At 37.6% G+C, this 101,585-nt stretch overlaps 14 protein-coding genes and 1 pseudogene across 32 annotated transcripts; 9 read left to right on the top strand and 6 right to left on the bottom strand.

Annotated features, from left to right (window-relative positions):
* Positions 1–1,223: 1,223 nt before the first annotated feature.
* On the top strand, positions 1,224–3,858 carry LOC137747232 (uncharacterized). The gene is made up of 5 exons (XM_068487302.2): positions 1,224–1,384; positions 2,419–2,536; positions 2,671–2,764; positions 3,223–3,309; positions 3,571–3,858. Exons 1-5 carry the CDS (start codon positions 1,324–1,326, stop codon positions 3,703–3,705), a joined length of 495 nt encoding a protein of 164 aa, XP_068343403.2. The 5' UTR covers positions 1,224–1,323; the 3' UTR covers positions 3,706–3,858.
* A 9,425-nt stretch (positions 3,859–13,283) lies between these two features.
* Positions 13,284–18,685, top strand: LOC137748315 (protein PIN-LIKES 5). Of its 5 annotated transcripts, none has more exons than XM_068488455.2 (11): positions 13,284–13,657; positions 16,010–16,270; positions 16,364–16,443; positions 16,603–16,727; positions 16,824–16,945; positions 17,037–17,246; positions 17,357–17,458; positions 17,555–17,655; positions 17,795–17,847; positions 17,948–18,133; positions 18,255–18,685. In XM_068488455.2, the coding sequence occupies exons 2-11, from the start codon at positions 16,136–16,138 to the stop codon at positions 18,377–18,379; spliced, it is 1,239 nt and encodes a 412-aa protein (XP_068344556.2). In that variant the 5' UTR covers positions 13,284–13,657; positions 16,010–16,135; the 3' UTR covers positions 18,380–18,685. The 5 variants fall into 5 exon arrangements, with proteins under 5 accessions (XP_068344556.2, XP_068344555.2, XP_068344557.2 ...); XM_068488454.2 differs by having other exon boundaries at positions 13,453–13,657; positions 15,988–16,270; XM_068488456.2 differs by having other exon boundaries at positions 13,454–13,657; positions 16,007–16,270.
* Positions 18,686–18,947: 262 nt separating this feature from the next.
* LOC137748313 (exosome complex exonuclease RRP44 homolog A-like) lies at positions 18,948–27,758 on the bottom strand. The gene is made up of 24 exons (XM_068488453.2): positions 27,371–27,758; positions 27,133–27,270; positions 26,872–27,029; positions 26,690–26,745; positions 26,368–26,490; positions 26,070–26,200; positions 25,729–25,969; positions 25,295–25,448; positions 24,757–24,997; positions 24,407–24,563; positions 24,196–24,264; positions 23,641–23,766; positions 23,207–23,259; positions 22,900–23,006; positions 22,166–22,220; positions 21,951–22,050; positions 21,382–21,493; positions 20,974–21,094; positions 20,782–20,841; positions 20,585–20,690; positions 20,406–20,501; positions 19,870–19,951; positions 19,716–19,781; positions 18,948–19,478 (listed from the first exon to the last, which is right to left on the bottom strand). The coding sequence occupies exons 1-24, from the start codon at positions 27,422–27,424 to the stop codon at positions 19,280–19,282; spliced, it is 2,805 nt and encodes a 934-aa protein (XP_068344554.2). The 5' UTR covers positions 27,425–27,758; the 3' UTR covers positions 18,948–19,279.
* A 929-nt stretch (positions 27,759–28,687) lies between these two features.
* IRE1A (Endoribonuclease/protein kinase IRE1-like protein) lies at positions 28,688–33,055 on the top strand. Its single transcript, XM_088687610.1, has 7 exons — positions 28,688–29,185; positions 29,399–29,603; positions 30,311–31,539; positions 31,688–31,857; positions 31,985–32,234; positions 32,370–32,673; positions 32,773–33,055. Exons 1-7 carry the CDS (start codon positions 28,848–28,850, stop codon positions 32,917–32,919), a joined length of 2,643 nt encoding a protein of 880 aa, XP_088543736.1. The 5' UTR covers positions 28,688–28,847; the 3' UTR covers positions 32,920–33,055.
* A 419-nt stretch (positions 33,056–33,474) lies between these two features.
* LOC137748312 (glutamate receptor 3.6) lies at positions 33,475–38,396 on the bottom strand. Of its 3 annotated transcripts, XM_068488450.2 has the most exons (8): positions 38,080–38,307; positions 37,722–37,914; positions 36,903–37,276; positions 35,431–36,776; positions 35,065–35,345; positions 34,890–34,921; positions 34,370–34,776; positions 33,475–34,240 (listed from the first exon to the last, which is right to left on the bottom strand). In XM_068488450.2, the coding sequence occupies exons 3-8, from the start codon at positions 37,186–37,188 to the stop codon at positions 33,761–33,763; spliced, it is 2,832 nt and encodes a 943-aa protein (XP_068344551.2). In that variant the 5' UTR covers positions 37,189–37,276; positions 37,722–37,914; positions 38,080–38,307; the 3' UTR covers positions 33,475–33,760. The 3 variants fall into 3 exon arrangements, with proteins under 3 accessions (XP_068344551.2, XP_068344553.2, XP_068344552.2); XM_068488452.2 differs by lacking the exon at positions 37,722–37,914 and having other exon boundaries at positions 38,080–38,396; XM_068488451.2 differs by lacking the exons at positions 37,722–37,914; positions 38,080–38,307 and adding an exon at positions 37,554–37,600.
* A 4,190-nt stretch (positions 38,397–42,586) lies between these two features.
* On the top strand, positions 42,587–45,486 carry LOC137748574 (Protein phosphatase 2C family protein). 2 transcript variants are annotated; one of them, XM_068488742.2, is made up of 4 exons: positions 42,587–43,288; positions 43,898–44,092; positions 44,244–44,449; positions 44,617–45,486. In XM_068488742.2, the coding sequence occupies exons 1-4, from the start codon at positions 43,091–43,093 to the stop codon at positions 45,170–45,172; spliced, it is 1,155 nt and encodes a 384-aa protein (XP_068344843.2). In that variant the 5' UTR covers positions 42,587–43,090; the 3' UTR covers positions 45,173–45,486. The 2 variants fall into 2 exon arrangements, with proteins under 2 accessions (XP_068344843.2, XP_088543692.1); XM_088687566.1 differs by having other exon boundaries at positions 42,735–43,288; positions 43,905–44,092.
* Positions 45,487–46,331: 845 nt separating this feature from the next.
* On the top strand, positions 46,332–47,002 carry LOC137748714 (large ribosomal subunit protein uL11m). Its single transcript, XM_068488891.2, has one exon. The coding sequence runs from the start codon at positions 46,392–46,394 to the stop codon at positions 46,857–46,859; it is 468 nt and encodes a 155-aa protein (XP_068344992.1). The 5' UTR covers positions 46,332–46,391; the 3' UTR covers positions 46,860–47,002.
* A 1,216-nt stretch (positions 47,003–48,218) lies between these two features.
* LOC137748579 (amino acid transporter AVT3B pseudogene) lies at positions 48,219–50,499 on the top strand (annotated as a pseudogene). The gene has a single exon (XR_015957719.1). The product of XR_015957719.1 is annotated as an amino acid transporter AVT3B pseudogene (transcript).
* Positions 50,500–52,267: 1,768 nt separating this feature from the next.
* Positions 52,268–55,337, top strand: LOC137748835 (uncharacterized). The gene is made up of 4 exons (XM_068489024.2): positions 52,268–52,824; positions 53,382–54,167; positions 54,537–54,584; positions 54,676–55,337. Exons 1-4 carry the CDS (start codon positions 52,642–52,644, stop codon positions 54,994–54,996), a joined length of 1,338 nt encoding a protein of 445 aa, XP_068345125.2. The 5' UTR covers positions 52,268–52,641; the 3' UTR covers positions 54,997–55,337.
* A 2,095-nt stretch (positions 55,338–57,432) lies between these two features.
* LOC137747544 (uncharacterized) lies at positions 57,433–60,131 on the bottom strand. Its single transcript, XM_068487674.2, has 2 exons — positions 59,781–60,131; positions 57,433–59,073 (listed from the first exon to the last, which is right to left on the bottom strand). The coding sequence occupies exon 2, from the start codon at positions 58,997–58,999 to the stop codon at positions 57,872–57,874; it is 1,128 nt and encodes a 375-aa protein (XP_068343775.2). The 5' UTR covers positions 59,000–59,073; positions 59,781–60,131; the 3' UTR covers positions 57,433–57,871.
* A 1,471-nt stretch (positions 60,132–61,602) lies between these two features.
* LOC137747639 (DNA mismatch repair protein MLH3) lies at positions 61,603–69,462 on the top strand. Of its 6 annotated transcripts, none has more exons than XM_068487784.2 (25): positions 61,603–62,019; positions 62,126–62,177; positions 62,265–62,312; positions 62,444–62,598; positions 62,700–62,757; positions 62,999–63,056; positions 63,187–63,279; positions 63,378–63,543; positions 63,634–63,649; positions 63,750–63,970; positions 64,118–64,187; positions 64,317–64,400; positions 64,527–65,972; positions 66,051–66,141; positions 66,236–66,348; positions 66,466–66,536; positions 66,679–66,873; positions 67,298–67,342; positions 67,419–67,478; positions 67,558–67,664; positions 68,130–68,178; positions 68,367–68,426; positions 68,541–68,613; positions 68,838–68,923; positions 69,040–69,462. In XM_068487784.2, exons 1-25 carry the CDS (start codon positions 61,894–61,896, stop codon positions 69,211–69,213), a joined length of 3,717 nt encoding a protein of 1,238 aa, XP_068343885.2. In that variant the 5' UTR covers positions 61,603–61,893; the 3' UTR covers positions 69,214–69,462. The 6 variants fall into 6 exon arrangements, 5 of the variants coding, with proteins under 5 accessions (XP_068343885.2, XP_088543662.1, XP_068343884.2 ...); XM_088687536.1 differs by having other exon boundaries at positions 66,676–66,873; XM_068487783.2 differs by having other exon boundaries at positions 66,048–66,141.
* A 734-nt stretch (positions 69,463–70,196) lies between these two features.
* Positions 70,197–72,457, bottom strand: LOC137748890 (uncharacterized). Of its 5 annotated transcripts, none has more exons than XM_088687512.1 (7): positions 72,245–72,454; positions 71,889–71,984; positions 71,524–71,746; positions 71,145–71,226; positions 70,974–71,028; positions 70,753–70,891; positions 70,197–70,634 (listed from the first exon to the last, which is right to left on the bottom strand). In XM_088687512.1, the coding sequence occupies exons 3-7, from the start codon at positions 71,698–71,700 to the stop codon at positions 70,533–70,535; spliced, it is 555 nt and encodes a 184-aa protein (XP_088543638.1). In that variant the 5' UTR covers positions 71,701–71,746; positions 71,889–71,984; positions 72,245–72,454; the 3' UTR covers positions 70,197–70,532. The 5 variants fall into 5 exon arrangements, with proteins under 5 accessions (XP_088543638.1, XP_088543650.1, XP_088543641.1 ...); XM_088687524.1 differs by having other exon boundaries at positions 70,979–71,028; XM_088687515.1 differs by having other exon boundaries at positions 71,889–71,913; positions 72,245–72,380.
* A 2,121-nt stretch (positions 72,458–74,578) lies between these two features.
* Positions 74,579–77,168, bottom strand: LOC137747558 (WUSCHEL-related homeobox 8). Its single transcript, XM_068487687.2, has 3 exons — positions 76,802–77,168; positions 75,405–75,932; positions 74,579–74,964 (listed from the first exon to the last, which is right to left on the bottom strand). Exons 1-3 carry the CDS (start codon positions 76,995–76,997, stop codon positions 74,882–74,884), a joined length of 807 nt encoding a protein of 268 aa, XP_068343788.1. The 5' UTR covers positions 76,998–77,168; the 3' UTR covers positions 74,579–74,881.
* Positions 77,169–81,556: 4,388 nt separating this feature from the next.
* On the bottom strand, positions 81,557–86,633 carry LOC137747352 (uncharacterized). 2 transcript variants are annotated; one of them, XM_068487449.2, is made up of 6 exons: positions 86,246–86,633; positions 85,314–85,526; positions 85,035–85,108; positions 82,854–84,494; positions 82,584–82,752; positions 81,557–82,386 (listed from the first exon to the last, which is right to left on the bottom strand). In XM_068487449.2, exons 2-6 carry the CDS (start codon positions 85,393–85,395, stop codon positions 81,758–81,760), a joined length of 2,595 nt encoding a protein of 864 aa, XP_068343550.2. In that variant the 5' UTR covers positions 85,396–85,526; positions 86,246–86,633; the 3' UTR covers positions 81,557–81,757. The 2 variants fall into 2 exon arrangements, with proteins under 2 accessions (XP_068343550.2, XP_088543630.1); XM_088687504.1 differs by having other exon boundaries at positions 84,895–85,108; positions 86,246–86,476.
* A 5,376-nt stretch (positions 86,634–92,009) lies between these two features.
* Positions 92,010–97,819, top strand: LOC137747507 (DNA (cytosine-5)-methyltransferase 1). The gene is made up of 2 exons (XM_068487631.2): positions 92,010–92,318; positions 93,045–97,819. Exons 1-2 carry the CDS (start codon positions 92,222–92,224, stop codon positions 97,658–97,660), a joined length of 4,713 nt encoding a protein of 1,570 aa, XP_068343732.2. The 5' UTR covers positions 92,010–92,221; the 3' UTR covers positions 97,661–97,819.
* The last annotated feature ends 3,766 nt before the right edge of the window (positions 97,820–101,585 follow it).

Genomic DNA, 101,585 nt, shown 5'->3' with positions numbered 1-101,585 from the left:
CGCACCATCTGCAGTCAAAATATCAAATGGTGCTGGGTCTCTGCTCTCCAGAAACTTTAAACTAGAGGAGACTGGTCAAAATATATACCGAAGAAACAGTAAACAGTAAAAGATAATATATATATATATATATAGAAGCATAGGACCCCCAACTGGGAACTCTTCAGTGTTCAAGATCAATTCTACCTATTGAACGCCAATAATTGTGACCAAGGAACACCAGCATCCGTGACACGTATCTGGAACTTGAACTTAAAACCTCGGCGCTCAAATTTGGGCTCAAGGTTGCAGAGTCTTAACGATAGAGAATCCAAAATTCTAGTTATTGGGGCACTTTGATTTAGGCGTCTCGTTTTTTAATTTTATTGATTTAACATTTGTTCTTTTGAAGAATTTGATTAAGCATTTCCTACAATTTTGATGATTAATTTCATTTTAATAGAGGTTCAATTTTACACGTTCCTTTGTTTAGGTTTTTTTATGGTTTATTATAAAAATAGAATGTTCATTACTCATTGTCACATACATAAACATAGTAAATTAAACAGAACGTTCAAAACTCATTGTCACATACATAAACATAATAAAGGTGCGTTTGATTGTATGATCATTTGATTGTATTGGTACATTCGATTACCAAATGTCCATATGTTTATTTTCAAATGTATCATAAGTTTCAAATACCTTTTTTTTTTTTTTTTTTCCTTTGTAAATATACGTAAAATTTAACAAATTAATAAAGTTTACTTATGAAAGTATTAATGACTTTCTATTTCTTTTTGAGTGATAATGATGAATTAGTTAAATTAATATTTTTAATTGAAAATCCATGATTTAATATTCCTAGATGGTAGGAAATTAGTTGTTAGCTAGCTTAAGTGAATATATATTAAATAAACAGAAAATTGTTGAAATGGCACTTGATCAAAGCATCTTAATCAAATTTTATAAATGAACAAACGTTTAGTCTGAACAATTTAAAAAAAAATATGGAAGATTCTAATTACTCCTTTCCAAAAATGACATGTACGATTTAACTGGCAGGTCCGTGTGTGAAAACAAGCAAGAGTGGTTTTGGGCCATTTAGCCGCACCGGCCCAAATTTAGAGCCCAAATAATCAGAACCTCGTTATTATTATTATTTTTTAATTTTAAAAAAAAAAAAAAAAAAAAAAAAAAAGCCTAAAAAATGTTGTTATTTTCTGGCCTTTGAAGGATGGTACAAGGCATAGCTCGATAATATCGAAACCCAAAATTTGTTTGCTTTTCCGGTGAAATACAATTTCTCTCTCTCTCTCTCTGTGAATTGTGAAGTTGAAAACCATGAGTGCTCTTCCGAGTTCCTTCGTTTCAGTTCCGAATCACAAAACCCACTTCTTAACTGGTAATAATTCTTCCTTTTTTGTTTCAGTTTTTCCGATTGATTAGTTTGTAATTTTTCCTATGAATATTTTTTGTACGAAAAATGGATTACTCTCTCAAGTGTGTCTGAAATTGAAGATTTCTCTGCTGTTTTGAACTGACCAATTAGTCATTGAGCTCTCTAATTTGATGGGTTTGTTTCTTTATTGCAAGCTGAGGCTCCATTTCTCAAGGACTAGAACATTTGAATGCAACAGATGCCAATTTTATAATTCTCTGATTTTTATGGGTTTTTTTTTTTTTTTTTTTTTTTGTGATTTTTTTTCGTATGATTATGTAGTATTCTGTTATTGGTGCAATCCGTAATCCAATTGTCTACACATGAACATGATATTTTACTTGAGTTAAGCAGTTAAAAAAATCATTTGAAGGGTATTATCAGATTAATTTCTTAGGCATTTAACGCTTGAAAGTTTTCATCTTTGAATTCAAAGTGCACTGGGAAGTATAATTATCCAGCCGGTGTTTCTTAGGGCCGGTTTTGTAACTATTTCGTTTGTAGTTTTCATTGTTGTGTGCTATAGATAGAGGAAAACTATACGGGAGAATGGAAGAATGGAGAAGGTGATAGTGGAAGAAATGGGAAAGGATTCAAGTTTTCGTTTTCATATCATCTCCTCCATTTCAACCAACTCCGTTCATCCTTCTCCTTCCTCATTTCTACCATACACTTTCCTTGTATTTGTACCACAAAAAGTGAAAACTAAAAAATGGCAAGTAAAAACAACGTGGTTATGGAACGAGCCCTTAGCGTGTTGATTCATCTTCCTGTTCTATGTGATTTTCCTTGTTCTTGGCCACTTCAACTTATTTTGTACACCATGACTTTATATATGTGGATAATTAGTATCAAATGTATGTCTCTTTCATCATGGATTGACCCAACACATTGCTTGGGATTTTGTCTACTATGTCCCAATTTCATGTTGCAAAACTTTTAGATTTGAATTTCACGTGCAAGTTTGTTGTTTATCATTGCCAAATGTTTGATGCTAGGTTCTTCAAAGCCAACCTACCATTGTCTTTTGAACGTTGGTCCCAGTAATCTAAATGCTGCATTTCAGGACAAAGCAAAGCTTACTTCACATAGAAGGTCACTTGTTGTCCGAGCTGGGTATGCATACTTTTATGCTGTCTAAATTTTCAGCGTTTCATTATTATTTTTATCTCTTAAGTCTTAAATGTCTTTTAGCTGGCCAGTTCTTGTGTAATACTTCTCTTCTTTTCATATTGTTTTTGCTACTACAGAGCGGATAGACCAAGTTCTGCAAGTATCTTCATTGGCGGGTTTGTATTGGGGGGGATAGTTGTTGGAGCATTAGGTTGTGTATATGCACCTCAGGTATGTTTGAAGTACTCACTTTATGTATCTATCACAGTTTACCTGTTACCATTGCATTGGGTCTGTATTCTCTGTAGTTATTTAATGGTGGATATCTTTGGTGCCTCGATTTGATGTGTGCTGTTATTGCTATTGCTGCTCAATCTCTGCGTGTCTGTGTACTCGCATATTAATTCGTCATGTATCACACGGCCTTTAGAATGTTACTGCAGTACTGCTGTCTGATTATTAACACCTTTAAGCCATATGTTCTGCCCTCTCTCCCCCGTCCAAAGATTTACCTTCTAGATGATACTTAAAGCTATGTAGTTATCTTGTTAAATGATATACAGTGTATGAATTGGTTGTGGGAGATGAGACATGGTTTGTTTGTGATATATAGCTGATCCAAAGGGGCCAACTTCTTTATAGTGACGCGAAAGCATGTATTTGACTGACATATCGTATCATATTCCCAGATAAGCAAGGCACTAGCTGGAGCCGACAGAAAAGACTTGATGAGGAAGCTACCAAAATTTATTTATGATGAAGAGAAAGCTCTTGAGGTGAGAATTTTTTTGTTCCCTCTTTAATCATAGCTTTTAGCAATATAGAAAGAAGGTCATGTTGATGATAGTTTCTAGATATGTAGAATGTGGAATTAATCATTAAGCGAAGATTTTATAAGCGCTTCTGAGGCTGTTGTGTGTGGGTTGTACTTTATCTTTATTGTGCTATTTGTTTCTTTGTAAGCGGAAACTTTGATTGGTCAAGCCCGTATAACTTTTGGATCATATTTGAACTTATGCGTTTTCTGTTCTGTACAGAAAACCCGCAAAATACTGGCTGAGAAGATTGCGCAGCTAAATTCCGCCATAGATGACGTTTCTGCTCAGCTGCATGGAGATGATGCCCCGAATGGAGCTGCAGTGGCTTCCGATGAAGTTGAAGCTTCCATATAGTAATAGTTTGCAGAAGTTTTGTTGAACTTGTTACATGTGTCAATCACTGGGAAAATAATGTTGTTAATCTTCTTGTTCTCATGTGTTTTTCGTGTTTATAATTACATCGAAAACAACGTCAGTAATTGAAAGCCATCGTAGTTTGCTGGAGTACTTATTTGCTTTAAGACTATCAACTGTTTCTCCCTTTGATTGGAGTCTTGAAGTTGTCTGAGAAACCATGGCGTTTTAGTTGTCTTTAGAAGTGAATGTGATCTTGTATTAACGACCTGTCGTTTTGAGTTTGAGTTGGGCCTTAAACCAATCCAATTGCATCCACCAGACTAAAAAGGGCAATGCTCCTACACGGGTCAGAAAGATTTGGAGCCCGTATAAAGCACTTTATTTTATTTTTTGTTATTGTTTAGAATGAGAGATTTTTAAGTGTGCCGAGAGCATGATTTTGTATATCAAGTTTAATAATACAATTGATTGAAAATTTGAGAAGAGAAAAAAAAAATTTAACAATTGTATTATTACACTGGGTGATTGGACCGTGTTCTTTGAATACTGAAAAATTCTCCCATAGAATGGGTAAGACAAATGATTTTCGTATACTCTTTTTCTTTTGAACATTTTAGATTATTTGTCTCTTGATTTTTCTTTGATTTATCTAATCTAAAGGAAAAAAATAATTGAGGATGTGTATGCTAATAAAAAAAAATGTGCATAACATTAATAACTTTGCTTTATTTTTCGTTTGCAGGTTATAATCAACTGGATACGTGAAAGTAACCCCTTAGTATGACAATAGAGTTTGTAGCTCAAATGGCTGAACTGTCGATCGTTTCATGGCAAATCATGTGATCGGCTCTTTCTCCCTTAATATTGTTGTTAATGGAGAAAGAGTCCATAGAATAGACTGGGAAACATATCAAGGGATGGAGAGAATGTTGGTTGACGCCGATTGGTTTCGGTCATGTGTATACAATTAACGAGTATGACAGCATACTTGGCATGCACTAGAATATTCCATGCATGGACCATGGTTCATGGCCATGCATCGAAATAAATTCTACTATGTGTGATCATGCGTGATTTCCAATCAAGGCGGCGATGCATGGACGTCAGAATTTGACTTCATATTTGATAACAATACTCGTTTTGGACTCTTATGCATTATGCATCTCAACATGTCACTGTCAAGCAAGAAGAAAGAGGAAACAAATATGATCACAATTATTAATCGCCCACGCTTGTTTAAACAAATTAAAATGAATTTGTGGAGGTAATTAAGAACTACGTTATTGTGGAAGAGTTTAAGTACGCCAGCTAGAACTAACTAATTTCCAGAGTCAATCACTTACTGCAGTCTTTCGTTTAGTGGTAGTTGTCTTTATTTTGTTGAAGATATCTCTTACTCGACTTAATTAGATGCAATGACGATGGATATACGAAAATTTGGGTTTTAATAGATAGAGTTTAATAACAAGTTGCAACTAATGGATGACACATCTCTGTTACGAATCTCTAAGAAAAATTTGACACACAATTTGAAAAGTTTAGGATTTAGAATGGGTTCGATGTACAAACATTTGGCCGATGATTATTCTTTTACAATAACCACCCTTGGAATTAACCGTATATGCATGCTTTGCCCCATGGACAATATTTGGTAAATTTTAATCGGACCCAAAAATTTTCTTTCTAAACCAAAATTATAACTTTTTTACTTCGAAATTTATGTTTTATCCCACATACAAAATGGGTTTAGAATGATAAAGAAGAAAACGAAAAAGAACCAGCCAAAGTCACATCCGGCATCCACCCCTACCTCTCCAAACCCAAAGACACCCAATGTCCTTCAGAGGCAGATTGTCTGCCCTTCTGTTTGGGTGTCATTTTCATTCTCTCTTATTTTGTGCGGTCATAATTAATTCACGTCAACATTTTATATTGATTTTTTTTATAAAGATAATAAGACAAAAAGTAATAGAAATATAAAATATTGACGTAACTTAACCGTGACAGCACAAATAAGAGAGAATGGGAAGGGCACCCAAACAAGAGGGCATACAATCTGCCTCCATATCCTTCACCCCCTCACCAACCACCTAGGCATGCCACTTGGACCTCCCCTACCATCCACAATCAAAGACCTAAATCTCATCCCCCCATATATCTAACAGGATCCTCTCCGGATCCTTTTGATGAGGATCTTAAGAATCTGTGAATCGTGTCCGTTTATCGTATATTCAGTTTTTGTCAAATACTATTTGTGTTTAATTTTAAATAAAAATATTTAAAATGATTTCTGACCGCACGACGTACGATAAACGAACACGATTCCATATATATATATATATGCAATATTTATATATGCAATATTTCAACACTATAACGATAAACAATTAACATATATCATCTAATTAAGTCAATTAGTTTAATCTCAACCATTAAAAACTAATTTAATGAGTATGAGATAGTTCTACATGCTTCCTTTTCACACAAATCAACTATATTGTGATAAATCAATTTGAGGTTGAAATCCAATGGGTTTAAATCATCCAATAGGAATGAAAAAGGGCGTCATCAGTCAGTGGTTGGAAAGAGATGGTGTTTTCGTGGAGGGGTGGCGATGGGATAATCTGACGTATTTTCACTATTTTTTGTTTTTTTTTTTCCTTTCTAAACCTATTTAGTATATAAAGATAAAACATGAATTTTGAAATAAAAACTTATTAGTTGGGTTTAGAAAGAGAAATATTAGATCTGAATAAAATGAAAGGCGACTAAGGGAAACGAAAGATATGTGCGTGGCTTATGTGCATTTTTGGGTCCTATTGCTGCACATTATTTGCTGAAATTATTGGCATTTGGAGGTCCACAGCTTGACGTTCGACCGATACCTTCTTGTTCTACATATTATATATATATATATATATATATATATATATATATATATATGGCTCTGTCGGTCCTTCCCAACTCTCAACAACAAAATCCCCACTGATCTGAAACACATGAAACAACTGCGATCATATACTACCAAAGTAGAGAACTTCATTGATGGAATAATTAATTGACCTTGTATTGGCAGCTCCTTTCTGGAGTAGAATTATCTTCCATTCTATTCTCATTCACTTCTCTCCCCTCCTCTCATATTTTGCCTTTTGTCTTATTCTCTATATAAAAAATCAATTTAAGATGTTGACGTGACTTAACCGTAACTGTTCAAATATGAGGGAAGGGAAGGGGAGAGTTTAGGAGAGGAGAGAATCCTTCTCCACTAATTAGACATTGATATGCAATATTGCCTGTGTTATACATTATCAAAGAGATATACTTTTACATTCCTATTAGGCTTTTTAGCCAAAATGATCCCTGCGATTTGTATAACTTCTCACTTTGGTCCCTGAGATTTTAAATTAATAGTAGTTTCTGAGCTTGTCCATCATCAATCATTTTGGTCATTCTGTGAAAAAATTTCTTAAATAAATATCAAAATAACAAAAACACCCTCAATTTAATAAACAATAGGCCAAAATGATTTAACAAAAATTGAGAGTATTTTTGTCATTTTATCTCTATTTAATGGAGAATTTTCAAAGAATGACCAAAATGATTGATAATAGACAAACTCAAAGACCACTCCTATTGATTTCAAATCTCAGAGACCAAAGTGACGAGTTCTAAAAATCTCAGGGACCACTTTGGCTAAAAAAACCTTCCTATTATTAGAATAAATCAGTTTTCAATATGATGTTGATATTCGATCAATTATGTCGTTAATATTTGATCGAAATATTGTCGATATTTGATCTGAACAATATAACAATTGAGATTTGAAATCTAAATGTATAATTGTATGTATCAGATCAATCAGCTTTAGGGTATGTATTGTCCAAAATGTATTCACTTGAAATGAATTTAGTAACATATAGTTTGAAATCACATCCATCGTCCATGTGAAGGCACAATGATTGAAATTGGAATCTTCTAAGCATCACTTATGGGTCCAATGAGAATAATCAATTAGTGTGGCTAGAAATTTCACTTTTCTGGGTCCAATAGGGAGAGCCAGAGGCTCAAAGCTTGTATCTTTCTCTTTTGGTTAGGTATTTTGTCTAGAAAAGTCACAAAAAAAAAAAAAAAAAAAAGGAAAAAAATAATAATAAAAGGAAACAAAAGGGCAAGGTTGAAGGTGGATAGGTTATTGAGGCCGTCAAGGGTTAAGAAGTGTAACTAGTTCGAGAGTTACTTGTATCTAGCTCGAAAGTTAAATGATGTTAAGTGTAGTTAGCTCGAAAGTTACTTGTACTTAACTATGTTTACCGACTAGGATATAGTATCTTTGCAATTAAGGAACGAATTTTATGCATTTTGAAACGAAAAATTGTCTATAGTGATTTGCTGGGGAGACGTCCAAATAGTAGCATATGACCCGCACATGACTTGACAAGTTGCCAACTATTCATAGTACCAACGATGGTCCGCCAATTGGGGTTGTTTTGTCGATCGGTGGTCGACACTCGACACTTGAAACTGCAGCAATATATATGGCTATGCAAAGAGCAAACATATGAACTATACAATTCAACGATTAACCTTTTATATGTGCAATTGATTTCTAGCTAGTCATGAAGTTGATTACTAGTAGGCCACTTATGTTATGTGATTTACAGCACCTTAAATTACTTTTGAATATGTACCTTGCAGTATCTATATTAGGTGTGAATTTCGTAAAGACGAGTTTGATATCAATTTATTTCCCTCACCACTTAATATAAATATATATAAGCTCTTATATAGCGGAGAAATATACTTCCAGTCGAGTTATGGAAATATCTATTTCTAAATATCAATTATTGGATTGATTAAATATCAACAATATATAGATCAAAGGTTGACCTTATAACGATTAAAGATCGATGAAATAGCAATCAAATTTGGCGACATACTGAAAAATTGATCAATTTGATTCTACCAGTATCATTCAACTATCGCTTTTGGTCCAAGAAAATTACAATTAACTACTGTTCAATCTTATTTCACGCTAGTTGTTAATTTCCTTTGTACCATAAAGTCCAAGAGAATGAAGTTCTATATATACGTGACTAGTCACGAACGTTCTTGGTAGACACATTTGTCCCATCACTGTTTATATAGTAATTAGTATCATGTCACTGATACGTAAGCACAGTTGTCAAATTGAAATATTAATGATGGGGTGATGGTATTCATGTAGAAAACTCCAAGCTAATCGATCACATCTTCATCCCCAGATAGTACTAGGGTTTCATTATTTTAACTAGCATGAGATTTGGGAAAATTTCTCTGTCCACTGGCGGATTATGCGGCTAATATTCAAATGAAACGCTCAACTTGTTTATAATTATTTGAACTTGCTTATTTAATCGATCGACCTCCAATATAATACAAATGCTGACTGTGATTCACTGGTTCTTGATGTCTACTTTTTTCTGATAAATCTGGAAACACGCATGCATGCGTATGCATATGCTGTAGTATTTTGGTGGACCCAAATTCTTGGTTGGACAGACAAATTCGAATTTGTCTAATGAGAGAGCCTGCCTAAGGAGAATTCTAATTAATCCAATATCCCATGTGATTTGTGATATTTGTCCTGGTTTGAATGCAAGAAAAAATCAAGGTAGCCATGTGTAATTAGTTGGATATATAGACTCGATAAGTTTGCAAGTTTTGCATAACATTCATGAACTGGCATGTGGAGGTGGACCTGGCTAGGTACCAATATAAGTATCGAACGTATGTGTATAATATAGTATCGTACGTATGTGTATATATATAAATAATATATGTAGTGCTCGTTTGTCAACTAATCTGGCCAATTTTTAAACCATTAGTAAATTATGTTGATTGAACGGTTTAGAAGTGAACGTGTAGAAAAACTTCTCACTGTATATTTGTATTGTCGTTTTAGACATGTATATTTGGGTGAAATAAATGTTAATCAACTCATTAAAATTTCGACATGTCAAGACTTACGTGGCATGCACAGTATGTCTCGCAAATCGCACATATGGCAAATGACTCATCAAAACCGGATAAATCACTAGGAATGACACACATTTCTCAGACGTTCAACTCTCAATAAAACTCTACACAATCAGAAGAATCAGAAAGCTTTGCATTCTCTGCCAAGAACCATTAAGCACCACTACACGTGCTGGTTCCTCCATCGCCACAAGCCAAACCCTTACGGCGCTCGTGAATTCTAGATCAAGTTACTACAACCCTTGGGTCAACCACTTTATATACACACTTTGTATCCTCGGAGATTGAATCAAGGGATCAAGTTTTGTGCATAAGATATTGTAACCTAATTTTACATTAATACAAATGATTACTTATGTGTTTTTGTTTTATTTTTCGTAAGAATTTTCATGTTTACAGTCATGCCCCGGATTTGAAGTTAGTGAAAAACACCAAATCTGAAATGCAAGTTAAATAAATAAAAAAAAATTGAAACGGGATTGAAATATCCAAATGCCGAAACAACAACGTATCATCACCACAGGAAATACGTGTAACACGTTCGGAGAAACCCAAAACCACATCCAAATACAATTTCATAATCATGCCCAAAATTAACTTAAATCCAAGACCAAATATTCAACAATACGATTTAAAACGTAAATCATTCCGTACAAACATTTATAAAAATAATACAGAAAAAAACTATGAGGCAATTGAAAGGACCCCCTACCTTGATCCCAAGCTTAATTAACTCATATAATAGCATAAAACATAATAGTTACCTTATAATATAATTATGGGTAAATGACAAAAAACTACCTCAACTATTGATCTCACGACACTATCATACTTCATCTTATAAAATTATTTTTTTATATATAAAATTGTGGGATCCGCCTTCTCTATCCTCTCTCGCGCCTCTCTCTCTTCTCACTCTCTCTGGGCACCAGCATCCCCAAAATCCCAGAGTCTAATTATCCCCTCCTTTCTCTCGACACAGAGACTACACCTAAGGGAGATTCTCCCACACCTTTGCTTCGGAGGACAGTCTCGTATTTTCACCATCATTTCCTCCATCTCCAAAATCTCGACTGAAACCTTTTCCCTCTCACAATGAATCCAATATGACGGTCGTATTTGCTAACCTGCGCTGGGGTCACTCTACGAGCACCACGCACCGCTACCTCTCCAATGAGGCTTCGATCTCCTACAGTCTTCGCACTGCCTGTTCTTTTTCTCTGCTTTTTCACTACTATCCCCACTGAGTCTCCGCCTGAGCCAGAAACTTCACCACCCGGCTCTCCCAAAACTCCTTCAAAACCTTTGGTTCTCCCGAAGCTCTTCCTCAATTGGGTTCTCCTTCTTTTAGAAAATCGGGTCTTCATTCAGAATCTTCTCCACTTCTGGGGTGTGCCTATAATCCGGGTCGTTCTCGCATTCCCAAAAGAACCGCTCCAGCATCTGGGTGTAGTGTCTGGCTTTTCCGGCTCGGGTTCGAATGGGTTTTTCAGGTTAGGTTTCGAGGGGTTATTGAAGAGGTTGGAGAGGCTGAGGGAAGAGAAATTGGGAGGGGATTAGGCAGTGGTGGGGTGGTGGAAGAATGAGTTGGTGCGGGAGAGGAGGTTGATAGGCAGAAAGGGGTTTAGGGGGTTTATGAAACCAGCTTTCGAAAGGGTTGAAGAAAATGGAGGACTTGGGAAAGACAGAGAGTATGAGAGTGGGGGTTTCTGTTTGAAATTGGGGAATTGGGGTTAGGGTTTGGGTCAAAGATCTTCGAAATGGAGGGGGTTCTAGAACAGAAAGAGGGACAAAGGTAGGGGACGAGAAAATGTGAGGGTTGGGGGTGAGTGTTGTTGGGGGCTGTGGGGGAGAATTGCAGAGGTAAAAAATGGATGGGGTTCTGGGATTTTGGGGATGCTGGTGCTCAGAGAGAGAAAGAGAAGATAGAAGACGAGAGAGAGGAGAGGGAGAAGGGCGAGAAAGGGTGGATCCCATAATTTTATTTTTAATTTTTTAATATTTAATTATTAAAAATATATTTAATTAATTTTAAATCCAGTTGGATTAGTGAGTGGGCCCCATCTCTAGACATGTTAGCACTTAACAGAGAAATTAAAAAACTGACGGAGGTTTGACATTAGACCAAATTCGTAAGATGAGGTATGATATTGTCAATTTTAAAAGATAAGGTATGATAATGTTATGAGACCAATAATTGAGGTAATTTTTTTTATAATTTACCCTATCATTATATTGAAGCCTAATTAAACGCAAAATACAAATACTCAAGCACCCGAGGTTTCGTGGTTAAAATCTTGGAGAAGTTCTGTTTCAAAGCCTCCGCGTCTTTCAACTCTCTTATTTTCTCTTTGATCTTTCTAATCTAACATATGGCAGGAAGATTGGTGTATAATAAAGTTCTTATCTGCTATGTAGTAGCAGACCACTCGGAGAGGAAGTAGGGCTACCCGGACTTGTGGGTTACATCCAACTTGTCTGTTATTTCAGTTAAATTTCTTTCTTTTTTTTTTTTTTTTTTTTTTTTTGACAAACGAGGTAATGACGAGTTTAGTCTCACAATGAATTAACAATAATATAGTTATATTTTACTTACAAATAAAATAAAATAAAAACTACGTAAACAGTAATACTAGTGGACATTTTTGAGTTCTTATAATTACTCTCTAGTTACAACTTAGCACGAGAAACAAATGGCAGGCCGAAAAGCTTGAGTAGTGCCTTACGCTGGCGTGCAAATTGATCCCCACGTGGCAAGCTCCAACAATGTGCTCACATGTGTAACCGTCTCATTGATCCGACTCCAAAAATTCACCTTAAATTCATTCTTTCTCCGACATGAATTCTGAAAAATGCTGCAACTCATAATTATATGTACTTTCATCTTATGATTTTCAAAATAATAAATAATCTCTAAAATTTAACTAATTACTTTCTAAGCACTTAAAAAACTCCAAAATTTGGTCATTTAGTATTATAGTTTAATAGTATTCATCTTTACTGAAGAGGTTTTATGTTCGATTATCGTCAAAGACGAGTTGGAACGATATTATTGCTAGCTCATTGTGAGGCTAAGATATCCTTCTCTTTTTTAATGTAAATTATCATTTGTCTAAGAAGTAAAAAAAAAAAAAAAAAAAAACCTCCGGAGTTTCACATGTATATGTTCTGATTAGTACAGCCAATGCTCATTCTTTAGGGTTATGTTGTCATCTAGACTATAAATTTAGACCATGGAAACACAACTCTTGGTTTACATCAAGCAAGTTAGGCTAAGTTGGAAACTTGGACTAGACTGTTAGGTCAGATGTTGAGCTCGTCCGACCCTCCATGAAGCTCCGCCCATGTTGGCTCCGTCCCTAATCAAATTCTTTTTCCAACATGCAAAAATCAATCTAAATAACGGTAAAAAATGACTGTTTGATAATTTAAGCATCTTAATTACGTCTCGCAGATAATAATTTGACAAACTAATTACTTTTCTCCAGCTAATTAAGTTTGATTTTAATTCATGTGCAAACTGGATACAAGTGCGACATCTCCTCCTACTTGAGCCTCTCGTCTTCTTGCAGTCAGTTAAGCCAAAAAAAATTCCCCATTATAATTACCGAAACTTGAGTCAAGTAAATAGTGTTTCTTTTTTTCTTTTTTTTGCGGTTGTAAACACAAATAAAAGTGGTGGGAACCAAAGTGCCGTGTATAAATAGTAGACAAAGAGCTGGCACAAATTATCAACTTGTACAAGCACCATCAATTTTGTAGGAGATTTATGCTCCAAATTAAAAGGCAAAGCATGCGAGTCTGATGGGTCATGCTTCTTCTTCTTCTTATTCGCTTCTCCTATATATTCTCATCGATGATCGGCCTCGGATTCCCACCACTCTCTCTCCCATTTTTTCTCAGCCATCTTTGTTTTTGTAGCTGGTTCTTCCAGGTTCATCTCTCTCTCTCTCTCTCTCTCTCTCTCTCTCTCTCTCTTCTTTTTTATTTCCTTCATTTTTTCTGCTTAATTTGTTTTTTAAACCCATCAAGCTATTGCCTTAATCTTGTTTTTGTTCTCAAACTTCTTGAATTTTATGGATTATTGAGTCCTTCATCTTCTGGTTCTTGAGTTGTTTATGGTCACTTTTCGTACCTTCACGTGTTTGGGGGAATGATGGGTGTAGCTATCATTTCTGGCTTAGGCCACTTTTAAGTTATTTTTAATAGGTATAATATTTACCTATTCCTTTTTACTTCACACATATCTTCTTAATTTGTAACTGTCAGATTGATTAAATTAAAGAATATCAAAAGATAAAAATTAACAAGAAATGTGTGAGAACTAAAAAGAAGTATATAGATAACACATTTTATTTTTAATTCATCGGTTAGGAGATATTTTTTTATGTGTTTAAAACACGGAAAGATTGTTATCAAGTATTTTTCATATTTTTATTAGCACTTTTATTGTTTGAGATCGAATCAATCATTCATAGTTTTGTAGCTCAAAGAGGGTGACACCAATAGTGCATACGCAGTTATCTCTCAACCACAAAAATAAAGAAATGTTTGTTCTGTTTTTGGATTTTTCCGTAACTTCATTTTTGTCTGGGAATAAATTAAAGCTATCTTTTGCCCTTGCAACAGGAAAAACTTTTTAGTGTGACGCTTTTATTCGGTTTTTTAAACAAACGATAAGATTATATAAATTCATTTAAACTACATAAAAATAGAGAGTTTGAATACAAGATATAATAAATATAAATAAAAATATCTTACTTATCACGACAATTTAATACTTTGGGTTTAATGCCTCTTAGTATACAATAAGAGGTCTTAGATTCGAATCTTATAGATGACGAATTCGATACTAAATTAGTTTGTCTATTGTGTGATTTAGCTTAACTCCTTCTTCTATTAGTATAAAAAAATCAATACACTAAAAAAAAAAAAAATTATTTTTATTTGTTTTTGTCAATTAAACTTTTTCTTTATTCTTTCTCTTGCGTGACCCATCATTATTTATGGTGGACCGCATGAATGACCTAAACAGAAAAAAGTTTATTGGCCGTGTTCCAAATTTGTAGCATCGCTTTTTCTCGGTTTCTCACATCTTTGTTCAGGATTAGGAAAATGTACACACACTCTTAATTTGGTGGTGATATTGTTTTCATGCATATGAATTAACATATCATAATCATATCCACCAAATTAAGAGTGTCCATACTCTTAAAAAAATGTCCTACCTTTTTTTTCCTTATTAGCCACTGTCGTTTTACTTTGTGTTGCCATTTGGTTCATTGGCCTTTCGGGGTTGTCCTTTATGTCTATCTTCTTTATATATGCTAAGACAAATTCTGATTGAATTTGGACTCTATACACATGTTTAGGTTTCACTGTATGCCGCCTAATTAGCTGTCCTTTTTTGTTTTTTTATTAACGATTGCGTTAGTAAATGTTATGACAAATTCTAATTGAATTTGGACTCTATACACATGTTTAGGTTTCACTGTATAATGTCTTGTTAGTTGACAATTTTTTTTTAATTTTTTATAAACGAGAACGTTAGTATGATAAATTGTTAGGGGAAATGAGATCGGTAGAAACTGAACCCTCACCAGGATGCATAGGTATCATTTTCCGCCACCGCGGTAAAACACCATGTGTTGTTAGCTGTCAATTAGTCCAATTTAATTAGTATAGAAACTGCTCTGAAAAAAATTAGTATAAGAAACTGAAAGTGAACCAAATTCTAAATCATATTCTATAGATTACCTATATATATATATATATATATATATATATATATATCTTAGAGTTTGTTACCTTATTAAGATTTTGATAAAACCAAATTTAAAAGAAAAAGGACATTTATAGTTAGCCAACTCAGTTCCATTCCATCTCAATTAGCTTAAACCGCGAATTTACAATTAATTAAAAAATATTAACATTTATCTCACCTGGGTTACATTCACGGTACATCTATATGGTTGGATTGCCAATTTAGCAGAAAACAACCCAAATTTGAGTAAATAGTAAAATTTCATGGAAATTAAGAAGGTTTTTAACAGTACTACTACCCAGAGATTTTAAAACATATGTACAAAATTGTACAATCCTTAGAGGCGCAGTGTGATGGGATTGAACCTTCATGGCTATTTCCTCCTCCCCATGTCATCAACTTTTGGTGTCTTTCCTTGTAATGCTCAGATTCCACCTGTGATTTTTGCTTTGTATTTTGCTTCCTTGGCTAACCTTTTGTGACCTCTCTCTCCCTCTCAGTATTTTTCTTTTGTTTTAGTAGGACTGCTGAGATGTGCAAGCACCTTCTATAAAAACACTGCAACGCAAACACATTAGGTCAGTTTTCAACAAAAAAGAAGCGAAGTCCGAAAGTTTAGACTCGAAAAGAGTAAAAAAAAAGAAGAAGATGGGTTTCTGGACGCTGTTGGAGGTGGCTTGCATGCCAATTTTCCAAGTTCTCATAATCAGTCTGTTGGGAGCTTTGATGGCAACTGAGTACTGGAATCTTCTCCCATCGGGCGCCCGAAGGTCCATGAACAAGGTAGGCACATACATGTTCGGTTTTTTCGCACATAAGTGAATTCTTTTGCACACAAAACAAAAGCAAATAAGTACGTGGTTTGCGAAAATGCAGGTTGTGTTTGTGGTGTTCACTCCATCACTGGTGTTTGCAAATGTGGCCAAGACTATTACATTTGGAGACATTGTTTCATGGTACGTTTTGCTGCATTTTGTATTTGGTCCTAGTCTTCGCAGCATTTATTTTCTCTTCAATGTACTTAATTGCAGTGTTTTGAAGTCATGTCATCAATATGTCGATGAAATTATTGATATCGACCTTACAATATTTGATATGTCGTCGATATGATTCAGGTGGTTTATGATTGTCAACGTCGCGCTTACCTTTGTAGTTGGAGGGATTCTTGGATGGATTGTGGTAAAGATTTTCAAACCAAAACCTTACCAGGAAGGTGTGATAATTGCTGCAGTCTCATCAGGTAAATAGTCAATTTTTATGATTTATTTCTTTCATCTATTTCTTAGCAGCAATATAGTAGTTTGCTTATCAAGTAATCGCCAATCATGTTGAATAGCAAACTTGGGAAACCTTCCCCTCATACTTGTCCCTGCAATCTGCAATGAGGACGGAAACCCCTTTGGCGATCATAGTGTTTGTAGGACGATTGGACTCTCATACGTATCTTTTTCCATGGCGGTAATGCAATTATTAAACCTCTACTGTACATGATCTAAAGAGAAAAGGAAGTAATTTGAATGCTAAATCACAAATTACTTGGTTATTGCAGCTTGGTGGTTTCTTCATTTGGACCTACACTTACCAGCTGATTCGAACTTCATCTATTAGATGGAAAGTGCTTCAAGCAGCCGAGGAAGCTCAGGAGGCCGCAAAGTGGCCCAACACAGATTTGGATGCTAACGGGGATACTCACCTTCTCAAAGGAGAAGATGAAGAGCAGGGTGCTATTGTAGCGTCTGAAACTTCTGTAAACCAAGCTGTAAGTACCCTCATATATCTAAAATTACAGCAGTCTGGCTACATATGTCGTATATATGCATATATTTACTCAGCCTGGTTGTTTGGACGATCTGGATTGCTCAATGACAGATAGTAGCCCCTGATGAATCAAACGTACCATTCAGCCATAAAGTATTAGCATTCGTTCACCAGATTTTGCATGAGTTACTGGCACCACCAACACTTGCTGCGGTGAGTTTTTCTAACATTTTTTGGCTATATTTCAAGGTCTTCGTAAGACCTCAAGACTGATACGGAACTGAATGGTTCGTTATCTTGTATTACTAGGTTGTGGGATTCGTCGTTGGGGCAATTCCATTTCTTAAGAAAATAATAATTGGTGACGACGCCCCTCTACGTGCGATCGAAGACTCTATTACACAACTCGGGTAAGTACCATTCAGCTTAGAGCATAAAAATTACCATGCTTAAATTAAGACTTAGCATCCCTTGATGTTCAATCAAACTACTTCAAACCAAAAACATCCTCTGCACAATGTGTAAATTAACGGCAAATGCCTTACGCAGGAACGGTACAATCCCTTGCATCACACTCATTCTTGGAGGCAATCTGATCCAAGGTAATGGAACTATATTCGACATCGGAACTACTTTCTTAGTTTATGGGAGGGGAGACATAATCTAACAAACTACTATATTACTGTGTGTTTAATTAAACAGGCTTACGCAAATCAACGATCAAAGTGCCTGCCCTCCTCGGAGTGCTTGTTGCCAAATACATAGTAATGCCTGCAATCGGTATTCTCATTGTAAGAGCAGCAGACAAACTAGGGTTTCTCCCATCAGACCCATTGTTCCACTTTGTGCTGATGATTCAGTTTACCCTGCCGCCTGCCATGAATATCGGTAAGCAAATTGCATCAAGTGCTCGTAATTCCTACCATCCTCGGTCATTCGATCAGGGAACTTTCAAAGTTCGTAACAATTTCGTATAAAAGTTCTTACACGAATACTTGATTCTACGCAGGTACGATGACACAGCTGTTTGATGTGGCTGAGGCAGAGTGCTCAGTGTTATTCCTGTGGACGTACTTGGTTGCAGCCTTGGCACTTACCATTTGGTCAACAATCTTCATGTGGATCTTGTCTTGAACTTCCTTGAGCAGCAAGCAATCCCTTGGGTTATTCTTCCCACATTTTTCGATTCGATTGTCTAATTTGAAGTAATTATTTTTATTTTTGGGGTATGATTTGTTTGTGCATCTGCACATCTCATGGTTTGATTTATTTACATGGTGTGTAGTAGGAGTAGGGAATAGGGTTTCATTAGGTTCTTCGTAGCTCAATGTATCTCAAGGACAGTTTTGTAACATAATGCATTCGTATGTATTCGTGGGATCGAAATTAGTATACAGTTATGATCCATTGAAATACACCGATCCAACGATAAATTTGATACTTGCTCTTTGTTTGATCAAAGAAATTTTTAGTGTGACAGTCGCACCCACATGGGGCTACTCTAATGAGAAATTTGATATTTGCTCCTAGACAAACTGGCAGAAAATTGATGTAAACTACCCTAAAACCAGTTGAAAATTTTAAAAGCATAGTGTGATTTCCACACTTCTAATTTCTCCAACTGCACTCTTCCGAGCAAGAGGAGAAAAGGAGCGTGCAAAAATCACTACGCTTTTCAAACATCCCTAATCACTCCCATGAATTTATATTCCTCCTTGCTTTTTCCAATTGTGATTAAACCTCTTGAATGACAATTTTGTGCATAAAACACACCACTGTTTCACGGGGCATGCCGTCTTTAACCTGCAGACTGCTTGTAATCTCTCTGCTCGACACTCGAACACCAAGACTCTCACACCGTAAGTTCAAGCAGTACACAAACTATACTAAATGAAGCTATACAATATTTCTGTGTGTCCTATGACATATCTTCGCCGCCCAAGATGGTTAGGACCAAGCTCCTGTCTCATGCCACCGTTCCAGACACTTTTCTCATCTTAGAGGAGGGTACTGGGGAGAGGCAAAGTTGCTGGTCTACACTAGCGATAGTTGGAGTTTTGGCCTGTTGGGCTGGGGTTCCACAATCTCCATATGAATAAACACTGTCTGCAGAACGCCGTATGAAATGCTACCGTCCATTTTTCTAATCTTCTGTTGTTGCTCGTCCACATACCATTCTCCGCCTCCCTTCTCACCCCTTGGTGTCAAGTACACCGGCCCTTCTATGCCGTACCTGAAAAGGGTTGAAAGAAAGAGTTTACTAATATAAACCATCTCCATAACTTAACTCCTAGGTCCATTCCAGAATATTTGAGTCAAGCATCAGGAAGATAAAAGGTCAACCAATTTTTCATCAAGCACAAGAACAGAAGACAGCAAGTTCTATTGAAAACACCCTCAAAATACTTGCACGCCTATGCCCAACACTCATAAAAATTAATTGAATTACTTATGAGGTTAGAAAACGTACTTGGGCACAAATACGAAAAATCCATTGGATCTTATTCTGACTATTCTTGCCTCTGTGTCCGTTGGCCTACATGAAAGAAATGCAACATTATGAAAGAGAGACAGGGAGAGGGGAAGGAGGAGCAAGACAGAGGCAGACAGACAACAGATCATACCGTTTTTTGAAAAAAATGAGAGTATGGAGCTCCACTGAGGCCCGACTTGCCATCTGGGCATTCCTATGCCGATAATTTAAATCTGTAGCAAAAATAAGTGAAGCAACACTCTTAGAGCTCAATATGTACAAATCGAAAAAAAGTTATTTATAAATTGCTTAGTGCATAAAAGATATGAATATAAATGATTTAATCTTGGCTTAGAAGAGCAATAGGAAAGAAAAAATTTCATTACAGCGAACTATACAGAATGAGCACATATGCAATCTTGAATTATAAACCAAGTAGCTGAACAATACTTAGCTCCTTAAAAGCATGAAAATTTGATATATGTTGATGTGCAAGTTAGCTCTGAAATTAGTAAAAAAGAAACAGAAATATTTGGAAACACACCAACTTGTTATCAGCTTGTGGGGTAAGGAACCAAACATTCTTACTCAAATATTAGTTATGAACATAAAAAATCCAGCCACATGGATAATACTAAGGTTTGATCATTTATTGAACTACATCAAACAGCGAAAGTGGTTTCATACTGTCAGCAATGCTTGTGAGCTGGGGTCCGTCTTGGAATACAGTTGGAAGCTTGTATATCCCCAAAGATGCAGCAAGCAACCTGTGTACTATGACATCTGCAGGGAAAGAAAGTGGTCGAGTCAAACAACAATAATTCGACAAGATCACCAAGAACTACATGGCTAAGACTGACACTAACCTGCATATCTCCTAATAGGAGAGGTGAAATGAGTGTATAGAGGCGCTGCAAGCCCATAATGAAGATATTCCGGAGGGCTGAGATCCCCACTACAGAAGTAAACAGCCTAAGATTGCAAATACAGGGTAAATCCAAAAATTTAGAACGTTGTCCTTCAAAGTAATTTCAACTTCATTCAACCATTCAAGTTAAATTACCTGGGTCATGCATCTCGTAGCCAATATACGAATCAGCTTGTTGAAGTACGGATCATCACCCTGAAAAAGATTTAAATTTGCTTTTATTAAAGAGAGAATAAAATAATTAAGCAAAAATTTACATAACTTGGTAGTCTGGGACCATCAGTCTCATTCTAGTAACATATACGAACAAAGTTAACAAACACATACCACAGCAGAGTCAAGTGAATCAGCTAGTGCTTTTGATGATGAGACATCCAAGTTGAGACCAATAGCAGCAGCTGTACGCAACAGTGGTTCAAGCATCTCTCTGGTTGGAGTAGGGTGGCGCCTGCACACACAAAATCAAATGACCAAAAAAGAGAGAGGCGACAGAGTGTCAAGGCAGGTATGCACCATCCTTCCACAGCCACAAATATTTTAAGAAAAAAAAAAAAGATACTTCAATACATAAGAGAACTACGATTTACCACAAACTGATACATTTCAACTTAACCAACCCAAATAGATCGCTGTACCACTTTATAGCCTTAATTTTAAGCAAAAGACAACCAGAACGGCGTTCCAGGAAATAACATGAGACCAAGAAAAATGTTGAAGAAAAGTCCATCAACTTACCTCAGTAGTGAACATAGAGGGAAATGTTTAAGAATCTTCTCAGCAACTGAAACATTAGCGGCAAGCATAAACTCCTCCACCATTTGGTTTGCTTCACGTATCTGGTACATACCTGCAGAAACAATTCATGCAGTGATTTTAGACAAGTTTTCTCTAAGATGGATACATGAATGCAAGATAGGGAATTAGTCATTTCTCTCCTCCTGAGTAAATGTTTTAAGAAAAATGAAAAACTGAACAGATAACCAAAGAGCCATAAGAATTAAATAAATCTACAAGAAAAAAGCAGATCATGTTTTAATGAAACCCACCCAGGTGCTGAGAACTTCCAACCCAAAACACCAAACATAAGAAGAATACAATACATGCATCACCAACTATAAAATCAATATTATGTCTACACAAAGCAATCAATTTCATGAAATAAGGTAATTATTATAGAGGATTAAGCAACGGCACAACTGATATTGTCAGTGCAAGTACAATTAAAGTTCAAAATTTAGAGTCAGATTACCATCAATCAAAATTTAATATGTTGGACAAGAAAACTTGCCATTCAAACAACATACCTATATCAAGAGGATCATGAGTCTCAGTGTCAATTTCAAATTTGACTTCAGCAGATGCAAGAGTTAAGGCTCCTCTCTCAATACGCCTTGCCCTCATTATCTGTAGAAAAAGCATAATGTTCAGAGGTCAGAGAAGTCAAGAAAGTATGATGGCACATTAAAACTGTTTAACTAATGAATTTACAACCAACGAAGAAGAGCCCACGTGTGCATACCTTTGCTAAAGAGTTCATGTTTCTTAAATCTGTAGTTAATGGATCCATCAACCGACTGCAGTAATATAAAAGTAATAAGAAAAATTTATTATAGAAATTCAAAGATAAATGAAGCTTCTATAGTGGACACAGGAAAGGGACCAAGTTACAAAAATCCATGCTGAAGAAAAGATTAAACCATTGGTGCAAGTTTAGAATTCATCCTAGAGTTTTTTTCTCTCTTTTCACTAAGCGGTATAGCAACAGAAGTTGACACTTGCAGGCTTCTCACTATCCAGGATTCAGAAGATGAGGCTCAAGCTCAACCCAACACATTACGAGTTAGCCATTCAGGCTATTTATTTATCAGACCATTCCCAGCCCAATGGGCACATTCTGCAGAGACTCCATCCCATACAACTCACTTTGTTTTAATTGTTTAGATCGACTCACTTCTATCATATCCATCTTACAATTACAAATCTTACTTTTACATACCATGGACGTGTCATATCATCGCAAAATATGATGCCTAGAGAAGTATAGAAAAATATTGGCATTTTTATACATCATAACCGCATGTACATGCAATATTTAGATCGAAACGTAACAGGTGGATGCATGTCTAAGTGAAGGAACACAATGTTCATGTAGCAAGAACATACCGGGTACAAATCTCTTATTACTGTAACTAGTAAAGTTTACTAAGGTTTAAAAAGTTATTATGATTATAATGACAAGAGTACAAAATGTACCTATCATCCATCCTCGCTTGAGCTTCAATGTAAGATAATGCTGCACACGATTTAATAACACTTTTGGTGTATCTTGCAGAAATAATCTCAGCCTCAGCTGTCATTTCCTGAAATTCAGGTAAACACTTATACACCAATTCAAAAAGGAAAGAACATACTCTGGCATAGGTTCGTCCTATCCTATGTATCAGTCAAATAGAAAATGGTATCTCTAAAAACTATAATAGATGCATGTGTGGTGTGTGTGCAAGGATGCAGATAGAAGAAAAAATGTCTTATCATGACTAGTTAGTGAGAGATCATATACCCAAATGACAGAAAAGGCTAGCCTTTCCACATCAGCTCGAAGAGAACATATATCTGCATAAGAAGAATTATATCTTTAAATCACAGAAAATTCAATCACATTATATAGGAGGGGAGTGCTAGTAACCTTCTCACTGACCTTCTCATTTCAACCTTCTCACTTCTACTCATGCCATGTGCATTCAACTAGCACGCAAAACTAAAAATTTAAATACTTTTTGGTTGACAAACTAAAATTTTAATTATATTAACAAAGGAAGAAAATTAGTGGGTGTTTAATATAGTTAAAATTTTAGTTTTCGAGTGCTAGTGGAGTACACGTGGCATGAGGAGAAGTGACAAGGTTGAAATGAGAAGGTAAGTGAGAAGGTTGCTAGCATTTCTCTATATACGAAACAACACTCATTACAGAAATTTTTAAAATTAAAAAGTCACCTTCTGTCAGAGGTTTTGGAAGCATGTCAATGCGCCGTTCAACAAGGTAGACCGACGTGCCTCTTTGTGAAGCCTCATCATCAAGAGGAGTGCCCGAGTGTAGAAAATTTGTTACATCAGCAATATCTAGTTAAAGTCATTAAAGATACAGCTTGTACTTGTAGTATACTCATGTTATACTTAAAAAAATATATATATCCGTTTGGAACCCTTAGAGAGGTGACAGAATAAGGCATGTATAACACATACAATGAAGTATCCTCCTAAAGACAAACATTTGGAAATGATAAAATACTTAATGCACCAAACAGAAGTAGGAAGGATAGAAAGCAGCAGACAAGACGGAACTAATGCTAATTAGCAATATATTCTGAAAAAATAAAAAACTCAACTTTTTATCATCTGAACTTTCAGAAAACATCACTTCTTTCAGACTTGTGTTATCCCGACACACAGATAAATGCACACGCTTTATTCACAATGCACAGATCAACCATACATTTCAGTTACACATGCAACATCAATTATTGATAAATGTTATGAGGTTAAGGATACGGACTCCAACTTCGTAATTTCCATTTGGAAGAGCTGTACAGTGCAATGCATCATCTATATCCTTGCATCCTGCAGAAACAAGAATTAAAGTAGGCTATCTTAATATTTAACTAAATGAAAAAATTATACCACAGAAAACAGCAAAACTAATAAGAAAGCAGAAAGAGGGAGAACAACAAATATAGAAAGAATTAATCTACGGGTCATATACCAGGAGGATCAACACTAAAGACGCGCAATTGTCGCAAATCCTGTCTAATAGGATTTGCCAAATCTTCAGAAGACACAAACCATGGTAGCGGTGGTAAGCATGCTAGAACTTGAGAAGAAAATGGTCTTGTATTTATATCATTCTCAATCAAGACCACCTGCAACATCCAAAAAAACAAATTAGTCACTGCCATCTAAACTTCAATTGATTGGATGTTCAAATAGCATACAATGTCTTTAGCTTTTTTATTTTTTTGGGGAAAGAAAAATAGAAAAACTATGCACTGTAGGAAACTAAAAGATAGATGTTCAACCAAATAAATGCAAACAATTTAACCCCTTCCAACCTACCTCAGTTTCAGTATCTTTATCACCTATTACTCCTATGGTTCGTACATAATGGCCAGAAGGATATCGAGATAAAGGGTCCCATGAATCAACTGCCACAGTAATTCTCTTGTCCAGCAGATTCTCAAGCTGTCGAGTTTGAATTCGAATCTTCGGAATCCTACGATCTTTTGAGACAAATAAAGCATGGGCAATACCACCACCACCTGCAGGCTTAGCCATGGGCTCCAAAGATCCACAATAACTGCATGAATATCAATTTCTATCAGATAACAGAACCAATAACCAGAAAATATCTTCACAAAAACCATCATTTGCAAGTGCAAATTGAAGTGTATGAGAATCTACAAACATCCTGGTTAGAGTGGGATGTTAATAGAGCGCAACAATCACTGGCATATTCACAGACATGCTAAAAGATCACACATTTTTGCTACCTACTTAAATGAAGAAACATATTTCAGCCAAATAATAACAAAATCAGAGACCACTTCTGTCAGCGAGACAAAAATGATTCATGAAACCAGTGAAGTCAACTTACGAATGCCAATTCCGCTTTATAATACCAACGACACGGCCAGATGGTCGATTTGGGACGGACTCTGTTACTCCAGCAGAACCATGTGGAGCTGTAATCCTAGGAGCATCATCAGCACTGCCTGGAACCAGATGAACATCTTCTTCTTCCTCATTCTCTGTAAGTTAGTACAAAATATACCAATTAAGAGAATTAAATGAGAATAAAAGAATGCCTGAGTAGAGAGAGAGAGAGAGAGAGAGAGAGAGAGAGAGAGAGAGAGAGAGAGAGAGATGTTTTCAGCCTTCTACCCAAAAAAATGTAACTACAAACTAATTTATAACTAAGACCTAAAATCTACCTTAAAACATGAACTCAAACTTATAGTTTCCGACCAAGCCCGACCTTCATTAAATTACATTTATATGCATATGTATCATTCATATTTATTACCATACCTTCATCTGCTAGTGCTAAAGATTTTTCCTCATGCCATTGATCTTGAGGCAGAAGCTCAACTGCCACTATATCACCATCAAAAGCCCTATTCATGTTTGTACGTCCATAGATTGTAATTTCATCACCAATGCTCTCACTTCCAACATATGCTTCAAATGGGTTGTAACGATTAACTCGAAGTTTTCCTTGATGGTATATGCCACGATGCAAACCGGAAGTAATTTCAGACATGGGCTTATGCTGAAAAATTAAAGAGAAAAAGAAACTGGTAAGAACAAAATTTGATTCATAAAACTGATAACAACATCTAAACGCATGAATGCAGAGTCAGTCGCAATACCTCTGAGTAGACAACTTTCCTTTTCGATGGTCTCAAATCTTCAACGTCCTCCATCTTTACATCTTCTGATGCAGGCTGCACGAGCAGGTCAAGCAAATCTGGCCGACTCAATGACCTCACAAACGATTCAACTGAGGACAAGAAAATAGTTTCCAATTGAGTAATTCCATTAAATTTCTGTCAAAATGATGAAAACTGAAAACAATCAATTATGTGGATATTAAACTTGTAGGGCAGGTCCAAAACATAAGAAATGCTGTAAAAAAAAAAAAGACTTGGATAGCAAACATATACAGACCTGTCTCTGCAGAAATTCCCTCTTCAATAGCCTTCCTCTTATTCTCCTTATCATTGGTTATAAGTAAAACCTTAGCTGAGCCAGCAAGATGACTTTGATACCACTGAGCAGCCACCCGAATTGCTGAACAACAATTTCTTAAGTGAGAAAAGAGTAGGAAATTAACAGATACATACCACACAACAAACCAAAATCCATAACCATCAGGTGGACACTAGTATTGGACAACGTTGGCAAGTAACATAGACACAAAAAAAGAACAAGTACTAAACACCAAGCATATCATGAAGAATTACATTGCATAATCAAAACAAGTGCAAACCTCTATCATTTCGATCATTTTTACTTTCTCCGCTCATGTCCGTAACATATGTATCCCTGAACATAGCAGCAATCAACAAAAATCAAAATACGCGCCTAAAATCGACAATATCTAAAGCAACCTATCTATAATGAGCACATTCCCACATTTTAACATAAATAAGTAGAATTTTCATAACCTACTTGTGATGTTCATTCGAAAAGACGAAAATTTTCCTCAGAGAATTGCTGCACAGAGCTCTAACTCTATTGTAAACAGACAAGTTCCTGTTTTTAACCTCTTCCAGCACAATCGAAGGCACAACCACATCGTCAATCGCCGGATTCTCAATCAAATCAATCTGTAAACACCACCAACACAGCTCGAATCATTCGTTCATTCATTCGCAATTCCAAAAAAAAATAAAAACAAATAAAAAAAGGGAACTTGACACGAACTGTAACCTGATGAAGGACGACATTGGTATCAAAGATGAGAATGGTGGAAGCGGTAGGGCTCAATCGAGCTCCGGACGTATCGCAAAATTTGCATACCGGAGCTCCGCAGTATATATCGTGCCGGAGATAGTGCTCTCTGACGACCTGAAAATCGAAGCACAACGAAATCGAAAACCCTATTTAGCTTAAACCCTAAATTGGAAAAACAGCAGCGCAAGGAGGAAAAGTTGGGGTCTTTTGGGACCTTGGTGATTTTGCCGCCTCTGGTTCTCTTGACAAATGACTTGTTCTGCAACATGTCTCGGCCTCCCTGAGACGTGCGACGGTGTCGTTTTTATTAGGGGGAAGGAGGCGGTGGAGTGAACTGGAAGGCGGACACAGACTGTAAAGTTTGGTTTGGGAGCGCGGGGACTGCCGCGTGAGGAGATATACGAGCGGCGGCTTCAAGCAGTTTATTTTACAGTCTCCGGTTCGACCGTTACTGTGTAGGGCCACGGACAAGTTCACTCTCTACATTTTTTTCAAGCAAACTGATGTATGTTTTAAAAATTCAACAAGTTAGCCAAAATGATTGAAAACTTATTTACTTCTTAATTGTTGAACGAATGCAATTGACCACGTAGCGATCATGTATTGATTAGATGATGACAGATTTATCATTTGAAGTTTGCGAATTTTTTTTTTTTCAAGTACAAGCAATATTCTAAGGAGATGAGAGTTGAAAATTTAATTTAGAAAGGTAGTGGGATGAAGATAAAATCTTAATATTTGATTACTTCAGTTATTTCCCAAGTCTTTTGATTTTTTATATACTCATCTCTTGTTAATGTCCTTTGTTTTATGTATATCTCGCTCGCACCTCAAAAAATTTCCATCGAAGCATATTGGAAGGACCACTTGAATGCATGACCTTGAAAATGCTCATAACCATAATACAATATTTGACTCTCTAAGACCTTTAATTAAGTCATTAGATTACGCCATTCTGACACTGAACTATTTATAAAATCGTTCTCTCAATTTAGCTTTTAAGTAGATTTTGAAAGAAATTTAGAACTAATATGATTTTTTTTCTTCTAATTTACTAAAATGATAAATCTTCAAATGAAATAGGCTAATAATTGTATTAAATACATATAAGAATTATAGTCAAATTTCATATCTTCATTTCTTATAACAATATTATGTTTCTCGTAACCAAGTTATAATATATAAATAAATAAAAACTTGCAAATACTCATATCATAATCAATGACAAGTTCGTAATATTGACACTTTCACATTTTAATATTTAATTTGCATGCATATATAAACACTATTTTACAATTAAGAAATACGAATGTTAAACAGATGAGAATGTACATTGTTTTAAATCACCTAAATAATTTAGTAGAAAGTAAAAAAGAAAATTACCGACACCCAAACAATTTTTAACATTGAAAAAAAAACAATTTTTAACGTATCAACTGTTAATTAAACCCCTTGTTTGTCCCAATCAAAGTCAAAGAATTTCAATTTATTTTCTTATTTAATTTTTCCAAAACCAAAATTAAATACGAAAATGCGGAGAAAATCATTCACGAGACATACATCCCGACAGGCAACGCAGCCGTACGGAGTCGGAGATCCTAAGAGTGGATGGTCCGCCGACGTTTCGAATCTCCGACGCTGTCTTCTCCCCAAAATCCAAAAACCCCTCAGCTAAATCATCGATACGCGTCATGTTCTTCTCCATCCTATCTCCGCCGATGGATCGCCGCAATTCAATTCCGATATTTATCCTACTCGTAGCACTGATCGCCGGTTTTCTCACCCGAAACGCCGACGTTTCGGATCTTACCGACTTCCAGATTATCGGTCCGCCTCGGAGCTATGACGGCGCCGTTTTGAACTCGGTCAGCAGCAGCCAGTTGGAGCTTCCGGTCTTTTACCAGACTAGAGACGGCGACGTTTTGAACTGGGAGAACGGGGAGAGCAGGGCATTGCAGCCGTTGGGGTCGCAGCAGAAGGAGCTCGAAGTCGTCTCTCGCTCTCCAAGCCGAAGACTTCACTCCCATACGTCAGTTGACTCAGTTCCTTCCCTTCAATTGTTTAATTTCCTTTGTTTTTTTTTTTTTTAATTAGTTCATATTAATTTCGAATTCGATTAATCGATTATTGTGTTTGGTCGATATTAATTCTGAATTCGATTCGAAGTCCGAATTTTTCTGGGTCAATGTTGATTTTGAATTTCGATTTGAAAGTTTGAATTTTTCTGGGTTAATGTGGATAGGGAGGATGAACCTAGAACTGCATTAGTTGCTCTACTGGATGGAACAATACAATTAGTGGATAGAAATTCGATGGGAGTTAGATGGGCGTTTGATTCGGGGCCGCCAATTTACAGTTCCTATCAGGCTCAAAGCGGCAGTGGGTACTTCATATATTGTGGTGATGACTGGGACTTGTACGAGCAAAGCGATCATTTTGGTCGACGGGTATGTCATCGAAATGCCACTATGTTTTGTTTATTATTGCATATTTCGTTTATGATTAAATCGGTGTTGCTCTGAATTAATTGATATTATCATTTGGATGTAGTGATTGTATAGTTGTGAGATTTGTCTTTAGGAGTGTTGCGTCTCCGTTTGTTTTAAGAATGAACTGGCACAGTTGGTGACTTTGGTAATGCAATTTAAGATTCACGAGGCCTACAGTGGAGTCCAAGGAATATTTGATAAATGTTACCTAATTGCAGTTTTGTGGGTCTAATTAGTCCCTTTTTTTGGTGTTTATGTTATGTTACCGTTAGCTCCGTTTTACTGATAATACAAATGGGGTGCCTAACTATCTTCCCATATCTAAATAGACAGTTGCATCTTGGTTTTCTGTTGTTTTACTTGTAAGTGTTTTTGGAGAGACAAAATTGCCACTGCTTTTGATTCCTCATTTTTCTTGCATTCGGGGCTCATAGCTGTAAGATGTTCCCTACCAAGTTAAAGTTTCTGGATTATGAATTTATGACACATACTAAATATGATCATTCCCAAAAAAGCCCCTTTTGCTGCTTAGAAGATGATGATGTGGATACTGCGTAGAAGTTTATTTATATCCAAGTATTTGTTGCTTGTAGAAACTGTGACTTTTTTTTGGGATGGGAGGATGGGTTGTCACTGCTTTTTATGCACTGATCATTGACTTGCAGAAAATTCCATCGACTATTGCTGAGTATGTGGATAAAAAAACGCCTAAAGTGGAGGAGGATGGATCAGTTACACTTGGACATAAGAAGGTCACCTTCTTTGAGGTTGGTCTTTATACCGGAAAGGTATACCGCTCATACACTCTATCCGAAGATAATGTTAGAGATCGAAAGAAGTTTGTCAAGCCCAGTTTGATAAACGGAAATGCTGGTGAGCTGCGAATAGTATTCTTCAGAATAGATTATTACTTGGTGTCTTACCATCCGTATTCAGAGGAAGTATCTTGGAATATGACAATTGCTGAAATCAGGGCTGCTATCCCTTGCAAAGATATTGAGAATCTGATTCGTGGTTCTAAAACTGGCAGTCAGATTGCATTACCATTTGACTGTCAGTCAAAAGCACTTGTTAAGCGCGAGCGAGATCATGGATCATTAGAGCATCAACAGGCAGACACTGTGGTCAAAAAGTCTGCTTCAGATCTGGTGGTTCCTTCAGAGCCTGAGGTTCACAATATGTTTCTTCATTGGTCAAAAGCATTTGCTCTTGCGTTTTTGTTTGTAATCCTCATGGGCTTTGTTGTTTACCACTTTGTTTTTCTGGTTAATGGTCAAAAGCCTGATCCGAAAGCTTCACCTTCCAAGAGGAAGAAGAATCGGAAATTGGGAAAAAATGGAATTGTTGAAAGAAAAGAGGAAAGTGTATTATCTCAAGATGAGGAAGCTTTAACAAACACCGAAGGTGATAACAAGATATTGCCATTTCTTAACAAACTCTTTGATGGTGGTACTAATGGTCGCAGGATTGGTAAACTAGTGATTTCAAGTACAGAAATTTCCAAGGGAAGTAATGGTACCATTGTCCTAGAGGGAGTTTATGAAGGTCGACCTGTTGCTGTAAAACGCCTTGTATTAGCCCATCATGACATGGCTTTTAAAGAGATTCAGAATCTTATTGCATCTGACCGACACCCAAACATAGTAAGATGGTATGGAGTGGACTATGATAAAGATTTTGTCTATATCTCTCTGGAGCGATGTATATGCAACTTGGATGATTTGATACAAATTTGCCCAAATTCGTCTCAAAATCCAGTAGCTGGAGAAGAAGATGCAAAACGAGTTCTGATTGAAAACGAAGTTCGCTTGAAGTCATTGAAGAATATTATGTCAGATGTTAACTTGTGGAAAGTAGATGGCTTTCCGTCACTTCTACTATTGAAATTAATGAGGTTGGTTAAAAATTCCATTATTGGGTACAATCTTTACCAAGGGATAATAACCAATCTCTTGGTACTAGGTGGTTATTGTTACGTCAATTGATGTGTTATTAGATTGGTTTAGCATCTTATTGACCTTTTACGTTTGTCTGTAACACAGGGATGTGGTTTCTGGTCTTGTGCATTTGCATGAAATGGGGATCATTCATCGTGACTTAAAGCCTCAAAATGTTTTGTTGATTAAGGAAAGAACCTTATGTGCAAAGCTTTCCGACATGGGTATTAGCAAGCGCCTCATCGGGGACATGTCTTCTTTGGGTCATCTTGCCACTGGAAAGTACTCTTTCCCTGTCTACTTCAAACTTTAAACACCCTACCTATGATATTCTCATCAATTCTAGTACAAGTTCATCTTCAAAATCTGAATTACAAATCTTAAATGTTAATTACTTGATTGCAGGTTGTGGCAGTTCGGGTTGGCAAGCGCCTGAACAGCTTCTCCACGGGCGGCAAACACGTGCAGTGGATATGTTTAGTTTAGGTTGTCTCCTATTTTATTGCATCACAGGTGGTAGACATCCATTCGGTGATCAGCTTGAACGTGATATAAATATTGTAAAGAACCAAATGGATCTCTTCTTGGTAGAGCATATTCCTGAAGCTGTAGATCTTATATCTCGTTTATTAAACCCCGACCCAGAGAGAAGGTAAGAGTATTAGTTTCTCGTAATGAATTTTTAGGAAGAAGTATATAGCACCACTGGAAGGATTTTTTTTAGCCATATTTAATCAAGGACATGTTGAAATGTTTGTTTACTAAAACATTCTTGATTTGTTTCCAGGCCAAAGGCATCGGAAGTGCTGCTCCATCCTCTTTTTTGGAACTCCGAGACAAGACTCTCGTTTCTTCGCGACTCCAGTGACAGGGTAGAATTGGAAGATAGAGAGGCTAACTCTGGTGTTTTGAGAGCGCTAGAAAGTATTGCACCCATAGCTTTGGGTGGGAAGTGGGATGAAAAGATGGAACCTGCATTTCTCACAAACATCGGCCATTACAGGCGTTACAAATTTGACAGCGTTCGAGACCTATTGCGAGTCATTCGAAACAAATCGAATCACTACAGAGAGCTTCCAAACCAAATTCAGGTTTTTCCTTTTTTTCCTTTTCCTTTTCCCTTTCCTGCTTAAGCTTTCTACGTGCACGAACCGGTGATGTTTACTCTTCTTTTCCGGCCACTGTATCAGGAACTCGTCGGACCAGTTCCAGAAGGATTCGATTTCTACTTTGCGAGTCGGTTCCCGAGACTTCTGATTGAAGTATACAAAGTTGTGTGCCAAAACTGTAGAGAAGAAGAATGCTTTGGCAAGTATTTCAAAAGCAATGCAGATTAACGCTTTTGATAATGTATTAGTGTTCCATATTTACTATTTGTCTACGTGTAAATGCAGCTGTAAATAGTAATAATATTACATATATAATTATGTATATCATTCTCCTTAAATAATTTAAGGATAGCTTCCGACTGAATGAATAAAGTTTAGAAACACGTCTCATCCCAGCTGCTGTTTCCCCTTCCCCCAAACTCTGAGAAAATTTTCGGTGTACCGTCACACGGCCACGTGGTTTATATGTTACTAATTTTTACATGCTTTATCGCATATTACTCGTGTCGTTATTTATATTATAAAACGTATATAAGTAAAACTTAACTTTTTGGTCCACGACCAAACTTTTTGGGTCAGAGTTTTACTTGTTAAACCACGTATGAAATTGGATTTGACTTTGTTTCGTTTCTCTCCCAGAGGAGGAATTCTTATACTTATGTCGATTACAGTCTGGCATACGTACATGACTCATTAAAAATGGGAGGAAAAAATTTTTGCTCGCATCAAATTGTGATTAGCGTCGGATAATTTCATGTACGTATAAAATAAGAGCAAGGTAGATTTCATGTCATTCTGCATATATTTGTATACTTTTAACTTTGCCAAAGAGCTTTGCCCAAGCATTCCCATAAGAGTAATGCAGCATGAAAGATACATAATGACATGAGTTATACACACATGCTTCTTAAGTATCGCAGCGGGATTGTAGTTTAGATAGTTAAGAGCATTCATCTCATGCACGTGAGCTCCTAAGCTCGATTTCCACTCCCAAATATTGCTTGTATTAAGAACTCATTCGTATCAGACGAGCCCTCATGAAGTCCTACTTGGAGTTAAATGGTTCTGATCAGGCAGGATTACCATTATCAAAACTCCGACTTGAAGATGATTGATCAAGGTGTCTCCTTTTCGAGTTAGACATCGCTTCATCTTCCGCGCTTCTATTTGATAACCTCTCCATTCGTCTTCTTTTCGACCGGGTTTTCACTTCCTCTTCCTTCTCATCAACAAATGTGAGAAATGTTTGAACGCGTGCGGACGTGGAGCTACCAGTAGAGATCAGTTCCTCGGTGTAGTGCTTGCTGAACTGGCGCAGCATAATACAGAAATATATAGCGAGTGCAAGGAAGCAAGCTGCACCACAAATAATAAAGAGGCCCCCGAAGCTTTTGAGTTGAAGCCTGTCGACTTGCAGCTTTCCACCATTTGAGGCACAAGGAGTTCTCATAAGCCATTTATCATAGATCCTTTGTAGATCCCCGTTCTCCGACAGCTTCAGAAGTGCAGTAGACATGTCCACCGCTAAAGGCGAGTCCCTTGGAAAAGCCTGATTTGAAATGAACAACGCATTCTTGTCAGACCATGTAAACTGTATCAATGAATACTTGTTTGAATATGTCTATAGATTGACAATTTGATAACGCAACATGTCAGACTATCTAAAAGAGAAACTCACAAATCCCCAACTGGTTTTGGTGAACTCTTGACCCACAACACTGAATTCACATCTGCTTGAGAGGAATAGCTCAATGAATGCACGCTCGTCAATCACTGCAGTGACACCACCTTTATGGGGACCATCTTTCAAGGCTTTGGCATAGTCATCTGGCGTGACAAGAGGAATGAGTCTGGACTCGTCAACGTTGAGTTCATCAATTAGATAATTCCGGGCAAATGAACCCTGCTGGTAGCCAATGGGATCGTTGCTTGAAAGCAAATCGTCAAGGCCTTTGATAGAGAAAGAAAGCTTTTGCACTGTAAGGATTGAGGTCAAACTTGCAGTGTAGCTTGAGTTGATTATAAGAACAACAAACAGCCATATAATTAGAACTAAGCGACCAAGGGTGCTAACTGTATTTTCTCCTGCACAAGATCCCAATCAAAAAAATTAAAAAAAAGAGTATATTAGCATTGCTGAAGCTGCAATTTATCCATGGTTGCTCAGAGATGTACCGAATTAGTTCAAATTTACTTACTATGTGCAAAGAACCAAGTCGAAAAGCTAAACCTGCAGAAAGGAAGCAAGGATTGTGAGTGATTTTGGGATTACATCAAGAAGATAAAATTCGTAACACGAGTAACTCTACAGGGAGATACGATGAGAAAATGACACCAGGATTAGACGACATGATATAGTTCTTAATTACTTACCACAGAATAGTGACGAGTTGTCTTTTAGGAGGCCCCCGAAATTCATCATTCTGCCTATGCTCTAAAATCCAAACAACTGTTCCAACTATGAGAAAGAAGGCGGCCGTGACACCCCACATCATTGGACTGAATGGCCTCAGGAAAGCCCAAGGATTTGAATTCAATATTGGCTTAACAGGTGCAACTACTACTAGCCCAGATTCGATATATGGCTGCGTAAAATCCGCCATCCTTGTTCGGTTGGTGGTGATTGCAATGTCACTTATTGCTCCATCGAATTCCTATATGAGACAAGATACAAGAAAATCAGAAAAAACATTTACCTTCTGAGGTTTTAGGAAATGTTCTGAATACAATGATACTCACACCCGTTTGGATTTTGTGCACAAGGTCAGTGGCACTTGGATTCTTATGGCCATCACCGAAAGGAATTAATTTGTATGGGACAGCATAGGGCAACAAGTTCACTGCAGCAGTAAAAACATCTATGCAGTACCCAGTGAACGCGTCATTGCCATCTGTGTATGAAACGAATTCACGAAAACTAACACGCCTTGAGACTCCAAACCTCAAGTGCCTTCCGTTGTTTGGAAACACCCAACCACGAGGCTTCTGCGTTGTTTGTCCAGGCCAAACCACACTGTACACTTTATCACTTGAATCAGAATGATTTGGTGCCTTTGTGTAAAGTGTTTCTGGAGGCGCAACTGATAATCCCGAAAAATTGGACCAATAACCAACCTTCCTAATCCCCGTTCCAATCACATTTATGATCTCGAATGCAGGATGAAAGAGGTCCTTTTGTGGAGTAAACATTATCGGGCCAGATACACCAGTCATATTAACCTGCAAAATGTTTTTCAACAACAGATTGCCTCCATTAAAGATGCTCAGAGCATCAAGATTTAGATCCCCTCCGCGAAGCTGAGTCAACCTTGAATCATTTGAGAATGAAAGGTTTCCCCCTTGATCAAAAAAGGCATTAATTGCATGAGCAAGCAACCACACAGTATCGTAGGCATAAAGACCGTAAGCATTCAACCCAATTGGGCCTTTATGTCCACTAGTCAAGTTGCTCCACCTTGAAACAAATTTTCGCTTCAGTTCTGTCTCTGGTGTGTACATGCGCAATGTTAGAACTCCCTGCATAGCATCCATCGTATCTGAAGGGAGGGGAGAGTTGGTATCTATTAAAGTAGAAAGCCAACTGGTGGCTATCCAGACATATCCAGTTCCCATCATGCCAAGATACTTGGCCACTTCGAACACCAGAGAACCCCAACTGTCATAAGCGTGAACAACAATAATCCGAGACTCTGTTAAAGCCACATTAACCAGTACATCAGTGATGCTATCCCGGTTAGAATTAAGGACCAATGGCGCCTTGTATGATATCCTGCATCGTTTCTCAGCAAGCTTATTTGATAATGCAGTAATCCCATTTCTCCCATGGTCATCGTCAACATAGAGTGCAATTACCTCCCTCCATCCGTAGTAATCAACCATATCTGCTATCGCAGCCATTTGATAAAGATCGTTTTGGGCAGTTCTAACAAAGAAAGGAAACTGAAGTGCTGACAGCGTGGGGTCTGTTACCGAAAATGATACTAGAGGAACTAGGAGCTCATTTGCAATATTAGATAATATATGAGCCGTGACAGCATTCAGCGGTCCAATTATCGCCATTGTGTCTTCCTCCATGAACCGTAAGGCTGCAGACAATCATAGAATAAAGAACCTTAGTTTGTTTACTTACCAATGAATCAGTGATCCTACTACCTGTATATTACAATGTAAGAGAGGATTTTAAAACTTTTGAGCAAATTCGCAAGAAGTACCTTCTATAAGGCCCAGAAGTCCACTGTAATTTGAGTCCTTCATTGTAACTCTCATCTTGGTTCCACCAAGAACAGATGGATCAGAATTCACATCTTCGACTGCGGCTTCTATTGCCACTTTGGCAACTTTGCCAATAAAGGTATCGAAAGAGAAAATCGCCCCAAGATTCACAACATCTGGTCTAGTGGAGACATTGGTGGTGCTGGCACCATTTGAGGCAAACCCACTACAGAAAATCATCAACACCAGCAGCCAAACTATACTCATGGCTAACTGTTCAACCATGAACCCTAAAATTTTCACCTTTCTTTGCCAAGGAAGCAAACCGACCTCCCACAAAGTAATATAATCAACTGCAGTTCATACTCTAACACTGCAAAATCGAAAAACATCGAAAAATAAGCAAGACACTAAAAAATTCATCCAATAACATGAAGAAACATAGGTGCTCAAAGAATCTGCAGATTTAAGCACAACAGCATAAGCTCCAGAAGAAGTGGACAAAACAGGGTTTAAGAAGCAGAAATTATCATTAACAAGTAGATCCAATCTGAACACAAAAGCTAATTAATAAGTGGAAAAGCTAATGAAAGCCGCTAACAGAGACAAAAATTGAAGTAAAAAAAGCAGCTTTTGAGGAAAGTGCTTACTTTGAGGGAAAAGCAAGAGCTCTCAAAAAAGAGAAATTTGATTTGTGGGGTTTACAACACGATGCATATATTAGTACATTCAATTCAACAGTAAAGGGCAATTAAACAAAGTAAAAAAAATAAAAAAATAAAACAGTTAATCAAGGGAAAAAAAAAAAAAAAAAAAACCTGAGAATGTTGATTCCAGATGAAAAGACAACTAACTCGACAGCCGTTAACTTAATCCAAAGAACTGGCCCAAAACCCAGAAACCCTTTTGGAGAAAACCCGTGGACGCCACAGTAACATTTCCGTTGCACCAAAATTCACTTCCCGAGGCAAGAACAACTAAAACCAAAAACTTGGCCAACTGGGTTTGTATCTAAAGAACAAAAAAACATATATAATGAAAACAAAATAATAATAAAGATTGGAACTTTATTCATTTGTCAAACATTAATAGAATGTTCTGAAGATTCCCATATATTATTGAGAGAATATAATATCATGATTCGCATGCTTCTAACGTGGGGTTGGAAACTAATACCAGGTCTAGACTTTGTTGGCCCTGCAGAGATGTTGCTTCATGATATCAGGATGACGACCTCTGAATTTTCAGTGGAAACAGATCTGGTGTTCGTGGATGTCCAGTTTCTTGCTTTCACATTTTAAAGTTGGGAGGTGTATAATTCTCATCAAGAATTCTTGTTTCAGGACTCTTCTTTCTTTTTTGGATGTTTCTGCCACCAAGTGGTAAGTTGATAACAATGTACACAAGATGTATGTACGATATGATTTGATTTGTCTTTATCTTTTGTAATTACCCTAATTAACGGGTAGAATTTTTTGAACGATACCTCAACCAAGTGATCTAATTTACAACTCTAATCATTATGTTTCGATTACCGTCATGAGTATGATAAGAACATCACTTTAACAAAGTAACAATTGGATATCACAAAACCGTATAGTCATTGGTAATAAAAAATGGAATATGTTGAGTATTATTTTTTCAGTAATTGGCCCGATATTTTCTTGACAAAATAAACAACTGGTACGAGAAAAATTGCCATGTCACTAAACAGTTTATGAATGTTTTCAGACTGCTAAAATGGTTTGGTGACAACTAAAAGTGCTTCATAGAAAAACATGTCATATGCTTATTCAAGAAAGGTTTTCAATTATTTTTACAAGAAGCACCTGAATCTTGATAAAATTTTAACATGTTTTTTATAGGGGAATGCTAGCAACATTTTTACTTTTTATTTTAATCTTCTCACTTTTTCTCATGCCATGTGGATTATACTAGCATGCAAAATTAAAAAGTTAATTCTTATTGGTTGAAAAACTAAAAATCTTAATTATACTAACAAAGGAACAATAGTGTTTGACAAAAAAAAAAAAAAAAAAAAAAAAAGAACAATAGTGAGATTTTAATATATTAAATTTTTAGTTTTGAGTGCTAATAGAGTACACATGGCATGAGAAGAAGTAAGAAGGTTAAAATGAGAAGATAAGTGAAAATATTGATGGTATTTGTTTTTATAATAAAAACAGTTCTAGAATAAACGCATATAAGTACAAGTATTCTTTATAAAAGCAATTGCAAATAGATCAACGAGTCACGCAACAAGAGAAATAAACCGTACATAACCTTCAAAAACCAATAAAAATATATACAACCACTTACTTTTAAAAATATAAACGAGTATAACTCTGGAAAGTGTTATATGGCTTTATGAGCAAAGGAGAGCACGCCCATGGCACATATTCCACTTTCTAGTGTGCCTCCTAATTCCTATTGCTCCAAATGGAGGGACCAGAAATACTCGGTCGGGTCTCATTCAGTAACTGTATAGGTTCAATTAATTGGCTTAACCTGGAAGCCATGGGCGGGCACTTTTGAATCATCGTATATGGACCATATCGGACACTGAGTTCAGTTGGCTGCTTGCCCCGCAATGACATGGCGCATGCACTCAATATTTTTTTATATGATTATTTTAAAGAACTTTGCACAAATATATTGTCAATTTAATATCAAGGACACCATTTTCACTATAGATGTGACATCTCTGAAAATCTTGAAATTTCATGATTATTTATGTGGTGCGCGTGAGTTTTTTGTTTTAGAATTTTAACGAAAAACTTCTGGTACTGTTCATTTTAATAAAAAATTATATTTTTACACTAAAAAGTCAATTCTGGTACTATTCACTTTACCTTTTATTTTTCTCTTATCGTTAAAAGTCAAAGTTTTCAAGTCATTTTCATTAGTTTTCCTTTTTTTTTTTTAACAAAACGATATTATTTACATTAAAAGAGAGAAAGTGGATTTAACCTCACAATGAGGTAGCAATAATTTGATACAAATTCGCCTTTGACGAGAATCGAACCTAAGACTTCTCACTTACCAAATAAAGATGAATATCATTAGATCATAGTACTAAATAGCAAACACTTAATATTAAGTATTTTCACTAGAATTGTAAATTGGGTTGGCCTGCCCTAAGAGGTTAAGGCCCAAGGCTTACCCGATCTTAGAGCATCTCTAGCGGATAGACAAAAATGCAAGGCAAGGGCAAGAAACATGCCCTGCAATCCCAAAAATCACCTCCACCGGTCCAAGGAGAAATTAATCAAATTATAGTGTTAGGAGGATTGTCACTAGATCCTCTTTCTAAGGATCCTACGAATTCTTCAATCACATTTGTTTATCGTACATCATGCAGTAAAAAATTATTGTAAATTTTTTATTTAAAATTGAATATAAACAATATATAACAAAAACTGACTGCATAATATACAAAGAACGGATGTGAAGAATCTCCGGATACTCCTAGAGAGGATCAGGCAAGAATCCTCACCCATTATAGTGTGATGCAATAGATGCTTAGTGGTGAAACTCACTAATCATATTTGGACACGTAAAAGAGTAAAATGAACAATTGAGTCCTAGAATTTTCTTCCTTCGCGGAAAACGAAAAATCCAGAGAGCCTAAAACAACCACACCGGACACTACATCGGCGATGATGGCAAGTGAAGGAGTCAATTTCTTGTCTGAAATTTTACGGCTCTCTAGAGAATCTATCTTTGGCGGCGTTTTAAGAGGCAGATCAGGGTTGGGTCCAGTGAGATTCCTTGAATTACTGAGCTCGAAGATCTCGAGTTCATTCAAGATTGCTCTTGTTTCTGGTTTCGTTCCTCGCCTCGACCGACCTGTTTGATAAATTTGTTCCAGTTCTCCGCCCTATGGCTCCAATTCCACTTGCCTGCTACCGGTTGCCATGGCTGTGGACTCTCTGTTTGTTTACCTTCCACTCTCTGCAATTCCTAATTGATGAGAGATTACTGAATTTTTTAAGAAAAACTAATGAAAATGACTTGAAAACTTTGAGTTTTAACGATAAGTACAAAATAAAGGGTAAAATGAATAGTACTATGTTTGATTATTTAGTGTAAAAATATGATTTTTCGTTAAAATGAACAATACCGTGGATTTTTCATTAAAATTCCTAATTTTTTATTGTTCTTAAGTCTTTAATTTATTTTTAATTACAAAAAAAATAAACTATAAGTCCAACTGTGAAAAAGCGATTCACGTTTACTTGATAAATTCCTAGTCCAAGATGAAGAAGGCAAGTGGTGAACCCTGTGAAGCTCGCTCAAAAGCCTGAGCAACATGCCATGTGTTGAGCCAACACATATGACCCGACGTCATGTTGACGTTCTCGAGTTGACTCAGCGAGTTAGATGAGTCAGTGATATTTTGGGTGTTGGTGGTCCATAAATTGGGGAAGGGGAGCGACGAGCCATGAAATCGGAGAAGGGAGAGGGCGCCCAACTCATAGCCTAGGAAATTCAAGCTTATGAGCGGGCGCGTCGGGCCTAAATTTTGGTCTTTAATCTTTTTTCATTTAATGATAAAAAGTAGTGATTTTGTTGAGAATTAAACATATGACCTTTTAGTTTTATTAATTTTCAATTGCAATTTGAACTAATTAAGGTATTTTATTTGATTAATGTAGTCAATTAAATTATACGTATTAAAAAAGTTAATTATTTTAAGGAATGTTCAAAAGTATGTAAATTACATCGGGCCATGTCAGACTAGGCTTAAGAAAAGGGCCTAAGGGCCGAACCTAAATCCCCGCCCATGGCCTAAAATGCAAGACCCAGGCCCTGCCCGTTTAAGATCAGGTCGAATAACCAGCCTTAAGTTGGGTCGGCCCAGCCCACAACCTAAAAAACAGAGTTGGGCTCGAGCCAGCACATCGGGCATCGGCCCTTTTTACAAGCCTAATTTTCACTACTCCATGACTCCAGACGACTTGAGCTCACATTGCATTATATATAATACATTCTAACTAGATTTTACAAAGGGGTGTGATATCCACACATCTTTTTTTTACTTCTCTCACACTTTTTTAGTTTTCGGGCGTCGGATCGGATGAATCGAAGAAGATCAACTGAACAAGAGGTGTGTGAGAAGTAAAAAATGATGTGTGGATAACACACCCCATTTACAAAACATGAGCCGGAGTGGTATATGCTTTCAACGCTACGATGCTTTAACTCTTTTTAACAAACAACTGTTGTATATGAGATTTGAACTCATGACATCTTTCCACAAAGTGCACTCCAAGTATCACCAAAACCAAATAACTAATGTCAACCGGCTGCAAGTCTAATCAAATAATTCAGCTCCCTCAATTCTATTTGATAGTGGTTACGACTAAAGTGCAATTTCCAACTAACCACCTTCAGCCCAGCCCAGAAGAAGTGCATAATCGTGGATGGCAAAAAGTTAAAAAATTAAAAAAAAAAAGTATTTCTGCAAAAGTTTGTGAACGCAGATAAACCACATTTGCACGTGACATAGTAGAGGATGAAGCGTATAGAACCCAATGGAAGCTCCAAAGAGATCCAAGATTAAAGAACCACCACAATATACCAATAATTCATTTCCAAAAAGGCGTACACGTGTCAGTACCCCAACTACCCTTTCTTGATTGCGCAACAATGTCGACCGGAAAACCTGGATTTGCCAGTCAACCAGCTACGCATCATACCCACAGTTGTCTCCCTCTCTTTCCTCCTCCAACGGTTCCCCCTTCCCTACTACTAAGCTATGGTCTTAGGCTCTCTGTTTTTCTTCCCACATTTGTATATCTCTCTCGAATTATTTCATTTGGGATTTTGAATTCTTGCTTTTTCGCTGAATTCTTGATCTGGGTTTTCTGCATTTCGATCTGTTTCTCCGGAACGGCACGAAAAATCAAATCTTTTGGGAAAAACAGAGGCTTGGAGTTGCAGAAGGAGCTTGCTTTCTTTATCCGTTGTGTGAAATTCTGCTTCTTGGATCGAGCGCTTGATGGTTTTGGACAGCTGGGTTTTGGCTTTTGGAGGCATTGATTGCGCGTAAGTGCTTTTTCTGTGAGCAGGTGGGGGTTGTGTGACAGCTGCTTTTGGCTTTGGCTGAAGTTATGGTGGTTTAGTTGAAAAGGGTTGATAGAGAGAGAGAGAGAGAGATTGATGGGTTAGGAAGGAGAGATTAATGGCGTCAGGAACCGCAGATATCTCGCCACAGGTGACCGGATTGGATGGTGGGTGCTTAAAGGGAGGTGGAATGCCGATCATGGAAGATCAAAACGTCGACGCTGGGGCCAATTCGAACCACATTCCTACTGGAAAGCCTCCGAGAAACCTCTCGGTTATGCGACATTGCACTAGCTATGCATTGTTGACCGAATCAGTAAGTCGACTGAAGCCTCATTTTTCTTCTTAATCTCCATTTTTTCTGAATTGGGTATGCAAATTATTGTACTTTATAAGCAATTATGCACAATGCACATACTTTGCCTCATCAAAACCGGAGAGATCAGAGATAGATACAGTGCGCGAAAAGGGTCAATTTTGCATAGTTAATTAAGAACATGCATTTGATGGTTTTGTTTGATGGGAAGTAAATTTGAATTGCAGAAATGAATCTGGTATTTGGTGCTTAATATTTAAAGAATGCGACGCTAGATTCAAAAGAAAATTTTTTCGACGTGTTGAATTAGTAAGGGAATGCTACTAGCAAACTTGTTCAACTGTTATCTTAATGTGCCAACCCTGCAATTTAATGGGACAATGTCTGCAACATATCTGGTTTTTACCTTGACGAAACTGCGTTGCACGCCTTATTATTGATTCGTTGTAGCATGCAATCCATATTTCTGTGCATATAAAGAGTTTTCTGAGGTCAATGGTGTAATGCTTAACCGAAGCGAAATGCTTCAACTAGTATGCTTTAATGGACCTCTATTTAAAAGAAGAAGAAAATTAACAAATTATTCTTCTATGCTCTCATTTTTCCTAGGATTCAGATGTTGGAAGCATGGGATTAAAGTCGCCGGCAAGTGAGACAGCCGAATTCGTATTTGTATTCCGTTCAGGAAGCTGCTCGGAGAAAGGACCTAAACAGTACATGGAGGATGAGTATATTTGCGTAGATAATCTTAGCGATCGTATTGGTGAAATCGAAAACTTGCCTTCCCCTGGGGCATTTTATGGGGTGTGTAACTTGGTTTTGTTAATTTCTTTTTGAGTGGTCCTTTTTATGCAGGGACAACCATACTTATACAAACGAAATTTTCCTTAGTTTCTTTTTGACAAAAGCCATCTTATTAAGTGATCTCTTACTGAAATTTTGTTGATTTCCGCAGGTCTTTGACGGACATAATGGTGTTGATGCAGCATCATTCATCAAAAGCAACATCCTTAAGTTCATCGTTGAAGACTCGCACTTTCCATCTGTCGTTAGAAAGGCAGTTAGAAGGGCTTTTGTGAAGGCTGATCATGCTTTTGCAGATGCTAGCTCTGTCGATAAGTCCTCCGGTACCACTGCCTTAACTGCCCTGATCTTAGGAAGGTGAGCAATTTTACTAATCTATGAATCTATCTGTCTATGATAATCAACATTAAGATCTGTAATTACGGTTGTTGGCGCTGATTAATCATTGAAAATGTTGAAACAATAATGATTAAATCTGTGTCTACAATGTTTACTGTATTGCGAATGCTGCTGTACTCTTTCAGGACCATGCTAATCGCTAATGCTGGGGACTGTCGAGCTGTGTTGGGGAAGCGGGGAAGGGCAATTGAGCTATCTAAAGATCACAAACCTAACTGCACCTCTGAAAGATTAAGAATTGAAAAGCTGGGTGGTGTCATCTATGATGGCTACCTCAATGGCCAACTATCCGTGGCGCGTGCTCTTGGAGACTGGCATATCAAGGGCTCGAAAGGTTCAACTTGCCCCTTGAGCTCCGAGCCAGAGCTGGAGGAAATTGTCCTAACAGAAGAAGACGAGTTCTTGATAATTGGCTGTGATGGCTTGTGGGATGTGATGAGCAGCCAGTGTGCAGTCACAATGGTGAGGAAGGAGCTCATGCAGCACAATGATCCCGAGAGATGTTCAAAAGTGCTTGTCAAGGAGGCACTCCAACGGAACACCTGTGATAACCTCACTGTTGTCGTGGTCTGTTTCTCCGAAGATCCACCTCCTAAAACCGAAATTCCCAAATCCCACAAGAGGAGAAGCATTTCAGCTGAAGGGTTGGACCTTCTCAAGGGTGTCTTAAGCAACATTTGAACACAACTTGCATAGATAAGATGGAGCTTCCACCCCTGTCGGGGATTTTTCTGAGTCGCTCCTGAACCCCTGCTGCGGCTTCCCCTTCCGGGTGTCTTTAACTGTACGTCCTGTACAACTTGAGATACGATTAACAATCTCGAATTTGATTCTTTAAAATCAGAATTTTTTTGAATGTTAGAATTGCATAAGTTGCTGCAAGGCTTGCACCAGTCAGCTTACTTTCAACTTGGTTTAATAGCAAACTCTACAAGCAGTAGTCTTCCTATATGTACAAATTGAAGATATATGGGCCATGTATACAGCTTTTTTTCCCTTGTCTTCCAAGTTCTTTTTTTAACGAGATAATATCATAAACTACTCTAACCTACGGTATTGATTTGATACCGGCATGGGCAAGCCGGGGCACTGGAACGCGTCATACTGGGCGTTGTCGTTAAAGCTCGTGTATGAGATTGCCAAGGTGAAGCACGGATCCGTACTGCCAGTACATATCCTTGTAGTCCATCTGTAAGTCTTGGTACGGCTAATTCTATGGGGATCAATATTGTTTGGAAGATGTCTAAATTCTAAACCCTAGGTTTTTTAGGAGAAAAAGGGAAAAGAAACCCTAGATTTGTTACTCATATTCTAAGGTTGTTGTTTCATTTAGAGAATTGCATTCTTAATTTAGAAAAGATATTGATAGACTGTCTGACTAGGACAACTCTCACACTGAATGAAATGAAAATGCATAAAATTTTATGTTGTGCCCTACTGATGACAAGGTCGAGCACCTGGCCACAAAACTAATGCACTCCAAGAGAGTACACTTAGATGCCGCAGAAGACACGCATGTTTAGTTAAAATTACAAATTTTCATTCGAAGAGACTACTAACTCGTAGCGATTTTGGTTTTCTTTTTTGTACTAGATCAAAATATTTTGGTCCTTGCTCTAAATGTTTACGCATTTTTCCTAATCGTTGGTAAAATCATGACTTGATAAAAAATTAGTAAGTTACCACTCTTCTTTCATAAAAAAATGAAAAAAAAAAGTTAATCACTCCTTTTTTGTTCAAAATAAAAAATATAAAAACTAAGTGATGATAATGGGTTGGGCCCAATAGTATTGAACCAAAAGCCCAGCCCACCAAGGCCTACTCATACTTGCTTCCCTCACCATTTCCCACAGAACCCAGACCTCCCAGAGCGAGTGTCTGTAGTCGAGTAGCAAAACCCATGGCAACCCTGAAGGAAATCCTTACCCGACGACCCGTGGCGGCGACGATCCGCCTCACAGTCCCGGCGGGAGCCGCTCGACCCGTAGCTCCGGTGGGTCCCGCTCTGGGTCAATACAGGCTCAACCTGATGGCCTTCTGCAAGGACTTCAACGCCCGGACCCAAAAGTACAAACCCGACACGCCCATGGCGGTGATCATCACCGCCTTCAAAGACAACACCTTCGAGTTCACGGTGAGGTCGCCGTCCGTCACCTGGTACTTGAAGAAGGCCGCGGGGATCGAGTCAGGCAGCAGCCGTCCCGGACACGCGGTGGCGTCGACGCTGTCGGTGAGGCACGTGTACGAGATCGCGAAGGTGAAGCAGTCCGACCCGTATTGCCAGTACATGCCATTGGAGTCCATTTGTAAGTCAGTTATTGGTACCGCTAATTCTATGGGAATTAAGGTTGTTAAGGAATTGGAATGATTTTGGGGAAAATGTCCAACTTGAAACCCTAGGTTTTATAGTAATTGTTGTTTTTGGGGGAAAAGATTGTGTCTTTTTGTTGGGTTTTAGATATGGTGACATTTGTTGGAAAATTTGAGTATCAATAATTTTGTTAGTGATCATGGGATTAGCGTAATTGAGTAGCTCTTTTCTGCTTGTGATTTCGTGGTAGTTTTCGACTTAAACGAGGAATGCGGAGGGCTTTCGTTTCGTTGAACTAGCCTTGTTTTGTTTATGATGTCTCTGTTTATGCATCTGAGTGTCATGATATTGTGGTAACCGAAGAAACACCTGAAGTTGATTGATTTAAAAATGTCCCTCGGTTTCAAATGTAGGTGTACTTTGATCGTAGGTAGACCGTAGAATTGGGATTTTTCCTTTTCTGTTTGTTATATCATTTGAATAAGGTTGTGTGTACTTTTAGTTTGCCAAGTTGGAATGCAGTTTCCGGGAAGGGATACGGGAGTAGCTATGGCTGGAAGTTTCAGTTTGTGAATTTTGAGGATATGTTTTAGGCTCTTGAGTGAGTTTGATGATTTGAATACAGACCATGTAATTTTAAATTCTATTGCAATGATGTACATGATTAGAGGTTTGAGTTGAAGAGGTAGGATGGAACAAGTTTTGGAATTTCGGAAACAATGGAGGGAGAACAGAGGGGTCGGTGGTTCTAGTTTTTATCCTAGTGTCTCATGTTTGTATGTATAAAGAAAATTGATTGGGTGAAGCATTTGAGCTGTTAATAAGAGTTGGAGCATGTTACTAGTTCGGTTTTGTGAGGAGACGCCACGGAGAATACAAGGAGCTTTATAATCAGATGGTTGGGGAAGGGAAAGTGTAGGCCTTCTTGTCCATGATCATTTCATCTCTGAACTCTGGCATGACAAAAAGGGTATGGTCGTTGCGCCTTCGGGCTGATGAAAGAGATTATTATTCATGGTTACTTTCCTGTTGCATCAACATTTGATGTTCATGATTTGATGATTTGACCATGGTTGGAAGTTAGGAACTTAAATGTTTCGTCAAAGGAACTTGTTTCTTCTACGTCTAAATTAGGAACATAATGGTTAGAGTCTTGAGTGAACGAGAATATGTGAGGAAGAGACAATAGCAGACTTTGCCTTATGGAGTAGTTTCTTTTCTTGCATTCCAAGTCAATTATTTTAAAAAATATAAAGTTTGGCTTATTATCTGAATTATGAATTGTGAATGTATGAAGTAAATGAGAGATATTTTTGTGTCATCAGTTGTATACAATCATATATTTGTATTTTTCGTAACGTGATTGTATGCAATTGATGATAAGACGTATTGACTCTCGTGAAGACGGCCCTTTGTTGACAATAATTGGTTGAAAAGATGCAATTGTTAATTCAACAGAAAGGTCCTAAATTGAAAAATTAATACAAATTTGGTAGAAAATTAGAAAGTCAATCTGGTGGTGCTCGTCTGCGCTGTTGTCACCGACATTGCTACATCAATGAGAAATTATGAGTATAACGACACCGAAGCCGTAACATTCAGAGGACACCTGTCACGAAACTCCAAAACAAAATTATGTTTGATTTACCAAGATTTCAATGAAATTTATAATCCAGAAATTAATGAAATTAAAAAAAAAACAATTTAAATAGGGATTTGTAATTTTATTGATTAATACAAATGAGGTTTTAGAAAAATAAAACATAAAATGGTAATAATGCATCATTTTATTTTCTTGAGAGATTGATTTGTTAGATCGTCTTATATCATCATATAATTCATAAAATATAATTTAAACAAATGATGTTGATGATACCACGTATTATATTAAATATAATAATACAATTGATTGAAAATCTTAAATAAAATTTTCAACTAAATATATTATTATGACACTTACCCCGAACCGTGTTTCAACTAATTATTCTCATTTGGCTCCTTCGATAGTTCGATTACGACCAAGCTACCCAGCAAACCCCCAACCCCCAATCCACATCCACCATCTTTCCCAATTCCCAATTTCCGTCAATTCTCTCACTCCAATCCAATCTCCAAATTCTCTCACTCCAATCCAATCTCCAAATTCTCTCTCCTTCCTCCCTAAACCCCAAATTTCCAAATTTCTTACTTTCTACCATTAAAAATTAGAAACTTGCAATTGTCCACCCAGCGGCACAGAGCGGCAGCAGGCTAGCAGCCATGGTGGGGTTTGACAAAGAAGCCGGCTCCTCCACCAACACCCTCCCGCCCTTCCCCCGGGAAGATACTCCTCTCCTCTCCAAACCCAGCAAGCTCTCCTCCCAACCCAAGACCTTCGCCAACGTCTTCATCGCCATCGTCGGCTCCGGCGTGCTGGGTCTACCCTACACCTTCAAGAAAACCGGCTGGGTCTTCGGCTCCCTCATGCTCTTCTCCGTCGCCTTCCTCACCTACCACTGTATGATGCTCCTAATCCACACCCGCCGCAAGCTTGACTCCCTCCACGGCGGCGGCCTCTCAAAGATCGCGTCTTTCGGCGACCTGGGCTTCGCCGTCTGCGGCCCAGTCGGCCGGTTCTCCGTCGACGTCATGATCGTCCTCGCCCAGGCCGGGTTCTGCGTCAGCTACCTAATCTTCATATCAAACACTTTAGCCTTCGTCTTCAATTACTCCGGGCCGGACCGGATTCTTGGTCTGACCCCAAAATCAATCTACCTCTGGGGATGTTTCCCATTCCAGCTGGGTCTGAATTCGATTCCAACCCTGACCCATCTCGCCCCTCTGAGCATTTTCGCTGACGTCATCGACCTCGGCGCCATGGGAGTTGTAATGGTGGAAGACGTCATAATCTTCCTCCAAAACAAACCCGCTCTGCAGGCGTTCGGCGGCTTCTCCGTCTTCTTCTACGGCCTCGGCGTGGCAGTTTACGCCTTCGAGGGAATCGGAATGATCCTCCCCCTCGAATCCGAAGCCAAAAACAAAGAAAACTTCGGGAAAGTCCTGGCCTTGTGCATGGCATTCATAGCTCTGATCTACGGATCATTTGGAATTCTGGGTTACTTCGCATTCGGGGAAGAAACCAAAGACATAATCACAACCAATTTCGGGCAGGGCGTTGTGAGCACACTGGTGCAGCTGGGTCTGTGCATAAACCTGTTCTTCACTCTCCCGTTGATGATGAACCCGGTTTTCGAGGTCGTGGAGCGGCGGTTCTGCGGCTCCACCTACTCCCTGTGGCTGCGGTGGCTGACGGTTTTCGGGGTGAGCCTGGTGGCGCTGCTGGTGCCGAATTTCGCAGATTTCTTGTCGCTGGTGGGGAGCAGTGTGTGTGTGGCGCTGGGGTTTGTGCTGCCTGCTCTGTTTCATCTGATGGTGTTTAGGGATGAGCTGAGTTGGTTTGGGAGTGTTTTGGATGGGTGCATTGTGGTGTTGGGTGTGGTGATTGGGGTGTCTGGGACTTGGTCCTCAGTGGCGGAGATTATTGCACCCAAAGCTCGATTTGGTTGAGTGGTTGATCAATTAAGCTTTGATTTGCTGCTGCCAAACTGTACTTTGTTGCTAGTTTTGTTGATTATTTCACCAATTGTAAGGACTAAATGTATGTTTTGTGAGATAGTGGATATATTTCCAATTGCAAGGACATCAAATTTACTGGTGATTTGGGGGATTGAGTTGGTACTTTTGATACTGCTTTTAAAAAGGCTAAAAGTTGTTTGTGTTTGTTTTTGAGTAAATGATTGCCCAAGAAAAAATTTATTACCATTGGTCCCTTAACGTATAAAAAATGTGCACTTATGATCATTTTCATCAACTCCGTCAGAATTTTCGTCAAAATGAGTCACCCACCATGCACGTGAGGCTAAATCAATAGGTAAATATGAAAAATCAAATAATAAAAATTGTATCAATGACCCTCAATTTTAATTCAACTAGACAAATTGTCCCTCAAATTTAATTAGATCATAGGTGCCCTAAACCTTCAAGTGTTTTTTACTGTGTTTTAGAGTTTGTTTTTGGCAAAGTGCTTTTGAATAGGGTTTTAGCCTTTTAGGGTTTGGAGTTCTCCATGATTTTAGATCATAGATCCTAAACCCTAAACATTTAAATGCACTTTCCAAAAACCCCTAAGACGGGGCAAAGTTTTGAATTTTTCAACTTCATATTCGATTAAATAAGAAAAAAGATGTCCTATCCACACACTCTTTTTTACTTCTCACACACCCTATGTTAATTTATGTCCGTTGATCTTTTTTAATTCATCTGATCCAACGGCCGAAAATTAAAAAAGTATGTGAGAAGTAAGAAGAGGTGTGTGGATATCACACCTCAAGAAAAAAAATGCCTTCAATATGCGATGATGTCAAAGAAGGGTGTGGAAAAATGTGAAACATCCTCTATCTTTATGGGTATGACTTTAATGTCACATAACACTTGGTATCATTCAGAGTTTAATCGTTAAATTCAATTTTTACAATTGTTAGATATTCAATTTTTATTCTCAATCATTTATTTTTAGCACCACTAATAAGAGTTTGGAAGTACTCTACTTTTGGCACCTACAGGTCCACAACTTCATGCACATTTCAGGCCTTACTAATGTTGTACAAACATTTGCGTTCAGACCAAGAGTAGAAGGGCTTGCATAAAATGAGTTCGTCGCCACATGACATCCCCACCCTTAATAAATAAATAAAGAATTCTTCTCGTGATCATATCTCTTGTTTGAACAAAAGATAAACCACAATTTGTGTGCTCGTATTGATTATAAACCACAATGACTTGTAACGCCCCAAATGTTTCATGATTTAGACTTTAATAGACAAAAGGGGAAAGCCATAAAGAAAGCAAAGACTATTGGGCAGGTGGCTAACACCCATCAAACCAACATCAACCCCTTTCTAGCACCTCAGAAATCGATCACTTCACTCCACTTAATGAGCATTCCCCACCCCGCGCCCCCCCCCCCCCCCACAAACAAAAAAATCCATGGCCACCCCATACTTTTAGTGATTTCCCAAAAACCCCAAATCCCTAATTTTGCAATTTCTCAGAAATCAATGCTCTGAGCTGATGAGTCTGTTTGACTATGACCACGGACAGAGTGAAGTTTCTCAAAGCCTCTCGCAGTTGTCCCCCTTTTTGGAAAAAAAATAATAAAAATATAGTGCTCTGAGTTATAAGATGTTTAAAAAAAAAATCTGTAGCGATATTGTTAATGAGTTCGACAATTAGTTGTTAGGAACAAGAAAAGTTGATAAAGATGAAACCCTTATCATGAATTATAAGCATAATTATTTTTCATCACCATGATAAAACACCATCTATTTCAATCAAATCTTTAACCATTACAAATTTATTTTTTATATTTTAAACGATTAAAACGTTCGAAATGATCTAGTCCGGATCACGTACAACATCCCCATCTTGAAGAGGCAAAGTGACCCACCACTTTGCTGCATCGAGAAAAAATGCCAGCAATAGCAAGCAACTAGGAAAATAAAGCAAGCAAGGAGAAAAAAGTGGAGAGACATCGGAGGAGAGAGGAGAAGAGGCTTTCTGTTGAACACCACACAATCCTCCATTTAATCTCTGACACAAGGAAGAGTGAGTGAGTCTCCTTCCTCATTGCAATGCAGTCGTCGATTCAAATCAACCAAACTTCCCACTTTTACCCATCGTTTCAAATCTTCTTCCATTGACGAAATCGCAGTAAAGGTCGTTGCTTTTTGGGTTTTGGGTTCGTATTCAGGAAACCCAGTTCGAATTTGGATCGGAAAAGGAGAGAAACCTGGTCGGATCAATGTCGTGCTCATCTTCATCTGGGTCGGAGGAGGACGATGAGGGCATCGACTCCTACAGGAAAGGAGGCTACCACGCCGTCAGGGTCGGCGATCAGTTCAACGGCGGCCGCTACGTGGCTCAGAGGAAGCTCGGTTGGGGTCAGTTCTCCACCGTCTGGCTCGCTTACGACACCACCACCTCTGTAAGCCAAACTGCTTCTTTTTTCCGTTCATTTTTTGCGTCATTGAAAATGTTTCTTTTTATTATTAGTTTTTGGTATGAAATCTTTTCTGCATTACATTTTAATCCCTGGAATTTATTTGCTTTTCATTCATAACTTACATATATTTATCGACTTTAGCATTTTTCTATGTATTCTGATGCTTATATGTCTAAGATCTTCCTTAATCTTTACGAATTTGCATTTTCCATGCATTTTTTTTTATTGATGCATGATTTAACTTTCAACCATATTCGATTGCCTTCGATTCGGTGTTTGATCTCCTTTGGATAGGCTGAAGAAGTGATTTTTGTCAACAAGACATTATCTTCATCTGTTCTGCTTATGCAGTAATGTTGAATGCATAATTTCTCTGTGTTTTCGTATTACGATTGTAAATTTTAGTTCTCTGCTTCCATTTTTGGCTCTTTCGTTGCTCCATGCATCCGTGTGAAGTAGATAAATCGAAGGAAGAATAATTTGTTTACTTCAGTTACTCCGATTGTTGCTTCATCTTGTTTCTCTTTTGTATTTGTTAGACGTACGTTGCTCTTAAGATTCAGAAAAGTGCAGCACAGTTTGCTCAAGCCGCTCTTCATGAGATTGAACTTCTTTCTAGTATTGCGGAAGGCGACCCCATGCATTCCAAGTGTGTTGTGCGACTGATTGACCATTTTAAGCACGCAGGCCCGAACGGGCAGCATCAATGCATGGTCCTTGAGTTTCTTGGCGATAGCTTACTTCGGTTGATCAAGTATAACCGTTACAAAGGCCTTAAGTTGAATAAAGTTAAGGAGATCTGCAAATGTATACTGATAGGTCTCGACTATTTGCATAGAGAACTTGGTATAATCCACACTGACCTCAAACCCGAAAACATTCTTCTCTGTAACACCATTGATCCTGCCAAAGATCCAGTCAGGGCTGGCCTCACACCAATTCTGGAAAGGCCTGAAGGGAACCTGAAGGGTGGAGCCACCATGACTCTTGTTGAGAAAAAGTTGAAAAGGAGGGCAAGGAAGGCAGTTGCTAAGATTTCGTTGAGAAGAGAATCTATGGGAGGTGTTGAACTTCCCAAGTCCAAAAGAAACCTGGATGGGATTGATGTAATGTGCAAGGTTGTTGATTTCGGAAATGGATGTTGGGCCAACAAGCAATTTGCAGAAGAGATTCAAACAAGGCAGTATAGAGCTCCTGAAGTTATCCTTCGATCTGGTTATTCTTACTCAGTTGATATGTGGTCATTTGCCTGCACTGCCTTCGAGCTTGCAACTGGCGATATGTTGTTTGCTCCAAAGGTGGGACAGGGCTTTAGTGAGGATGAGGTAAAGATGGTTTCACTTTTACACCATTCTGTTTTTGTTTTATAACAAAATTCTATCGCAATAAAGTTGTAGAGAGTATCCGTTTTTTCCATATTTGAGAATTCAATTAAACCCCTGGTTTCTCTTTTAAAGCTTTGAACCCCGGCTCCCCAGACAATTCTAATATATGTAGAAAGGAATTTCTCTTTTTGTACAATTCGACATTTTGAATCAGGTTTATGTTATCGCTGTATTTAGTTCTTCGTGTTAATTAATACTTGCAGTTTGTCAAATTTGTGCGATTCAGTCATGTTATGCAGAGAATACTCCATTTCTTGCTGCCTTCTGTTTACTGGTTTGCAATTGAAATATTTGTTGGATTGATTTCAGGACCACCTTGCATTGATGATGGAACTCCTTGGGAAGATGCCTCGAAAGGTGAAATTTTAATCCTTAATCACCCTTGTATAGTTATATTTCTCGAATAACTTTGTCTGGTACCATTCCTCTCTTATGCTTGGGTTTTCAGGTAGCAATTGGCGGAGCTCGTTCCAAGGACTTCTTTGATCGACATGGTGATCTAAAGAGAATCCGCAGGCTGAAGTTTTGGCCACTCGATAAAATACTGATTGATAGGTACAAATTTTCAGAGACTGACGCTCGGGAGTTTGCAGAGTTTCTTTGCCCCATTTTCGATTTTGCACCAGAGAAGCGGCCAACAACTCAGCAGTGCCTCCAACACCCGTGGATCAATGGCAGTACTTCGAACCAGAGCGAGATGAAAAATAAATCTAAAGTGGAAAAGGTGAATGTTGGGATGAGCAACCATCAGATCAAGGTTGGCAAGTGAAGAAAATCATGAAGGATGGAGGATGATGATGCCGGCAACACCTACCACACCATGTCTAACGCTTCCAAATGACTCCCCTCTGCACGTATGACCTATTGATTGCGATTTAATTTTGTTGATTACGCATCTAATATGATTTATTAATTTTCAATTAACTATAAATATAAGAGATGTAAATTAGTAACGATTTTCGCAAGAAATTGATGTCGAAAAATTCGGATAGAGAATTCGGCTGTCGCTTCCGATATCTGCCCCTGCTGGCTTGTATACTACTAGCTAAAACCAGAACAATGCTTTCCCACAAGTTTTATACTGATGATGAAGATTGATGACTTTCTTGAGTTAGGGTTTTAGTTTTCTTAATCCTTTCTTGACTTTTGTTTTGCTCTCTAATCTTATTCCTAATTTTTTGGGATTGGAAGATTAATGTGACAAGAGCATGCATCTTCAGTACGGATTCGTGCTTAGCGAGAATATAATTCAATGAATTGTGATGAATTTATATTCGAATAAACAGCGTTAAGATTCGTACTTAATTAGAAACATTAATAAATAATTACGGTAAATTTATATCCTAATAAAAAACAATGAATGTAATTGATCTAACTGCTAGAACTGCGTTTTTTGTGACATGACATTACATGTACAATAAATCAACAGATTTGCAGCAAATCAATTGACAAATGAAACATGCTTAATTCCAGTGTCAACTAACATGAAAACCCAAGTGGGGCCACCGCCCAACAAGAAGTGGGCCCACTTCGGAAAAATAAAGGTTTCACACCTTCGGTTTTTGTTGTTACTGCAGACGTACAACAGCAACTTCTGAAACTAATTAACTATGGCAATGCACTGACACGACATCATGAATTTTTTATATATTTTAGCATCTCAAGGGAGGGATTCTAATATACGAGATAATTGAATGTTTTGATTGTTAAATTTTTGTTTTTTGATATGAAAAATCATAATCTAACAATTAAAAGATTTGAAGTGCTAACTCCGAGTATCCTAGAATTTTTGTGTTATCTTTTTACTGTTTGATGTAGTTATTGAATTGTTAATTAAGAATTAATAGAATGCATGAAAGTTACGAAGTTTATAAGCCAGAATGAGATCCAAAAGTTAATAGAAGTGAAAATGTTATAATAGCTCACTCGCAAATGGACGAAACTCCTCTATTTGAGTTCTTCCAAACTCAGCTCTTGCGAGAAAGTGGTGCACTCGAACTCAACTCTTGTGAGTGAGCTATTGTCGTAATTTTTTATTTTTTCTATTTTGTTAAAGGGTGTTGGATTGGTTGGTAGAAGATTATTTAGACGTTTAAAAAGTCTTTTAGTTTCTCATTAAGGTTAGTTGTAGTATTTCATTTTTTCATTTTTTGTAATTTAATTATAAGAAGGGTTAGTCATTTTAGGTAAATGAGGTCATCCATAATATTTTACTGTTTTACTTTTTCATCCACGGTCGGCGAGCCCACCTTCCAATTAATATTTGGCTCTTCAAGAGTCAGCGCTACTGGACAGTAACCCCAATCCCAACACAGTTTAAATTACTGACAGACCACTGTAACTGTACTATTAGACAAACCCAATATCCAAGCGGATTACATGAAGCAAGTATTTCGCGTGTCATAAAATAAAAAGGAATATGAAATGATATATTATTTTCTTCATTTGTATTATGAATTGTAAAGTACCACTTGGATACACCATACTTAAAAAAATCTCTTGTGCTATTAGTTCAATATAAAATTCTCCGCTTTAGTATAGACTCGCTCATAACTTGAATAAAGATTCATAACCGTTAGATTATTGGTCATTGAATTGTTCAATGAGGATTCACTAGTCATGAATCTCGATCGTTCTAGAACTTTTTATTCACAGTTATATGAGAAAGAACCCAGTGATCCAAATGTTGCTTAATTTTAGTGTTATGTGATGGAATCTTTGTATTTTCTTGATAAAAGTTGGACATATTAGTAGTGAGTGTTTTTGATAGATTCAGAGTTTGATTAACCGAAACTAGTCAGTAAATCATATGGAGTTTAGTTGCGGGAAAGTGGAACTGTCGTATGTCGAGAACGGATCGTCTTTTCTAATCAACTCTTAAACTGAGATCATCAATTTTTTTTTTAACAAATGATATTATCTACACTAAGGATGAGAGGTGTGAGCTTAGCCTCACAATGAGCTAATAATAATATGATTCAAATTCGCCTTTGACAATAATAGAACCTAAGACCTCTCACTTACAAGTGAAAAGAAATGCCACTACCATAGTACTAAATGGCAAGTGAGATCACCATTAAACACCAGTATTATAAAAAGTAAAAAGGTGTTTAACATTAATTAAAGCACAATTATTTTCTTTTTATATTTCTGGCAGCATATTCAAGATTGGATCAAGACCAGCAGAATTTACCCCATTTCATAATTGCTGTAAGAATTGACCCCATTTCATTAATTTCACACAGTAAATAATTCAAAGCAGAACTTTCACTGCAAGTAAAAACCAGAAAAGGAAAAGGAATGAGAATGTTTTTTTTACATCCATGAGCACACCAGCAGTAATTATTGTGCAACATATCAACAAAACACTAGACATGCTAATTGCATCCCTGTTATCTCAGCTTCAAGCTTTGCTTTGCTGTCAAATGAACAACAGGCAATTCGGACGAGCCGACGGATGCAAGAAATGTAACATCTAAATTTACATGTAGTCAGTTCAAAGTTCATTACAAAGCCAAATGGAGCGAAAAAAAGAAAGGGTAACGAAATAAGGCCGATTTCTATAAGACGTGAAGTTGTGAATCCTACCTCAGCTATCCAATCCTACCTCATAGCTCACCTGTCACAACAATATCCTTTTGACATCAAGATTGCACTTTATTTTGTTTCCCGCACGCTGGAGCCTTGAAATCCTTGCATTTCCACACCGGTGCAGCCTCAATTGGTGGCATACTATCGGCTGAAGACTCCACGGGAAACAAAGGCTTCTTTCCGGCATTAGGGTTACCCATGTTCATGTCTGTCAATGGGGAGCCTCTTGCATCTGTTTCTTCTTTCAGATTTGCTTGATCCCTGAAGGTGCAATTGCTCAACGGCAACTTTTTTAGCTTCACTCTTCCCCTCTTTTTACCAGTGGTACTCACAGCATCCCAATTTTTCTCCTTCATATGACTTGATTCTGCTTCTCCATTATCCATTTCCATTCGACCCACGTTATCAGGTCTACCATTTTCGTACAAGTCTTGGATGGTGCCTTCAACATTGACCTTATCTGCCATGGAATGTCCATTGCAAGTAGCTGCCGGGTTTTCTTCCAAAACAATGCTCCCATTGGGAACCCTAACTTTCTCGGAACCATGTGAGATTTTAGGCCTCTTGTTTTTATGACCCTTTCCGTCAGCACTTGATGAATTCTTTATAATTCTTGGAGAGCTATTTATAGCTCTGTGCAACTTTCGGGCCAACTCTTCGTCCTTCTTACAATTCTCAATTGGCCGGTATTTTTTGTACAAGAGTTGAACTGGAACATGCTTCTTGAGCTTGTTCTTTTTCAGGTGTTTTTCCTTGCCTGCTGTTTCTTCAGAAAAAGAGGCAACCAAATCTAAAGCACTCTTGGCTGCAGCCACTGCCTTCGCAGCTATTGCAGCTTTCTCTTCAGCTGCAGCCCTCGCAACCTCTGCAGCCTTCGCTGCAGCACTAGCAGCTGAATTGGAGACCTCTACTAGCTGCTCCGGCGAAAGGTTAGAGTTATGAGAACTCAATATATTGTTAAGGCGGGTGTTAAATTCACTTGAAGAATGCGATGAAGAAGAAGATGCAGAAGCTGAAGCTGATGCTGAATCTGCAGCTGCAGCTGAAGTAGCAACTAGAGACAGCCATGCAACACTATCACCATCCGGGCTCTGTTTCTTCAAACCAGCAAGCAGACGTTTTCGTGGAGGCAGAAGGACATCAGCATCCAAATGATTGACGTCACAGATGTTTGCCTCCATCGGTCTGCTTCCAGTATACCCCTTTTACACTGCAATGACAATTACTCTTCACACAGAGGGGATGACCACTCCATCTACATAATAACAAGAACTAAATCAAGTTTCGATGAAAAGACAAATACTTGGTACATGAAATTCCCAAATAGAAAAACCCTAAAAACTTTGCAGCCTACCAATCCCAAATCCGAAATCAATCCAACCATTCTTAAAATCAAATCAACATACACAGATCGTTTGTTTACTCATGCAAAAACCCGAAGGAAAAGACAAGAACTTCAAATTCAGATTTGGGTGGCTTCAGTTTCCAACAAAAACCTTAAAACCAATAACCTCGACTAAATCCCGGGAAATTCACATAGCTAAACTGAGTTCTGTCTCCTCTTCTTCAATCAACCTAGTTAACTTACGACAACGAAAGCACATCCGAAAAACCACAAACCACCTTGCCCTTATCCAACCCTCAAAATTTTCCCGGGAACCAAACAAAGCTAAATCAAACCTCATCCAATAAAATTCAACAACATTTACAACACAGCTGAATCACAAGCATCACAATCACAGCAAAATTCAAACACACCAACCCAAATTCATCACACAAACAAGATCGAAATCAGACAATCAAACGAACAATAATCGAAACCAATCCACAATCCCACAAAGCTCAATTCACCAGAATTCAACAAAATCAATGCAAGTTTCAATTGCCATTACCCACAATTCAATCAAAATCCAACACAAATGATCAGAACAGAGAGATGAGGGGAGGCAAAAAACAAAATACCTGATCTTATAGCTAAAGTTAACTCCTTTGAGACAAAGGAGAGAGATAAACGGCAGAGCTGCAATTAGGGTTTTCAGAGGGAGAGGAAGAAAATCAGGGTGGTGAAGGAAAAATGGAAGATGTTGTTTGTTCCCGTTTTATATAATTATTATATTTTTGTGCCAAAAAGACAGAGAATTTCGATTGGTTCTGGTTCTGGTTCTAGAACCCCTAAATCCCCCACAATTAAACCCACCATTTTTATTCCTCATTTTTTACCCATTTACTCACTCTCTCATCCCACCATGGCATCACCATGCATTCATGCTAATTTGCTTATCCATTTTTTTTTTTATTTTTTTTTTTAAATTTTATTTACCCCTCACTCTATTTATTAACTCATTTATGAATGCCAATTTCATCTTTTATCAAGTTTGTTTTTAATTGTTTAATTATTTGTTTCATGTTTTTGATAGATTCAAACTCAGAACTATGAGTAGGATGCATTTTTGCCTATCATTATCAAGTGGTGATCGCGCTTGCCACTTTACTTATTATCATTGAATGTGTTTAAATTTTGAAATCCATTATACACATCTTAAAATTTAAACTTATTAAACGGTTATAAATAAAGTGATGAGTAAAAATATTATCTTATTGATTAGCAAGAAAAAAAAAATTATTAACCAAATCGAGCTACAAGCTCCTGACTTAACAAATTAGGTTTGAGGACTCATTGGGTAATTTTTGGGTTGGATTTGCTTGGATAGATTAATGAGGTTTTGGTTGATGAAGGGGTTTACCTTTTTTTTTTTTTAATTGGGGTGAAAAGGGTATTATAATCATGTTTGATTATTTGGGTTATGTGGTGGTTAGTTGACTTTTGTATTGAATAATGTTGTATTGTCCAAATCCTAACACGAGGGACATTGGATATTAACTATCACCTTATATTTTTGACATAATATTTTATAATATTGACATAAAATTGATATAAAATTGACGTTAAATAATGAAATGACATAGTCTATGTCACATCCAGCCCCGGGCCCCCATCACATCCCAAACTCGACTCTATCGTAGCACGATATTGTCCGTTTTGAGTCCCGACTACGCCCTCATGGTTTTGTTTCTAGGAACTCACACGAGAACTTCCTAGTGGGTCACCCATCCTGGGATTGCTCTCGCGCGAACTCGCTTTACTTCAGAGTTCCTACGGAACCCGAAGCCAGTGAGTTCCCAAAAAGCCTCGTGCTAGGTAGAGATAGGAATATACATATAAGGCTTACATGATCCACTCCCCTTGATGGTGTAGGAACTCCACCCCTTGGGCGGTGTGGAATCTTACAGTACATAAAAGTCTTTATTTTGAAATAATCTTCTTAGCATTTCTCGCATCGTTATTGTTGATTGCTTAGTAAAATTCTAGTTTAGCAGTGCAATTTTTTCATATTAAATTCTTAAGAGATACCCAATGGTCAAATGAGAAGGATAAAATGATGACATGATGGAAGGATAAGGAAAAAATAGGCCCCAACTTTTATTTTTATTTTTGCAAAATACTAAAATAGAAATAATTTATCGGGGTAGATCGGTAATTAAAATGAGGACGTCACGTGAAAGGGATAACGACCGCTTAAATTTGTGAATTACATTACCCGTGCGAACCTTTTACAATAAAGCGGCTATATACCCGTCAAGCGCCACGTGTCAGGGTTTCAATATCAGCCAATGACGTTCCAGCTGTGACTTGCCGAGTCCCCGCCACCTGTGAGTTTATCAAACCCTGCAGGGTACACTGGCGGAAGCGGTGGTTAAAGAGTCAGTTAAACTGGTGCCTGGCGCTGAACCGCCTTTTTTTTCTTCATTCGTTTTCGAAACCCGCGAGCTCGGAGAGCTCCGAACTGTCGTCCGATCATCCAAATGACGTCGCAGTGCCGAAGCCCTAACCCCTAACCGAAGAACCCTAATTTCGAATTCGTTTTTTCAGGAAAGCTACGGAGCATTTCAATTCGCCAAAACATCTTCCTTTTCTCTGTTTGGTTGCCGGGAAAGTGCGGGAAAATTGATGAAGGTAAGAATTTTTCTTTTTCTGTGAGTTAATGGATTGGAAAGTATCGGCATTTAGGTCTCGATGAGGGGCGTAAAGCCGTTGCCGGAGGCGGTTAGTAGCTCGGTGCGTTCTGGAGTTGTCCTGTACGACCTGACGAGCGTTGTGGAGGAGCTGATTTTCAATAGCTTGGATGCCCGTGCAACGAAGGTAATTACTTTATGGCATTTAATTAAGCTTGATTAAGTTTGTGTTTTAAGTAGTAATGACGGTGAATAAGTTAATTAGCTTCACAACTGTTTGTTTATGGTCTCAGGTATCGGTTTTCGTAGGTGTTGGGACATGCTATGTAAAAGTAGTGGATGATGGTCGGTGCTGATCTTCCTCTTTCGGTTGTAATCTAAAGAATGTTCAGTTTTGGTGCCTTGGATAATGTTTGTTAATGTTACTTGTAGGGCGCGGGATTACTCGTGATGGATTGGTGTTGGTGGGAGAAAGATATGGTAAAGTTCTCATTTTCCCTTATAATCAATCCATCAATCCTTTAATTGAATGTACTTTAAAATATTGATGCTTGACTTAGATACGTCTATGTTTTGTGAATTTTATGATGTATGGTATATTTAATAAGCAGCAACGTCAAAGTTTGATCATTCTACTAAGACGGATGGTGGAACTGGGAGCTTTGGTTTCCGAGGAGAAGCATTGGCTTCCATTTCTGATGTGTCATTGTTAGAAATCTTAACAAAAGCTTATGGGAGGGCAAATGGGTATCGCAAAGTCATGAAGGTGTGGGCTTTTTACTGTTTTGCATTTGTTGTTCATAACCGAATTGGTTTGTGCCTTTATGCAAGTTTAGCTCTGGTTGACTTTTCCTCCATTTTTCATAGGGATGCAAATGTTTGTATCTTGGAATAGATGATGACAGGAAGGATGTGGGCACTACAGGTACCAACCTATTACCGTTGCTATTGTCTTGATTTAAGCTTGTCAAATTTTCTAATTACATTGCATTACTCCGGATAAATGGATTTCATTTGTTTATGGAAATGAATTTCATTGAAGGTTATCAAACATGGTTAATTTGACGGGTTCCATTACATTACTCCAGATAAATGCTTAATGGCATTTTCCCTGGATAATTCCACGTACATTAAGATTTTGATTGATCACTTGGTTGTTGTTACAGTTGTTGTTCGTGATCTGTTTTACAATCAACCAGTTCGGAGGAAGTACATGCAATCCAGGTGCCAGTCCTGGACCATTTTGTTTTCTTTATGTGTTTTATATGAGATTGTTTTCAGCTGCCTCAAACAATATAGTGAAATGAAATAAACTGACTTGATCTGCTTTTTGGTTTGCATTACAAACTGGAAGCCCCAAGAAAGTATTGGACTCTGTCAACAAATGTGTACATCGGATTGCCCTTGTGCACTCAGATGTTTCTTTTAAAGTTGTAGATATTGAAAGGTTTTCCTCTAAACACATTTTCTAGTTGAAGAATGTATGGTTATTGGTCTTTATTTCCTTGTTTATTAATTTAATTTACATTCTAACTCTATATGTAGTGAGAATGAGCTTCTTCGTACAATTCCTTCTCCCTCTCCCTTGACACTATTGAAAAGGACTTTTGGGACTGTGGTTGCCGACGCTCTTCATGAATTGAACATAAGTGATGGCAAATTACAGCTTTCTGGATACATATCTAGCCCTTGCAATAATCTCGCCAATAAGGTAGAAGGATTTATATAGATGATGTAGATGATTTATACTCTTTAAATGTTTTTATCCTTGTTTCTTATTCTTGAAACATTTATTTTGCAGGCCTTCCAATATATCTGTATCCATGTCTATATTTTGGAGAATATTTACCAAGTTATAGAAGGAGTGTGTTAGGTCTGAGATGAGTTATATTTTGTCCTTGACCTTGACACTGGCAGATATTAACTTGCGGTTTGTTTGCAAAGGGCCAATTCATAAATTGCTTAATCAGCTGGCCAATACTTTTGAAATCTGGGATCCAGGTAAGGCTCTTGATGGGTCCCAATATAGGAAGCGAAGTAGGCCTCAGGCATTTGCAGCTTATGTTTTGAATTTAAGCTGTCCCCGAATATTTTATGATTTAACCTTTGAACCATCAAAGACGTATGTGGAGTTCAAGGTAACTTTCCTTTTTTGACTGTGAGTTGTGATCTATGTATCATATAAGATCTGCTACTCTACGCCGACTTATTGTAATAGATACAGTTGTATTTAAATTGCTGAACGTTTATGCTTCTTTTTCTTCTGTCTCCCCCACTTTGGGCAGGATTGGGCTCCGGTACTCGCCTTTATTGATAAGGCCATTCAGAAATTCTGGAAGGAAAAGATGCCTGATGGTACACCTTTGCCCCTGTCTTGTTTCTGAGAGCTTCTTTCACTTACGTTTGTGTGAAGGCATATTAATGAATCATTATTTTGGTATAGTGTATTTTTTAAAAGTGTATTAACCTCTAGGATATTTCCAGGAGAATCTGGTTGTCATGGAGCTGATATTTTCGTAGAAGATCAAATGCGGAAGAAAGGTGGCAACATTAAATCTACAGATGAAAGTAAGGAACATAATTTTTTTTTTTTTTCACATTTCCATTTGACAGTGACTTGAGTATGAGTTCTGAGCTGAATGAAAGATGTTAGTTTGGTTCAGTTTTCCTGGCTCATATCCTTTCTCTTGGTAGATTTACTTGATGGAGATTTGTCAGAACCCTCTAAGTTCGGGAAAAAAAAGAGCAGGCCAATTTGTCAGGCTTCTCCCAACATTATGGATGTGTTAATTCAAGAAGAGAACCGTACATCTCAGAAGAAACATGTCAGAATGCCATTTGAATATAATGAAGATTTCAATGGCTTCCAAGGGCAACATATTGGGATTGAATTCAGTCCTCACACTGATTATTCTTTTCAGTCACGGGATGATTGTCTAGACAAATGCAAGCTAACAACTCGACAGAAGGAAAATCATCCTTGGATGTCGGATATCAAACATTTCTCTGATGAAGATTATATCCTTGAGAATAGATCCGCTGCTGCAGAAAGATCCAGCAATGTGGAGGACAATATCTTTAGCTCAGAATGGAAAGATGAGCCCTTTAAAGTTGATCCCAGTGTTGGCACTGGTTCAGCAAGTAGTAGAGTATCTTATGACCAGCATGAATTCGATAGCGATGTAGAGTTCACCCAGAATCTAATACAACCGTTCCTCAAGAGTTGTTCCTCAAAAGAAAGTTTTCTGTATGAGAGGGATCTGTGTGCAGATAATGGGATTAGATATCAAAGTGATGGCTTCAGGAACAAGAGAAGGCGGGGTGGCTCTTATAACAGTGTAGAAATTCCAGAAATTGACGGCAGCAAGAGTTTTGATTTCTTGTGGCCAGAGGAGGAATCAAGTGCTTGGCCCTTAACCAAAGTTTTGACAAAATTTGACCTGTCTACAGAGTTTGATTCTCCGTCAAGAGCTTTTATAAAGTCACTCCCACACTATGGGGAGCAGTTTTATGAAGAAAGTTCAGTCATGAATGTAGAGAACATTGGTTCCTGCCATAGGACCTTAAATAATGATTGGTGCTCCGTGATCTCGAATTCGTTATCCCAAAACACGTATTTGGACCATGAACCTGTCTCTGATATAAATGCAGCTGAAGGACATTATAGATCTGTTAAAAGGTCTACTAATAGGCATTTTGTGGATAGTGAAGAAAAGGACTGCGCATTTGGGTATGGTATAATATCAAAGAGGTCCAGCCGAGAACACTGCACTACACATACAGACCATGAACTGGATTTTAGTGATTATTCAAGTTCAGGAAAATTCTTTCAGCCACACAATTTAGATGGCAAGTTTTCTCCCGAATGTCCGGATATATTATCTGATGAGACAGGTTGGTCATCTTTGTATGCCCGCAGAAAAGATAACATGGATATTGAGTTGTATAAAAAACAAAAAGATCAGTTTAGAGATCAAGATTGTCTACAAAATCAATCTTCCATAGGAAGATCGAAAAGAAGCCATTCAGCACCACCATTCTATAGAAGCAAGAGGAGGTACTCTACTTTATGTCATCCTTTGACAACAATAGCAGGCAAACCTGATGCACAAACCTTTCATGATGCACTTACTTGTCCAGGTATTATCATGTGATTTCCCTTTAGGGCTCAGGAGCTGATATAGGTTCGGCTTAGCTGATCCACCTTTTGTGCAGAAGTTAGCAAGATGAAGGATCTCCATAAACCTCCTGGTGGTTGCCATCTAAATTTGAACCCGAGTTCTCTCGAGGATTTCCCACTAGCCATCAGGTACTTGAACTTCAATTATTTTCTCATTAGTCATTACGTTATGTTTTCCTTTAAGTTGTGACTCTACCCTCTCAACCATCAAATTTTCTTTCAGATCAGATACTGAGAAATCTCAAGATAGAAAAGCTGGGGTAAACAAGACGCACAAAGTTGAAATGTTTGAACAGTCTAAATGTTCTGAGATTCAAGCCACTGCTCCAATTAAAGGTATCTCGTATGTTTATTATGGACAGTGTAATCAATACTTGAATGCTTATTATAAAATAACTTGTTTATCATTTATTGGACAAAATAATGTTAGCTCTAATCCTTGCCCTGTTTCAGAATTTATCTCCAAGGATCAAAACTCCCTGAACTGTGGGACTAAATGGCGGAATTGCTGTCCCCAGATCACGGTGAGTAATAATATGTGTGTGTGTGTGTGTGTGTGGACGGTTGATGCTCGACAGTCAAGTATCATCGCTATACTTGTTTGCCACAAAAGTTTGCATCGCTTAATCAAATTGTAATTGGGAATAATATTTTTTTATAAAGCAGAGCTCAAGTAAAACGCAAGGTCTTGATGATCAAAACATACTTGACATCTCTTCTGGATTCTTGCATCTCTCTTCTGACTCATTAGTTCCTGAATCTATCAACAAGAACTGCCTCAGTGACTGCAGAGTTCTTCGCCAGGTGGATAAGAAATATATTGCAGTTACAGCCGGTACTACACTTGCTGTTATTGACCAGGTCTGTTTGTTGTATATTTTTTCAGGCTTTTTTTTTTTTTTTTTTTTTTTTTTTGAGCTTTGGTTTGGGAGTTATGCTCTTATATAAATCAGCAGTAAGTTTCTTGTTAAATAAGGGGCACCTACAGTTCACTTATAGATCACAACAAAAGTTTGCATGTATCTAATCACGTTCTTTACTCACCCAAAAGTGACCTTCAGAGAGGAAGAAATAAACTACCTAGGATATTAGTTTATATATGAAAATCTTGGTCATTCGAAAACTTTATCAGAATAAGATGGAATTGTATCTCTTTGAAGTAGACGCATAAGCGTAAATATGCAGTACATGCTGCTGTATAAAACATTAACTACATTCATACGAAGTCGCACATGCACACTAGTGCAGCTGGAGTTCTAACTTTGGCGGTAATTCTTTTCTACAGCACGCTGCAGATGAAAGGATTCGGTTGGAGGAGTTGCGTCAGAAGGTATTAGTATCGTCCCTGTTTAAACTGTCGAAAATGATATTTCTATTTTGGCTTACATGACTAGCTGACTACGTAGGTGCTAAGTGGAGAAGGAGAAGCAAAGGCGATTACTTTTCTGGATGTCGAACAAGAGTTGGTATGTAGTGTATCTGATGCTAAATGAAGTTTTAATGGTTTGCATTCCTTGACTCTTTAGTTCTTATAATATAATTCAGGTGCTGCCAGAGATTGGCTACCAGTTACTGCATAACTATGCAAAACCAGTTGAAGAGTGGGGTTGGCTCTGCAACACACATGCTGAAGGTTCAGGGTCCTTCAACAGGTATTTTACGTGACTTACCCGGCATATTTCTTATTTATTAATAATTTATTATTTACAAAAGAATATGATACTGCAACCAGTGTCCAGCATTATGAAGTTATGAACATAACACAATAACTTGGCAGGCTTCTGTATTGCTGATTTGAGTGTCACTAGATAAACTCTGCAAGACTATTGGGGTGCCCCTAAGGATTTGAAATTCTTGTAATAGCAATGTTTAGTTTTCGGTTGCACAATTGAGTTATGAATCAGCGCATAACGTGCATGTCTAGTGTTTGCTTTCATGTTATGTATTCATCTATTAAACGTTGTTGCTTCTTTTGCCTCATTTTGCTTTTCATGCTTGGTGTTGCAAAAATATGATAAGTTGGACACCACTTGCATGGTTCATTTATGAAACTGTACTGTATTTTCTGAGACATTGTTGTCATGTACCCTGACTTTTGGGATTTAACCATTTGGCAGGAATTTGAATCTCCTTCACAGGCAGCCAACAGCCATCACACTTATTGCGGTAAATAACCCATCACTTCTCATGTTTAAGTCTTCCATTCACTCCTTTTATGAGCTCAAAACATGTTGAACCAAGATCATTTACCTATCTCTATATTATTTGTTTCGTTTGAAGCGATGACTTGATATGAAGCTGCCTCTCATATGTTCCCGTTATTGATACGATTTTCTTCTATAAACGAGATGCAGGTACCCTGCATCTTAGGTGTCAATTTATCTGACTTGGATCTTATGGAATTTCTTCAGCAGGTAATGTGCGTTTAGTTCTACGACAGTTTTCCCTTCCTCTTTTTCTGGCGATGTCCTTTATCATTTCCCTACTTTAGTTAACTAATGACTGACAGCTTTCTGTTCAATCTTCAGCTTGCTGATACAGATGGATCATCCACAACGCCACCATCAGTTCTTCGATTCCTAAATTCTAAAGCATGCAGAGGTAAATCTGAACCTTCGTGCTCACCCTAGAGGCAAACAAGTCTTGTTCAATAATATGGACCTAAAGATTCTTAAACTTATTAGGGCCTTTTCTCCACTGAGTATATTGCATACAGAAACTGGAAAGTCAACCTTGCGTTGGTTTTATTATAGTGACAGAATAACCTTTTACTCTTTTACCTCCTTACGCAGTTCTTACTTTTTCAATCATTTCCTTCTTGTCAGGTGCAATTATGTTTGGGGATTCCTTGCTTCCTTCTGAGTGTAACCTCATCGTTGAAGAGCTAAAGCAGACTTCTCTATGTTTCCAAGTAAGTGGTCGTTACAGGCTAAGAGAAAACTTTCGGATGTGAATGTGGATTTGTAGTATCGGGGAGAGGCTTCTATGTTGGCTTCCTGAAACACTGAAAAAAAAATTGTTTTGCAGTGTGCTCATGGTCGACCAACAACTGCCCCGCTTGTCAACTTGGAGGCGTTGCATAAGCAAATAGCTAAGATTACGTCCTCAAATGATGGTACCGATCAGTTGTGGCATGGGTTAGGTCGACATGAACTTAGTCTTGCACGTGCGGAAAAACGTTTAAACTTGGCTAGAAGCTAGAGTGATGACGATCCAATTTTGTTCCAGAGTCGCAATGCCGGCCCTGCCTATATGCGGAATTGACACATTCAAGCCGTAAATTCATTCTCATTCTTTGTACCTAGTTTATAGCATGCTTCATTCTGATAAAGTACATATGCCAGCCCCTTTGAAGAAAAACAAGGAACGTGCCTTTTTATGAGCACTTGACTGATCGTGTAACTTGTTTTTCCACATAAAGAATATCAATTCATATTAGTTTTCTGTTAACCAATCTGGTTTCTGCCTAGATTTATGACATTTTGTCACAATGGTACAATAGATGAAAATCTGTTGTCACCGAGATATATCTCTTTATGTCTATGTCACTGATCACGTGGGCAGATTTTTGTAAAGCGAATGTTTTGCAGGTAAATACTTAATCATGATAGTTGTTGGGCACCCCGGATTTTTAATCAATATGTGATTAGTCTAATCTTTGTTTTGCAGGTAAATACTTAATCATGATAGTTGTTGGGCACCCCGGATTTTTAATCAATATGTGATTAGTCTAATCTTTGGTGGCAAGGCAAGCATTTGGTAAACCATGATTACAATCATTTATCTTGCAGAAAACTTAATAGTATTTTTATAGTAAATTAAGCCTCTGAACCATTTGAAATCAGCCAATTAACTCTTCATCATGAGATTCGATAAAATTTTATCTACTTTGTCATCAAATAGTGGCACGACTTTACCCTCAAAAGTGAATTGCACATTGGTCACATGCTGGTATTTGATGGCAAAGTGAAAGAAATTTCATCGAATATGATGGCGAGGGGTTAGTCGGCTAGTTTCAAATAGTTTAGAGGATTAATTTACCATAAAAATAGTTCAGAGGGTCATTTCAACTAGTTCAAGAAGTCAAATTATTCTTGCCAAAATTTGAAACGTAGGCTCCAATTATAGCAAGAGTGAGAGAAACGAGGGAGGGAGAAGCAGAACAGTCACCGGTACACATATGGTTAACTCGAATACTCGACTACTCATTCGATTGCTATATCGGAGTGCTGCCTGAACAAATCAACAGTAAAGAATAAGAACAAACTTTGAATTTACATTGATTTTGGCTACAATTAATCAAATCAGCAGATTGTACAGTGTGACCTGCGTAACTGACTGCAATAGGAATTCCTTTTAACCTTGTATATATCAAAACCCTCGCCTTTCATCCTCCTCGTCGCTTGGTTTGCAACAGAAGCTCCATCAATCGGAATGCTAAACAACCACGTGACCTTGAAGAGGTTGCATTAGCTCCGCAAATTATTCTATGTTGCTTGAGCAGCAATCAATCATCTCCATCAAACATCTTCCGTACATGCGTTTGAGCTTCCTTTAGTACCAGTGGCAGCACATAAGGCCTTCCAGATGGGCACCAACATTTTCATAGGCGGACGCAATTCCTGGAAAACGAATTCAACTTTCAAAAGCCAAGCTCTTTCATCACATTTATGCCTCCTAATAGCTTGCCAATCGGATGATTCTCCAAGCTTAAGTTGATAAGTAGAAGGAATTATGTACCTTAAAAACTAATACCAATTCTGCTTCCCCATGTACAATGAAAGACAGGCTCCAGTAACAAGTAACTGGAGTCACACATTCTAGTACCACAGGTTTCAAAATCTTGTCCATAGGAACGAACCGACGAATAATCTTTCCACTACAATAGTAAAAGGGGTAAATTCGCACAGATGATTTAATCAACAAAGATAATACACAAAACAAATAGAGAGAGAAGTTACCTCACATAGTGAGTTTCTAGTTGAACTCCAAACGCTGGCATAACCATGATGGACTCTGTTGTCATTAATACACTAAACAAGGTAAAAGCATGACAAGAAACATTCTTAATGTGAAATAACATGGGAAGTATCAGTTCAGAGGACCAAAAGCCCCATCACTCGGGTCCTCACCTTTCTCAACACTCTTCTGAAGCAATTTTACAAGGAACGCATCTAAAAGGAGACTCCATAAAACAATGATGACTGATTTCTCCTGTTAATTGTAAGATCATTGTGTCAAAGTTGCTGAGGTATGATAGAATTTTAGACACCCAAATACATTCTTATAAAACGGGCATATTATCGAGCGTGAAATTTCTTTCAAGAACAAATTTTTCAAATAAACCAAACAGAAATCCTACAATGGAAAATGGCAACTGAAAGTCTCTCACCAAACTAAATTCACATCTATAAGCTCTTAAACCGGACCTCGAGAACAAAGATACAAACAGAAGTACAATGTAAAATGATTTATACGAGACATATGAAATTAAGCGGATATAAGGCATACCTTAACAAAGAAAATGTAGAAGGCGGTAGCTAGAATAACAACAGCAAACATGTACATTAAGAAACCCTTCGCACCACTCTTTCGAACAATGATGTGGTGCACGTCAACTGCTTCACAAGGCCGCTTACAGTCATGTAAATACGTATATCTCGAATTAGTTATAGATGAACCCACCATTCCCCCCAAACTAGTTATTCATACAATCGTCCCCTTATACCGTCATCTGCATATCCACAAAAGAACCAATTCTTAACATTGCTATGATTGCACTCAAAACATGAAGAAAACTTGGTCAGGATAATTGTGTCATTCAGTAAAGCTACTCTAATCTACGGGGAAGGCGTGCAATGGAGCGGGCACACTACCTTGTCCAACTGGCCTAACCCGCAGCTGCAACATTCAGTGAAAATGGTTTGTTTATGTTACACTGTAAAGCTCCCACCTTTATAACAATGGTTTAGCTACATTTTCGAAATCGAACAATCTGAAATGAATTTTCAGCTAATACATTGCTGGATTTTTGCCCAGAAATTCCATGAAACAATTAAAAGCATAAAAATGATAAAACTTATTTTCATAAATTGATAAAAATAAAGCCTTGGCGATTTCTGTAGATTAGGCACTGCATTGGCATTGGCCAACACAATGCCAAATCCATGGAAATTAGGGTTTGAAGTTTGCATTGAATGGGGAAATTCTAATGTGACCCGAACCAACTTACTCGAGACGAAGTCCTCTTTCAACCTCAATGGCGATCGGAGCCCAGGCCCTGAAGCCTCTCAAATCCTGTTTCCTCCCACCTTTTTCTGCAAGCCCTAATTGTAAAATCATGGAAAACGACTACGACTGTGATACGCAGGTTCGATCAGAAGAGTGAGTCTGCTGAAAACCTAAATTTCGAAACTTGTTGGAGCTGGTGGAGGTCTAGTGCAGAGAATGCAAACTTACTGTTGATGGTAAAATTAATCAAAAAAATTATTGTTCACATAATTAAACAAATTACTTTAATGGTAAAATTAATTTAACCAAAGCATAGTAGATTTATTAAAGGATACCATTATTCACACACTCAATTTTATCTTTCACATATTTTTGTTAATTTTTTGTTATTGATGTTCTTCAATTCATTTGATTTGACAGTAAAAAATTAAGAATAATGAATGAGAAGTAAAAATAGATATGTAAATAATATTATTCTTACTAAATGGAGTAGTATTGATCCTTAAGCTTTTGGGCACACATCATAACCGTTCGTGCGTTGTGAATTATACATGCTTCAATGGTTAAAATCTCACGCATAAGCATCTTACTGTAGACCAATTTTATTAACTAGTTAGTGTCTATAGTAATTTTCTTTTAACAGTTGGTCTTTAATTGAATTTTACTTAATCCAAAGTTAAATTCAAATCCACAACTTTTTTTTTTTTTTTTTTTGTCAACAAATCCTTAACTTGGATTGCTTGTTAATTTTTTTCTTCTACAACCGAAATTCTATACCACTCTATTTTATGAGAAAGAAAAGTTAAAACTCGGAACTCGAAAATCGACATCAAGTTGAGTTATTAACCTTGTGCGAAGGGTGAAGTATGATTAAGTTGAGTTCGTATTAGCTTCCCAACTCAACAAAACAACCCAACTTGTAGTCTTTTTTACTCTTAGTCAAGGTTCTAAAAGACGTTAGACGCTAGTCGGGCAGCAGGCTGGGGCCTAGCGCCTAGGTGGCTCGCTCTTAGACGGATTTAAGTAAATCTATTATATTTCGTGTACATAAGTGTCTGTTTACACTTAAATATATATATATATAATTTCATCATAAACTATAAAATAGAATGACATATATATTATGAAGTATTGGACATAATGAAAACATAGGGAACAAGCATATAATGTGTGTTCATTTAAGTATTCAACAAGTCTTTACAATTTATTGAAAAAATAAAATAAAATGCAAAATGAAAGCCATCTATTTTCTGTCTAAGTGAGTTGCAACCTAGTTGGTGCATAGACGGGTCTGGGCGGGCTAGGCGGGTGCCTAGACAGTCTAGGTGAGCTCCTTAGCAGGTCTATGCACCATTTCTTAATTTTCAAACGCCTAAGACCTAGGTGGGGCCTAGGCAACGCTAAATGGGATTTTTTTGAACATTACTCTTAGTAATCGGTACATTTCGCCGTTTTACATAAGGTTGATACTTAAATATTTTTTCCATAATTACATTGGAAGAGATCAAACCTGTAAGTACATTGAAAGAGGAGTTTGTCTTCAATAGTCCAGACTATTAAATAGTTTCATCCATTGAATTGGTCACTAAACAAAAATTATACGTTATCAATTCAACCAACCATGATCACTCATTTTCTGTACTACAGCATAGTTTGTCCTATTGAAGAAAAATTGTGAAAGATATCTAACATTTGATTATTTGAGTCTTCGAATAATTCATTACAAATGCTGATGATTGCAACCAGGTGTCCAAAGGCAATTAAACAGTTTTACATTCCAAATCCAACAAATTAATCTCAGCCGAATGAGAGATTTTTCATTGTGCCGAAAAACACACCAAATGTCACAATATAAGTAGTTGGATACTTAAAAAAAAAATATCAACCACTTGTATATGACATTTAGTATATTAAGCCGTATTCCCGGCACACTGAAAATTTATTCACCAGGACAATCATATAATCATATCCTTTGACAATTTTTTTCATAATTGCCCCAGCCGCCCCCCCTCCTCATGCTAGTGAATGCAATGATTGTATTGAACCTTCAATTTCAATGACCTACTTTTCTTTCTTTAAGACCAAACTTTTATCTCATCTTTCCCATCATTCCATCCTCCAACTTACACAAACACCTAAACCTTTCCTTGCAAAGAAAGACTTAATCAAATCATAAATTAAGCACACAAACGCATATTAGGCCGGTTGGCAAGAACACTAATCTCGTCATGTTGTATTCAAGTTCGAATCTCTCTCCACATAGACTAAAATTGTTTAAATTACCATCTTGCCGACGAAAACGAAAGTAAAAAACAAGCACATAAACTATCATTGGTTTCCCAAAATAAAATATCTACTCTCATTCTATAAACAAAGCAAAAGGCAAAGCAAGATTGATTAGTCAAGGCTCAAGACACAAAAACCCCAAAAGCAACTTTCCATATGTCATACTAGTATAATATTTATCACTAAATCTATCTACTCTCCAAGTTAAATTGAGTTGGAGCCATAACTCTCTACTAGGGTTAGGCTTGCTATGTCTCCAAATTCAAACAGAACCAAACTCATTCAATCAGGAATTTCCTTCACAAAATAGCTCGTCAAACAGAACGAAACCTTTGACATTCACGAACGAGCGTCAACCCGTCATGCCATAGTCTTCTGCCTCCTGAAAAAGGTTATAGTTTCCGGCTTCCATCTTTCCGGTCATCAGGTCATGCCCTGCAGAATACATGTCATTTCTGTCAAGATTTCACAAATCTTAAAAGTTTAATACATACAGATTTTTCATGCGTGTAACTGAGAGAGCTACGGACTTCACATTTTTGTTCCAAATAACTTAAGAATAACCATATACAAAGAATCAGTATAAGGTGTTCAGTTCAGCTGACATACTAAAACAGAAATCCGACACTGATAGATTTCATATGTATGATGTTATTTATTACTAAATCTTAATCCTGAGATTTAACCTAACTGTAAGAAATGGAGATCAGTAGCATTGTTAATCAAGACATATGCACGCGGGAAACTTACAACCTATTTAGAATTTCAGTTGTTGATATTTTGTTTTGTTAAGTGAATCTTGCGAAAACGGTAAATCAGTGATATGTCGGATGGTAGGCTAAGAGCCAGAAATAAAAGTTTACACAATAACTTACTTGAGAGCACATCATCATAGAAGGCCATTTCGCTTAAATGTCTAGAACTCCTTAAACCGCTGTGTGACGGGAACATCTTTTCTGCCTTGGTGGTATGCGGATCCAAGAAATGCAGGTCGGAACTTATCTCCTGGCTCTGGAAGCACAAATCTTCAGTCCGTTGAGCTGAGTTCTGCTGGGACTGAAACGTTTCCTCCGGTCTAGTTTTTTTGTCCTTAGGTGAATCAACTTCTGTATCCACTTCTGATTCAGCATGGTTACATGCTGCATTTTGTTGCTTCCTCTTTGATCGAGCGCGCCTGTTCTGAAACCAATTGTACACATTTGTTTCGGAAATTTGTCCATGCTGGCTCAGCTCAGAGGTGATCTCCTTGATCTTCTGCTTACTTGGAGTTCCATTCCCTTGCTCGAACAAACGCTCAAGAATTTGGAGCTGCAGCGCTGTTGGAGTCCACCGCTGCCTGGCAGTAATTTTGTGGCCAGTGGATGTCATCAACTGATCGCAGTACAGATTCCCCATCCTGACTCCTGGAAAGCAAATGCAGATGTTTTTGTTCAAAGCATATATGGTGTCATTGCATATACTTTAAACTAATAAATTGTCTGCCTTATGGAAAAATGTACTAGTGAATGAGAATGCATAACAAAGTTTTAGTTAATATCTTATTAACTAAAGCGCAGATGCAAGCGTAGCCATATTAGCTAGGGCGGATGTTTAAGGTAGAATATCGCCTGTATAAACTAAAAAACTGAATCAGTTCAATTTCCAGATCACAAAGAGCTAAATCTGAACAAATCGAGGAACCCAAAGAAGTGAAATTCAACATCTCAAGTTAGGAGCTTTTCGCCTTGACCTACGCCGCCAATTTTGGAGGATAAAATTCTTTGAACAAACACCAGTAGAAACTAGAGATCAATGGTAGAAAGGACCAACCCAAGTGAGGAACCCCAAAGTAAAGTGAGAAATGAAACCACAACCAACCAGAGAAGCAAGCAAACAAACATCCATACCCTTTCAAAACAAAGCACAAGAACATACAATTGGAATGTCAAAGTGACAGTATCTCAAGCTAATGGACCGTCAAGTGAAAAAAATAAAACATAAGTGCACGATTAGCTTGAAATACCGTCACCGTCACATTTCAAGTATAGGTAAGCCTTCAACAAGGACGACAAATTCCAAGGCATGAAATGAATTGGAAAACCACAAAAAAGGCCAAAGTTTTGAGGAAAAATTACAAAAACGAAGAATTTTTAAGAAATAGAAAAATCCCATCACAGAAAACCAATAGATGAACCCAAATGACCACTGAAAGCAACCATAAACAAGGACCATATTGCAAAAAGTCAAAAAAATTGGAAGGAGTAAAAGAGAAAAGTGAGAAGAATAGAGGGACCTGCAAGATCTTGCTGGGCAGTGAGGTTCTTGTGCATCTCAACAAGCTGCTCACAAATGGTGGCATAAACTGCAATCTGTTTCCTCAGAGTCTCCAACTGTTCATCAGTCATCACCTTCACATACATCACTCCTCCATTCCCATTCCCCTCCATCTCTTGCTGCTCTTTCAGTTGCTGCTTCTCCCACTCCATCATCTCTCTCTTGAACTTTCTCTCTCTACAGTCCTCGGTCTGTGCTTGTGTTGAAAAACTGAGACAGTGCTTCTTGTCAAAGAAGAAGAATACAAAGACAATGAGAAAGAAAGGCGACAAAAAGATGGAGAGAAAATATAAACACGGGCCAGAGGATGTTGAAAAATCATATAAAAAATGAAAAAAGAGCAAATAATTGTTGGGTGGGTGTAGTGTTCCCATGTGTGCGCGTTAGTGCAATCCTTCTACTATACATCATTGTCTACTTGCCTGAAATCACACGTTAAAATTTTAGCAAGCGTTCAGACTGTTAAAATTAACAGTATATGTTTTAGCAAGCGTTCAGACTGTTAAAATTAACAGTATATGTTTTAGCAAGCGTTCAGACTGTTAAAATTAACAGTATATGTTATGTATTGATGTACTTCAAAAAATTTCGACGCAAGAGTTCATATTGGCATTTATTTTTCCTCTAAAATTTTAATATAGTTTTTGAGAGATTTGTAGAATCCTAAAGAAATCTTTGATTGATGGTAAAAATGATTTACCTTCCCGTTTTATATATAATTTACATTTGATCATAATCAATCATTATATCCTTGTTTTGAAAGTAAGTTCCAATGAAGAAACCCTAGAGAAAAAGTTTCATGTAATTGAAGCCTTAAAACTAATCATATCATCAATGTTTGAGTAAAATGCAATCCATTAACAGTAATTGTTCGCTTAATTTTTTTAATTAACGATCCCATCAATCGCTAAAGAGATATGAAGAATTTTTACAAGCGATATTTATAATTATAATTACGCCATCCATGACAAGTGTAAGGTGAAGGAAAAATCTATCCTACTCTCAAATGTAGTTCAAATTCATGATCTGCCAATGTAGTTGGAAACGCTTTTGTTAGTAGCGTTTCTAAACTTGTTTAAATTCAAGTTATTTTTTCAAACAACATAGAAAAAAATTAAATCGATTTTAAGGGTTTGGATTTTGGGAGTTTTAACGAAACACTTCAAGTACTTTTCACTTTTAACGAAAAACCATATTTTTACCTTTTCATAGTACTATTCACTACACCTTTATTTGTCATTTTTCATTAAAACTAAAGTTTTTTGGACTTTTACACTATGTTTGGATGAGGGAAATAAACATGGAATTTTGGTAAAAGTCAGAATTTATAAATTGACAGGCACCAATTCTCTTGTTTGGATTCATAAACATAGAAATTTAGAATTTCCGCATGGAAAAAAACTTGGAATTTGTGACCTCCAAATCCCAAGTTCAAATTCCATGTAAATAGGTGTCATTTCTCAACTTCTATGATTGAGAGTTTAAAAATAACAAATTTTGTATTCAATTCTATTATTCTTTTAGGTTAACCAAACAAGAAAATTTACAAATTCTAGAAAATAAAATCTCGTCATTTCAATTTTTTTCATTTTTAAATTCTGTAATAATCTTAAATTTCTTCACCCAAACATAGTGTTAGTTAGTTTCATTTTTGGATTTTCCATATGAAAATAAAAAGGGTTTACGATTTAGGGTTTGGAGGGATTTACTCGGTATTTCTTGTAGTTTACGGTAAAGTAACTAGAAATTACTGGATGATCAGTGGTGGTAGGCCCCAGCTCATCAGTGAGGGTGCCCTGATCTCACATAGCCAGTTGAATGAATGAATCTTGGTCTTGGAGCCAAGATCTGCTCGGAATCTTTTTGTGAGAATTTTTAGGATTTATAACATGCTCATTTATTATAAAATATATAATTAATTTTTATCAAATATTATTTATATTTAATTTTAAATAAAATAATTTAAAATAATTCCTCGTAAGATGAAATCACACAATTTATAAATCTCTTCACAAAAATTATCCGAGGATCCGGATTCGGTCTTGGAGCACCGTGCTCTGCGCGCGGCTGCTACAGTGAAGTACTTGTTGTCCTCTAGTCTGTACTGCCACTCAAATTCTGACATTGGTGTTGGATTTCTTCATGTCAGAACTTGTTCTACAGTCACTTTACACATCTTCCGGAGAATGATTCAAACCTCTCTTAATCTCTCTTCCCTTCTCTCTTTTTCTATTTAAACGATCACAGTTAAATCACGTCAACATCATATATTGATTTTTTTATAGAGATAATAAGGTAAAAAATAATGTGTAAGAAGAGAGGAGGGAAGGGGATAAGAATAAAAGGGGAGAGAATCATACTCCCATCTTCTGGGTTTTTTTTTTTTTTTTCCTCTTCGTTTTATTTTGACAATTACGATTATGTCACATTAATATTTTGTGTTGATTGTTTTATAAAAAGAGACAAAATGAAAAGTGAAATAGGACGGGAGAAGAAGGGAAATTAGAAAGAAGAAAATCTTACTTCCCAAAAAATTCGTATATCACATATCATAATATAAATGGAGAAAATAATATGTTTTTTACTATTTTTTTACTTACATTATGAGACCTAAAGTACCCAATTGAATACGAGGGAATTCAGAAATATTCTCCATCCAATGGACATCATTTTACTGCACAAAGATGACCCATCACATAAAGTAAAGTACCACTTGGACTAGGAATTTCTTTTAATTAGGGTTTAATCATCACATCCAGACTTGACTTCATCGTAACATGATATTGTCCGCTTTGGGCCCTTACCACGCCCTCACGGTTTTGTTTCTGGGAACTCAGACGAGAATTTCCCAGTGGGTCACCCATCCTGGGATTGCTCTTGGGCTCCTACCATGCCCTCACAGTTTTGTTTCTGGGAACTCAAACAAACCACCCCCTCACGGTTTTGTTTCTGGGAACTCAGACGAGAACTTCCCAGTGGGTCACCTATCCTGGGATTGCTCTTGGGCCCCTACCATGCCCTCACGGTTTTGGAGTTTTGTTTCTGGGAACTCAAACAAACCACCCCCTCACGGTTTTGTTTCTGGGAACTCAGACGAGAACTTCCCAGTGGGTCACCTATCCTGGGATTGCTCTTGGGCCCCTACCATGCCCTCACGGTTTTGAGTCCCAGTGGGTCACCCATCCTGAGATTGCTCTTGGGCCCCTACCATGCCCTCACGGTTTTGTTTCTGGGAACTCAGACAAGAACTTCCCAGTGGGTCACCCATCCTGAGATTGCTCTCGCGCAAACTCGCTTAACTTCAGAGTTCATACGGAACCCGAAGCCAGTGAGTTCCCAAAAGACCTCGTGCTAGGTAAAGATGAGAATATACATATAAGGCTTATAGGATCCACTTCCCTGAACGATATGGGATGTTACACCTTTACCACATGACATGTTTGATATGCTAATATCAACAACTATATTATTTATATGTTATACTATTAATACTATAATAGGTCAATGACATAGTTAACGTGTTTGTCAATGAAAACCTAGTTAGAAACTTAGAAAGTGAACAAAATAATTGTATTAAACGGTTGAACAAAACCAGTTGATTAGACGATTAAACATACAACGATATATTTGTACTACTGAGTTTGGGTAAGCTACATATTCACCCGCTATAATAATTTAGTTCACCGTCCACAAAAGTTAAACATAAAAACCTTTTACTTATACATATAGATGAATACCATATAACAATACACAATTTGTCTAAGAACTTGAATACAAATTTTGTAGGAGGCTTTGCTACCTGTCAACGTATATGCATCTGAAAGCGTGGGTCGGTTTGACATGCATGTGAATGTGATCCAAAATTCATGCGTGCCGTGATAGAAGAAGATATATGCATTTGTTAATCTAAATCCTGTGTATTTGGAACATAATCCGTGTTTTGATGCTGCCATTTTTTATTATTAGAACTTAGACTAATGCATGCATGGAGTCTTTGGGCTGATCATTTATCTTCCCTATTATTTTATTTTTTCCAAAAAGTTGACTTATTAGCTATTAGATTAGTGTAAAACATTCACAAGCACATTAATTTTGTGTTTGTAGTATTAGTACCAATTACACGTAAACACGCGTTGGAGCTTATCGATGACGATTAAGTTAATTTTGACTAATTAATGTGGCAATTAGCATGATTAGGAGACATGGCATGTGCCCCTCCAGCTTGTAGATTTGATCTAAGTTGAGGAGTCCAAACAATTGATGGTTTTCAAATATTTGGATTTGCCATTTATAAGCCCCCATTGGGTTTTTTTATAGTGTTGAGAAAATTCTAAGGGGATTCTCTAAAAAATGAGACTCTCTATAGATTCTTTGCCGCCTTACAATTTAACGTCAATTCTCCTACCAAAATTATAAAAATATTGTGTCAAAAACATGAAATAGCAGTGAGTCTCTTTAGCATTTCTCGTTAGTGTTTTTTGACCAAAGAAAGTGTTTCGGCCTTTTGGGCACAAGGAGCAATTGGTGCAATTTTTGGTGCTAAGTTCAATACTCATTTAAATCATGGGCTGCTAAGGCTCAAGTTAAAGTGATGGACATATCATGTTAATGTAAGAAGAGTGGGATCAACTTATCTGTTAATTTGAAAATTTATAGCAGTGAGGAGGGGAAAAGAGAACCTAACTTCGAGTGAAATAACAAATACTCGGATCACTTGAGTAACAAGTCTCTTGTGATATCATATATTTCGAGTGAAAGTACTACTCTTATTTCCTAATCTCACAAACCCCACAAAGAACACACACACGCATATGTATATACAAAAACTAACACAAACATATTTACTTCCTTCAAATATATGCTCAACTCACTGATAACTCGTGCCCAAAAAAACAAGTTTCATCCATAAGATCCATCATAACTTCAGTTCATCCAAAATTTCCTGCACAAGATCCCCCATGATTAGGCTTTCCATCTCTTTTCCCAGAGCGTTAACATCCTCGTCCATCAATCTCGACCAAGGAGCTGATCCCAGATCCCCGGCTGCCATATCATCAAGCGAGTAATAGGGTACATCAGTTGGAGGGTACAGGCACTCGCTGATGATTCCCCACACACAATTCAACAACTTCTTGCCACGCAACGCTGGCAGCGCAGAGGAGCTGACCATTTTTCTCCTGAATTTAGACATGCTTGTTGGTGGTCCGAGAACAGTTGAAAGAGCTTCGTTTAACAGATCGTGTAACAATTTGTAATCTACCCTCTCATTGTGATCTTTTGCTGAAGGATCTTCCTTGTTGGCCAAGTTTTTATACGATTCTTCCACTTCTTCGAACACTGAGTTGCTGATTGGCTTCACAATTGTGTCCCATCTCGATATTGATTTCTCAAATGATCCATCATACAAACCAGAAGCGACAAGCAAATCTCGTATGTAAACCTCTGCTGGGTTGTCTAACCTAGCCATTTCAGACTCAACTGTTTCCTCAACTTTTATGTCCTCGGGCTCATTAGACTCGAGTTGGTTCAGTTGTCTTCGTAGCTCTGCAAAATCGAGACTATTAGATGATTATTTCACGCATCAGTTTATATCACACAGCGCATATATACACCTATATGCATAGTCACACTAAATATATTTAAGAAGACTGTTTACTAAGCATGCACACATTCATCCCATCAAAGGATTTGTCATGTTAGAACAGAACATGTACAGAAAGAATTCAAAGAAACAGATGTACCCCTCAGATTATCGCTGATGTCTCTAAAAGCCTGTGGCATGATACTATCTTCTCGTGGAGTTGCACTCGGAGTTGATATTGGACTAAGATAATCAGTTGGCCTCCAGAAATCTTCCTGAGCAGTGCTGCACAGAGATGCGGGACTTGGAGGCACCTCAGTGAAATTATCCTGAGACCACAAAACAAGATTTAAGATGGAAATAAATTGAATTGACTACTTTCTAGGTGTTCATCAGTAGTATGAATAGATCAGATAAAGTATCCTCTTACATGTCTCTCTCCAGAGTTCGTAATCACTGTTGGGCCGCTCATGATATCCTTCATAGGATACCGTTCAGTATGAAGTGATTCTAGAACTGATTGATTTTTTTTGCCAAAAAGCCTTCCCCTAAGCATAAAACTGTATCGGAAATTGGAAACTTTTTCTTTAAAATTAAACCTTTCTTTCTTCTGATGTTTCATCTCCATGGACACATGTCCAATGCCTTCATGCTTCCTCTGAATGTGAGCACCTGTTAAAACATGGCGGTCCTCAAGAAGAAGTTTCCCAAAGGATGTTCCGGGTACTGGTGCGGATAAAGATCTAATGAAATTTCTAGGCGACAACTCTCTACCAAGCACCTCATCTTCATGTGATCCATGTCTGAATGATCTGTTTTTTTTGTGTTCATATTTCACTATTCCCCTTTCCCTTTCGTTGTCTAATGCAGATAACCTAGATCTCCCAGAAACTAATACAGGAACACGAAGTTTTGTTTCTATTTTTGAAACATTTCCTTGTCTCTCTAACAAAATTCTCTTAGTATCTCCATGCATGAACTCCGGGGAACCTGATCCATTGAACTGCATTTCGCTTCTGTATGATCTTGTCGATTCTGATCTCAGCAAATTCATGCCAAGGTCCCTAGTCACACTTTCTCTAACCTGGTTTGCAATGTGTTGAGCAATTTGCTTCGGAGCTGATGGCTGTTCGCTAAATGGGGTCTCAATTCCACTTCCTCGGACAACAGAACCCCTTGTATGCATTTTCCCTCGCAGCTCGCATCTCAGTCGTTCTTTCACCTCCTCGAGAAAATCTTCTATACCACCTTTCCTCTCTAGAGTGTTTGAAGAACCTGCCCAAGTCTCTTCATGGTTGCAAAGTCTATCGGGACCAGGTCTTAAGATAACTATCCTTGTAGAAGCAGAAGATGCGTCGAATGACTCGAATCTCTTCTTACAGTTCATCAGGGAAGATTTCTCAAAGTCTAAGCTCATGGTTCTTCTGCTTCTTGAAGACAAATACTCTGTATGCTCGGCTGGGAATAGTTCCGAAAACTCATCTCCTCTACGTTCCAAAACACCACCTTCATGAGAGATTGCTTTGACGGCATGATCCTTATGTTCTAATGTTCTCTCAGTTGCTCTATGCCCTGAAACCACCATCTTTTCCTCGTTGAGGTCTCTGTCAATTTCGACAATCCTTGAGCATTCCCTAAACCTGGAAGCTTGCCATGCTTCAAATTCTTTCTTGAACTTTTTCAGTTCTTCTTCTTGAGGATGTACTCTACGCCTTGGATTTTCGATTTTCTGGTTATCACTCCACCTAGTGGCATCTCTCTCATTACTGTGATAATACGAATCAAGATCCATCTGCCCTGAAGAATTTAGCTTTGAAGAAACATGACCAACTGAGGTCCTTCCATTAATTTCCTTTTTCAAAGACTTCGTTCTCCTATTTTTTCCATTTTCTTCCAGAGGCTGAACTGCAGATTTCGGTTCCACTGGAAACATATCCATGCCCATTAGTTGAGCCACAATGTTTGGTGCATTTTTTCTGGTACTTGAAAGTTTGGATATTTCGTCATTAATTAATTTCTTCATTGAACTTTGTTCCAATGGATTATTCTTTTTAGGCCAGTCTTCTTCAACCTGATACATGCAATGTAAATTTATTAAAAATAAAACTAAATATAATTAGCGAGAGTGAGACAGGGAGAGAGACAACTACATAGAAAGTTGAAAAAGTATATTCTGATCTCTCAACAAAATAACTAGCCGGAATTGGAGATTTACTCAAAAATTCTGACATGATGAAATTTGGTAGAAGAAAACACAAAAATCAGATCCTGCCAACGCACCCGGAAAATACATAAATACATATTTTGACAGAGTTTAGTCCAACTTAAAAATAAGTACATCCTTCATGTAACAACCAAAGATTTTTACTAAATCAAGTGGCAAACGAGCATCACAAAGTTGAGAAAATATGCATAGAGAATCAAAGTAGCATTACTCTCAACTCGGAAAAGCTTCAAAACCCGAGACTCACATTGTACCATGTATCACAAGAATCAAATCACAATAACTGGAAACTCCACATCCTCATAACTCAGAGAGCACAGAATCCACAGAAATTAACCACCCTAGGCCACAGGACAAGCTACAAGAAGGCATGTGATGAAAAATTACCGGCAAATCTCCTGCATCGCAATAGCTCTGAGGTTCTACCTGCATTTCCAGGCTATTTCTTGGAGCATCAAGGCCTGCAAGGCGTTCAAAAAGCCTACTTTATCAGCTGATAAGCAAATGGACAGAAACAATTCAACTGTCCAAGTAAATTCACATTTGTCCTCTAAGACATACAAACTCTTTTTTTTTTTTTCTCAATGATTGTCCAAAAGAGAATTATTCGCGTCATCTACAAACTTTCGACTTTCTCTTATTGCACAGAGAGAAGTAAAAACTCACCACCATCATGCTTCTTGTGTGTAAAAAGCTTTCTGGCCATGCTGTCCTGGTTGAAATTTAAAAGGTGCAATAAGCTGCCCATGCAGCTACTGGATCTACCAGAAGGATGTCACTCCTTTTCCACTTCTCTCTGTCTTACCCCATTCTTACCTAAATCAAACACCTTTTATCCACCGAAAGGACACAATGACACTGCAGCAGTCGGATTATAACCTGCAAAACGAAAAACCCGAATTTCACTTGCTGATCAATAGACATTTAATCAAATAAAATGATGTAGGTCCATCATATATAACCAGCAAAGAGTTTCCTCCTTATAGTTTCTTTCTTTAACAGTACAAAAAGTAGACTTTACAGCAAAATATACAAAAATTGTTGAAATAATAGAGCAATAATTAAACAGGAATTCAATCTCTCAATTGCATTTCCTGCAACAAAAAAGTTCAGAACCTGAAAATGAAGATAAGGAGAGAGAGAGAGAGAGATAGATGGTAATTCTAATCCCAAAATAGTTGGGGAAATTTGCAAAAAAATTTTAGAGAACTCAAATTACAAGCAACATGATATAGTATTTGCATATTTATATATATGCACATTTTCGGAATTCACAAAGTCACTTTGATACTGGAAATGATTTCCGCACCCTCCTTTTTCTCCGGATGCACTCCTTTTTTTTTGGAGCATTTGGATTGAATAAATCAAAACGGAATCAACGAACGGAAACGAGTGGAGGAGTGCAGAGGAGAAAATGAGAGCGTGAAAAATACTAAGTTTGACTAAACAGTTGAAGACATTAAAAGAATTCAACTTTCCAATTCAAAACCATTAGACACAAAAATCCCAGAAACTGTTTAGCTCTGAGAAATGCAGGGAACCAAAGAAACTAAAACTCCTGAAACCCAAAAAAACTAAAAGCAAAGCACTTTTCTCACCGTTTTCTGAGCTTGTTTTCTCGGCAACCAAACACGCCAACTGGACTTCTGACGCTGAGGGAGTCCAGCAGGAATGTCAGGTTTCAGAATACGAATTAAGATGTGTGATGAGTGGGAAATTTGAGGACGATGGAGAAGTCTTTTTCCTGCAGCAAACGAAATTGAGATAGATTTTGAAAGGAAGAAAAAGAAGGGAAATCCAAAGATACGAGAAGGAAGTTGAGTAGGATTATATCGTATGACAAAATAATGGTACAAATATCTTGAATTATTGGAATACTGTGGAATGGAATGAACGACCAGAAAGCGAAGGTTCCATCTTCTGCCCCGTCTCCAATACACAATCTCTCTCTCTCTCTCTCTCTCTCTCTCTCTATCTCTCTCTCCTTCTTTTTCTTTTATTTTTTTTAAGTTTAACGAAAAGCTTTTGGTTCGGTTCGGTTCGGTTCAGTGTATTTTAACAAAAAAATCATATTTTTACACTAAAAAGTCATTCTGGCACTATTTATTTTACCCTCTATTTTATTCTTATCGTTGAAACTCAAAGTTTTCAAATCATTTTTATTAGTTTTTTTTTATCTTTATTTTCATTTTTACCTCTTTTTTTTATTCCAATTTTTAAAATAAAATTTTATTGACATTTTAGCTTTATTTACATTTCCCTTTTCCGATCGAGATTAATAGCGTAAGCATGTGACTAAGTACGAGTAGTATTTAAAATATCGGTACTGGAGAAAAAGATATCAATATGCAAAGTACGACTAATAACGTAGGCATGTGACTGAGGCAAATAACGTAGGCATGTGACTAAGTACGACTAGTGATCTCAATACGTTATACTTGAAAAATAACTAATTGTTGACAGCTCAGACGAATTTCTTTCAGTTAGTTATCGCATGCATCTGTTAAAAGTTTGTGACTGAAATGATTAAAGTATGTACTCATGTACTCGATATTCATATATTAGGGGTCTTTGGCTCAAGTTGTATGAAAACAGAAATACTACATGCAGCTTTCAGCTTGCATTGTGAATATATATACATGTCTCCGAACATACATGGTACACGTCAATACTTCTTAATTTAGTTCAATCTCCAATAATCTTATGTGAAAATATGAAAATACAATCAAAATTATTGTCCAACCAAATATTGGTGACGCCTTTCGTAGGGGTTGTATGTGCCTTACGATTTTTGTCTAAGTTTGGAAATTTAAGAAACCCCTAAAATTATACAAAAATAAACAAAGGCATATTATCTGTGGAAGGTCGTCGGTTCAATGCTCTGAGTTGGTGAGTTTGCTTGACTGTAGCCATGAGTAGAGTGAAACTTCCCATAACGTCTTTGGACCTAAAAATAGTAAATAACCGTGGCTTGTCACCAATTGTCTATTTTTTATAAAAAAATAAACAAAGGCATTACCTAAGTAGACATTAGGTTTGTGCATGCATCCTCTTCGGTACCGTCTAATCTTATATAGCTTGACTTTATATACACATTGCTCGGTCCACAAAATTGAATGTGACTATTATTAACCAAATCTAATATCTTCAAAATTTCAAAATATAAGTATAAGATATTTTCTTGTCTTCTTGCTAATCTGTCATTTTCCTACTCCTGTGTAATTTCACTTGTTGTCCTTTTGTGAAATTTGATTGGGAACAAAAATTAGACAACTAATGCTAAGTCACGGCATTCATTATTTTAGGTTCGGATAGGGTATAGGAAATTTCATCCTGCCCATAGTCACAGTCAAGCAAACTCACCAACTTAGAGCATCGAATTCTGAGCCTTTCACATTTTTTTGTTTATTGGGGAACCGCAGTTCGTGTCCTTACCACTAAGCCACCTGTTGTGGTTCCTTCATATTAAATTTGTTATTTATATTAAATATTACACATTTTTAAGTCACCATTCCTCAAATCACCACATCAACGACAATAAAATCTTATTTTATTAAGTGGCGTCTGTGGTATGAATTCTAGAACACTATTGTGCTAAGTTTTGTGTCAAGTCTTCCGATAGCTCCAAGTGCTCCATGAAACCATGTATTTTCTTAAAGTATCTTTCCAAATCTTCCTCAAATCACCCAAAACAAAAAAAATAAATAAAAGACTAACTATTTTACACCTTAAATTTGGGTACTAGCTACAATACTTGCATATATTTAATACAATTACCATGTGACGGAGTATTTAGTATGATCATCATTTGACCATCGAGATAGTGGCAGTATTAAATACATGTAAATATTGTAGTCAAATCCATATTTTTAAGGTCATTTATAAAATGAGTATGATGTTTTAATTTTCTCATATTACACTTGGAAGATCAAATTATACAAATTTAGCATGTTTCAGTGTCCAATCCGCTTTGCAACAACAAAAATTTGTCTATTTCTCCCTTAAATTTAGGAGTTGTTTTGTAGTGAAAATATAGCTTTCAAATACATATATCGTGTTGAGGATAACATCAATCTAATGAACAATTAGAGTCAATGTGACTAAAGATTTAAGGGTATTCAATTGGAAATTTGAGAGATTTTAATGGATCTATAAATTTATAAATTTTTGTAGAGTTTAATTGATTTGTAGAGATTTCATATAAAATTTTGATTCAATTCCCTTGAAATCTCATGGGGAGATGTGAGATTTATAGATACTTAAAATACATTACGAAATATCTCAAGTTCTCTCTAATTGAATATACTTGAAATATTATAAACTTGTTTAAAATTCTAATTAAATACACCTAGACTTGTAAGGATTTTAATAATCTATTTTTTTTTAAACAAAAATATTAATAATTTATTAAAATCATTATAATCTTGAAAAATCATAAAAATAAAATACAATTATTTTTTATCCCAAAAAATAAAAAAAGAAAAAGTAGAAAACGGTCGATGGCTCACGTAGCGAACAGCTCAGAGACATTTGATTTGATGCGCACGATGTCTCCATTTGGCGCCAGAATAACCGACCTTTTGTATTGTCATATCAGAAAGACAAAAAAGGGAATTTGATTTGCATTTTTATATATACGGTTTTTCCTATTGCGTGCATGGTGCGTAATGCGCGTAGCACACGCTGTCATTCTTCAACCGACATGCACGAGAGTGCGCGTCTAAATTTGCGCGTGTAACGCTTAATCGGATTGGGACGCTTGTGGCTACTGGACTTTCCGCGTGGCGGTGTTCGGCAGCTAGCATTGCCTAGTACGGCGTACTATCTCTGCCGAACGAAAGCACCAATTTTAAGTCTAGCCAATTTCTATAAACGGGTGCTATTCACGTATTACTTCTTACTTTTCATATATAATGTTTAATTTTTGATCGTCAGATTGAATGAATTGAAGATAATTAATGACAAAAATTAACAGAAAGTGTGTGAGGTAAAAAAAGTACGAGAATAACACCACTCTTCAAAATCTTCATTAATATTAAGCGTCTGCTTTTCTGTTTAGTATGCCCTAAAGATTGGCTTGAATAGAGTTTAGGATATAATCAATCAAAGGATAGATAGTTTAGTAATCTATTCACATCGAATAAATTGACAGTTCTCTCAAGATGAACTGTTTATGCATTTCGTAATATGATAAACATAAATAATTGATGATTCATACATGATATTGAATAAAGATTTTTTATCTAACCATTTGCGATTTTAAAAGTTTTTGTATGTCATACATGTTCGCATGGCAAAATATTCATTCCGATAAAGCCCTTAAGTCAAAGAGAAGCATATGGGAATGTATAAAGAGTTGATCTTGACTATTCTATTCTATGTCCTATATGTATGTACTCTATATGACCCAAAGAAACCTTCAATGTGCAATGTTTCCTCTGCTAATCTATGAAATGCCTTTCTTTAAGCTTGTAACAAGCGCAGGGCCATTTTGTATCGTTTATGACCTTCAGTTATTTATTGGATAAATGTGTAGCCTATTAGAGCTGCGACCTTACTTCTTAGTCAGATTTTGACAAAAAATAATGAAAAATTCCTTGAATCGCCCATAGAAAGGCGTTATGAGGCCCTTTCCTTCTCTTAACTCTCTCCATTAAAAAAGAAAAAAAAAAAACAAGGCAAAAAGTAATAGGAAAGCTAAGCTAACATGTTACAAGTTCCAACTGATGAGATGATTGGTTTAGCCGTTCAAGTGGGGTACATATTTTGAGCTACAAAGCCTAAGCCACCCCCTTCCACTCCATGCAATGATGCTAAGAGCGTACAGTCATGTGCCTCAAAGCCTAAGTCTCCACATGAAAAACATGAGATGAAAGCGTGACTCAATTATAAAGCTTTTTGACTGCTAAATGGGTCACCCAAATTACCAAATTCGGGAACCAAACGTTTTGGCAACTTTTCAACAGACCCCACTATTTGGGGCGGCTCTCCAACATGATATAGAGATTAAGGGGTAGGGGCTTCGATGTCACGTTACATGTCTGCTCAAGAGACACACAAGAGACTTCATGCATTCAAATTATACCCGAGTCTATTTTGATGACACAAATGCAAGGAAGTGCTCATTGTGTGTTCTTGACTAGATGGGGGATTTGACACCGAAATTCTCTGCCAAATTAGAAATTTTTATGTGTTCATGTAACAGTACATTACATGTGTTATAATACAAGTGAACGACATAGTAAACATGTCCCACTTTAAGATTATTTTTCAACATCACCCGATTCATACATGTTTTAGGTGCGTCGAACAATTTCTCCTACCATATATTTTCTCATTTATGGACACATGGCTACTTTTAAGTTACCATATCACCGTACCTAGAGCTTAGATTTGGTGTGAGATTATGATGTCAATTGGGCTTCTAGTTAGCCCATATCATATTTTGGGCTTTACATTGGCACAAGACCGCAAACTATCTCAAGTATATGCAGACATGGGCCGAATTGGTGTCCGGCTTCTGGCCCTGAGCAAAATGTTTGGATATGCTCGATAAGTTATTAGGTTCAATGTCTTTTAGTTGTCAATGAAAAATCTGGGTGGCTAGTAAAATTGGAAAATTTATCATTTTAAACCACTCTATTAACACGCGAATTTACTTATTGACAGTTGTGACAATCTCATCAGAGTAATAATAACTAATTAGTTGTTAGGTATTTGTGTGACCGCTACGAATCTCGAGTTTGACTTAATAACAAAAACTGTAATTTTTCTTTAGCCGGCCAGGTTCTTACTAGTTGACGTTTTTTTTTTATCTCAGAACTCGAGATTCATCATTTTTTGTATCACTCCGTACCTACCGCAATACCTAGATAAGTAATCTGCATTAAAAGAGGTTAATGTTGGAATTTCATAAAATATAGTATCTCATAATTTAAAATCGTAAAATGGACTCTCCAATGTTTTCTGCATGGCCTCTCTGTGCATTGACGATTAGTTGAAACTAATTTTTCCACTTCTCACATCCACTAAAAATCGTCCGAAAATTGGATATCAACTCTAAACATTCAAAGTTTATGCATGGATTCAGCTCACTAACCAGCCAACTAACCAACCTTCTAAAACTCATTTTCCCCACTTTCCGTATATGTTGGATTTCATTTTCTCCAAATCAGTTGTAGAGGTTTAACTTTACAGTATCCTTTAAATTTATACAATATCAAATTAAAGTTCGGTTCGGTCCTCTATTGGATCAACCGTATCATCATCCATATCCTTGATAAGTTGATAGTAACGTTTTACAAAAAAAAAAAAAAAAAAAAATTCAATATGTTACTAAAAATCATGCACCTAAGCACAATGAAAAAGGAAGTGAAAATGTAGGGATTTTTCCCACCTTGTTTTCCATAAAAGCGCGCGCGAAAATTTGCATCTTCCGCATCTTCCCGCCTATACGAGTTCATCCGTACTCGTTTCAAAACGGCAATAAATACACCCAGATAGAGAGAGTTCTCTCTTTCCTGTCCTGTCCCCATTCTCTGAATTCTAGGGTTTCGCTGGCGATTAGGGGAGAAATGGGTTCCGCCGCGGCAGCTGAGGCAGCGGAAGCAGCGGCGGTCTTGGAGACCAAAGGTGCCAATGGGGTTAAGCCACCGTCTTCGGCTTCCTCAGGTACTTGAATCCCTAATTTGCCCCTGCGATTCTTGTTCTCTCGATGCTTTACATTATCTGAGTCAAATGGTTTCTTGATTTGATGTTAAAATTTTGACTGCAGTTTTGTTGTGCTGTGAATTCATGATTCTGGGTTGTAATATGGGGGTTTTAGATTTAGACTGCCCCTTTTAAATTGTGCATTTGTGTTGCGAATTTATGAATTTGGGGTTTTTAGATTTGTACTGCTCTGTTGTTAAATATGAATTTTTGGTCCAACCAAACACCGATGTTGAATTTTTTAATCTTTTACAAGCGATATTGAGGAAGGGGAAATCGGACTCGAGACCTTAGGTTTACATACTACGGCATTATATTGTATCATGTATTTGTAATTATGGATATATATGACTATGAATTTCAAGTTTTCAATGCCCTTTTTATGGTAGTATGAGTTCATTATGATGAGTTTAGCCAAAGCCAAAGGCAGACATTTCATTTTCTTTGTTAGGACCCGTAAAATGCCTGTTAACTAGCTTTCTCATGATTTTGTTTGCTTAAATGTCTTATTCTTCTTGGGATTTGATCCAGTTTCCAAATCAATTTAGAGGATTAGTACCTGGATCCTCCTCCATTGTCCTGCACATGTATATGTCTAGGTTGAGGCAAATCTTGGCCTGGGTGTTGCTTTCACTTTTCAGTTTGTAATTCTGTTGTGTAATTTCTCAAATTTTATTTTTGCAATAGGAATGTCGAAGAAGAAGGGCAAACCAGCTTCCCAAAAGGCCACACCTGCCGGCTCTAAAACTAAGAAGCGAGATTTGCCTCAGAGCACTGAAGAGCCTTCCAGGTCTCGGAAAATGCCCAAGCGGGCTGCTGCATGTGGAAACTTTAAGGAGAAGCCTGTTCATATTTCTGAAAAGTCTAATCTTATTGAAACCAAGAAGGATCGAGTAGTGGATCAGGAGACTGATGCTATACTCCTGACTTGTGGCGAGGACCAAGACGCGGCACGCCCAAACAGAAGGCTGACCGATTTTATTGTGCATGATGAAAGTGGGTCACCCCAGCCCGTTGAGATGTTGGAAGTTGCTGACATGTTTATATCTGGTACTATATTGCCTCTGAATGAAAGTTCTGACAAGGACAAGCAAAGAGGTGTTAGATGTGAAGGTTTTGGGCGAATAGAATCTTGGGACATCTCTGGTTATGAAGAGGGCTCTCCTGTGATATGGCTCTCAACTGATGTTGCTGATTATGATTGTCGTAAACCTGCCAGCACCTATAGGAAGTACCATGATCAATTCTTTGAGAAAGCGCGTGCTTGCATAGAGGTTTACAAAAAGCTGTCAAAATCCAAATCTGACACCACTCTTGATGAATTACTTGCTGGCATTGCTCGATCAATGAGTGGAAGCAAATTCTTTTCTGGTACTGCAGCTATCAAAGAATTTGTTATATCTCAAGGCGAGTTTATCTATGATCAACTGATAGGTTTGGAGGAAGCATCAAAGAAGAATGATCAGCCATTTGCAGAGCTTCCTGTTCTTGTTGCCCTTAGAGATGAGAGCAGAAACTGTGGAGGTTTTGTCCAATCAAAACCAGCAAGTTCAAGTGGTACCCTAAAGATTGGTTCAGAAGATAGAGACGGAGAGACTGGACTGAATACATCTGGTTCATCCATAGTTGAAGCGGAGGAAAACGATGATGTAAAATTGGCAAGACTTTTGCAAGAAGAGGAGTACTGGAAGTCAATGAAACAGAAAAAACGTCAGGGTTCCGCCTCTTTGTCGAGCAAATACTATATCAAAATCAATGAAGATGAACTTGCCAATGATTATCCTCTACCTGCTTATTACAAGACTTCCATTGAAGAAACTGACGAGTTCATAGTTTTTGACAATGACTATGATATCTTAAATGCTGATGACCTTCCTCGAAGCATGCTTCATAATTGGAGTCTGTACAATTCAGACTCAAGATTGATTTCGTTGGAACTTCTTCCGATGAAACCTTGCACAGAAATTGATGTTACCATTTTCGGGTCTGGGGTTATGACTGCAGATGATGGAAGCGGCTTTTCTCTTGATTCTGATGGTTCTTCAAGTGGTCCAGGAGCACAGGATGCTGATGGAATGCCGATTTACTTGAGTGCAATAAAGGAGTGGATGATTGAATTGGGAGCATCAATGGTCTCAATATCAATCCGAACAGATTTGGCCTGGTACAGACTTGGACAGCCATCTAAGCAGTATGCTTTGTGGTATGAACCAATTCTGAAAACAGCAAAGGTTGGTAGAAGCATAATCACTTTGCTGAAAGAGCAAAGTCGAGTAGCACGACTTTCTTTTGCAGATGTTATTAAGAGATTGTCAGGGTTTCCAAAGGACCACTGTGCCTACATTTCTTCTGATCCAGCATTTGTTGAGAGATATGTGGTTGTCCATGGACAGATAATACTGCAACTGTTTTCAGAATTTCCTGATGCGCAGATTAAAAAGTGTCCATTTGTGGTTGGTCTTTCAAACAAAATGGAGGAGAGGCACCATACTAAATGGTTGGTAAAGAAGAAGAAGGTTGTGGAGAAGAGTGGATCAAACTTGAACCCAAGGGCATCCATGGGACCTCTGGTTTCCAAGAAGAAGGCAATGCGGGCTACAACAACAAGGCTGATCAACAGAATCTGGGGGGAGTACTATTTAAATTACTCTCCAGAAGATTCGAATGAGGAGGAAGCTAATGGTGGAAAGAAAGAGGAGGAGGAAGTTGAAGAAGAGGAGGGAAAAGAGGATGTAGAAGAGGATGAAGATGATGAGAAAGATAATCCAACGGAACAAGCCCAGAAGCGTAGTTCAATTTCAAGACAAACTAAATCATGCTCCAACAACAAGGAGGTTCTGTGGGATGGGGAGCCTGTGGGAACAACATGTTCTGGTGAAGCTCTTTATAAGTGTGCCAGTCTTCATGGAGATGAAATTTCTGTTGGTGGTGCAGTCTTGGTAGAACTTGATGGATCAGATGAACTTCCTGCCATTTATTTTGTTGAGTATATGTATGAAACAAGAAATGGAAGCAAAATGTTTCATGGGAGATCGATGGAGCGAGGATCTCAGACTGTTCTTGGCAACACTGCCAATGAGAGGGAGGTATTTTTGACAAATGAGTGCACAAACTTGGCATTAAAAGATGTTAAAGAGACAGCAGTTGTGGATATCAAATTAATGCCGTGGGGGCATCAATATAGGAAGGAGAATGCAGAAGCTAGCCGAAGAGATAGAGAAAGGGCAGAAGACAGGAAGAAGAATGGATTGCCAACTGAATATTACTGTAAAAGCTTGTATTGCCCAGAGGAAGGTGCTTTCTTTAACCTTTCCCGTGATACCATGGGTCTGGGTTCTGGTGCCTGCCACTCTTGCAAAGTGAACGAAGCTGAGGAGGCCAAGGAGGTTTTTAAAGTGAATTCATCAAAGACTGGTTTTGTATACAGGGGAGCTGAGTACTCAGTTCATGATTATGTCTATGTAAGTCCCCATTTTTTTTCTACGGAAAGGATGGAAACTGAAACTTTCAAGGCTAGTAGGAATTTGGGACTGAGAGCTTATGTTGTGTGCCAAGTGCTGGAGATAATTGGTACGAAGGAATCTAAACGACCTGGACCAGAATCTACCCTGGTTAAAGTTAGAAGGTTTTTCAGACCAGAGGACATTTCGGTTGAGAAGGCATACGGGTGTGATATTAGAGAGGTCTACTACAGTGAAGAAACACACATTGTGACGGTTGATGATATAGAAGGAAAATGTGAAGTCAGAAAGAAGAGTGATCTTCCGGTATGCAATGCTCCTGTCACTTTCGAGCATACCTTCTTCTGTGAGTATCTGTATGATCCTTCTAATGGGTCTATCAAGCAGTTGCCAGCAACCATCAAACTGAGGTACTCAACAGTAGGTGGTGATGTGGAATCTAGGAAGAGGAAGGGGAAAGGCAAAGAAGGAGATGTTTCTGAAGTTGAGAAACAGAGAGCTGATTCTGAGCAGAAACGTCTAGCCACATTAGATATATTTGCCGGGTGTGGTGGCTTGTCTGAAGGGTTGCGTCAGGCTGGCGTTTCATTAACCAAGTGGGCAATTGAGTACGAAGAGCCTGCAGGTGATGCTTTCAAACTGAACCATCCTGAGTCACTGGTGTTTATCAATAACTGCAATGTGATCTTAAGGGCTGTAATGGAGAAATGCGGGGATACAGATGATTGCATCTCGACTTCCGAAGCTGCTGATTTTGCTAAATCACTTGACGAGAAAGTTAAGAATGATCTGCCACTGCCGGGGCAAGTGGATTTCATCAATGGAGGACCTCCGTGTCAGGGTTTCTCTGGAATGAATAGGTTCAACCAAAGCACTTGGAGTAAAGTTCAGTGTGAAATGATTTTGGCATTTTTATCCTTTGCTGACTACTTCCGGCCAAAGTATTTCCTCTTGGAGAATGTGAGGAACTTTGTGTCTTTCAACAAGGGACAGACATTCCGTCTGACTGTGGCTTCACTTCTTGAGATGGGTTACCAGGTGAGGTTCGGTATTCTAGAAGCTGGAGCTTATGGAGTTTCTCAGTCACGAAAGCGAGCATTCATATGGGCAGCTGCGCCAGATGAGATTCTCCCAGAGTGGCCAGAGCCAATGCATGTCTTTGGTGTACCAGAGTTGAAGATCTCATTGTCTGGGAACTCATATTATTCTGCTGTTAGAAGTACTGCAGGTGGAGCTCCTTTCCGTTCCATAACTGTCAGAGACACAATTGGAGATCTCCCAGCTGTAGGGAATGGAGCATCCAAGGTCAATCTGGAGTACGAAAGTGACCCCATATCATGGTTCCAGAAGAAAATCCGAGGGGAGATGGCTGTTCTGACTGAGCACATTTCGAAAGAAATGAACGAGCTGAATCTCATTCGATGCCAGAGGATTCCAAAGCGGCCAGGCGCTGATTGGCAATGTCTTCCAGACGAAAAGGTGAAGCTCTCCACTGGACAGATAGTTGACTTGATCCCATGGTGCCTTCCCAACACGGCCAAGCGCCACAATCAGTGGAAGGGCCTGTTCGGAAGGCTTGACTGGGAAGGCAACTTCCCAACCTCCATCACAGATCCTCAGCCAATGGGGAAGGTGGGAATGTGCTTCCACCCTGATCAGGACAGGATTCTGACAGTTCGGGAATGCGCTCGGTCTCAAGGATTCAGGGATAGCTACCAGTTTTCGGGCAACATTCTTCACAAGCACAGGCAGATTGGAAATGCAGTTCCTCCTACTTTGGCCTATGCGTTGGGACGAAAACTCAAGGAAGCAGTGGACAGCAAGAACAAGGAACAGGAGTAGTTTGTGGTCTTGGTTTTCTAAGTTGTAGTAATATGTTTATCCGTTTCGTTGCCAAAAAACCAGTTTGATGTTGTCTTTCATCTTTATATGTGCTTTGGCTCTTTACTTGGCCTTTGAAATTGTAGACTTCGATTTCAATACAGAAAGGTATTTTCCATATTTTTTTTGTTGTTTTTATCTTGTTTCTGAATATCCAACAGGCATGGGTGGGCTAAATAAAAGTCCCACTGAAAATAAACTGGCCGGTTTGGTTCAAATTTGACCCGAGACAGAGGTCACCGGTTCAAAACAAAATTGAACCAGTTTGGCTCTTGGTTTTCTTATCCAATATAAGAAAAAAAATTTGGAGTGGTGCTTGATCATCTAATTGGTCTTATCGTGTACATTGAGAGTTGTACTTTCGTAAAGTAAAAGAAGAGATTTTCTAGTATGTATGTGTCTACTCTACGGAATATACGTCAGCTTTAATGACTCTTGAACTTTTAATTGCACATTCGAAGCTTTATTTTCTGCTTAAGAGCAACCAAAACCCGGCCTGCCCAAGTTTCTTTCTTGTATATATAAGAAAGGGTGAAACTCTCTAAATACCCACATTACCTTTCTCCGTTAGGATTTCAAAATTAAAAAAAAAAAAAAAAAATCCATCCAAAAATTACTTGCAATTAATTTTCAACCAAGTGAGTCCATTTCTTCTACCAAAGTTAGCCTTATTATTGCTTTTTCAGAAATTGTCTGTGTATGACGTTCATTCTTTTGTCTTCATGTTCGTTCACTTGAACATATATGATCATTTCTTCACACTTACAGGGATGGCAGAATCAAATTATTTGGCAAAGATAACACCCAAGCCATACTTGAGTCTGTCAATGCAGTTCCAAGCAAGTTTTTAAAGGTTTTGTACCTGTATTACGTCTTGCTTTATTCGATTTCCAACTGTTTTGTTTTGGTTTTCATGTTACTGTTACGAAATTTAGCGACCCTTTTGTTCGTCTTGAGAGGTATAGCAGTCGGTTCTTTCGTACGACGACTTGATAATAAAGGGTGATGTTTGTATCATACTAAAATAATTATAATCGAAACATGCATAGTCTAAGATATTACAGACTTAGTTGTTTTTATGAGAAGTTGCCAATTTTGCACTAATGCAAGCCTTTATGGATCATGGTAATTGTCGACATACGTTAACGTAAGCTTTTGGCAAATGTCAGCACGAATTGACAAGTGCCCACCAGGTGCTCGACAAAATTGTCTAATGAAGGTTTTTTTTTTTCTTTTTTTTTTCTTTTTTTTCACAATTATGACTTCATTATTTGAAACCGTTCGGAATAATTTGAAAAAAAAAAGATCTAGGAAATATATGAAGCGTTCTTATTGATAATGACCTTCGTAAATATTTAGCTCAGAATATGCACGTGTTCTTACCAGTAAGAAGCTATGCAAATATTCAGCTTGAATATTGAGCATGTTCTTATTGGTTACTTGTCTTGACAACCTAACCTTGCATCGTGACACGCCAAACATCGTTGTTCGCATGTGATGACATGTCATGGCCACGACATGACAAGTGTCGCGAGTTGTTGGCAAAATGTAGGGGTGGGTTCGGTTCAAAACGGTTCGGTTTTTTGCCAAAACCGAAACCAAACCGAAATTTCGGTTCGGTTCATTTTTTTTCGGTTTCGGTTTTTTTTCGGTTTTTTATTTTTATTTTTAAATGATGTAAATGGAAGGAACCTACTTATCAACCTCCCAGTTCTCATATATCAGAGAATTGAGAGCCTCAAAATCCTGAATATATTCAAGTAATTCAACTACTTGTGATCAAGCAGAACGAATTCAAATTTTCAAAAGTTAAGCAAATACATAAACATATATTCTTCAAGGAAATGTACATCGCCAAGATTCAAAATTCAAAAACTTTAAAATTTACAAAATCATGAAATAACTCAACAAATTAACTGATCGATGCAAATCAAAAAAAAAAAGAAGCAATTGGGTTCTTCTAAATACCATAATCGGACTTCAATAGCGCATGCCCAGTGCCCACATTCAAATTCATAGTCAAGTCCACAATAGATCTAGAAAATTCCAAAACATATTTAGAGAAAAATACAAACTTTTTCACCTTAAATTACATAAATTTCAAATGGGTAACCATACAATTAAAAACCTATGAACTGACAAATAAATAAAACCACAACCTTTGTTGCAGCGATATAGCCATGATCGTCACAAGCTCTTTCAATTCCTCTTTTTGTCGGATCTCGAAAAGGGCGAGGGAAAATCATGGTTTGGAAGAAGGAATCCGCGAGGAGGATAGGAGAAGATTGGAGAGAGAGAGTGATTTGGAGGAAGAGAGAGAGAGAGAGAGAGAGAGAGAGAGAGAGAGAGAGAGAGAGAGAAAGAGAGGAAGCAAAGGCAAAGAGGAAGCAGCGGACGGAACAGAGAGGTGTTTGAGATTTGAAATGAAATGGGAGTGAGACAGCTAGGGTTTGTAAAGTTAAGAAATTTTATAAAGCATTAAACATAAGAAACCTATAAATAAATTACTGGTACAATTATAACAACATAAAGCCTACAGTCGAGTTGGCTTGCAACAACCAACCCCAACCCGTAGGGAAAGGGTTCAAACCCCGACGGCAACATGTATTTTTTAGTATTTATATATGATTTTTTTTTTCAGTTCGGTTCAATTCGGTTCGGTTTCCAAACCTCAAAAACCGAAACCGAACCAACCAAATTTGGTTCGGTTCGATTTTGTAGTTTCGGTTCGGTTTTTTCGGCCTCGGTTCGGTTTGGTTTTCGGTTTTTTGAACCCACCCCTAGCAAAATGTATGTCATGCATTCTCACTATAAACCCTAATTCTCCGCTTGGTTTCTCGAAAAATTTAGGAAATTGTAACTAAGAATTTGGAGAGGAGAGAGAGAGGCTTACATACGTGATTGGCGAGTGGCGGAGCTGGTTTATCAGAGAGAGTTCGTGTAGTCCTCACGTGCTCCATGTCACCCAATTCGTGTCGTCCATGTGTTTTGCTTGAAAACTCGCCACACGTGAGGGGGCATGTGAGAATGTGAAGGTAAAAGGGTCACACATTGGTGAATGGAGAAACCTTGCAAGGGTTTATAAGTAAGTTGAGTTACTTCCCATATTAACAATTGGTTTTATGTGGAATCTCAACTTTCTTCATGGTATCAAAGCGAGATGAAGAAAAGAAGAAAAAGAAGAAGAAGAAGAAGAAGAAGAAGACAACTTTCTTCATGATATGATTCCAACTTTCTTCATGGTATCAAAGCGAGATGAAGAAGAAGAAGAAGAAGAAGACAACTTTCTTCATGGTATCAGAGCGAGAAGAAGAAGAAGAAGAAGATAAAATGAGGAAATTAAGAAATTAGGGTGGTGAGCTCAGCTCAAAGTAACTGGGGGATGAGAGATAAAATGAGGAGAGAGCATGGATCAAATGATGAGAATGCTCCAATCATGCCTTCGTCATCCATCCGGGTGATGGTCAACACGCTTCAATTTTGGTGCCTACTAAAATCCGGATTAGGGTGTGTCACAGTACACCAAATTCCAATATCTTTTTATTGTTACAAAGTTACTTATTACATTTAGTAAATGAATGAATGGTTGGATTATAAGGACTACATCTGATAGGTAAAGAAATACTAGAGTTATATATGGGTGACAAAAAAGAAGAAAATGTGAAAAAAAAATAATTAGAAAATTATATTATTGCCTAAAATTTTATTTTTGATATTTTATTAATTGTGAAATTATATATGTAAACACACACACACACATATATAGACATAAAAAAAAAAAATTAAGAGCTCTAGGCGGGCGCCTATTCAACTATCCTCAGGGCCGGACTTGCCCTCTATTATACAAGCTTTTTGGTGTGTGTCTCTTAGAAAAAATTAGTTATTT

The sequence above is a fragment of the Pyrus communis genome, chromosome 2 (genome assembly GCF_041283825.1).
Source record: "Pyrus communis isolate YQ-2024b chromosome 2, ASM4128382v1, whole genome shotgun sequence".
Lineage (NCBI taxonomy): Eukaryota > Viridiplantae > Streptophyta > Magnoliopsida > Rosales > Rosaceae > Pyrus > Pyrus communis.
The sequence above is the reverse complement of the archived record's forward strand: the minus strand, read 5'-3'. Positions and strand labels throughout refer to the sequence as shown.

Bases quoted from the DNA above. Each gene is read 5' to 3' on its own strand.
- LOC137747232 (XM_068487302.2), top strand. From the start codon at position 1,324: ATGAGTGCTCTTCCGAGTTCCTTCGTTTCAGTTCCGAATCACAAAACC. The intron at 2,765-3,222 runs GTATGTTTGAAG...TCATATTCCCAG, and splicing joins GTTGTGTATATGCACCTCAG to ATAAGCAAGGCACTAGCTGG. The intron at 3,310-3,570 runs GTGAGAATTTTT...TGTTCTGTACAG, and splicing joins ATGAAGAGAAAGCTCTTGAG to AAAACCCGCAAAATACTGGC.
- LOC137748315 (XM_068488455.2), top strand. From the start codon at position 16,136: ATGGGTTTCTGGACGCTGTTGGAGGTGGCTTGCATGCCAATTTTCCAA. The intron at 16,271-16,363 runs GTAGGCACATAC...GCGAAAATGCAG, and splicing joins CCCGAAGGTCCATGAACAAG to GTTGTGTTTGTGGTGTTCAC. The intron at 17,459-17,554 runs GTGAGTTTTTCT...TTGTATTACTAG, and splicing joins CACCACCAACACTTGCTGCG to GTTGTGGGATTCGTCGTTGG.
- LOC137748313 (XM_068488453.2), bottom strand. From the start codon at position 27,424: ATGTTGCAGAACAAGTCATTTGTCAAGAGAACCAGAGGCGGCAAAATC. The intron at 23,767-24,195 runs GTATCCTTAACC...GACTTTAACTAG, and splicing joins AAATTACGAAGTTGGAGTCC to ATATTGCTGATGTAACAAAT. The intron at 19,952-20,405 runs GTATGAAACCAC...TTTTTGCTACAG, and splicing joins GCTCACAAGCATTGCTGACA to ATTTAAATTATCGGCATAGG.
- IRE1A (XM_088687610.1), top strand. From the start codon at position 28,848: ATGTTCTTCTCCATCCTATCTCCGCCGATGGATCGCCGCAATTCAATT. The intron at 31,540-31,687 runs GTTGGTTAAAAA...TCTGTAACACAG, and splicing joins CTACTATTGAAATTAATGAG to GGATGTGGTTTCTGGTCTTG. The intron at 32,235-32,369 runs GTAAGAGTATTA...ATTTGTTTCCAG, and splicing joins AACCCCGACCCAGAGAGAAG to GCCAAAGGCATCGGAAGTGC.
- LOC137748312 (XM_068488452.2), bottom strand. From the start codon at position 37,188: ATGGTTGAACAGTTAGCCATGAGTATAGTTTGGCTGCTGGTGTTGATG. The intron at 35,346-35,430 runs GTGAGTATCATT...TGTCTCATATAG, and splicing joins TGCACAAAATCCAAACGGGT to GAATTCGATGGAGCAATAAG. The intron at 34,777-34,889 runs GTAAGTAAATTT...GATCTTGTGCAG, and splicing joins GACTTGGTTCTTTGCACATA to GAGAAAATACAGTTAGCACC.
- LOC137748574 (XM_068488742.2), top strand. From the start codon at position 43,091: ATGGCGTCAGGAACCGCAGATATCTCGCCACAGGTGACCGGATTGGAT. The intron at 43,289-43,897 runs GTAAGTCGACTG...CATTTTTCCTAG, and splicing joins ATGCATTGTTGACCGAATCA to GATTCAGATGTTGGAAGCAT. The intron at 44,450-44,616 runs GTGAGCAATTTT...GTACTCTTTCAG, and splicing joins ACTGCCCTGATCTTAGGAAG to GACCATGCTAATCGCTAATG.
- LOC137748714 (XM_068488891.2), top strand. From the start codon at position 46,392: ATGGCAACCCTGAAGGAAATCCTTACCCGACGACCCGTGGCGGCGACG.
- LOC137748835 (XM_068489024.2), top strand. From the start codon at position 52,642: ATGTCGTGCTCATCTTCATCTGGGTCGGAGGAGGACGATGAGGGCATC. The intron at 52,825-53,381 runs GTAAGCCAAACT...TGTATTTGTTAG, and splicing joins CTTACGACACCACCACCTCT to ACGTACGTTGCTCTTAAGAT. The intron at 54,168-54,536 runs GTAAAGATGGTT...GATTGATTTCAG, and splicing joins AGGGCTTTAGTGAGGATGAG to GACCACCTTGCATTGATGAT.
- LOC137747544 (XM_068487674.2), bottom strand. From the start codon at position 58,999: ATGGAGGCAAACATCTGTGACGTCAATCATTTGGATGCTGATGTCCTT.
- LOC137747639 (XM_088687527.1), top strand. From the start codon at position 61,894: ATGAGGGGCGTAAAGCCGTTGCCGGAGGCGGTTAGTAGCTCGGTGCGT. The intron at 62,020-62,125 runs GTAATTACTTTA...TTATGGTCTCAG, and splicing joins TGGATGCCCGTGCAACGAAG to GTATCGGTTTTCGTAGGTGT. The intron at 68,179-68,366 runs GTAAATAACCCA...AACGAGATGCAG, and splicing joins CAGCCATCACACTTATTGCG to GTACCCTGCATCTTAGGTGT.
- LOC137748890 (XM_068489082.2), bottom strand. From the start codon at position 71,700: ATGGTGGGTTCATCTATAACTAATTCGAGATATACGTATTTACATGAC. The intron at 71,227-71,523 runs GTATGCCTTATA...TACAATTAACAG, and splicing joins TCTACATTTTCTTTGTTAAG to GAGAAATCAGTCATCATTGT. The intron at 70,892-70,973 runs GTAACTTCTCTC...TTACTATTGTAG, and splicing joins CTAGAAACTCACTATGTGAG to TGGAAAGATTATTCGTCGGT.
- LOC137747558 (XM_068487687.2), bottom strand. From the start codon at position 76,997: ATGATGGAGTGGGAGAAGCAGCAACTGAAAGAGCAGCAAGAGATGGAG. The intron at 75,933-76,801 runs GTCCCTCTATTC...TTTGCTTTCCAG, and splicing joins TGCCCAGCAAGATCTTGCAG to GAGTCAGGATGGGGAATCTG. The intron at 74,965-75,404 runs GTAAGTTATTGT...TGTATTCTGCAG, and splicing joins CTATGATGATGTGCTCTCAA to GGCATGACCTGATGACCGGA.
- LOC137747352 (XM_068487449.2), bottom strand. From the start codon at position 85,395: ATGGGCAGCTTATTGCACCTTTTAAATTTCAACCAGGACAGCATGGCC. The intron at 82,753-82,853 runs GTAAGAGGATAC...TTGTGGTCTCAG, and splicing joins CGAACTCTGGAGAGAGACAT to GATAATTTCACTGAGGTGCC. The intron at 82,387-82,583 runs GTACATCTGTTT...TCGATTTTGCAG, and splicing joins CATCAGCGATAATCTGAGGG to AGCTACGAAGACAACTGAAC.
- LOC137747507 (XM_068487631.2), top strand. From the start codon at position 92,222: ATGGGTTCCGCCGCGGCAGCTGAGGCAGCGGAAGCAGCGGCGGTCTTG. The intron at 92,319-93,044 runs GTACTTGAATCC...TTTTTGCAATAG, and splicing joins ACCGTCTTCGGCTTCCTCAG to GAATGTCGAAGAAGAAGGGC.